Source organism: Haliotis rufescens, unplaced genomic scaffold (genome assembly GCF_023055435.1).
Source record: "Haliotis rufescens isolate VD_foot unplaced genomic scaffold, xgHalRufe1.0.p SCAF_3, whole genome shotgun sequence".
Taxonomy (NCBI): Eukaryota; Metazoa; Mollusca; class Gastropoda; order Lepetellida; family Haliotidae; genus Haliotis; species Haliotis rufescens.
The window spans coordinates 8,409,866-8,554,044 of record NW_025964001.1 but is presented as its reverse complement, the minus strand read 5'-3'; the positions used below and the strand labels follow the sequence as shown (position 1 = coordinate 8,554,044).

The 144,179-nt window shown below is 40.7% G+C and overlaps 6 protein-coding genes and 1 long non-coding RNA gene across 9 annotated transcripts in view; 4 read left to right on the top strand and 3 right to left on the bottom strand.

The window, feature by feature from the left end:
• Nucleotides 1-23,884, top strand: part of LOC124140940 (N-acetylated-alpha-linked acidic dipeptidase 2-like) — a 25,839-nt gene extending 1,955 nt beyond the window's left edge. Inside the window, exons 2-18 of the mRNA XM_046508782.2 lie at nt 7,095-7,380; nt 9,542-9,667; nt 10,264-10,450; nt 10,804-10,900; nt 11,178-11,267; nt 11,758-11,843; nt 13,162-13,281; nt 13,673-13,758; nt 14,325-14,388; nt 15,998-16,065; nt 16,930-17,036; nt 18,098-18,188; nt 18,750-18,839; nt 19,939-20,101; nt 21,374-21,455; nt 21,966-22,058; nt 22,303-23,884. Of these exons, the coding sequence (XP_046364738.2) occupies nt 7,095-7,380; nt 9,542-9,667; nt 10,264-10,450; nt 10,804-10,900; nt 11,178-11,267; nt 11,758-11,843; nt 13,162-13,281; nt 13,673-13,758; nt 14,325-14,388; nt 15,998-16,065; nt 16,930-17,036; nt 18,098-18,188; nt 18,750-18,839; nt 19,939-20,101; nt 21,374-21,455; nt 21,966-22,058; nt 22,303-22,516 (2,050 nt within the window). The 3' untranslated portion in view covers nt 22,517-23,884. The remainder of the gene's footprint in view (nt 1-7,094; nt 7,381-9,541; nt 9,668-10,263; nt 10,451-10,803; nt 10,901-11,177; nt 11,268-11,757; nt 11,844-13,161; nt 13,282-13,672; nt 13,759-14,324; nt 14,389-15,997; nt 16,066-16,929; nt 17,037-18,097; nt 18,189-18,749; nt 18,840-19,938; nt 20,102-21,373; nt 21,456-21,965; nt 22,059-22,302) is intronic.
• A 3,385-nt stretch (nt 23,885-27,269) lies between these two features.
• LOC124140941 (N-acetylated-alpha-linked acidic dipeptidase 2-like) lies at nt 27,270-50,667 on the top strand. Of its 2 annotated transcripts, none has more exons than XM_046508783.2 (19): nt 27,270-27,385; nt 29,184-29,474; nt 31,745-32,030; nt 35,543-35,668; nt 36,710-36,890; nt 37,140-37,236; nt 38,009-38,098; nt 38,753-38,838; nt 39,526-39,645; nt 40,367-40,452; nt 42,259-42,322; nt 43,981-44,048; nt 45,369-45,475; nt 46,969-47,059; nt 47,208-47,297; nt 48,077-48,242; nt 48,818-48,899; nt 49,364-49,456; nt 49,878-50,667. In XM_046508783.2, the coding sequence occupies exons 2-19, from the start codon at nt 29,188-29,190 to the stop codon at nt 50,086-50,088; spliced, it is 2,331 nt and encodes a 776-aa protein (XP_046364739.2). In that variant the 5' UTR covers nt 27,270-27,385; nt 29,184-29,187; the 3' UTR covers nt 50,089-50,667. The 2 variants fall into 2 exon arrangements, with proteins under 2 accessions (XP_046364739.2, XP_048259626.1); XM_048403669.1 differs by lacking the exon at nt 27,270-27,385 and adding an exon at nt 27,883-27,972.
• Nucleotides 50,668-51,251: 584 nt separating this feature from the next.
• LOC124140942 (putative N-acetylated-alpha-linked acidic dipeptidase) lies at nt 51,252-53,836 on the top strand. The gene is made up of 3 exons (XM_046508786.2): nt 51,252-51,297; nt 52,540-52,632; nt 52,771-53,836. The coding sequence occupies exons 1-3, from the start codon at nt 51,284-51,286 to the stop codon at nt 52,979-52,981; spliced, it is 318 nt and encodes a 105-aa protein (XP_046364742.1). The 5' UTR covers nt 51,252-51,283; the 3' UTR covers nt 52,982-53,836.
• A 1,414-nt stretch (nt 53,837-55,250) lies between these two features.
• On the bottom strand, nt 55,251-75,306 carry LOC124140945 (glutamate carboxypeptidase 2-like). The gene is made up of 18 exons (XM_046508787.2): nt 75,263-75,306; nt 72,697-72,982; nt 69,408-69,533; nt 68,293-68,473; nt 67,937-68,033; nt 67,071-67,160; nt 66,721-66,806; nt 65,926-66,045; nt 65,264-65,349; nt 63,472-63,535; nt 61,134-61,201; nt 60,093-60,199; nt 58,622-58,712; nt 58,381-58,470; nt 57,244-57,409; nt 56,865-56,946; nt 56,488-56,580; nt 55,251-56,061 (listed from the first exon to the last, which is right to left on the bottom strand). The coding sequence occupies exons 1-18, from the start codon at nt 75,304-75,306 to the stop codon at nt 55,851-55,853; spliced, it is 2,088 nt and encodes a 695-aa protein (XP_046364743.2). The 3' UTR covers nt 55,251-55,850.
• Nucleotides 75,307-79,713: 4,407 nt separating this feature from the next.
• Nucleotides 79,714-83,496, bottom strand: LOC124140947. The gene is made up of 3 exons (XR_006861972.2): nt 82,343-83,496; nt 81,534-81,626; nt 79,714-81,296 (listed from the first exon to the last, which is right to left on the bottom strand). It is a non-coding gene; the product is annotated as an uncharacterized LOC124140947 (long non-coding RNA).
• A 460-nt stretch (nt 83,497-83,956) lies between these two features.
• LOC124140946 (N-acetylated-alpha-linked acidic dipeptidase 2-like) lies at nt 83,957-101,947 on the bottom strand. 2 transcript variants are annotated; one of them, XM_046508789.2, is made up of 19 exons: nt 101,796-101,947; nt 98,604-98,913; nt 95,363-95,648; nt 93,688-93,813; nt 93,204-93,387; nt 92,811-92,907; nt 91,653-91,742; nt 90,643-90,728; nt 90,165-90,284; nt 89,717-89,802; nt 89,310-89,373; nt 89,065-89,132; nt 88,159-88,271; nt 87,779-87,869; nt 87,487-87,576; nt 86,199-86,364; nt 85,723-85,804; nt 85,136-85,228; nt 83,957-84,996 (listed from the first exon to the last, which is right to left on the bottom strand). In XM_046508789.2, exons 2-19 carry the CDS (start codon nt 98,900-98,902, stop codon nt 84,786-84,788), a joined length of 2,352 nt encoding a protein of 783 aa, XP_046364745.2. In that variant the 5' UTR covers nt 98,903-98,913; nt 101,796-101,947; the 3' UTR covers nt 83,957-84,785. The 2 variants fall into 2 exon arrangements, with proteins under 2 accessions (XP_046364745.2, XP_046364744.2); XM_046508788.2 differs by lacking the exon at nt 101,796-101,947 and adding an exon at nt 101,515-101,668.
• A 9,765-nt stretch (nt 101,948-111,712) lies between these two features.
• Nucleotides 111,713-137,569, top strand: LOC124140948 (N-acetylated-alpha-linked acidic dipeptidase 2-like). The gene is made up of 19 exons (XM_048403666.1): nt 111,713-111,824; nt 114,908-115,312; nt 117,390-117,675; nt 117,935-118,060; nt 121,596-121,779; nt 122,083-122,179; nt 122,301-122,390; nt 125,444-125,529; nt 127,640-127,759; nt 128,216-128,301; nt 128,542-128,605; nt 128,747-128,814; nt 130,163-130,275; nt 131,120-131,210; nt 132,567-132,656; nt 133,515-133,680; nt 134,590-134,671; nt 135,513-135,605; nt 136,186-137,569. Exons 2-19 carry the CDS (start codon nt 115,023-115,025, stop codon nt 136,391-136,393), a joined length of 2,340 nt encoding a protein of 779 aa, XP_048259623.1. The 5' UTR covers nt 111,713-111,824; nt 114,908-115,022; the 3' UTR covers nt 136,394-137,569.
• The last annotated feature ends 6,610 nt before the right edge of the window (nt 137,570-144,179 follow it).

Sequence of the window (144,179 nt, the reverse complement as noted above, 5' to 3'; positions counted from 1 at the left end):
ATAGTTGAGAAGAATGCTAATCGGCACACATCAATATTACCCGAACCGGAAATTGTTTAATCTCTGAACCTCTTGGGCGTACTCTACACATCCTCAGAACCAGCCTACATCTTAATTGTTTGAAGAAAACATCTTACAGGTGATGCTATTAAAACTATGTTTCATATTGAGTTAATCTCCTCTCTCCATACGCCACTGCATTAAAGAGACTGGGGCTTGAACTGGTTGCAAAGTTGAATGATGTCACAAGTTTATAATGTAGTACTTACCATTTGAAGGTAATATATCGACGTAGACATTGACGTAAATAAAAGGAGCAAAACCCTTTCCATGTTCATCAGAAATCTGGGAGCAGAGTCGATTGTCCAAATATATATTAAGCATGTGTTTATGAATCACTATCAAATACTGATGACACCAGGTGTTCGCGTAAAGTATATAAAACAACACAATTAAGAAATAAGTTGTTAGTTCATGGTAAATATAACAGGCTCTATTTTCATGTATCTGGCATATATAATTTATCCTTACTTAAACAACCTATTTGGCCTTAATGCATGAGTGTTCATGTTCGGCAGCAGGCTGTGCCGATTCTTTTACTCTATGTTATAAATATCCATCTTTTATCGTGTATATCTACGAGAGTCTGGTTTGACCTTTTGAAGTCTACTGCCCTAATTACACTAATACATATAAGCCTGACTTCCTACATGCTCGTTAATGTATTGCAATATACATGGAGAGCTCTACAGTTCAATGGAGGTGCTTGACGGCCGACATACTGGCATTTACAACAACCAAAACATGAGCGTTTGAAAATAAATGCCTTCCTATAATGTCTGATAGGTCGGTCATAAATGTTAACAGATGTGCCTTCAGTTGGGTATTTGGTGTGAACTCGACCTAAACCAGTAAAATAGGTCAACACCTTCAGCTTGCTTGTCTTTTTAAATTTTACTTTATGGATATGAATATTTCTTATAAATATGCACTGCTTTTTATGTTTGTATAACGATTAAATATATTTTAAGTTATCAGAGAAATGAAAAAGGGTATACTAGGAGCGATACAGACATTAATGTAATGAATATATTTATAAAACATATTTACAATGAATTTACATGTTGTTGGTGTGATCACTGATTTTCAGTGATCTATTCATATAATTGTCACTTCTATTTTGCCGGAGACTGTTTTTTCTCTGGCACTGACGTTTTATATATTTAATTATCATAAGTGCGAGCGCATGCATAGTTTGTGTACTTTTAAAATTATTTATAATGTATTCTAACATAGGTACATTAGTTAGAAACATGACAAGCTTCAGTAGGAAATTTGAAAATGTTATTAATACAGTAAACTACGGTTATAACGAACTCAAAGGGACCACTAATTTGAGTTCGTTATAACCGTAGTTCGTTAAAAGCAAATATACAGCATAACTACAGCAAATAGTCGGGGCAAAAAAGTAAGTTCGTTATATCCGTCAGTTCGTTATAAGCGTAGTCGTTATAAACGTAGTTTACTGTACAATTAAGACATGCGATGTGTTTGCGTTAGGTATTGCAGGAGTGCGTGAAAGTAATTTGTCCTTAGCTACACTATCTAAACTAACTATGAGAGTTTCTATCATTTCTCACACGTCCGTTTTGGTTATGCGCACACATAACAGTATTGGGAAGGACTAGTTAATAAAAGGATTCACATCAGAGAGACCAACTCTCAGAGATGATAAGGCTGGTCGTATCCTGGCCGTCTCACCTGTTGTTCGCTCCAGCCTGTGGTTTGTCTAATACATGACCTGGCTCGATAACTGAACGAAGAAGGAATAAGTAGCACTAAAGTAAAGAACTGGACTAGATCTAGGTCACTATATTTAAGTGGCATTGTTGAAGCTATATAGTATGAATGAAGAAAGTGTGGACTTATGGATTTCAACTTCGTTTTTCTTTCAATGCGACGTTTCTTTTGACTAAGAAAAGACTTTCGTATCAGGCGCCGCGATTCGCTGAGCAGAGTTGCGTCCCTTGGATACGTCAGAAACCTATGCTTGTGGGTTTCACCGAAGTGGTAAACGTCTGAGACCTGCATCACTTCGGGCTTTCCTCCCACATTAAGCTGGCACGCCGTGAGAGAGAGAGAGAGAGAGAGAGAGAGAGAGAGAGAGATTTTATTTCCTCCAAAAGTTAATCCGAAGATTATACATAATTAATCAACCGTATTCACACAAACTCATATTACCTGTACATATATACAATACAAGACAGTAGCACCAGTGTCATGTCATTCACACAGTACAAAAGGTTAGATCAGATGACATAATCAAGGTTTAAGTGTAAGTACATGAGAGAGAGAGAGAGAGACACAGAGAGAGAGAGAGAGAGAGGGGGGGGGGGGGGGGGCAGGTTGGGAAAAGAAAAGCCATCAGAAAACACTATTCTGTATCAGAATCTGTATCTGTATTCAGCCTTGGATGACAACGGTTTAAGGATCAAATGACAACGGTTTAAGGATCAAATAAAGAAGTTGTTATCCATAAATTATCTCTTCTTTATCAGTAAACACAACGCACAACAGAAATAAAAAAAAGAGGCAAATATGTGTAGACGTGCAATCATCGTAAGACTGTTGGAACGTTACAGACAGACTTGCAGAACACACTACAGGGTAGGGTCACGCAGACCAACCGTGACGACGCCACAGGGTGACCGGTACTTGCGCACTTTGCATTTGCGCACCAGGTTCGTCACACTGTCGTCGCACTGTGCTTCGACGATTCCGTCTCGCAGGAATGCGAGCCTACCGCCCCTTGCGTGGAACGGCCTTGATCCATGAATATCGACGTCGAAGACGGCAATTGCCAAGGACAGCGAAACACTGCTCTTTACTGATTCTGCGTTTTCCATAATAATGGGTTTATCGTCGCTCGGGGAAGCGATTGGCGCCAAGCAGCATTTAGGAAGTGCAGCTGTATCCCCACTAGAGTATCTGGGATAGGTATTCCTTCATCGTGGTAATTACAGGTTAACACTAGTCCCAGCAACCTGCATGTATGTTTGTCGTATGAGGCGACTTAACGGATCGGGTGATCCATCTTCCCGAGGCAAGGGAATTAACTGACTATAAAAGTCCAGTTTCCACCCTTGCTGAACTAGGCTGGTATTACTGAGTTACATTTTGGCTGGACTAACGAGTCTATGCATAGTCCAATCGAAATCGCGCAACGAAATAAATCCGGTTCGTAAACTGTCGTGCAGATTTCGGTCGATTGCAGGATTTGCCAGGCATGTGCACAGCTAACTCGCTGTTAACAGCTATTTTCCAAACCTTTTCATGTTTTTAATCAAGGTGCTCGCCTGAGTTGATGCACTTCGCGATGTAACACCCGTTTTATCACAATATAGATCTTGATTATCGATCAGATCGTCACGACTGTCGTGGCTTTTGTTTGAAACAAATGCAAGTGATGGAATCTGATTGGTCCATAGGAGAGGCTTAGAGGGGACATAACTCGTAATAACCACTCGTGGCGTTATACGTTACGACCGAGCCCAGGAATTCCAGCCTAGTTTGGCAAGGGTCATTTTCTCCTTTGTTGGAAGGAGTGGCGGTAACATAATGAGGATCGGTTGGTACAGATGTAATGGCAACTACTACCAGTACTACATTTGGCAGCTACTGGTTTGTCTGAATCAGACAAAATTGTTGCTGACAGTGGCGTAAAACAACCTTCATTCACTCATTCACTGTATTATCACAAACGTTTAAGCAATCGCATACCGCTTCATTTACAGAAAGCATAACAAGAGTAAGTATTTTTCCAATAGTGTTATTCGTCGGTGAATGGCTGCGTGTGTTTGTTGTCTAACATCGCATGCAGCAATATTCCAGCTCTATTACGGTGGCATGCAAAAATTGGGTCTGGTCCAGACAAACCAGTGATTGATATAGTGAGCAAAGATCCACGCCATCGGGATACGATTACACGCAATCAAGTAACCGAGCCTCTTAAAACCAGCATAGGTTGTTAGAGATCAATTCTCACCCGGAATCCACGATTAGTGTGGTAAACAGATTAAAGATCAATTAAACTTCTTGGTCATATGTGTGTAAAATCTGTATTTTCCGAATTTCTGCTTCTGGAACAAATTTGGATTATGACGACAATGTAAGTGAATGAAAGCTTCTAAAATAAACATGTGTACAGCTCAAGTGGGTATTCCCCTAGCAAATTATACACTGATGGGCTATCAACAAGTTAAGCAAGAATTGTGATATGTTTCATATATAATTACAACTCAATAGCCGCGCTACATACTTTACAAAGCTTGTATCTTTTTATTCTAAATTTGATCATGTGTAAGTATGGCATTACAAATTGCAAAAGCAAAATCACAAGCGTGATCTCTGTCCAGAAAATGGAACAAAATTTTTATTGTTGGCAACTGAAGTTCACTGTCTGGATCCGGAAACCGGATTTCCGGATCAAAGAACATCACGGTTTCCGGGTATCTGGGGTCGGATATTGAATGACTGAGTTGGGTTTAACGCCGCTTTAAACATTTTTCCAGTTATATCACGGCGTGTCAGCTTAATGTGGGAGGAAAGCCCGAAGTTGATGCAGGTCTCAGACGTTTACCACTTCGGTGAAACCCACGAGCACGAGTATGGTGCTGACAAACCTAGAAACATAATCGGGGCGAACCGGGATTCGAACCCACAATCATAGGCTTCTGGCGTGCCCAAGGGACGCAACTCAGCACAGCGATACGGCGCCTTAGACGACTGGGCCACCCATGCCCCCTGGGGTCGGATAACCGGGGTTCCAATGTATTTGTTTGTCCATGATTCTCACATAGAGTGTCATTCCAATGTCATTATTAAGAACACAAACCTTGCTTGCTGGTATTTTAAATAATTACACATTGTGTTGTGTCGGTCTTTGAACGGTTGCCCCGGGACCACACTTAGATCGCGATATAAAAGATCGTGTGTCGTCGTTTACGTCGGTGTAGAAACATCACCACCATTCTATTAGGCCACGTATCTAATTATTATGAAGTGTTATCATTAATGGTATAATTTGACGTGTGGAATTTGTCAATTGCTCCTATTTTGACAAAGTGGATGTCTACAGTGATAGCAGGGACGACGGATGACTTTTGAAAGTACAATTACCTCGAGCACTGTGTGAGAGCGTGAGTGACAGCGATTAATGATAGACGTAAAACATGTCACAGTGAGAGTGTAGGACAGAGAGATGGAAGGGCAATGAGAGAGAGGGGACGCACGGTGGAGGACGCGGCATCCCTCATATTATGCAGTTATATGAACAGCCTCGTTGTTTGTGTATGAATATATGTTTCTGTTTCAGCTACACTACTACTCCATGTACATAATCAAATCTTGATAAGACAAAAAAGAGGAAAGAGATAGGTCGTCATTGTCAATGATATCGAAATAAGGCATAATTCATCATCTGGCCAATTCTGTATAAAAGGTGTAAATTACTCAAGATAGGGTTTGTTTTGTTTGTTTGTTAACGCCGCACTCAGCAATATTCCAGCTATATGACGGTGGTCTGTAAATAATCGAGACCAGACAATCCAGTGATTGACAACATGAGCACGCAATTGGGATCGATGACATGCATCAACCAAGTCAGCGAGTCTGACCACCCGATTCCACCAGTAGCCTCTTACCACAAGCACAACAGTCGCCTTTTACGGCAAGCATCGGTTGCTGAAGACCTATTCTACCCCGGATCTTCACGGGTACTCAACATATGTAACGCCATGGACTTACGAAATCTGGCCAGATTGATTGTACAACTGATAAGTAATTCTTTTAAAATAAGAACATTCTGCATATATTTGCCATCTCTAAATACATTTTTTTTGTAGAAAATGTATATGTATATACTCATATACAACTATTGCTCGTTTGAAGAATATGAAAAATAACATGTGTCAGGGTGAGTCATCCGGATAGAGCGCAGGATCTCGCAATGGACAGATCCACACATGATGAACCGATTTAAGTCGAGTTTTGCGTCAAGCATTGGAACCGACACTCTGTAGGTATCCACATCTAGTCATGTCTACCTGAGTCGGGGTACTGCATGTATGGCGATGGTGACACCGTTGTAAACAAAAGCAGGGAAGGATGAGGCAAATCAATTATCTCTATCAAGATAGTGGGACTTTGTCACTTATATATACACTCATCAAAATGTCCCCGTAGGGAGTCCATAGATTCCAGATGACTCATGAGAACTGAGACCTAATAACATTAACCGTTGCTCATGATTTCAGCCACTGGTTTACCTTAACAAGGCTCAACTATGTACCCTTCTACCTGCAATTCATTCACTGTGTAGCATCGTTGTATACAGTGTACATGTACATCTAGAAAGAGTATTGCCATGGCCCTCCACGCGTTGACGGTGTGATAGCCTCATAAAACTCGTAATTTATGCTATAAAACAATACAATAGTTTAACGCAGAAATCCGCGGATTATTCGCGAATTATTCGCAACTTATCCGCGGATTATTCGCAAGAACACAACAAACTTTTGCGGTGTATTGCAAGGTTTGCCATATAGTATTCGTATTTTGCTTGAGGACCGCCTCCGTGGTCTAGTGGTAGAGCGTCCGCCCAGAGAGCGGAAGGTCCGGGGTTCGATCCCCGGCCGCGTCATACCAAAAGACGTTAAAAGATGGTACTTGTTGTTACCCTGTCTGGCGCTCGGCATTAAGGGGATAAAACAAGGACTGGTCGGCTCGGAGTCAGTTTACTGTGTTTAGGTGGGTATTCGTGTTAAATTGCGGCATGGTATCTCAGTGGGCTAGCACTATAAATCGGCATCAGTCCAGACAAGTACAAGCAGCCACACACACACACACACACGTGCATGCACGTAGCTATATAAGTGCAATAATCTTGGACGCGACGTTAAACCCAATTTCACCTCACCTCGCCTATTTTGCTTGTATTCGATTAATTAATGGAAGTATTCATGCCCTTCATTTCAGGTTCAGCGTGGCTATATAGTTGCCAACAAATACACTTCAGATAATTTGTTCATTTCCAGACTTTTGTCAAAACGGCCGCACGTAGCAGGAACCCCCGCGGATCTGGAACAGTCGCTGATATTGAAGGAATTTTGGGAAAATGCCGGCTTCGACGACGTCAAGTTGACGCCGTACAACGTCCTGTTGTCCTACCCTGACCCGAAGGTGCCTAACGTGGTGCGCTTGTTGGACGAGAGAGGGGGAGTAGTGTACGAGTCCCCGTTAAAGGAAGCAGACCTGGCCGGGGAGAGTGATCCAGATGCCCTTCCCCCATACAACGCTTACTCCCCTCCGGGAGATGTCAAGGTAGAGTCAAAACTCACAAATACTTGTAGCGTTATGATGTTCTTTCTCAACAACATGAGACATTGAATTCATCAGTTCCAAGGTAAACTGTGAACCTAACAAGTGTGGCAGTAGTTGACAACAGATAAATGTGATCAAAACTGAACAACAAAAGTTCCTGTGACATTGAATAAGAGTTAATGCAAAGTTATGTTTTTTGCCAAATCTGAAACAATTTTGGTTTGCAAGAGATAAAAGACTCCTGTAAGTGTTCAAATGGTTTAATATGCCAAACTGACTTCAGAAAATGCGTGATTTCAAGAAACCATGAACATGCCAAAATGTCAATTTACAAATCAATAGCGTGTGTGTCCACCGCTGGTTACGATGTAAGCAACACATCTTCGTCTCATGGAATGGACCAGGCGTCGCACAAAGTCCTTTGGGATATCTGTCCATATCCGCTGGAGCATGTTTCGAAGTTCCTGGAGTGTCTGTGGAACACGTGGTTGACTTCGATGGCGCCGATCAATCTCATCACACATGTGCTCGATTGGTGAGAGATCTGGGGAGCGGGCCGGCCAGGGTCAGTCGAGCAATATGAGGCCGGGCGTTGTCATGTTGAAAGGTAATGCCTGGGCCATGACGACGCAAAAATTGTAGAACAACAGGGCCGATGATCTCGTCGCGGTAGCGCAGTTCATTGAGATTTCCATCTACCACTATCAAACGGGTCCTCTGTCTTGCCGTAATCCCACCCCATACCATAACGCTGCCGCCCCCGAACCGATCTTCTTCCATGACACAATGATTGACGTAACGTTCACCTCGACGTCGGTACACTCGAATCCGTCCATCGCTGTGGTTGAGGTGAAAACGAGACTCGTCAGTGAATAGAACTTGTCCCCAGTGCATGGCCGTCCAGCGTAAACGCTGTCTGCACCACTGTAGACGTGCTTGACGGTGGTTTCCTGTCAAAATGGGACGTCAGGCGGGTCTTCTGGCGACAATCCCTGCACATCTGAGGCGACGACGTACGGGGTTTGTGAAGATATTCGTCGAAGACCAGGGACGCTTCTTGCAGTCACTGTTGCTGGCTGGAATCGATTTCGTAGGTGTGTTGTTCGAATCCAGTTGTCTTGTCGATTATTGGTTACGCGTGGTCTGCCACTCCGAGGATGGTCTCTGACTGCATTCGTCTGTTGCCAACGTAGCCATAAACACCAAATGGTGTTTCTGTGGACGTGAACTTGTCTTGCAACATCACGTTGACTCGATCCTGCTTCAAGCATACCATTTTCGGACAGGCGTAGCATTTAGTAATGTTGAATAATTGCGTAATTTTGTTGTTTTTCTGAGTGGTTGTTGTCAGCACGATGCCAAACAATGCATATTGAATCCCGTTAACGCACATGTTTTTATACCCATTCACGGGTAGTGAAATGCATGGGGCTTGCATAAAAGTCAACTTTTGCATGGAATGCATGCTTTTCTGTATCAGTTGCGTTTTTGTGACTTGATTCCATACCTGTACTTCAATATTGAAAACCAAACTTTACTTGTTTGAAAAATACACAAACATATTGGTGTCACAGAAACTTTTGTTGTTGAGTATACATATCACAGCATTAGGATGACTATGCAGCACGCCAAGGTCATACCAGCACGATACATGTCAGTGTCATTCTGACAAGTTAATTTCCTTCATTAACTCGTAATATAACAATAGTGTGTATAACAATTCATTCCATTAGTCGAAGGGGTCACATCCATTACAGAAACATCCGATGAAACATTCAATGGCTTTCCGTAGTGCCAGATATAACTACTAAATGCAGGGATGGATTTATATTGGAATATAAGCACGTGGAACACTATGTAACATGGCACTTACAAAGACAGGATCACAACGCGGTGCGTCTATTTGATTTTCGGTGGGGATGAGGGATGGTTTCAGATCAACATATTTCTTTTAATGTTTTGGAGCTCAATTATAATTTCCAACACAATAAAAGGTGCTCACTTTTTTAATAAGTGCGAAAAACGAACTGTATTTGGACTGAAAGAAAAGGACACAATACATTTTTCCTGCAATGCGAGACACAAGTATTTGTTCTAGTGAAATGGGCTTCATTATTTTTATTATTCCACTCATTGTGATTTAACATCATGCTCTGTCCAGGCGGACCTGGTGTACCTGAACTACGGCCGCGTGGAAGACTACGAGTGGCTGCAGTCTAACACCGGTATCAACGTGATGGGGAAGATTGTCATCGCCAGATACGGGAAAATATACAGAGGAAGCCTGGTACGTGTCCGTATGTTCTTAGATGACATCGGACCTCATTTACTTTCTACTCATACTCAGTCAACTAGCAAATAAAAAGGGCGGCTGTCAAAGGTCATCTGTAGCATCTTAATGGCAGCAGACTGTGTAAATAATGCTTCAATCCTCGGATATGGCGGTAGCGGTCAAAGAACACATCTCCCGTGAAACCGTGTGCGTAAATCATACGAAGCAAGTGTACTGCCAGGATTCACACCAAGGTTCCGGCGGTGGGATAGTCTGTGGTTAAATCACTCACTCGTCGCACTAAAAATCCTGGTTCTATTCTAAATTGATGAATGTTTCTTGTTGTTCTCTCTGGGGATATTTCTAAAAGCGTCCTTACATCATGCTTACTGGAGCTCTCTCTATGATCCCCAAAACTCCGAGGTGAACATAACTGTTAGCAATAACTTAACTCTGAAACACCGCTGAGATCTTTATATTTATATTGTAATGAACAGATAATTTTGGACAATGGTAAAAACATATTGTATGTAATTTGTAAAAGTAAGAATAAGTCCATTATTGAATTGGCTTGACATGATTGACGCTGATGGTTACGTCGTGCTTCACAGGTAAAGAATGCTCAAGACAGAGGAGCAGTCGGGGTCATCATATTTTCAGACCCAGCTGAATACGCTTCCGGAAACGGCGACTGCGATGTGTACCCTGACACCTGGTGGCTGCCTCCATCTGGAGCACAAAGGGGGACAATCTACGGCGGTGTTGGTGACCCGCTCACTCCTGGCTACCCGGCAATCGGTAAGTGACACTGGCAACCATTGACACTAAGATAGTGATCAACAACATGATTATATAGCTTAAAGTTACATGAACTATAAAACCATGTCCTCCCGATGGTACTCGCATCTGTACCGAAACGTCGAACTGAAAGAATTAAAAAGTTGAAATCTATAAGTAAACCCTGTCTTCACTGATAATACAGCTTCTAAAACTCTGATCTACACCCAGTCCAGTACTGTACTTTAGTGCTACTTATTCCTTTACTGTCAATAATTCTGATTCATTGTGCATTGTCTAACGATTTTTTCACTTTGAAATCTTAGACATAACTTTTCCATATATATTTGTTTACAATTTTATTTGTTTACCAGACTCTGCATATCGATACAAAGTAAACGAAACCACCATACCAATGCCAGCAATACCTGCCCACCCGATCGGATACGGAATAGCTGGGAAATTATTACGGTAGTAATTATTTACTTAAGTCTATTTAATAATTATTGAAAGCCTTTATCTATTTTTCACATGTATATACGAGGCACATCTCTGGTGCATCTGGATGGCACCCGGTGACATCATTGATTTCCAGTGATCCATTCACATAATTGTCACCGCTTTTTGCCTATTATCAGCAGATAATCGAGACTGGTTATTCACTGGTGATGGTGTTAACGTTATAGTAAACACATTGACTTCATGCCATAACATGTATCTCACTAACGCCTCACTAACTCCCATGCAGCGAGCTGGGTGGCGAGGAAGCCCCACCATCGTGGCAGGGGCGCATGAACCTCACTTACAGACTGGGGCCAAGGTTTCAGAAGCTGGGCTGGTGAGTAGCCTTCAGTGAAGTATGTGTTGTTTGTTGTTTAACACTCACCATGTTTCCATCCATATGACGACGGCCTGTAAATATGGGTTGTTTGTTGTTAAACACTCACCATGTTTCCATCTATATGACGACGGCCTGTAAATAATCGAGTTCTTCCAGACAATAGAGTGATTAATATTGTAAGCAAATTTCATGCCATTTTTGTAAACGCTGTCGAAGGGAGACCCCACTTCTGGCTTCACAAACTGGAGGTTCTAGAGTAGTTCATTATAGGTTTGTACCCTGATCTGAAATTATCTTAATGACTTATGACTTATCAGGCAACATCGTGAAAATGGCAAGACGTCTTGTCCATTTCAGTGTAAACTGTTTTTTTTGTCGAAAGAAACTCTGGTTGATAGTTGTAACATATATGCGTGATAAACTCTTACTACATCCATGTATCTGATACTGGTGTGTCCCTCCACTGTCCTGCATTGTGTACTTCAAGGAAGATGGAGATGCGTATATCCACCCGGAACGTCATGAGGACGACGTATAACGTCATTGGCATCATCAAAGGCGCCGTGGAGCCGGGTACGTCACACTCATGTTTCTACGTCCTTGTGTTGTTCATAGGTTACTGGACAGATCAGTTCTATTTCTTACTTTTCTTCACGATGCAGAGTGAGTGGGTGAGTTGGGTTTAACGCCGCTTTTAACATTATTCCTGGCGGGTCAGCTTAATGTGGGAGGAAAGCCGAAAGTGAAGCAGGTCTATAACGTTTACCACTTCGGTGAAACCCATGAGCACGGATATGGTGCTGACAAACCTAGAAACATAATTAGGGCGAACCGGGTTTCGAACCCACAATCATAGGTTTCTGGCGTGCCCAAGGGACGCAACTCTGCACAGCACATTGCGGCGCCTTAGACGACCGGGCCACCCGTGCCCCCTCACGATGCAGACAGGAAGAGCAGGGTTGAATGATGGTCAGAGAGAAATACCAAAGAACACGAAGAGGGAATTAACTATAGCTGCTCAGAGGCCGATATTTGTCCAAATCTGAAGAATTTTTTTTTTATAATACGCAAAACAAGAACCAAAACATATCTGGTCTAAAATACTGATGTTCCGTACCTTTATTAGATAAACACAGAGAACTCTCGTGAGAAACAGACCACGTGAGAGGAAAGCTGAAAAGATACTAACAAATGATTTCATTCATAGGCTCCATATTTCATTAATCCAGAAATACAATATACCGGGACGCATTGTATCTTTGTACATGTCTATAACACCCGTGAAGATCCGGGTTAAAAAAGGTCTTCAGCAACCCATGCTTGTCGAAAGAGGCGACTAACGGGGATGGGTGGTCAGGCACGCTGACTTGGTTGATGTACGCCATCGTATCCGAATTGCGTGGATGGATGCTCCTGATATCAATCACTGGATTGTCTGGTCTGGACTCGATTATTTACATATCGCTGTAATACAGCTGGAATATTGCTGAGTGCGGCTTTACCAAACAAACAAACATACATACATACAAAAACAAACAAAAAAAACCCAAACAAACATATGTCTATTTATAAACCTGGACATTATTTAAGCCTGGACGTAGTGACTTCATTTTCTCTATTATATAGGCGGTCGGGTAGACTAGTGGTTAAAGCGTTCGCTCGTCCAGCCGAAAACCCGGGTTCGATTCCCGACATGGGTACAATGTGTGAAACTCATTTCTGGTTTCCCCCGCCGTGATATTGCTAAGGAATTGCTATAAAGCGGCGTAAAACCGTACTCACTCACTCTTTATTATATACATCACACTTTTCTCTATTTTTGCTTGTACATTTAAACCAAGGGACACCAAGAGTTTGAATGAAAATGTCTTGACTGTTTTGAATATTTCAGATCGTTACGTGATGGTTGGGAACCACAGAGACGCCTGGGTGTTCGGGGCCATTGACCCGTCCAGTGGGACAGCCGTCATGATGGAAATGTCGAGGGTGGTCGCAAACCTGGTCAAGTCAGGTGAGCTAAATTATTGACTACATAATGTATATTATTGAATAATATGTTCTTCTAAACACAATGCAAGGCATTTCCTTTAACAATATAGACATTCGACTTCCGATCTGACGGGGGACACGGTTAGCCCAGTCGTATAAGACGCCACATTTCGCTGTGCAGAGTTGCGTCCCTTGGGCACGCCAGAAACCTATGGTCGTGTGTTTCTAGGTTTTTTAGCACCTTGTTCGTGCTCGTGGGTGTCACCAAAGTGTTAAACGTCAGAGACCTGCATCAAGTTGAGCTTTCCCCCTCCCCCACAGTTAGCTGAGATGCGGTGTTATAACTGGAATACTGTGCAAACAACAGATCAGAGATTATGCTGACTATTATACCGTATTACCTGTGATTACAGGTGCTTGGCGTCCTCGGCGTTCCCTGATGTTCTGCAGCTGGGGAGCTGAGGAATACTCACTTATTGGATCTACGGAATTTGTTGAAGTAGATGCTTAATTATTGATTCATAGAATAGTGGTACCTACATTGCAGTTATGTATCTACAACATCGCTGTGTCACCGTTAAACATGAATAATTATATGCATTGATGTAATAACATCCATTTTCCGTTTATTAACTGGAATATCGAAATGTATATTTCTTGTTCAAAACGAATTTAATGGAAGTGTATTCTACAAGTTGTAGAGAAATCAAGGACAATACTGTAGCTAGTGAGGAATTGCCTTTATATGTTTATTTGCACATGGTTAATTGTTGCAGTCATTGCGATTTCGTGAGTCATAGCCATGAACTAGATACAAATGTATGATCATTCGGCGCATGTTATCAAACAAACCCACAGCACCATTATACTGGTAACGTAATTTAAGGATAATCTGCACTCGGAACACGGAACTACAAATATATCTCCCTTTGAGGTTAATGGCGTGAAGCGTTATAACCACTTATGTTAATTTCGAGATTTTTCACTTCGAAAACAAATGCAGCCCTAAGTAAGAAATAATTTAGGATGCCAATCTATCCATACACAGTTTACTTTATATTTAAGGAATACAGAAAAACCCTACATGAACGAGCAGTTGCATACATCAATATCGACGTCGCTGTCCAAGGTAAGACACTTGGAAATAGAACATTTACGAACATGTTCAATACTGTACCTAGTGAAGCACCTAAATAATCACCATGACAACGTGCTACCGTATACCCACGAACAACGTATACAATGCAGAGAAACCTTGTTTAAGCAGAACCCTATTTACTTCATTGATCGATTAAGACAATGTAAATAACTGGCCATGTCAGAATCCTTGACGGTATCTGGTACTAACAACCGGATATCGCGACATATACTTTTAAGTCATCCATCCACGAATATCCTGTGTATTATTTCTCCCCTTCATTCTGATAAATACCCTGAACACATTTTAGAAGTGACATCACCAGATCTATCTCTCTTATCACTGACACTACACAGATGGTCACTCTTCTCATGAGAGCTATTTGAATGGAATGCTAGCGTCGTGTCATGCGCATTGGACTCAAAAGCTGTAGCAGCGAATGGGTCCAGGGTATTCATAAAGTTAAGTGAAGATGCGAGTTAGAACTGGACTTCAGCAATCCATGACTGTCTTAAGTAGAGGTTGATGGGTGGCATCGTATCTCAGTTACGTAGACCGACGTTCATTATGTCAGTCCCTGGTTTTCTGATCAAGACTCGATTACTTACAGACCGTCGTCATAAGGCTGGAATATTGCTGAGTGCGGCCTTAAACAACAAACAAACAAACATACAAACAAACAATATCTCACCAATACCATGCACCCAGACCATAATAGTGGAATAGTCCAAATGCTAGGTCGCCTTATATCTACCAAGAGCCATAGCGTAGTCTATTACCCCGAGGGGGGCGGTCGGGTAGCCTAGTGGTCAAAGCGTTCACTCGACACGCCGAAGACACAGGTTCGATTCCCGACATGGGTACAATGTGTGAAGCCCATTTCTGGTGTCCCCCGCCGTGATATTGCTGGAATATTGCTAAAAGCAGCGTCAAAACCAGACTCACTCACTCACTCACCATTACCCCGAGAGGGAGTATGAGAGATTCCGCCAGTGATCGCGCTAGCTCCAATGCTACCCGTGCAACTGACCGGTGTGCCTGCGTGTAGGAAACATAGCAAGCCATTGAGCTGTGCATGACAGTGTCATAAGCAAGCCATTGAGATGTGCATGCCAGGGTCAGTTCATGTTAAGATTAATATCTGACAATATGTGAAGTACATGAAATATAACATTACAGTAAACTACGGTTATAACGAACACGTTTATAACGAACTGACGGATATAACGAACTTACTTTTTGGTCCCGACTATTTGCTGTAGTTATGCTGTATATATGCTTATAACGAACTACGGTTATAACGAACTAAAATTAGTAGTCCCCTTGAGTTCGTTATAACCGTACTTTACTGTAGTTATTTCTGGATACAGCTTAACAGTCACTATAAGGTTAAGAACGCTTTCGGTCCTATTTATCCGAAACTACCTGGCTGAAAGAATACACATGAAAACTCATCCCAAAATTACAAACGTTACAAACAAGGTGGATTAATAGAGTTGTAATAATACCCAGGATAATCGAATGATAGAGGTTTCACTGAAGACAATGTAGACATTGATACTAGCAGGTAGAATGTAAAATGTAAGCACTTGTGTTGCAGCCAACTTCTCTCTGTCTACCTCTGGAGCGCCGCTGATGTATAGAGCATTATATGATGCAGCGAAGAAGGTAAGGGGCACAGCGTGCAGCGGATATCGGAACTCAGTGCATGGCAGAAACTAACTTTATTACTGTGATCTTTAAATGTTTCAAACATAGCTGGCGTTACGCATTCATTTTCCTTGGAATGTATACATCATCCTATTTTTGTCAATTTGGTTGGATTTTACAAATGTCTGATGCCTGCATTCGGGACACTCTTCAGTATTAAGCACATACGCCGTGATATAACCCAAGGTATGTAATGGGTGTAACATTTCAGTGCAATGTGTCCATATAGGCCATTGCTTGGTGTTTTTCATGAAAATAGACTTGTGACAAGAGGGATGACTTCAACTTACCAATAGTCAACGCTCCCTTCACGTCCAACAATATTCCAGCAGGTCCAGCCTTTGGTGTTTACATTTAACAACTTTTGAGATAGAATCAAGCAAGCTCTTTCTACCAAGATTTCAAAGAGCGCCATACGACTCTTGCTCAAAAGTTTTTTTATATCAAGATTTAAACATTCAAGGCCTCAGTAAAGCTTTCATTTTTTTTATGGTAGACATGTGGTGGACATTCCCAAATTTTACGCATCAATGACACAAAATTGATGTCCGATGCAATTCCCTATTTTGACTTGTAGCATATCTTCCCGTGTTTTTCAGGTGAACAGTTGACTTGCCTTTGCATGTGTTTGTGACGGGTGCCACCGGTCGGGCAGGACACATGGAATCATTACTATTTGATAGTGATTCATAAACACATGCTCATGATATAGACGGAATCTGATAATCGTCTCTGCAGAGATTTCTATTTTATATGAAAAGGGTTTTGTCGTTTTATTTATTGTACGTCTGCAAATGTAACATGTAAATGAACATGTTCCAGGTTCCTAACCCAGACATGGACGAGAGAAGTCGGGGGATTCTGACAGTGTATGACAAGTGGCTGCTGAACACCCCCTCCACTGATGACTACGGGGATCCCAATCCTTTGTAATTACTTCTGAACCAGTTCTTGAGTGTTTAGTAGAACACTAGTATTGAAAAAGTAATAATTAAAAGATTTAGCCTTTAATGCACTTTTTAAAAGTAACTGTGACGTCATTAACGTTCAACAACTAATGTCTGGCGTTGTCACATAACCGGTTTTAGTAAATTTATATTTCATCTCGCTTCCTATTTTCGTAAACGTGTATAGCTATTTCGTTGTTTGGGGTTGAAGAGACAAACTCGCTTTCTCATATCATATTTGCGAAACACTGAACACCACCAAAATATAACTTCACTTATAATATCGAATATAAACTGCCGGCCAAAAGGAAGTATACATAGGAAATTGAATTTCACCAAAACATTACAAACGTTATCAAAACGTTACATGTCTGAAAACAGACGAAAACCAGCAGAATTTAGGATCAAAACACAGCAATAGATAACCATTTCTTGTTTGTTTCATTTTAGCCACAAACAAACATAGATGTATAATTTCTTTTGCGCGGCAGTTTACATCTTACACTAATAACTGAGATACCAAATGTATCGGCTTTTTAACCAAACACATGGTAATATATGCTGTATTTCTCTCTGGCCTTCTCTTTGGGAACAAATTCGGGATACTTGTACTGAAGATTTGAAGCTAGAGAGGTCCAGGCCAGTTAGTTGACCAGTTTAAGCATAATATAAGAAGTAGTTCACAATACCAGTGAGTCTCCCATACACATATATGACGGTTATTTTCATTTGACTGAGTGGGCACGAGATAGACCAGTCAACCAAGGTGTTGCAATTCGCTATACAGAGTTGCGTCCCTTGGGCACACCAGAAACCTATGGCCGTGGCGTCGAATCCTGGTTCGCCCTAATTATTTCTAGGTTTGTCAGCACCATATCCTGCTCGTAGGTTTCACCAAAGTGGTTAACATCTAAGACCTGCATCAGTTGCGGCTTTTCCCAAACACCAAGCTGAAACGACGATTTTATTGAAATGTTTTTCAAAGCGGCGTTAAAACAACTCACTCACTGTAGTATTGACTGACGTTTTGTGTGACGTTGCAGGATCCACGGGCTGGGATCAGGCAGTGACTACGCTTCTCTCCTCCAACAAACTGGGGTAACATCTGTCGATCTGAGTCACACGTTTAATAAGGTAAGTACCATCCCACACGGAAGTTCAAATGTGAAAGCATTTACCACTAGAACCAGCATGTACATATATCATCGCCAACATTGGGCAACGACGTTACAATTGTTGGAAAAAAATATTGAAACTACAAACAAAGCATAATTTGCGATGGTTGGATGTATCATTTTCAGTGATTCGGTCATAAATTTTCACCGCTATTTTGTCGTCAACGTCCAATAGAACCTTTTTCGGTACATAATCAAGGCTGTGATTTCGTAAGAAGACTTCGTATGTTTTAAGCTACTGCTGCAAAATCAGATAGTTTTTTTTAATAAACATTACGAATTTCAATAAAAAATATGAAAAAGTCCAAAAAATTATTTATTTGTTCTTCTTTTCCCGACAGCCTGAAGCATGATTATATTTTTTTAACATTATTTGGGACAACCTTGTTTTCGATTAAATCTCCCAACACCAAACACCTGCAGCACTGACTGATATGCGCATTCGTTGTTGTCAGGATCTGATTGATTGAATCATTAAAATGTATATACGTTTTCATTCTTTTAAATAATTTGTTTTCAGACAAAATACTCAATTCCATTGTATCCCCTCTACCATTCAATCTACGAGACTTTTTATATCGTCAAGAAAATAGTGGACCCTAATTTTGAGGTAAGAAAGAAAGAACGTTTCAGGGGAGCAACATTGTATCAACCTTGCTGATTTGTAATCATCTGTTTATGATTAATAGAGATCGGATCTGTATCTTAGATATGATATTTAAGTAATAATAAAATCGTTTTGTTTCATAATTCAAATACTCCACTGAACTTTTAATTTGATTCTGCTATTTATTGAAATGAACTGCCGGGAGAAAGAAAGTATACATCCATTTTAATGGTGGCTAAGACCGAGACGTCGATGTATTTGATCCGGGTCTCACAGATGTGTTTTGGATCCAATCTCATTAAAATCAGATCTTAGTTCTCGCTGCCGCTAAACAAAGATCTGAGGACATCCCATTACGGGTCACGTCAGACCGACCTTTCGCAAACCCTGACCGACCAATTGAATTACTGACAAGAAGGCGACATTAGCCAATCAGAAGGCAGCTTTCTCGTGCTTTACGACACTAATTTCAAATTGGCGACTACGCTTCGAAACATATTTTGACAAATTCTCGATTACAAATTTGAAACCTGATTAAAAGAACATTCTCGAATGGCTAATATATGATCTAGTTTGTATAGATTCAGTCGTTAAGCCTGTTACTATCGTTCGGAATACCCCGTTTTAAAGTTTTCGAGGCTGCATGATGAGAAATCACATTCCGACTGTCACTTTCCTGATCTGGTAAGCGACGCTCTGATTGGTCGGATGAAAGGTCGTTCTGACGTGACCCAAAATGGGATGTCCTCAGATCTTTGTTTAGCGGTAGAGAGAACTAAGATCTGATTTTAATGAGATTGGTTTTGGACCTTAAGTGTTTGCATTGTTTCGGCGACTGTTATAAGCCTGGTAACGTTTGGATAACGTTTATAATTTTTGGGTTGAATTTTCAAGTGTATTACTTCTTTTGGCAGGCGGTTTAGTATAAAATGGATTGAAAGCGTTCTTAACGGTATGGTGACTGTTAAGATTTATTAATGATTGTATCCCGAAATAACTAATGTTCCGTTTCATGTACTTCACATATTGACAGATTTTAATGTTAACATGTACTGACCCTGTTATGCACAGCTCAATGTCTTGCTATGTTTCCTACACGCAGGCACACCGGTCAGTTGCACGGGTAGCATTGGAGCTAGCGCGATCACTGGCGGAATCTCTCATAATCCCTCTCGGGGTAATGGACTACGCTATGGCTCTTGGTAGATATAAGGCGACCTTGCATTTGGACTATTCCACTATTATGGACGGTGTGCTTGATATTGGTGAGATTTGTTTGTTTGATTGTTTGTTTGTTTATTTGTTGTTTAACGGCGCCCTCAGCAATATTCCAAGTATATGAGGGCGGTCTGTAAATAATCGAGTCTGGACCAGACAATTCAGTGATTGGCATCATGAGCATCGATCTACGCTATTGGCATACGATGACATGCATCTACCTAGTCAGCTCGACTGACCACCCAATACCATTCGTGATCAACTCGTGTTATTCCGGGACAAGCCGAATAGCGACTCGTGCCTCTCGCTTGGCCATTTTTGCAACTTGGTTCCGTCTAAGCGCAAATGGGCATAGCTAAAAGAATTGTCAACTCCTTGCGAAATGATTTGCGTATATTTCCCCCATACTTCATATACATTCCAGATGCCCAGAAAACGCATCGCAACTTACAGTATTGTACAGTATGATTGAACACATTTAGCTGTATTTTCGGTATATTTTTAAATGCAAGACATTTGTAAAATCAAAAACTATTCCTGGGGGATTCTTTGACCGAAGTACTTGAAGTCATAAGCGATATTTGATTGGTTAGTCGTATTTTCGGACATAACATTCATCGATAGGTTACGGAAAGGGGCGAGTGGTGACGAATGCACCCAATACCTGGAAAATGAAGTTTTCTAATAGTGAGCTCCCGTTTCCGTCGGTTATTTCGGTTATTGTGTTAAGTCCATAGAGAACACTGTCTAACACGACATTCTCCCAAATCTGCCATTAGGTCCTGGTACAAATTAATGGTATTTTTTATGAGATAATGATGTAGAGTGGTTTCTGGTATTTATTTAGATTGTTATAAATGAAAAATAAACCGTATAAAGAATAATAAGGGACTGGAAATTATTAAAGGGGACAGGGTGGGGATGAGATGTTCAAATTTATAAAAATTGCATTCGGAAACGAACTGTGACATTTTTGCTTGCAACCCCCTCCCCCACTTGCTCATTCAGTACTCACCCCCCCCCCCCCCGCCCCCCCCCCAGACCCCCACCCCCTGTACGTCGCAGTGTTATCTTTCTACGATTTAATTCTCAAGTTGTATGGTACACTATAAACAATCAGTTGAAGCACACATGGCTTCGTTTCTTGACATTATATCATTAGAAGTTCCGCTAAATAGGACATATACCTTAATAATTAACACCTTGAAATAGATCATATAACATGATATTATGTGCTTTTCTTAGTATTATATTACCTTGTGAGTTATTGGTAAATACCCCATATAATACTATCTAATAACCCGCCATTATCATTTCAGAGCAACTGAATGGAGTTATTTTGAACTTTACCATGGAAGCAAAGGCGTTTGAGCAACGAGTAAAAACTTTGAATAGAAACGAGTAAGTGTGTCGCGGTCTTATATACTACTCTTACCTCAGTTTATATGTGAGACAATGCTGATAAGTCTGTCTTTTTGAGTAGAGAATAGACCAAGCAAGACTGTGAAAGGAATACGCGTTGGAAGGATCACTTTTGTTGACACTCTTTGTAATAATTCTTCCTCCACAAAAGCGACATCCATAATAAATCGGGGCCACATCGGACCCCAGCATCTTGTCATTAACGGCGACTAAATGAGGTTCAGTTGCTCAACTTGTGAATCAGCCGGAGAAATGTTAACTACAGTAAACTACGGTTATAGCGAACTCAAAGGGACCACAAATGGTTCGTTATAACCGTAATTCGTTATAAGCATCTATACAGCAAATGACAGGGACCTAAAAACCAGTTCGTTATATCCGCCAGTTCGTTATAAGCGTGTTCGTTCTAACCGTAGTTTACTGTATATGGTTTCATGTGGTATAAATCTATCAACATTTGTGTGAAGCATACTTTCCCCTGTTACATAGCCCTATGGCAGTACGAGCTGTAAATGACCAGCTGATGATGCTGGAGAGAGCTTTCCTTGATTCAGAAGGACTACCTGACAGACCACTGAAGAAGTAAGCATGGACCACGTTGTGGTTATACACTTTCAGCAATTTCCCGATATGTTGAAGAGTCCACGGACATGTAGCTGTTGTTTTGAATTGTTCAATTAACGGTACATTTATCCACAAAAACATAAATGTTATTTGGAAGGAAGCCGACACGCAGTGAATATTAAACGATAGCAGCTTTAAACCCACTCAAAAAACACTCAATCACTTTCTCAGTGTGTCAACATTTATCGCTTCTATTTTGCAGACACATCATATTTGCTGAGAGCAGTACCAATTCCTACCACGGAAGCAGCTTTCCTGGATTGGTGGATCTTCTTTTTAAGCTTAAAACTCAACCAAATTCTCGCGAGATCTTGGAGAGAGTCAAGCGCCATTATTCAGTGATACTTTTTACCATCCAATCAGCTGCATCCACGTTACGTGACGTCACCTCTTTTATACCTAGACATTTAACATAACTTTGAAGCACACTAGTCTGTAAGGAAATGGGTGGCGAGTGAAATTTACAACAGCTGGATACAGTGAAACCTCGTTAATCCGGACAAGGTAGCTCCGAAAACCTGACCATAGAGTTTGAAATTAATTATCAATATTTTCACCATCCATGTATCAAAATGAAAAACACATTCCCATCTGGTCTTGGTAGACACGCCGTCCGGATAAGCCAGGTTCGCCTGGAAGTGTACATTGTGGTCTATTTACTAAAATTAAATGGTTTTTTTAGAAACAAAGAATTATGAAAAAAGAAAATGATAACGTCTAAATTTGAAAATAAATTATTTCGGGAGAGAATATCAATCTATTTGTTCACATGTTTTGTCCGTCCTGAAAAGTGAAATAGTCTTATAATGTTAAAGATTTGACTATTTCGAACAGGATGCAATATATTCTAAAACCGATTGCCCTGTTGTCTAAGGCGCCTCAATTCTCTGTGCAGAGGTGCGTCGTGCCAGGATACACTGATCAACGGTTTGAATCCCAGAGTTGACCTGATTATGATCATTGGTTTGTCGGTACCATTCCCGTGCTCATGGGATTAAGCAAACTGGTGAGCGTCTATGACCCTCGTCACTCTGAAATGTTCCCTTGCATAAATTGTAACAGAAATACTGTGTGCTGAGCTACGTGGAACCCATCACACTGATTCAAAACAGAAATATAAACTAGACCATATTCTTTCCCTGACAACACAAACAGGTATGGTAAGAATGGGTTATATTCAACATACCTGTTCTCTAAAAGTGTATAGCGATGTGAAACAGAAAACTAATTAACAATTTTTACAATGATCGCAAACCAACCCAGCCAAATTAGATTGAACTTGTCACCTGCATAAAAATATGTATCTTGTAACAGTGATAATAATGTCGCTAATATTGCATCAATGTTTTAAATGAATAACTCTCGATTTATTTCTAATATGTTTTAATAATTTGATATTGATTCATAATAACTTGTTCATTATAAGGTCGGAATTGTAGAATGGACTCTGCTTTTAGCAGATATTTCTTGTGATTAAAGGAAGGATTTTGTCGCTTTTATTTATACGTAAACATGACTTTTGTCTACATATTTTCTTTTATCACACTGGTCCCCTCCCGATATTAAGCTAGGCTTTCTGGCAATGCATCTGTACATGACTTGTTCTATGTACTGTATATAAGTGTAGCATTGTGTGCTACTGTCGCTCACTGTGTAGAGGAGGCTGTATAAAGGCTGTAAAGTAGTTAAGGTTGTGTATTTGTGTGTGACTGTTATTGTAGATTTTCACAGTTGAATATATGATAATTATTTAGTCAAAACAGAAATAAACTGCATTTATTGTATTTATGTCTTTAGTGTTGATATAGCCAGATTTTATATACACTTAGAGATCAGTTGAAACTGCTGATCCATTCTCCGCAGTTCGGTGTTGGACGCTTAGCTGTATCAGGATCCGCAGTAGGTTCGAATCCCAAATTTACAGAGTTAATATACACATGGTGCCAACCAATGAGCCCCGTAAGTCACATTCATAGGTGAGGTGAGGTGAAATGGGGTTAAACGTCGCGTCCAAGATTATTGCACTTATATAGCGACGTGCATGCACGTGTATGTGTTTGTGTGGCTGCTTGTACTAGTCCGGACTGATGCCGATTTATAGTGCTAGCTCACTGAGATACCATTTCGCAGTTTAACATGAATACCCAAATCAGACATGGTATAGTGACTCCGAGCCGACCAGTCCTTGTTTTAGCCCCTTAATGCTGAGCGCAAGACAGGGTAACAACAAGTACCATCTTTTAACGTCTTTTGGTATGACGCGGTCGGGGATCGAACCCCGGACCTTCCGCTCTGCGGGCGGACGCTCTACCACTAGACCACGGGGGCGGTCGTCACATTCATGAGATCTGTAATGTACATGTACATATTGGTCACTACGCGCCAGTGGTTAAGTACGCTCCTTCTGGCTTGACAGTTTCCGGAAGTCAATGCCCCTTACCATTTTGGTTTGACGAGAAGCACAGCTTTAATAGGAAACTTGATAGTTCGTCGAACTGCATACCCAAACGGGTCAAGGTGACGTGCAGAGTCACATAACCACCTTTACATGTTATGTTGTAGACACAAAACGTCCTTTGCAAATTAAATGTATTATTTTCTGTGATCGTTGTGTTACAGTTTTACAGAAATATTGATAGAAGCGGCGTTATACCAACCACTCTCACGTTTTGGTGAAGTGGTACTCTATATGGCGCATGAAAGTAGATTGTACTTTCCAAGCACAAGGATTGAAGATGATTATGTTGTATTTCTCGAAGTATTCTATTTGGTTCCAGTAGTTGATGTCCTACCCGATTTTTACAAAGCATTAACACTCGAATACAATTCTTAAGACAATAACCAATAATGGTTATCAAAATATCGAAAATACAGAAATGATATATATCAGTGCAAACAAAGGCGATCTTACCAGTCCTCAACGTCTACATATACAGTAAACTACGGTTATAACGAACTCAAAGGGATTACTATTTTTAGTTCGTTATAACCGTAGTTCGTTATAAGCATATATACAGCATAACTACAGCAAATAGTCGGGACTAAAAAGTAAGTTCGTTATATCCGTCAGTTCGTAATAAGCGTGTTCGTTATAACCGTAGTTTACTGTAATCTAGAAAGGAAACAAATGTTTACATAACAACATCAATTATACGTGGTACAGAACATTGCCTGGCCTCGGGCGCTTGAATTCGTTCACATTAACTTATAATAATTGTCAGAAGTGCATTTATTCTTAGTTTGTGAAGGGTGACGTGGGTGGGGCAGGATACGCCCACCTTTTCCCAAACACCTGGTGTCATCACTATTTGATAGTGATGCATAAACACATGCTCATGATATAGTCGGAATCGTATAATGGACTCTGCCTTCAACAGCGATTTCTTATAAATATTAATAAGGTTTTGTCGCGTTTATTTACACAGCCAGCCCTTCAGGTGCTTTGTTTCTTACCCAGTCATGGTAGACATCAGTGTCCATGTATGTTATCTGCACGACCTTCATACACAGTTAGTCAGTCCTCTTGAAAGTGTAACTTCATTGCTCGCGACCACATATTGTAAGAATGCAAATTTAATAAATGATTTTTCTTAGTAGTTTGTGAAGGGTGCCATGGGTGGGGCAGGGTACGCTCACCTTTTCGCAAATAATCACTATTTGATAGTGATTCATAAACACATTATCACGATATAGTCGTGATCGTGCAATAGAATCACAGCCTGCTTTAAGCAGAGATTCCTTATGAATGTGGAAAGTGTTTTGTCGCTTTTGTTTATTATTTTTCAAAATAGAAAGGTTAGAAATGCCGCTTCCAAACATTTATAAAACAATGAGTCTTCCAACAGGTACAACACTGATGGAACTGTTTTGGACAGACAGACAGACAGACAATAGTTTATTAACGTCTCACTCCTGTACATACATAAAACATCTTTATACAACCTGACATAGATAAAATGTACAGAACTATTCAATAGAATTATGAGAGACGAATTATCACAGAATTTATACATAAATGATTTAAAGATGATATAGTAAAAAGTTATCCATATAAAAGATGTTTTCTACGATTAAGAATTAAAAAGCAGACTTTGGCAAGTATAAAAGACACACTGGAGTCACTAAAAATAAAACAAAGTTTGTCGATATCAGGTATATCTAAAAAATTATAAGATTTAGCAATACATTCATTAAAAAGAGTTGCCCTGATATCATCATATAATGCGCAGTGAAACAAAACATGGACCTCGTCTTCTACGCTGTCATTACAGTGAAAACATTTTCTATTATTGACAGGTACACCTTCGTATCGACCGGTTTCCACTCGAATAGGAGCCACTCTACATCTAAACTTGGCTAGTGCCGATCTATAGTTTCTGGGCATCTTATTTGAAACATAGTATTCTGTCCCATATACTTGTTTGTAACATCGATACATTCTCAATTTATTAAGCCCATTTCGCCCCTCTTCCTTTCTTAACATATCACTCCAACGGGTAACATATTCATTTTTACACCATTGTTCCACCTGTGTACAAACAGAAAATTTATCAATAAACCCTGTAGCGTTTAATAGATGCCCTAAATCCATATTAGTAAACTTCTTTCTTACCCTACCATTCCAATTTTTACAACCATTTACAGCGTATCTATCAGCCCAGTTAAACACGTGTTTGTTTAACCTACTAGACATATTCTTAAGGCGACACCATTGTCTTGCTACACTTTTCCACTGTCTGACAACAGGCGGTATCCATCCCATGTCCCCATTTATAGCGACGTTAGTTGCCGAGTCCCAAATAAAATCTAATGGCTCTATGGTGTACAGCATTTATTGCTGACACATCATAATTACCCCAGATAGCCGCCCCGAAGTCAAGAACAGACCACACCATACTATCGTACAATTTGGAATAGGTTTGGAAATGCATACCGCCTATTGTCTTAACTTTGGATATCAAGGAGGGTGAACATATATCTGAAGGCTGGGCTACATTTTACGTTATGTTGACACAATAATTAATGTTATAATCCCTATTTATGTATATAACTGTAAACTATTTGTCAAACGTTTGTAGAAATATCGTCCTCTGTCACCCACACCTGTCCTGTATGTCATCCATGCACGAACCACGTGGCCGACAACACTAACTCCTGTTCTCACCCACGCGGGTTGCCACCACAGAGGCCATAAATGATCCAAAATAAATTTACTACGAACAATAGGAGTAAAAACTGGGCCACTCTGTAGAAGTTGAGGAACATACGAGCGCGTAGTTCGGAAGGTACGTAACAAGCATTTTTGATTATTATTGAAGTTTCTTCAGTTTACAAAACATTTAAAGATAATATGATCGGGACACTAGGCAGACCTGGAGAGTTGTTCAAAATTGTCTGCTTATTTTGTTTTCGTTATGTGTATCAAATAACAAATAAATCCTGTAGTTAGTGAATACCCAAGTTACCAAGCGTCTTGATTCCACACACAGCACGAATGAAGACACAGTTGACTTATGGACTTACAATATCTAGTCGGAGATTGAAAATAGGCACTAGGCAGAAGAACATAGTCCAGTATCTCGTGTGACTGCCCCGGGCAGCAATCACGGCTCTGCATCTCCTCGGCACTGACTGGATAAGTGTACGAATTCTGTCCTGCGGAATTCTGCGCCATTCTGTTTGTAACGCGTTGGCTAGTTGTGGGAGTGTCTGCGACGTGTTCTGACGTTGACGTACGCGTCGATCGAGTTCATCCCAGAGGTATTCGATTGGGTTGAGATCTGGAGGTCTCGACAACCAGAGCAAGATGTTGGCATTATGAAGGTAGTCTACCGTGAAACAGCTCCCTCTGGCGGTCAATCATTGGAAGAAGGTGAGGTTGAAAAATTTGATTCATGTATCGATTTACTGTCAAATTTCCCAGAACCACTGCCAAGTCAGATCTCGTGGTGTAGGATATGACCCCCACACCATGACACTGCCACCACTGAATTTGTCGAATTCACGTTCACAATGTGGGGCAAAATGCTCATTTCGACGACGATAAACACGTTGTCTTCCAAGAAACCACACGTCTCCAGTTTCTCAAATTCCAAGGCTGTAAGGTATGGCACCAACGCCATCGTCGCAGTCGATTGATTTGTTGCAAAACAGGGACGATAACTGGTCTTCTGGGTCGGATTTCAGCCTCGCGAAGATGGTTCCTGACAGTCTGGTCCGATATCCTCCTCAAATCAGGGATGCGTCCTGTAGTCTCCGTAGCTGTGGCATTGCGATGACGTAGGTAGATGGTCGAATGTAGCGATCCTGTGCAGGGCTGGTAACTCTTGGTTGGCCGGTTCTCGGACGGTCTGCAATGGAATTGAACTGTGTGTGTATCGGTCATAAAGGAGGCAATTGGCGTGCAACAGAAGACAGCGATTCCCCTCTTTGAATGCGTCCTATAGCGATGTTCGATCGGCAGCGCTGAGTCTCGGCATTTTCGAATTTGAAAAATGTTGACAATTAATTGACAAATTATTGGCTTATGCTTGCCTCTTTATAGCCACTACCACGAGTTACGATTGCCATAAATTACACGTGCATTTTGCTTTACTGTTTTTCTCCATGACATTTCTGAACAAGTGTGAAAACAATGCCGTTTGAGACATTGCAAATCGACAATGGCTGCGATTTGACACACCGTTTGTCGAATACCAGGCCACCAACATTTTCGAATAACATATATCCAATTTATATACCAGAATTTTTGTGTAGTCAGGTTCAATGAACTACATACTACTATTTTTGAAGAGTGTATGTGCAAACTATAGAGGAATATTTTGTTCAATTATGTTTGGCCAAATTCTGCATTATTAACATTCAAGTTTTTCTATCGCTGTTAGATTGAAACAGAGAGGGAATATCAGATTTTGTATTTGAACGAATCCTTTGCATGGGCACCGAATACTGCTTATATAACCTATTTTATTGTGAGTACAATGGGAAGAGGTGTGATGTGACATGTATGACGTAATGATTATACAATGTGTTGACATTTCCGTTCTGACATTTTAAATTCAGTATGTAATGTCTATGAACTAGGGCGATGTCCATGCTGCAATTCATCGCTCCTGATGGTGACCGCATGGTCAGACGGGATCTCAGGAGGCCTCTGTTGTTTTATGGTATTGTCACCACCGTGGTGGGCGTCTGTGTGGGGATACTTCTAGGACGCTTCGCCTTCTGTCCCGCGGAGGACCCGCCCACAAAGGTTGCAAAGAACGGAACTTTCCTTCCTGGCATACCCGACTCCATTATTAAAGATGGCGACCCTGGGATAACAGCGCGACTGATGAATGAAATTAGTAATAGAAACATTGAAGAATTCCTTAAGTAAGTAGTCCCTTACTTTTATATACTTTTGGTTCTAATAAAAGCCTAGTTTTTCAACTTTTCAATGAAGATTGAAATATTCGAAACCATTACGTATGTGTCATAAGGAATAGTTAGGACTGAGTTTAAGTAGATCTAATCTCATAAGGAATGGGTAGAATTACCCGGTTTAAGTGGAGCCTAGTAAAAGTGATTGTGGAAGAAGGTTTTTGTTGATGGACGCTTCGGATATTAATTCAGTCATATGCATATCACGGCGTGTTAGCTTGTTTCGGGAGGAAAGCCCAAAGTGATTCAGATAATAGATACTTGACATTTGTTGAAACCCAGGAACATGTTTATGCTATTAACAAACTACGACAGGCGAATTTAGGATACGAACACACACGAAGGTTAACTCAGGGTCCTCCGAATACATTCAGATGTAAAGAGCGGTACAGTTAAACCCTTTCACTCCACATCCTTTAAATGCTTTTTCTTTGCAAATACGTCTATGATACTGTGACATTGTGACACTGTGATACTGTGCTATGTCCAGGGAAATAGTTTAAAGGGGAAATGAAGGAAAACATTAAAAACTTGACATTGAAACAATACAATGACAAACTCACAATTAGCGGAACACAATCACAAGGAGGAGCGGAATGTCCAGTTCAGAATGAGGTGATCGGAGTCCAAGCACAAAACAAGCATATCCTCCAAGCGGCACATCCTGCTCGCGGTCATCCGTACACAAGTTGGTCATTTTATATACACATAGTGGACGTTACGGTGCTACCGGCTTGGCAGGATATACCGTATTCGACGTAATAAGCGCCCCGGCGATTTTTGCTAATATATTGGCTTGTGAACAATCCCATTTAGCACCCTTCCGATTGATCAATGTACACAAGACCTCTTTATTCGCGTATAATACGCACTCGTGTGTTATATGCATTCTTAATTATGGGCAATACAATTCTGAAAATATATATCTGTCGCATATAAACATTTCAGTCTGTCAGCATAAACCACGAAATTTATCTTTCAACTCTGTTTTTTCCACCAAAATAATATTCTATTTCTAATTTTGAGAGCGCCCTGAGCGCCTATTACGTCGAATACGGTACTTGCCATTTACACCCGATGTCATCACTGATTTTCACTGCTATGTTGCTTTTTAATGCCCAATGGAATCTGTTTCGGCAGATAATCGAGGCTGAATGTTCCCTGGCGTTTACGCTTTATATATCCAGGTGAAAGATGAGGTGAAATGGGGTTTAACGTCGCGTCCAAGATTATTGCACTTATATAGCGACGTGCATGTACGTGTGTGTGTTTGTGTGGCTGGTTGTACTAGTCCGGACTGATGCCGATTTATAGTGCTAGCTCACTGAGATACCATGCCGCAGTTTAACATGAATACCCCCCTCAGACACAGTATACTCCGAGCCGACCAGTCCTTGTTTTAGCCCCTTAATGCCGAGCGTCTGACAGGGTAACAACAAGTACCATCTTTTAACGTCTTTTGGTATGACGCTGTCGGGGATCGAACCCCGGACCTTCCGCTCTCCGGGCGGACGCTCTACCACTAGACCACGGAGGCGGTCTTTTATATATTCAGTTACACAAAGTTAACACGTAGTCATAAATATCATAATATTACAACAAACACATTATACATAGCATAGGCTGATTGAAGGGAGTACAGCTATATAATAGATAACAGTTGACAGGAACCCAAATACATGGTTGATAAATATTGATAATATCAAATGTTACTAGTTTCGTAAAATCAGCGTTACACACACACACATTTATGTAATATTCCTTACGTATCGCATGGCGTTTTTTTCAAATGTATGGTTATAAAGTTAACACTTTTTATGTTAACCTTTCTTAAACAATATCATTGCTGATTGTTAGATAATTGTAGATCATAGGCATTGAAGATCATATTCTGGGGCAAATATAAATTTAATGATAAGAAAATGTATCAAACCATGAAACAACTGTACTGGTAAACATTTGGTAATTTCTTTTCAACCTTGTTTGCGGCCATCTTGAAAAAAGTAACATTGATCACTCATCAAGATATATCAATCACAATCCTTGTTTTTCTTGTTTTACGCAATTTCTTGTTTTTACCACTGACTAATTTTCGTTGTGAAACGGCTGGACTGAAGGCTCGATTATACAGGCAACATTCTGTTACAAAACACTTTCAGGTTAAAGATTTCATTAAACAGCAAATGAGTAGCTGACGAAACCTTTGATCGTCTTTTCCACAGACACATAACATCGAAACCTCACGTGGCGGGGTCAGAAAACAGCCTTGACCTTGCTAAATGGACCCAGGCTAAATGGAAGGAGTGGGGTTTTGATGACGTCAAGCTAACGCCGTATGACGTTCTTCTGTCCTTCCCCGACGCCAACAATCCTAACGTGGTGCGCGTCCTTGACGACGTCGGGGGTGTTGTTTACGAGTCTCCTCTAAGGGAAGCCAACTTGACTGGTGAAGATGACCCCACTGCGCTGCCGCCGTACAATGCTTACTCCCCAGCAGGCCTCATACAGGTTGGATCAATTTATCAGGAATATCTGTAGACATGCGATCGACAAAGAAACAGGCATTTTATTCAATATAAGGCTTCAGCCAAAATAGATTCAGGGCAAATGATTTTTTTGGCAAAGTTTACATTAATTGCAACTTGGTTGTAAATATAAAGAAGTGCGTCATGTAACATTCAGGTTTTGGTCTGTTAGAGATTAATTGTGAAAATTTACGTCTCGTTAACATGCTTAAAATATACTACTGATTTAAATGGACGTCTTTTAACGTGCTTATGATACTGAGTGAATGAGTGAGTTGTGTTTAAAGCCGCCTTTAACAGTATTCCAGTCACATCACGGCGTGTCAGCTTAATGTGGGAGGGAGGCCCGAAGTAATGCAGGTCTCAGACGTTTACCACTTCGGTGAAACCCACGAGCACGGGTATGGTGCTGACAAACCTAGAAACATAATCGAGGCGAACCGGGATTCGAACCCACAATCATAGGTTTCTGGCGTGCCCAAGGGACGCAACTCTGCACAGCGAATTGCGGCGCCTAAGACGACTGGGCCTACCGTGCCCCCGTTTATGATACTGATTCATAAAAACGAGTTTATCATGAGAATGCGTTTCTGAATCAGAATCATAAACGCATTCTCATGATAAACTCGTACAATCGACTGGCAGAGATTTCTGATGAATATGGAAAGGTTTTTGACTCTTTTAGTTAGAGAATATACTACAGACAGATAGAATATGAATTGCATTTTCAACTTAGTACAATCCTTTGTATATGTGTTTACACATGCGTAGGTATTACTCCACCGTCTTATACGGACCAGCTATTTAAAAATACTTTATCTAAATAGAGATAGAATTCAAATGTTTAGAGATAATAAGCGTTTGAAAGAGTTTCAAAATGTTTACAATATATAGTAGCATTGAAATATCATTTATTGATGACTGCCATGATTGTTGCAAGGGACCAAACAATGTTTTTGTAAACACTTAAAAAATAAGATACTTACTAACTTCTTGATCGAACCAAAAACAGTAAAATCTTTACTTAAAAGGTATATTTTTCACTAGTTGCCCATATTGAACGCCCACTGTCATCTAAAAATTTATAACAGGCGACTAGTTCGTCATATACGAACAACACGCGGGTGTAGGTAAGGGTGTCATATTGACAGTCCAATACGGTTATAACGAGTCCTGCAAAAACAGTTCGGTATATCCAAAATTAGCTATTCACTGGAACTCGTTCCACAAAGCGATCTTAGATCTTACATTGTCTAAACAAAACTTATGCATTCGTTACAACCGAATTTTACCTATATTCGATTTCGTTATACACGTAGTCCTTCGTAACTGCGGGTAACATGTGAAAGTATTTAGTGCATGTTTGTTGGCTTAGAGATGGCGGTTTGTGACGATGAACTTAGCAGCCTGCAGTTATTCGTGTGTCATTCTTGAAACCAGAATAGTTTCTTCTGGTATAATAAATGTCAAACTTGTTTAACATTTGACTTTGACATGACGGTATTACGACACGGGTTATAAAGATGATTTATAACGGCCTGATGTCATTATTACTGTGCAGTTGTTGGTAAATTTAATTTGTCCGGTATAAACGCTGCCAAGGGTACAATGAAAATACTCAAATTTGACTTTGACAATACGGTATCAAAAGAGGGTGTGTGAAGAATTCGCTGACTGAACTCATTCATTCGTGAATCACAGAATTAACAGTAACATACATAAAGAAAGTAAGTTTCTCGGATATAACACCGATTATATGGGATTGTTACGATGTTTACTTGTACAATATTCAGTGAAAACATTTTCTTATACAAGAGTACACTAACACTTATTTCAGTGGTGTATGGGTAATATTCCTTTAACAACACTAGACGCTCGTACTTCAGCGCGCAATTTAGGTCATTGGACTTCATTAAATTTACAACGTGGCTGACCTGGGCTGGTGTTGACAGTTTTAACATGCATTGTTAGTGTGACTTTCCTTTCAAGTGAAAAGATGCAAAATTATGCTTTTAGGGGACTGACAAGTGTTAAATCACCCTTCAATTGATTAATCCCTCAGTCATAGCGATCAGCTATATATTTACTCAAAGTTTGCTAAGAATCAGCTTCTGAACACCAGTACTTTTCACTGATAAATCAAAATACTGTCTAGACTTCACCGAGCGTCGTAGAAAGATTTGAGATGTCCAACGTAGCCGAACATGACCGTTATGGAGCATCTTCCCGAGGCAAGTGAGTTAACTGACTTTAAAAGTCCAGTTTCCACCCTTGCCGAACTAGGCTGGTATTATGGAGATACATTTTGGCTGGACTAACGAGTCTATGCATACTCCAATCAAAATCGCGCACTGAAATCGAAATCCGGTTCGTAAAGTGTCATGCAGATTTCGGTCGACTGCAGGATTTGCAAAGCATGTGCACCGCTAACTCGTTGTGAACAGATATTTTCTAAATCTTTTCATGTTTTTAATCAAGGTGCTTACGTGATTTGATGCACTTCGCGATTTAAGACTCGTTTTATCGCAATGTAGATCTTGATTATCAATCAGATCGTCTTGACTGGGCGCCACCGTTTTGTTTGAAGCAAATGCAAGTGATACGAGAGGTTGAATCTGATTGGTCCATAGGAGAGGCATAGAAAGGACATAACTCGTACACCCACTGGTGGCGCTACGATCGAGCCCAGGAATTCCAGCCTAGTTTGGCAAGGGTGGAAACTGGACTTTTAAAGTCAGTTAACTCTCTTGCCTCGGGAAGATGTTATGGAGGGACTCAATCATGATTTGGGGTGGGGTCAGTTGAGCTGGAAGAGCCGATCTCCATGCCGTACATCGGGACACGATGACAGGTGTATGCTACAAGGATGATGTACTGCATGTGTAGGCGAGACCATATACTGGTGCAGTCGGGCCGAACTTCTTCCCCACGGACGAAAATGCACAGCTTCATCGCGCCAGGGTCGTTGATACCTACTTAGAACAGGAAACTATTGACCTCAACCCGATCGAACACACGTGGAACGAGCTGCACATCATCAACCTCTAACGACTCCCTGCCCTTCCGTACGTGGATCACATACGCGATACTGAGAGATATTGGACATTGAATTTGTTTTCTTGATTTTTTTTACGTGTCGGGTTTGGTCAAATGCTCTCATGTTGATGGGTGATTTGACTGATTATTGGTCACATGTTGTTTGTTGTCATTGTTTGGCACACGACAACGGACATTTGTTCAAAAGACATGTTTTCGGGCAACATTGTCCTTGGCTATTTCTTCACAGTTTGACGTATTACCTTTTAAAGAGGTTATCCTTAGTAAACTTTGAGTGGTATATCGTTTTTCAAATATACTTGTGTTTGTTCTCTTTTTCCAAACAGACCAGCTTGAAAAAAAAGAAAGAGACAAAACCATTGGAATAATCATAAAAATGTCAAAATGGTTCTGTGGTGTTTTTGTCATAAAACCTATTTTCTGATGTTCGTTGTGAAGGGGGATATGGTGTACGTGAACTACGGGCGGGTGGAGGATTACAACTGGCTGAAGAATCACACAAATATTAATGTCACAGGCAAGATTGTCATTGCCAAATATGGCAGGATCTTTAGAGGAAGCTTGGTAAGTATATTTTTAAAACTTTCATTCAGTACTTCAACAATTAAATCACTATTTTAGATCTTTCCTTGTTGGAACGCTAGAGTTAGTCGTCATATAGAAACTATGTCATAGAGGGGCGGTCGGGTAGCCTAGTGGTTAAAGCGTTCGCTCGTCACGCCGAAGACCCGGGTTCGATTCCCGACATGGGTACAATGTGTGAAGCCCATTTCTGGTGTCCCCCCCCCCCCCCCCGTGGTATGGCTGGAATATTGCTAAAAACGGCGTAAAATCATACTCACTCACTCATAGAGATATATTATTTCATTGTGCTTTAGCAGATCAGACATGGCGTGATGAGTGTATAGGGAAGTCTATAAATATATAACTGTTTTAGGGATGTTTTGCGAGTTTTGTAGTTCTGTAGTTTAACACTGCCAGGAACAGTATTCATGTCATGTCACCACCTGACACCTTCATGGTGGAAGAAACGTAAGCTAAATGACGGCGGCCTGTAAATAATCTGTAACAGACAATCCATTACCAGTGATCGATATTGTGAACAACATGACACGCAATCAACTATGTCACTGAATCGTACCACCAATTCCCGTGGTCGCCTCTTACGATCAGCATAAGTTGCAGGGAACCTATTCTTTTACTAGAATCCCCTAGGGGGGTAAAAGGAATTGTGTACTAGACGGATACCACTTTACTGAAACCCACGAGCAAGGATGTGGTGTTGACGGATCAAGGATCATAATCAGGGCGAATCTGGGATTTGAATCAAAGATCAACGTATCCTGACACAACTAAGGGTTGTAACTCTTCACAGCGAATTGTATGGCCTCACACAACCGACTATACCTAAAATGGTGATGAGAACGGAGTGTATTAACAAAGCCATAAGCTTGTAATGAACATTCACCTGTCACTTCTAACGTTTCACGTTTAAGTTTCATCCTGAAGGCCAGGATTCGAATCCCAACATGGGCGCAGCGCGTAACGTGATATTACTGGAATATTGTTGTGTGTGGCATAAAACCATACTCACTCACATTGTAGGTTGAAATAGCTGCCGATCACGGGGCGACTGGCGTCATCATCTATTCAGACCCCAAGGACTACACACAGAGTGACACGGGGGTGTACCCAGACAGCCTGTTCCTGCCTCCATCCGGTGCACAGAGGGGGACAATCTATGAAGACTACGGAGACCCCCTAACTCCAGGATACCCTGCTACAAGTAATTATCAAATATCCCATAGGAATACCAAACCATTTCCCAGCTAGGTAATTATTAAGCTGTAAGTGACAATGTTGTATGGCCACGAATTAATTATTCTAATTGGTTTTTGAGAAAGGTGTTGGTGAGAAAATGGTCTTATTTGTACTGCAGTATGGTGTCCAGCGTCTTCTTCTATACCAAACGAGCATTGCATTTGTCAACAGCTACTGTTAAAGTATGACAGCATCATGTGGTGATGTGTTCTAGAGTCGGCCTACAGATATTCTGAAGACTCTCCAAATGTAAAGCTTCCCAGGATTCCAGCACACCCAATAGGATATGGCATTGCTGAGAAAATCCTCGCGTACGTAATGCATATTCTATAACCATATTCATCAAATGTGGATCACATATAAACCTGCAAGAGTACAGCCATGTAATTTGAATTGTTTTTCCAAAAATTAAAAAAATTAATTCTCTAAGAATTCGTAAATGTTTCGTGGAATTGTTCACTTCATCCTTCTAAATACGTGCCTTGTCTGTAACGATTGCAAGTTAAAAGAGTATGTTGCTATTTATGGTAACCGTAAGATGATTGCCCACGGCATTCAGGTTAGAGATCAGGATAGACTGCTTCACTTAACCAAACATTTGTGTTTCGTGTACCAGTTACATCTGGTCTTAAATGCAATAATTCACAGTCTAAAAAAAGAAGCACTAAACCTGTGTTCGTGTGTTTCTCTAACGTCGTAAATGACACACCGTAATATAACTGATATTCTGTTTAATGCAGCTAAAACCAAACTCACCCATTCACTCTAACAGCAAGACATCCCAGAGAGGAGAGATGAAGCATCGATCTTTAATGCATCCAGACAATTAACAGTATTACATTTTTATGACCTGATTAGAATTCACGTTTGAGAAGAAATTATTGTAATATCTGTATTTTTCTTGTGTGGTACCTAACTTACATTCTCCACCTATATTGAACAAAATATCTGTCAGGTGATACCGTGCATGAGATGGCAGTAAATTCAGACAGCCTATGATGTTTGGTCATCAGAAAACTGTTCCACCAAACACCGGTTGCTCAAAACCTCAGGTTATTTTAACCGTGTATCGCTGTTTATCAGGGAGATGGGCGGCCAGGAGGTTCCCCCTGACTGGCGAGGAGGGATCAACATTACATACAGACTCGGGCCGGAGCTGAGGTCAACAGGATGGTATGTTGTATAAGATACTATGTAACATGTGTCACAAGAAGATTTATCGAGCTGTATTGTCTGTACACAAACTATTGACACATGTTACGAATTATCATTTCGAGGTTTTTTAAGTTAGAAGGTGAGGTGAAATGGGGTTTAACGTCGCGTCCAAGATTATTGCACTTATATAGCGACGTGCATGCACATGTGTGTGTTTGTGTGGCTGCTTGTACTTGGACTGATGCCGATTTATAGCGCTAGCTCACTGAGATACCATGCCGCAGTTTAACATGAATACCTCACTCAGACACAGTATACTGACTCCGACCCGACGAGTCTTTTTTACCCCACATGAATAGATACAGTATACTGACCAGTCCTTGTTTAGCCCCTTAATGCCGAGCGCCAGACAGGGTAACAACAAGTACCATCTTTTAACGTCTTTCGGTATGACGTGGCCGGGAATCGAACCCCGGACCTTCCGCTCTCCGGGCGGACGCTCTACCACTAGACCACGGAGGCGGTCTTTAAGTTAGAAAGACTCATGTTGATGTTCACAGCCATATATGGTAATTAAACAAATATGTAAATCGTTTTTTCTGTATCCATGTGTAATTAATTCATACATTAATCCATATATGTATACATACACTAATTAATGTAATGTTTCAGGAAAATTCAAATCAACATATCCACGACGAATGTGATAAAAACAGTTCACAATGTGATCGGCACTATCAAAGGGGCTATTGAACCAGGTAAATAACTTTAGATATACACAAAACGTGTATACAGTTTCTCAATAGCATAGAAAATTGGAAATGGAAAGCTCGAGGATGGACAATGGCCATTTTTTCCCCGCAGGATTTTCATAATTTCATAATTTATAATTTCAGATATAGTTATATAGATGAGTACTAGGCTTTGTTCGTTTCAACAAATGTATGTTTGGGACTTATGACAACTCTAAGTGCATAGGTTAGAATAAAATGTGCCCCAAGGACTTATTTTGGAGGTTTTTATGAAGAGTGTTTCTAATATTTGAACATGATTACGTTTTTCACCCAAGCTGATTTTTTTAGGAAATGAACATAAAATAATTACAAACATATGGTAAAACATGTCGAAACACCAAAGTAAAAAAGGTTATTTGTCTGCCATTGTTCATGCCTGATAATGTTTATACCTCACTTATTAAAATTCAAAGTTTTACTGATTTATTTGACGTTTCAGTTGGCATAAAGTGTTCAATGCAAATCACTATTTTGACTTGTACCATATGTTCCCGTGAACACTTCTGTTTGTGGTGGGTGGTACAATTTCGCAGGATTCACTCACCTTTTCGCGAACAACTGGTAACGCCACTGACATTGTGATTCATAAATACGTGCTTATGGTCGTACAATGGTTATGGAAATGGTTTTGTTATGTTTTTGTTTATTTAGATCGGTACGTTCTCATTGGAAATCACCGTGACGCCTGGGTATACGGGGCTACAGACCCGGGGAGTGGCACGGCCGTCATGATGGAGGTTGCACGAGTAATGGGAAACATGGCCAAGGCTGGTCAGTAGTCTTGTCTATTTATTCATTTTTCATGGTTGTGACTTTCTTGAATGACCGAAGTGTAAAAGGTCGTATTAAGAACAAACAGTTCATGAAAGTATCTGTGACGAACAATAATGTTTTGGTGAGAATACAACTAAAAACTATTCGTTCCTATAGAAGATACCGTAATCTTTAATGCTTATTTCTGACATGCTCATATTGAAAAGTCCTGTAACTATTCCATGCCAATAGTTATTTGACTGCAGTTTCAATTCCTTCATCTGCTTTTTGACATCATATGATATGACTCAATCCTTACTGCCATCTGGAAGAACATATACTAAAATTTCAACAGGTATCCATGGTAACTTAGACATTTATCAACATGAATTTAAGATTTATATGTCTAAACGTCATTTTGAAGTTTGGTACAGATGAAAGTAAAATACTAGTGCTTAAGAATGTTCTCGGTGTATGCATATATTGCAGCAGAGTTCTTGGAAGAAAATTACCATATTGACATGCTTATCTTTCTTAAATTGTATGAGTGAGTGAGTAAGTAATGTTTTACGCCGCTTCTAGCAATATTCCATCAATATCACGGCGGGGGACACCAGAAATGGGCTTCACACATTGTACCCATGTCGGGAATCGAAGCCGGGTCTTCGACGTGACGATCGAACGACATCGTATGAGTAAGGTCAACTAAATTAATTCGTAATGCCGTCAATGACTACAGGGATATGGCGGCCCCGGAGATCTGTTCTGTTCTGTAGCTGGGCAGCGGAGGAGTATGCGCTCATCGGTTCCAATGAATGGGCAGAAGTGAGTTTTTAGGCACCGACGGTAAAATATTTGATACGTTTTCAAACGTTTTAACTCTTCTTAGGTTGTTTATAGATTCACTAATGATTTTTTCAACCACATACCTACAACAATGGTTATTAAAATTACAGTAATATCAGTATCGTTTAGACACCCTATTTATTACAAATTGCCCTATTGATTTGCCTTGCCTTTGCATGTGTTTGTGGCGGAAGCCATCGGTGCGGCAGCATACCACCTGGATAATCACTATTTGATAGTAATTCATAATTTTTGTTAGTCCGTACTTTGAACAAATAAATAAACATGTGAATCATGCCTGGTTCTTCTTTCAACATTATCCTCAATAAAGTAACTGAGATGTACATGTCATTCACCCAAAGTTCAATTCATAAATAAAAGCCACAAAACCCTCATCATATTCAAAAGTCGATTATACGACCCCCACCATATCATGAGCATACGTTTATAAATAGGTGTTCCCAGGTATCACAATGTTTATACACAAAGAATACTTCCCCGAGTTGATGCAATACAGTTGTCAGCAATAGACTGACATGTATCTATGTTAGGTTTACATAATGTAGTATGAAAACACGACAAACGTCTTTGCATTCCAATATGTGGTCGCGAGCAATGAAGTTACACTTTGAAGAAGACTGACTTACTGTGTATGCAGGTTGTGCAGATAACGTACATGGACACTAGTGTCTACCATGGCTGGGTAAGAAACATGACACCTGAACGGCTGGCTGAGGAAATAAAAGCGTCAAAACCCTATCTATATTCATAAGAAATCGTGGTTGAAGGCAGAGTCCATTATACGATTCTGACTGTATCACGTTTATACATCCCTATCAAAGAAACCTGTTGTTCGCGAAAAGGTGAGTTTATCCTGCCCCACCGGTGGCACTTGTCACTAACACATGCAAAGGAAAGTCGTTTGTCAATCGGAAAAAAACACGGAAGCATATTGTACAAGTCAAAATAGGGAACTGCATGGGGCATAATTTTTGTCAGTGAAGCGTCAAATTTGGAAATGCCCTCCACATTTCAACCATAAAACTTTTTGAAATCTTTCCTGAGGCCTTGAATACTTGCTTATGATAAAGTTGGCTTCATACCATGGGCCCTGCTTTTCGCAGTTATTTTATACGATTAAGTAATGGGATTTGTCGCTTTTACTTATGTAGATGTAAAATAATATGAAGAAAGCAAGTAACTACATACTATTTATATGTCTACCTAATCCACGTACACTATCACGCTTAAAGCCATGATGCTAAGGGCACCAGGGCCCGGGATCATGAAACTAACTTAAGACCATATTTTGTCTTAACTCTTAAGATTTAGACTTAAGACAAAATTCGTGCTTAGCAAAATTTGAGCTAAGACCACTTTCATGATCCCGGGGCCTGATATCGTTTTATTTGTTGAAACGGTGTATGATTATTTTGCAATATTTACACTCTCATTTAGAAAGATGCATTGTCAATCAAGACCAAAACCTTTATTTAAATAAGTACACATTTGGGAAGACCGCATTTTTCGGATTATCTTAGTTGCGTTATGACGCCAGACCAAACCAATTCAAAACGTCAAAGACAGAAGTACAACCAGACCCGATTATCTAACGAAACATATTGCATTGGGTGTACAATGCAGAATAGTGATATAGATTATATGAATGGATCATTGATAATCAGTGATGACACCAGATTTCACGAAAAGAAATATGACCTGCTCATGGCACTCGCAAAAAGTCAAGTCATACCTTATCAAGATACATTTGTTTATCATTTTCAGGAATATCGCAAAGTTTTGAGGGAAAGGGCTGTGGCGTATATCAACCTCGACACGGTTGTTACAGGTAGGTATTACCTCATTCATCATTCTGTACATTCTGACACTACTTTAACTTAACTGTTTCCTCGAACATGCTTGGCAACATCTTAATATTACCAGGTTTGAAAGTATAACCAGTGGTCACTTTTTATCCCTATGCAGAAGAAAAAGTGTAGATGCCATTCGACGTTAAAGTAAATGGATTGTCAATTCGTGGTTTCACACAGTTATATTGGTTTCTTTCTTTAATATGTACTCTGCAAAAAGAAAAGAAACGCAAGAGTGATTTTGATGTATATTTTATATATCAAATAAACAACCAACAGATGGTGATCGATTGTTCAAAATTGGCGTACATCATTGTCATTGACCAAAATTACATATGGCACACATGGAATTCGTGTAACGTTGTGGGCCGTTAACTTTCCCAGAACTTGCACCATGTCTGTCCTGCCAGTGTAGGAAATGGCTGCCCACATCATCACACTACCACCACCAAACCTGTCCACTTCCTGTATGCACAACGTTCCCCGGGACGCCTGTAATCACGACGTCTACCCTCCGCAAAGCGAAGCATGAAACGTGACTTATCACTAAACCAAACTTGTCTCCCTAGCAGCTGTGGTCATACTCTGTGACATTGACACCATTGACGACGCAGCCGACGATGCAGGTACTTCAATTGACACTTCGAACCGGTCGTCAAGCGCGAATACATCCAGCGTGTAAACGGTTCCTCACTGTCTGGACTGATATCCTGTGCAATCATGGTATTGCCGTAGCTGTAGGGGTGGTCGTGGTGGTTCTTTCACGAAAATGACGTTGTCGTATTAATCTGTCCTTTACTCTTGTAGAGATACGTGGTCTACCGGATCTGGGACGGTCACGCGATGTCCCGTGTGTGTGATAACGGTTCCACAGTCTTGTAATTGTGCTTGGAGATACGTGGAAAAACCTGGCTACACCTGTTTGCAGTCGATCGGTGGCGTTGTTGCGATGGACTTCCGTCAGTGGTGGCATGTTTTCGCTGTTCAGTTGCTGTAAGGTTGTGATGGCATGCAAATGAAACCCAACGCTTTTATAGCCCAACAAGTGGTGTTGCACGTGCATGTCATGTTGGTTTGTTTCGGCGCCAGGCTCTGACGTGTTTTTTTTATTTTTTATTTTTCTCTCTTTTAACTAAATTTCTTCTGTAGCTCAATCATTACGCGCAAATCAATCCCAGCCCATGCAAAAATGACCAATTCATTTTTGGTATTAATTTTGTATGGATGTCGGCAACATCCTGTCAGATGATTTACGATTTTACTACTTATGCGTTTCTTCTTTAAATTTGCAGAGTATATATGGACCTTCCTTTTGAAGCGGATTTAATATCACACTCATATTTATTACTCATATATCTGCGTTAACTAACATTGTTTGGACAAGATCGGTATGTAAAGGCATCTGTCTGACCAAATGCGTGGATCGATGCTCATGACATTAATCACTGGATTGTCTGGTCCAGACTCGATTTTTTACAGACCGCCGTCATATAGCTGGGATATAAGTGAGTGCGGCGTTAAACAAGAAACCAACCAACCAACAATCTGATCAAATGACAGTTCAACGTTAGGATATATGTTCGTCCAAGTATACACTTATCTTCCACGTGGTCTGTGTACAATCTGCATGTTTCAGGAAACTATTCTCTCCGTGCTGGTGCCACTCCGCTGATGTACCGCGCTGTATATGAAGCTGCCAAGAAGGTTTGACGTCTACCATATGATAGTGATGTTATTCAGTGCAGAGACCGCCTCCGTGGTCTGGTGGTAGAGCGTCTGCCCGGAGAACGGAAGGTCCGGGGTTCGATCCCCGACCGCGTCATACCAAAAGACGTTAAAAGATGGTACTTGTTGTTACCCTGTCTGGCGGTCGACATTAAGGGGCTAAAACAAGGACTGGTCGGCTCGGAGTCAGTATACTGTGTCTGAGTGGGGTATTCATGTTAAACTGCGGCATGGTATCTCAGTGAGCTAGCACTATAAATCAGCATCAGTCCGGACTAGTACAAGCAGCCACACAAATACACACATGTGCATGCACGTCACTATATAAGTGCAATAATCTTGGACGCGACGTTAAACCCCATTTCACCTCACCTCACCTATCCAGTATAGAAGTCGAAGGCCCACAATACAGTTATTTTAATGATTCGTTAAAGGCATGATGTTTTCAAATATTCTTTATGAGTGTTTTATCATATTGGGGATAGTATTATCGATGCAATGAATTTCCGATATATATTCAAATAAGGTCACCTTGGGGGAACTACTTTTAATAACCTGCACGCCTTGATGGAATGTCTGCTTATTTAATAAACGTTTGCCTTACGTTTGGATATACGTTTGGATAAGTGTTACTCGATGTGTGGGTGTTTCTGTACATAACTCATTTGGCGCTATATCATAAATGGGGCAATTCACCCGAGCATTCAGTTTTTACTCCTGCATACAGGACGTTACTTCAGTGATAGAAAATAGACTTTAACATCGATTATTCCGAGGAGGACATTATGTTATAAAGAGATTATTGCCGCGTGCATGTCGTCTGATATACATTGTATGATATTTATTGGCTTTTCAAAAACATTGAGTTACTTTTGCAAATGCAAACGGGAATCGGTCATATAAGATTATGACCAGTGAACATTGAAATAGTTATACAATTAATAATTATATTCTCAAGAGTTGGAGACACACAAATGCATATACCGCTGATCTCCTTCATGGCTGACAAATCTCCCCAATCGACCACTGAAACCTACTTTTTAATGCTTTCTACCAACAGATCATGTTTGATAGTCAGCCTTGTGAATTTTACAGCCTCTACAATTTCCTTATGTTTGCAATTCTGAACCGGAGTCAATATTTATACATACATATATTCCAATAAAGTTGCTCCATTGTGTTTTGGAGACTTTGGGTTGATAAGCTTAGCCCGGATAAGCTTAGTATCCGTCAGTAATCTATGGCGTCTCTGTGCCCGTGTGGTATTTGGTAAATAAGATGTTGCTGTTTGGTGCCCAGGTACCTAATCCGAACCATACAGACACCGATCACCCAACGCTGTATGATAACTGGCTGCTGAAGATGGAATGGGCGGATGAGGACGGGAACAATCTGAACATTCCCAGGTATCACAATGTTTATACACTATGAATGCTTCCCCGAGTTGATGCAGTACAGTTGTCATCAGTGCACTGACACGTATCTCTGTGATTGTTAGGTTTACATTACGTAGTTTCCTTTGCATTCCTACAATATGTGGTCGCGATCAATGAAGTTACAATTTGAAGTGGACTGTGTATGTGTATGCAGGTCGTGCAGATAACATACATGGACACTAGTGTCTACCATGACTGGGGAAGAAACAAAGCACCTGAATGACTGGCTGAGGAAATAAACGCGACAAAACTCTTTCTATAGCCATCAGAAATTCCTGTCGATTGTGCAATTCTGTCAATGACTATATCATAAGTGAGTGAGTGAGTATGGTTTTACGCCGCTTTTAGCAATATTCAAGCAATATTACTGCGGGGGACATCAGAAATGGGCTTCACACATTGTACCCATGTCGGGAATCGAACCCGGGTCTTCGGCGTGACGAGCGAACGCTTTAACCACGAGGCTGCTCCAACTATATCATGAGCTTGTGTTTATTAATCACTTTGAAATAGTGATAATACCAGGTGAGCATGACTTGCCCTTATGTTGCTGTTGGCTTGGCGATACGAACGAAATAGTCAAACCCAGAGTAACCAATAAATCCCCCCCCCCCCCCCCCCCCCCCCCCTCAAACTTACACTGGATGACTTCAACCTGATTATCATTACCCACTCTCACATTTATGAATCAGAATTTTTTCCATCCATCATGTGCGCTCAGTCATCAGTATTCCTACTGGTAAGCGAGGAAAGGTTAAGCTGTTATCTGACAATTAATCCCGTATGACTATGTATGAGGTCCTTCCACTGGCGCTTGCCGTTGTGAAGAAAGGGATAACGGGTGGTCCGCGAAAAGCAGGACGATGGATATGTGCTTGTCCTGTCTCGGCGAACAACGAGTTCTAGTGGCGACCGACATCTTAATAGTCGTGTGTTCCCTGGAGCGTAGTCAATTGCACCGCCATGACCTGCACGTGCTGAACATGCGTACACCCTCTCTACCTGTGACAAACCAAATATGTTTGCCCATATTATGTGCATCGCCTACTTCTCTCAAACCCGTTTTGTGAGTTGGTTCAACTTATCCTGGATTACCTTTAGCACACATAATGTTTTCAAAATATATTCCCATCTTTCTTCAACGTGCCTCCCACTGCACTTAGTGTAGCTTCACGTTAACACCTGGTGGCATCACTGACTTTCACTGGTCCATTTATATAATTTCACAAATATTGTGCTCTTGACACCAAATAGAATCTGTTTCGGTAGATGCTCCAGACTGATTATTATTTGCATTGACAATGTATATTCAAAGTGATGGACGCGGCGAATAGCTGCAAAATTGCTTATGCGCTCGTAACAATGTAATACTCACTTACTTTCTCACTCACACATGGTTCTTTTGGAAAGCAATGTAGAGAACGAATATTGACTTTGTGATGGACGTCCGTACTTGTTTTCAGGATTGGTTCCTTGGGATCTGGAAGTGATTATGCAACCTTGGTTCAACTCACTGGGATTGCATCCGTGGATTTGGGCTACAAAATGGATAATGTATGCTTATCAAAGTCATATCATATACTTGGTTATAATATCGCTTATGATGTTCATTTATGCCTGATCAATGATAAGGGATTATTATTCCGAAGATGGTTATGCTTACGTTTCAATGACTTTACAGTTTATGGTTTTACTCTTCCAGTCTAAGGGTCGGGTTAAGTTCTTCGCCTTGTACCACACCATATACGAAACATTCTACGCAGTAAAACATTTCATCGATCCCAACTTTGAGGTGAGAAAAACATTTCGAAATTTCATTCAATTGTTTTGCCAAAGAAAAATGTTCTCTTGTTTCTTTTGTTTGGGTAGATACCGACATGGATACCCCAAAGAAATTACTATTTTAATCGATTATGTTATATATAATATATAAGATTAGATATGTCTATCACAAACATATATGAATCTATTTCACCTCCTTCTGAAGATGTAATGTCATCTCTATCAAAGGTGTCACCTTTGTAGGGATTGGGCAAAGGTGTCACCTCGTGTCGGGATTGGGCAAAGGTGTCACCTCGTGTAGGGATTGGGCAAAGGTGTCACCTCGTGTCGGGATTGGGCAAAGGTGTCTGCTTGTTCTCAATGTCACCAAAGATGGACTTGCATCTTTCCTGCCCATGTTGTGTGTCTCCAAACCCACAACACACGATCAAAATCTTACTGCGATACTGATTATCCCTCGAGATCTGAGTCTTTGATCAGTATGTAAAAGAGGCAGCCATTGATAACATGCATCTTCTTCTGAAAACATGAGGAACCATTAATGTATGTCTGAGACATATATCTTGAAATTACCAGAGAAGGAACAATTCGATCTAAGTTCTTGTTTTCATTTCATTTCGGGATTACAATATGTTGAAACATGATGCGATATCGACAATTTTCGGGACTGCGTTTCCAATGACAGAATGTGTAATAATTTCTTGATAACTTGTTAATACTAGCTGGAATCAAGTGATATAGTGTGTGTTCACTGTATCAAGAGACATTAGATATTCCATCTCTCCTCAGTGTCACCGCGCTATCTCCCGGTTGTCTGCGGAGCTTATACGTTCTCTTGCCGACTCCCTCATCATCCCTTTCAACGTCAGCGACTACAGCTGGGCCCTCAACAAATACTGGCGAACACTGGACACAGAACATGGGGCCAAACTCAGGGACAATTTAGATAACTATGGTAGAGATCTTATTGATTCTACGGTACCCCGGGTTACGTGTATCCTGAAGAGTCTCCAAGTCTATATGAAAATACCAATGAACCTATTTGGTGCATCAAATCTTGATTTGTTTGCGTAATGAAATATTTAAATGTGTACTTATGTAACTAATATCGTCTTCACAAAATTATCCGGTGAATGGAATTTCAAATCCAGTGTTAATTATGATTTAACTTATGACACCTTCTTTTTCCCTCGGGGGGCACGGGTGGCCCAGTCGTCTAAGGCGCCGCGATTCGCTGTGCAGAGTTGCGTCCCTTGGGCACGCCAGAAACCTATGATTGTGGGTTCGAATCCGGTTCGCCCCAATTATGTTTCTAGGTTTGTCAGCACCATACCCGTGCTCGTGGGTTTCACCGAAGTGGTTAACGTCTGAGACCTGCATCACTTCGGGCTTTCCTCTCACATTAAGCTGACACGCCGTGATATAGCTGGAATAATGTTAAAAGCGGCGTTAAACCGAACTCACTCACACACTCTTTTTTCCTCGTTACTTTCCCTGTACTCATAATATATAGTCATTGTCTGTTGTTAGATGAACTTAAGGACGCCATATCAAACTTCACGAGGGAATCTCAAAGGTTCAAAGAAAGACTATCGTCACTGAACAAGTTTGAGTAAGTAGTTCTGTTAACGTTCTTAATCCATCAGAACATCTCATGGCGTGTGAGTCAGTGAGTTTTGGTTTTACGCCGCTTTTAGCAATATTCCAGCAATATCACGGCGGGGGACACCAGAAATGGGCTTCACACATTGTACCCATGTCGGGATTCGAACCCGGGTCTTCGGCGTGACGAGCGAACGCTTTAACCACTAGGCTACCCGACCGCCCACATCTCATGGACGACGTCACTTAAAGGCTATGCAACCAAGTAATGGAACAAACAATGCATTTTGAGGGAATTTATGCTTGCAAAGATATAGGAATCAGTCACACATGCAGGTAAGTGGTTGACCCATGTTAATAAAAACTCGCCCTGAAAGTTTCGAGACATTTCATCAGCCAGTAATTAAATGTCTCTGTATGGAATTCGTGACGGTAAGGGTGAGATATTGGCAGTTCTACTGACTATACTTGCAGTCCCCTGGCCACTCGTGCTGTGAATGACCAGCTGCTTCTGCTAGAGAAGGCGTTTCTGGACGATGAGGGATTGCCGGGCCGACCCACGAGGAAGTATGTTTATACGTTCGTTCCCATTAAAAAATACCTTCCGGATTTTTACATTCTTGATGTACTTAAAGTTTCTGCAAAATTATTAGTGATTGAGTTCTGTTCAACACCGTTCTGCACAGTATTTAAGTTACCATGCAGTGTCAGCCTGATGCGAAATGAAACCCTGAAATGATGATGACCCTTTTGATGAAAAAAAACAGTGTCATACCAATAAACATAATCTCACATACCTTAAGGACAAGTCACAGTGAATTGCAGCGTCTTAGACGACTGAGCCACCCATGGCTACGAACAATTATTCAATTATTGATTCTGAGAAAAACCGCGTATACTATAATACTTATTACATTTGAAAGTTTGTATTTTTCAACATACGTTATTCTGATAATGCTAATGGATCTTGTTTCTATCCAATCCTCAGGCATCTGATTGTTGCCGAGAGCAGCAAAAACGCTTATGCCGGAAGTAGTTTTCCTGGCCTCGTTGACCTTCTTTTTGAAATCGCTACTGACCCGGACGTTGATGCTCGATGGACACGTGTAAAGCAACATTTCTCAGTGCTCCTCTTTACCATCCAATCAGCAGCCTCGACGCTTAGTGATGTAACCAGGTTCATGCCTGTTATAGAATAAAACATTCTGATGTTGTAATACTTCATCTGCATGTTTTCTTTGTATACCTGTGTCCTTGTGCATATAAGTGGGAAGACAGCAAAACATATTTTAGAGATGTATATTCTTCTGAATCGTTATTAGACAAAGACTTGTAATTGATATGGCTTCATGATTATTTCAAAGAGATGTTATATCGTGTGATGTCTTGGGTTGTAAACACAGATATGATATATTTGTAACCCATGCGGTGACCAAAATGGCATTCTTGGTTGTGAGGTTCGGTTGGAAAATTTGATGTCGGCAATAGTAATGATTGATGCAATTGATTGATGCGGGTAAACATAGCCTTAAATATTTCATTAATTTAAAACATAGCGAATAGTTTCTGTCATTGATTATATAAGTAAACGTGACAGGGGAAAAACTTGATCTGATTTGATCAACCAATAGCCATTCTAGGAAAGGAGCGCAATACAGGCTCAATTAAAGTTTGAGACACAGATGCATAGAATGAAGTTTTTCTGTGACTATATATGTATCTTGTAACATTTGGATTTATTCTGGCAATAAAAGAACTATATATACACAGAAGAAAAGTGTTGAGTGTTTGCTTTTTATGTGATTATTCGAGCACCGGGTCTCTCCATATACTGCGACATGTCCAAAACATTAACTGGGACCTTTAATAAGTATAAGTAAAAATGTTTGAAAGTATTGACACATAGAGAATCTCACCCTTGTGTCTTTTGATATCAAATATATCAAAATGATTTGATAAAAGTTGATAAGCATTCCGATGCTTGCCGAGGATGTTTGCCACTTTTATCAACGAGTGTTGATATATTTGATATCCAAAGGCACGAGGGTGAGATTTTATTTATCATCCAACATTATTCTTCAAACTTTTTTCAATTTGTAGACATTAATTAGCAGTGTCTTCAGTGTAAAGAGTACTGCTAACAACTTCAGTAGCAGAGCCATTAGTGATGTCTTTTTGACGTCATGGTAACCAGTGATGTCACAATGGTCTGCAAAGCATTGTGATGTAATTTCATTGCAGCGATATCTACAGTGTAAATATCGCTTGATCTCATCCAAGCGATATCTCCTGTGGGAGCCAGTTTTGGATGATAAAAAAGATAATACAAATCGTCTCTGCCCCTTAGTATCACCGCGTAAGGTGGTTGATGCCTTCAATGAAAGAGTCGCCACAATGAACAGGAATGAGTCCGTAAACCAGATGTATTTAGTATACGACATGACATAATTCGTTTTCCCACCAACCTAACCAAGCTCCTCACAGCGATAGCCCGTTCGCGGGGCTCTCTATACTATCGTTGCCACCAGTCAAAACTTCCCACTGTGATAGGTGGTCACAGCCATGCTTGGAGTTAACTCACAACCGACAGACCGTTATGCTTATAAACAAGCGATGACTGCCTAGACGCCGAATACTCTATCCTAACTAAATCATCTTCTTTGTCATTTTAAATTTCTATTTCATTTCAACTATCATGTAATTGGTACAGTTATGTAAGGGGGGAATTTGGGTGATTTTCCGTTCGTCTGCAATCTCGAACCAAATTAATCTGATCAAACAAGCCAAAAATTCAATTCATCTGGGAAATATGGTCAGTCGTAAACCTTTTAAAAATACCTGTATTGGCATTCCCAAAGACATAAACATTTCAAAAATTTCAAGATTCTTGTAATGGCCGCGCCCACACTGGTTGCAGCGATGTTACCGAAAGTGTAACGAAGGTGTCACGCGCTGGGAAGGAGCTTGCCAACTAACGACAATTCGACTTCCGGTACTTTGGTATGTTACACTAAACATGATTACAATTAGTGTCATCTTTATGCCATCCAGACATTCCGTCTGGTTACATAGTGCGTTTGAATGCCTCAAAATATCATTCAACGTGCCACTTTACGACATCGACCGACTGGGGACTTTTTTATGAATGAAGATCAGCGGGCTTCAAAATTCGGAAGGACCACAAAGAAAATAAGGCCTTTTAAATCTTTGTGCAATGAACAGTGCTATCAGTAAAAGATGTTTTATGAAAGACAGAAATTAGCACGAGTATTTCACCCATCGGGATAAAGTAACACGGGGATCCTTACATAACAACCTGTTCATAACATCTGATCTGTACACATAAAAGAAATTGCCGAACCCGTCCGCTGAAACTGGCTACCGCAGCATTTATATAATTGGAGTGTAGTGATAAATATGAGTGTTGATCATAAATAGTTTTGAAATACGTCCCGTGTAATACTAATGACATGTTGATTAAAAAGTCAAGGATGATTCAATATGATTGACAGTTAAGAGTAACTTATAAACCTAAACAAAAAATTAAAACGATACGCAAATGCACTTGAACACAAGAACTAGAGAATTCTAATTACTGAAATTTCAGCGTAGTATATGTTCGTTGACCTACACTTGCATTTCTATTTCAGCCCTATGGCTATTCGGGCTGTCAATGACCAGCTGACATTATTGGAGAAAGCGTTCTTGAACAATAATGGCTTACCAGGCAGGCCCTATAAAAAGTAAGAGATTAGTTATTTGCCTTGGAAATCGTGTTTTAATCCATTATAACGTACCTCTACGTTGAGGTAATATAATTAATTTACTTTACTGTGGGTATTCTGAAAACCGAGATCAAGCATTTACACTCATACTTTCAGACACCTCCTCCTGGCTGAGAGCAGCACAGACTCCTACGCCAGTAGTAGTTTCCCTGGCCTGGTTGACCTGCTGTTTGAGATAGAGAAGGCCCCGGATGTGGATGCACGCTGGGAACGTGTCAAGAGACATTTCTCCGTCATTCTGTTCACCATCGACTCGGCGGCGTCAACTCTACGGGATGTCATACGATTCATTCCAGAAAATGAATAACTTCCTTTCTTTTGTTCTTTTTTATATTGGATTTTTAATGCAATTTATAGTAATATTCGCTTAACGATAGAAATAAGGTCAGCATTTTATACTTTTGAAAGTCGTTGTTGCCAGTTCCGCTCTACATGGTTATTCTGGTTTTCTGGGTTGACGTTTTACCCTATTACAACATTGTTACCCAGATAACACTATTATTCTTGGATTTCCAATGTTGGCCCAATGAAGCGAAAACTTTTAGTTTGAAATATTTAAAAATCCAAGATGTACTGTAGCTTGCCTCCAACTTTCGGCGATAATTGAGGATAATTTAATCCAGAATATTATGTTCCGGAGGAACATTTACTATAATAATTTCTTTACAGGTGCCAGGTATTCCTTGTCTGATGGTGTGACAGTTTGATACAGAGCATGTACATGTAGCCATACTCATGATTATTTTCACAATCCATTATTATATATAAGCATTTTCTTTTTGTAGAAATATTTTGCAATGTTATTTTCTATATACTTATAGAATCCGTTCAGCACAAGTATTTACCTATTAACCATAGTGTTCTATGTTCGGTGCACCCTTTGTTTATAATTTAGTTCTTTTGGTTGTGTTGTATGAACCTATATAATCTGCGTAGCCATCAAGCAGCAATGTACAGCTGACACGTAACATCATGAACACTGTCCCTAGATGTACCCTTATGATAAACAGAAGTGTATTCAGCTCAAATAATTCTTAATGATTAACCAGATTCAGTTGTATTTATGTACGATCGTTGATGGGTAGTTGAGTGATGAGGTTACAGAATTTCTACACTTTCATTTGCCCTTGGTAATAAAGATGTATTTGTCGATAAGGTAAAACGTTCTTATTGTTTTTTCAGTACAATGATCTCTGTATGGGTGTGAAGAGCGTGGATATCATGATTTTTAACGCGGACTTTGGTAATTACGATTATATCATTACGCAAAGACAAGAGTAAATAGGTTTTCGGGACAACACTAAAGTTTTAATACAGAACGTCAAGGCATGAACGCAAGAAATCGATCATCTGTCGAAATAGAATCCACCGTGCGCACAAAAGCAAACCAGTGATGAAAACTATACGAATGGATCACTGAAAATTAGTAATGACACCATACCCGTGAAGATTCCGGGGTAGAATAGGTCTTCAGCAACCCATGCTTGCCGTAAAAGGCGACTATGCTTGTCGTAAAAGGCGACTAACGGGATCGGGTGGTCAGGCTCGCTGACTTGGTTGATGCATGTCATCGATCCGAATTGCGTGGATCGATGCTCATGATATTAATCACTTGATTGTCTGGTCCAGACTGGATTATTTACAGACCGCCGTCATATAGCAGAAATGTTGCTGAGAGCGGCGTTAAACAACAAACCAACCAACCAAAGTAATGACACCAGGTGTTCCCGAATAGGATAAGCGTGCCTTGAGACATGAAGCTGAGAAATTTGCATTACAAAGCGACGACGGCCTAAAAACAACCGAGACAACAGCGCCTTTGCTGATTTTGTTGCAACAAAAAGCGATACTTCGAAGCAAGGAAGTGATTATACCTTTGTTATTGTGGTAGCTAGAATGGACTTTTATGTTTTAAAGTTGTACTGTTTTCCGAAATCGGAAGTGGTGTCATTAAACCAGAAGTGCTTATGACTACACTTAAAACAGAATAAGTCATTGCTTGTAGTATTTTATACGTGAAGGGCCATGTTAGATTGTGACAGAAGTGTTTATTTGTTTGGCGCCGACATTTGTTTATACTGAGGAGGACGGTATGTACTAAGCATAATGCGTAGGCTCCACAGGTGGGACATTTGTTCCGAGCCGAGCACAATCGCTCTTTGAGATAAGTAGTCGTGGTCATTGTGACCGAATGTCTGAAAACATTGGACACTATGCATCACTGTCATTGTTTCCTCAGGAGTTGACATTGAGTTTATAGGACTGTGGCATCTACGACACCAGGTGAGATGCTGAGAGTGATCATTATCAACTTAAAACAATCGCAATGTAACAATAAGAGTAAAGCCTAATCGTGTCCAGGCATAACTGTTCTCGTTCTACAAGCTCATCTAAACTATATTACCACGCACTTTGGATTAATGAATTTGAACGTCAAACTACTCTCTGCAGTTCCTGTTATTTTGGTATATGTTTACTTATACTTATTTAAGGGCTCAGTTAATGTTTTTGACATGTCACAGTATATGGAGAGACCCGGTGCTCGAATAATCACATAAAAAGCAAACACTCAGCACTTTTCTTTTCTTCTGTGTATATATAGTTCTTTTATTGCCAGAATAAATCCAAATGTTACAAGATACATATATAGTCACAGGAAACTTCACAATATGCATCCGTGTCTCAAACTTTAATTGAGCCTGTATTGCTCTCCTTTCCTAGAACGGCTATTGGTTGATCAAATCAGATCAAGTTTTTTCCCTGTCACGTTTACTCATATAATCAATGACTGAAACTACTCGCTATATTTTAAATTAATGAAATATTTAAGGCTATGTTTACCCGCATCAATCAATTGCATCAATCATAACTATTGCCGACATCAAATGTTACAACCAAACCTAACAACCAAGAATGCCATTTTGGTCACCGCATGGCTTACAAATATATCATTTCTGTATTTACAACACAAGCCATTACGAAATATAACATCGCTTTGAAATAATCATGAAGCCATGTTAATTACAAGTCTTTGTCTAATAACGATTCAGAAGAATATATATCTCTAAAATATGTTTTGTTGTCTTCTCACTGAAATACACAAGGACACAGGTATTCAAAAAAACATTCAGTGGAAGTATTACAACATTAGAATTTTTTATTCTATGAGCAATATTTTATTCTATGATAGGCATGAACCTGATTACATCACTTAGCGTCGAGGCTGCTGATTGGATGGTAAAGAGGAGCACTGAGAAATGTTGCTTTACACGTGTCCATCGAGCATCAACGTCCGGGTCAGTAGCGATTTCAAAAAGAAGGTCAACGAGGCCAGGAAAACTACTCCCGGCATAAGCGTCTTTGCTGCTCTCGGCCACAATCAGATGCCTGAGGATTGGACAGAAACAAGATCCATTAGCATTATCAGAATAACGTATGTTGAAAAATAAAACTTTCAAATGTAATAAGTATTATAGTATACGCGGTTTTTCTCAGAATCAATAATTGAATAATTGTGCGTAGCCATGGGTGGCTCAGTCGCCTAAGACGCTGCAATTCACTGTGACTTGTCCTTAAGGTATGTGAGATTATGTTTATTGGTTTGACACTCGGTTTCATCAAAAGGGTTATCTTCCCAGATCATCATTTCAGGGTTTCATTCCACATTAGGCTGACACTGCATGGTAACTTAAATACTGTGCAGAGCAGTGTTGAACAGAACTCAATCACTAATAATTTTGCAGCACATAAAGTACATCAAGAATGTAAAAATCCAGAAGGTAATTTTTTATGGGAACGAACATATTAACATACTTCCTCGTGGGTCGGCCCGGCAATCCCTCATCGTCCAGAAACGCCTTCTCTAGCAGAAGCAGCTGGTCATTCACAGCACGAGTGGCCAGGGGACTGCAAGTATAGTCAGTAGAACTGCCAATATCTCACCCTTACCGTCACGAATTCCATACAGAGACATTTAATTACTGGCTGATGAAATGTCTCGAAACTTTCAGGGCGAGTTTTTATTAACATGGGTCTACCACTTACCTGCATGTGTGGCTGATTCCTATATCTTGGCAAGCATTGATTCCCTCAAAATGCATTGGATTTTCCATTACTTGGTTGCATAGCCTTTAAGTGACGTCGTCTATGAGATGTTCTGATGGATAAAGACCGTTAACAGAACTACTTACTCAAACTTGTTCAGTGACGATAGTCTTTCTTTGAACCTTTGAGATTCCCTCGTGAAGTTTGATATGGCGTCCTTAAGTTCATCTAACAACAGGCAATGACTATATGAGTGCAGGTAAAGAAACGAGGAAAAAAGGTTTCATAAGTCAAATCATAATTAACACTGGGTTTGAAATTCCATTCACCTGATAATTTTGTGAAGAAAATATTATTTAAATAAGTACACATTTAAATATTTCATTACGCGAACAAATCAAGATTTGATACACCAACTAGGTTCACTGGTATTTTCATTAAGACTTTGAGACTCTTTGATAACAAATAAACATTAATTTAGGATACACGTAACCCGGGGTACCGCAGAATGAATAAGATCTCTACCATAGTTATCTAAATTGTCCCTGAGTTTGGCCCCATGTTCTGTGTCCAGTGTTTGCCAGTATCTGTTGAGGGCCCAGCTGTAGTCGCTGACGTTGAAAGGGATGATGAGGGAGTCGGCAAGAGAACGTATAAGCTCCGCAGACAACCGGGAGATAGCGCGGTGACACTGAGGAGAGATGGAATATCTAATGTCTCTTGATACAGTGAACACACACTAAATCACTTGATTCCAGCTAGTATCAACAAGTTATCAATAAATTATTACACATACTGTCATTGGAATCGCAGTTCCGAAAATTGTCGATATCGCATCATGTTTCAACATATTGTAATCCCGAAATGAAATGAAAACAAGAACTTAGATCGAATTGTTCCTTCTCTGGTAATTTCAAGATATATGTCTCAGACATACATTAATGGTTCCTCATGTTTTCAGAAGAAGATGCATGTTATCAATGGCTGCCTCTTTTACATACTGATAAAAGACTCAGATCTCGAGGAATAATAAGTATCGCAGTAAGATTTAATCGTGTGTTGTGGGTTTGGAGACACACACCATGAGCAGGAAAGATGCATGTTATCAATGGCTGCCTCTTTTACATACTGATAAAAGACTCAGATCTCGAGGGATAATCAGTATCGCAGTAAGATTTGATCGTGTGTTGTGGATTTGGAGACACACACTATGAGCAGGAAAGATGCATGTTATCAATGGATGCCTCTTTAACATACTGATAAAAGACTCAGATCTCGAGAGATAATCAGTATCGCAGTAAGATTTGATCGTATGTTGTGGGTTTGGAGACACACACTATGAGCAGGAAAGATGCAAGTCCATCTTTGGTGACATTGAGAACAAGCAAACACCTTTGCCCAATCCCTACACGAGGTGACACCTTTGCCCAATCCCTACACGAGGTGACACCTTTGATATAGATGACATTACATCTTCAGAAGGAGGTGAAATAGATTCATATATGTTTGTGATAGACAGATCTAATCTTATTCTATTTCATAATCGATTAAAATAGCAATTCCTTTGGGGTATCCATGTCAGTATCTACCCAAACAAAAGAAACAAGAGAACATTTTTCTTTGGCAAAACAATTGAATGAAATTTCGAATTGTTTTTCTCACCTCAAAGTTGGGATCGATGAAATGTTTTACTGCGTAGAATGTTTCGTATATGGTGTGGTACAAGGCAAAGAACTGAACCGGACCCTTAGACTGGAAGAGTAAAACCATAAAATGTAAAGTCATTGAAATGTTAGCATAACCATCTTCGGAATAATAATAATCCCTTATCAGTGGTCAGGCATAAATGAACATCATAAGCGATATTATCACCAAGTATATGATATGACTTTGATAAGCATACATAATCCAATGTGAAGCCCAAATCCACGGATGCAATCCCAGTGAGTTGAACCAAGGTTGCATAATCACTTCCAGATCCCATGGAACCAATCCTGAAAACAAGTAAAGACGTCATAAATTATCCATCACAAAGTCAATATTCCTTCTCTACATTGCTTTCCATAAGAACCATGTAACATTTTCGTCACTATGAGTGAGTAAGTAAGTGATTATTATATTGTTACAAGCCCATAAGCATTTTGCAGCTATTCGCCGCGTCCATCACTTTGAATATACATTGTCAATGCAAATTATAATCAGTCTGGATCATCTACCGAAACAGATTCCATTTGGTGTCAAGAGCACAATAGCTGTGAAATTATATAAATGAACCATTGAAAGTCAGTGATGACACCATGTGATCACGTGAAGCTACACTGAGTGCAGTGGGAGGCACGTTGAAGAAAGATGGGAATGTATTTTGAAAACATGATGTGTGCTAACGTTAATCCAGGACAAGTTGAACCAACACACAAAACGGGTTTGAGACAAGTAGGCGGTGCACAGAATATGGGCAAACATATTTGGTTTGTCACAGGTAGAGGGTGTACGCATGTTGTGCACGTGCAGGTCATGACGGTGAAATTGACTACGCTCCGGGGAACGCACGACTATTACGAGGTCGGTCGCCACTAGAACTCGTTGTTCGCAGGGACAGGACACGCACATATCCATCGTACTGCTTTTCGCGGACCACCCGCTACCCCTTTCTTCACAACGGTAAGCGCCAGTGGGAGGACCTCATACATAGTCATACGGGGTTAGTTGTCAGATAACGGCTTAACCTTTCCTCGCTTACCAGTAGGAATACTATTGCTGATGACTGAGAGCACATGATGGAAGGCAAAAATCCTGATTCATAAATGTGAGATTGGGTAATGATGATCAGATTGTTGTCATCCAGTGTAATCAGACCACGTTTGGGGGATTTATTGGTTACTCTGGGTTTGATTATTTCGTTCGTATCGCCAAGCCAACAGCAACATAAGGGCAGGTCATGCTCACCTATTCGCGAACACCTGGTATCATCACTATTTCAAAGTGATTCACAAACACATGCTCATGATATAGTCATTGACAGAATTGCACAATGGACTCTGCTTTTAACTGAGATTTCTGATGACTATAGAAAGGGTTTTGTCGCGTTTATTTCCACAGCCAGCCGTTCAGGTTCTATGTTTCTTACCCAGTCATGGTAGACAGTAGTGTCCATGTATATTATCTGCACGACCTGCATACACAGTAAGTCAGTCCTCTTCAAAGTGTAACTTCATTGCTCCAGACCACATATTGTAGGAATGCAAAGACGGTGGTCGTGTTTTCATACTACGTAATGTAAACCTAACAATCACATAGATACATGTCAGTCTACTGATGACAACTGTACTGCATCAACTCGGGGAAGCATTTATGGTGTATAAACATTGTGATACCTGGGAATGTTCAGATTGTTCCCGTCCTCATCCGTCCATTCCATCTTCAGCAGCCAGTTATCATACAGCGTTGGGTGATCGGTGTCTGTATGGTTCGGATTAGGTACCTGGGCACCAAACAGCAACATCTTATTTACCAAATACCACACGGGCACAGAGACGCCATAGATTACTGACGGATAAATGTGACCACGATGCATCTACATCCGGGCTAAGCTTATCAACCCAAAGCCTCAAAAACACAATGGAGCAACTGTATTGGAATATCTGTATGTATAAATATTGACTCCGGTTCAGAATTGCAAACAAAAGGAAATTGTAGAGACTGTAAATTCACAAGGCATTTGACTACAAACATGATCTGTTGGTAGAAAGCATTAAAATGTCGGTGTCAGTGGTAGATTGGGGAGATTTGTCACACATGAAGGAGTTCAGCGGTATGTGCATGTGTGTGTCTCCCACTCTTGAAAATATTATTATTAATTATATAACTATTTCAATGTTCACTGCTCTGATTCGTGTTTGCACTTAAAAAAGTAACTCTATGTTTTTTAAAAGCCCGTAAATATTATACAATGTATATCAGACGACATGCACGCGGCAATAATCTCATTATAACATAATGTCCTCCTCGGAATAGTCGATGTTAAAGACTATTTTCTATCACTGAAGTAACTTCCTGTATGCAGGAGTACAAACTGAATGCTCGAGTGAATTGCCCCATTTATGATATAGTGCCAAATGAGTTATGTACAGAAACACCCACACATCGAGTAACACATATCCAAACGTCAGGCAAACGTTTATTAAGTAAGTAGCCATTCCATCAAGGCGTGCAGGTTATTAAAAGTAGTTCCTCCAAGGTGACCTTATTTGAATATATATCGGAAGTTCATCGGATTGGTTTATCGCATCGATAACAATATCCACAATATGATAAAACATTAATAAAGAATATTTGAAAACTGTATTGTGGGCCTTCGACCTCTACACTGAATAACACGACTATCTGTATAGGCGATCATATGGTAGACGTCAAACCTTCTTGGCAGCTTCATATACAGCGCGGTACATCAGCGGAGTGGCACCAGCACGTAGAGAATAGTTTCCTGGAACATGCAGATTGTACACAGGCCACGTGGAAGATAAGTTTATACTTCGACGAACATATATCCTAACGTTGAACTATCATTTGATCAGATTGTTGGTTGGTTGGTTTATTGTTTAACGCCGCACTCAGCAATATTCCAGCTATATGACGGCGGTCTGTAAATAATCGAGTCTGGACCAGACAATCCAGTGATTAATGTCATCAGCATCGATCCACGCATTTGATCAGACAGATGCCTTTACATACCGATCTTGTCCAAACAATGTTAGTTTACGCAGATATATGAGTAATAAATATGAGTGTGATATTGTATCCGCTTCAAAAGGAAGGTCCATATATACTCTGCAAAAGAAGAAACGCAAAAGTAGTAAAATCGTAAATATTCTGACAGAATGTTGCCGACATCCATACAACCACGTCAGGGCCTGGCGGCGAAACAAACCAACATGACATGCACGTGCAACACCACTTGTTGGACTATAAAAGCGTTGGGTTTCATTTGCATGCCATCACAACCTTACAGCAACTGAACAGCGAAAACATGCCACCACTGACGGAAGCCCATCGCAACAACGCCATCGGCCGACTGCAAACAGGTGTAGCCAGGTTTTTCCACGTATCACCAAGCACCATTACAAGACTGTGGAACCGTTATCACACACACGGGACATCGCGAGACCGTCCCAGATCCGGTAGACTACGAATCACTACAAGAGTACTGGACAGATTAATACGACAACGTCATTTTCGTGAAAGAACCACCACGACCACCCCTACAGCTACGGCAATACCATGATTGCACAGGATATCAGTCCAGACAGTGAGGAACCGTTTACACGCTGGATGTATTCGCTCTTGACGACCGGTTCGAAGTGTCAATTGATGTACCTGCATCGTCGGGTCAATGACACTGATGTACGCCAAATTTGAACAATCGATCACCATCTGTTGGTTATATATTTGATATATAAAATATACATCAAAAATCACTCTTGCGTTTCTTTTTTTTGCAGAGTACATATTAAAGAAAGAAACCAATATAACTGTGTGAAACCACGAATTGATCATCCATTTACTTTAACGTCGAATGGCATCTACATTTTTTCTTCTGCGTGGGGATAAAACGAATTATCATATAATGGGTAGGTTTCTCGGCAGGATAAAGCCAACGGATAAAAACGATATCCGTTGGGGTCATATGCGGATAGAGATGAAAATATCAAAGGTCAAGTAGGGACTACTTTAACTGTTTATAAACAAACATGGCGTCGCCCTTGTCATTCGGCGATCGAGTCAGAATTAACCATTGGGAATCTGGATAAACTACAGGGATAATTGCTATCATTATCAAAAGAACAGTCTAATATACTGAAAATCTGTGTCTAACTGTGACGTAGCTAAGGCATTTTATAAGTTTTGTCAACTTTGGAGATATAAATTTCGAAACAATTTGGCGAGGGCACGAGGCCTAGCCAAGCGGGATCAGTAGCCATATCTGTGCTTGTAGACCTCTGCGGCTTGAAACCTCCTCCACAAATTAAAATAGTTGGATTTGGCGGAAATATGTTTGAATTGTTACCTTGTTTCGTTTTGTCGCTGTGTGTACATCTGACTACACTTCTTATTGTAATGACAGGACAGACCGACTGTCAACAACGTCTGACCGTGGCCGTGACGTCTCATAGACTAGGGTTAGAGTAGCTTCCCTTTGACAAAGGGCAGTTACTCTAGCGGACAGACCGATGGATTGCCGCGAAAGGCAATTAAGAACAATTGTTGTTTTGCGTATATGTTGCTTCGCCACTGTATAAGAAACAGATTTCAGTTGGAACTATATTGGCTACTGTCACTGTCCGACTGACACATCACTTACCCTGTGACGTAATAAATATTAATGCGCGCATTCAAGGAAAACTCGCAATGTTTCGGTAATGTTTGTGAGAGAGGGAAAGCGATTTTGAAGCACAGAATTAAAGAATGACATTATATGATAAAGAGGTTATCACGCTTGTGTGTTTGGGGATGGTAAATATCCTGTATTAGGAATAAACACTATGTATTTAGCTCGCCAAGGCTCGCTAAATACAATGTTTATTCCTAATGCAGGATATTTACCATCCCCAAACACACTCGCGTGATAACCTCTATGTGACCACTGGATATACTTTCAAACCTGGTAATATTAAGATGTTGTCAAGCATGTTCGAGGAAACAGTTAAGTTAAAGTTGTGTCAGAATGTACAGAATGATGAATGAGGTAATACCTACCTGTAACAACCGTGTCGAGGTTGATATACGCCACAGCCCTTTCCCTCAAAGCTTTGCGATATTCCTGAAAATGATAAACAATGATCCATTCATATAATCTGTATCACTATTTTGCATTGTACACCCAATGCAGTATGTTTCGTTAGATAATCGGGACTAGTTGTACTTCTGTCTTTGACGTTTTGATTTGGTTTGGTCTGGCGTCATAACGCTACTAAAATATTCCGAAAAATGCAGTCTTCCAAAATGTGTACTTAATGAAATAAAGGTTTTGGTCTTGATTGACAATGCATCTTTCTGAATGAGCGTGTAAATATTGCAAATTAATCATAGACCGTTTAAACAAATTAAACGATATCAGGCCCCGGGATCATGAAAGTGGTCTTAGCTCAAATTTTGCTGAGCACGAATTTTGTCTTAAGTCTAAATCTTAAGAGTTAAGACAAAATATGGTCTTAAGTTAGTTTCATGATCCCGGGCCCTGGTGCCCTAAGCATCATGGCTTTAAGCGTGATAGTGTACGTGGATTAGGTAGACATATAAATAGTATGTAGTTACTTTGCTTTCTTCATATTATTTTACATCTATATAAGTAAAAGCGACAAATCCCATTCCTTAATCGTATAAAATAACTGCGAAAAGCAGAGTCCATGGTATGAAGCCAACTATATCATAAGCCTGTATTCAAGGCCTCAGAAAAGCTTTCAAAATGTTTTATGGTTGACATGTGGAGGACATATCCAAATTTGACGCTTCACTGCCAAAGATTATGCCCCATGCAGTTCCTTATTTTGACTTGTACAACATGCTCCCGTGTTTTTTTCCGGTGGACAAATGACTTACCTTTGCATGTGTTAGTGACAAGTGCCACCGGTAGGGCAGGATACACTCACCGTTTCGCGAACACCTGGTATCATCACTCTTTGATAGGGATTTATAAACGCATGCTCGTGACACAGTCAGAATCGTATAATGGACTCTGCCTGGAACAGCGATTTCTTATGAATATTGATAGGGTTTTGACGCTTTTATTTCCTCAGCCAGCCGTTCAGGTGCTGTTTCTTACCCAGTCATGGTAGACAGTAGTGCCCATGTGTATTATATGCACGACCTGCATACACAGTTAGTCAGTCCTCTTCAAAGTGTAACTTCATTGCTCGCGACCACATATTGGAATGCAAAGACGTTTGTCGTGTTTTCATACTACATTATGTAAACCTAACATAGATACATGTCAGTCTGTTGCTGACAACTGTACTGCATCAACTCGGGGAAGTATTCTTTGTGTATAAACATTGTGATACCTGGGAACACCTATTTATAAACGTATGCTCATGATACGGTGGGAGTCGTATAATCGACTTAGAAATTTCTTTTGAATATGATGAGGGTTTTTAAGCTTTTATTTATGAATTGAACTTTGAGTGAATGACATCTCAGTTACTTCATTGAGGATAATGTTGAAAGAAGAACCAGGCATGTTTCATATGTTTTTTATTTTTTCAAAGTTGGGACTGACAAAAATTATGAATTACTATCAAATAGTGATTATCCAGGTGCTATCCTGTCGCACCGATGTCTTCCGCCACAAACACATGCAAAGGCAAGGCAAGTCAATAGGGCATTTGTAATAAATCGGGTGCGTAAACCATACTGATATTACTGTAATTTTGATAACCATTGTTGTAGGTATGTGGTTAAAGAAATCATTTGTGAATCTATAAACAACCTAAGAAGAGTTAAACGTTTGAAAAAGTATCAAATATTTTACCGTCGGTGCCTAAAAACTCACTTCTGCCCATTCATTGGAACCGATGAGCGCATACTCCTCCGCTGCCCAGCTACAGAACAGAACAGATCTCCGGGGCCGCCATATACCTGTTGTCATTGACGGCATTACGAATTAATTTAGTTGACCTTACTCATACAATGTAAGGATGATAAGCATGTCAATATGGTAACTTTCTTCCAGAACTCTGCTGCAATATATGTATACACCAAGAACATTCTTAAGCACCAGTATTTTACATTTGTACCGAACTTCAAACTTTTGTTTAGATACATATACATTGACTTTATGTTGATAAATGTCAAAGATACCATGGATACCTGTTGTAACTTTGGGATATGTTCTTCAGATGGCAGTAATGATTGAGTCATATTATATAATGTGAAAAAGCAGAGGAAGGAATTGAAATGGTAGTCAAATAACTATTGGCATGGAAAAGTTACAGAACCTTTCAATATGAGCATGTGAGAAATAAGCATTAAAGATTACGGTATCTACTAAAGGAATGAATAGTTTTTGGTTGTATTCAAAATAATCTCACCAAAACATTATTGGTCGTCACAGATACTTTCATGAACTATTTGTTCTTAATATGACCTTTTACACTTCGGTCATTCAAGAAAGTCACAACCATGAAAAATGAATAAATAGACAAGACTACTGACCAGCCTTCGCCATGTTTCCCATTACTCGTGCAACCTCCATCATGACGGCCGTGCCACTCCCCGGGTCTGTAGCACCGTATACCCAGGCGTCACGATGATTTCCAATGAGAACGTACCGATCTAAATAAACAAAAACATAAGAAACCATTTCCATAATCATTGTACGATCATAAGCACGTGTTTATGAATCACGATGTTAGTGACGTTTCCAGTTGTTCGCGAAAAGGTGCCAAATTGTACCACCCGCCACAAACACAAGTGTTCACTGGAACATATGGTACAAGTCAAAATAGTAATTTGCATTGAACACTTTATGCCAACTGGAAACGTCAAATAGATACGTAAAACTTTGAATTTGAATAAGTATGGTATAAACATTATCAGGCATGAACAATGGAAGACAAATAACCTTTTTTACTTTGGAGTTCTGACATGTTTTACCATATGTTTGTAATGATTTTATGTTCATTTCCTAAAAAAATCAGCTTGGGTCAAAAACTTCATCATGTTCAAATATTACAAACACTCTTCATAAAAACCTCCAAAATAAGTCTTTGGGGCACATTTTATTCTTACCTATGCACTTAGGGTTGACATAAGTCCCAAACATACATTTGTTGAAATGAACAAAGCCTAGTTCTCATCTATATAACTATATCTGAAATTATAAATTCTGAAATTCTGAAAATCCTGCGGGCCAAAAATGGCCATTGTCCTTCTTCGATCTTTCCATTTTAAATTTTCTATGCTATTGACGAACTGTATACATGTATTGTGTATATCTAAGTTATTTACCTGGTTCAATAGCCCCTTCGATAGTGCCGATCACATTGTGAACGGTTTTTATCACATTCGTCGTGGAGATGTTGATTTGAATCTTCCTGAAACATTACATTAGTTAATGTATGGATACATATATGGATTAATGTATGGATTAATTACACATGGATACAGAAAAACCGATTTACATATTTGTTTAATTACCATATATGGTTGTGAACATATCAATTCATCAACATAAGTATTTCTAACTTAAAAAACCTCGAAATGATAATTTGTAACATGTGTCAATAGTTTGTGTACAAACAATACAGTTCGATAAATCTTCTAGTGACACATGTTACATAGTATCTTATACAACATACCATCCTGTTGACCTCAGCTCCGGCCCGAGTCTGTATGTAATGTTGATCCCTCCTCGCCAGTCAGGGGGAACCTCCTGGCCGCCCATCTCCCTGATAAACAGCGATACACGGTTAAAATAACCTGAGGTTTTGAGCGTCCGGTGTTTGGTGGAACAGTTTTCTGATGACCAAACATCATAGGCTGTCTGAATTTACTGGCATCTCATGCACGGTATCACGTGGCATATATTTTGTTCAATACGGGTGGAGAATGTAAGTAGGTACCACACAAGAAAAAAAAAAATCAAAATCATTTCTTCTCAAAAGTAAATTCTTTTATCGAATCAGGTCATAAAAATGTAACACTGTTAATTGTCTGAATGCATTTAAACATCGATGCTTCATCTCTCCTCTCAAGGATGCTTTGGTGTTTGAGTGAATGGGTGAGTTTGGTTAAAGCTGCATTAAACAGAATATCAATAATATTACGGTGTGTCATTAACGACGTTAGAGAAACCCACGAACACAGGTTTAGTGCTTCTTTTTTTAGACTGTGAATTATTGCATTTATGACCAGATGTAACTGGTACACGAAATACAAATGTTTGGTTAAGTGAAGCAGTCTATCCTGATCTCTAACCTGAATGCCGTGGGCAATCCTCTTACGGTAACCCTAAATAGCAACATACTCTTTTGACTTGCAATCCTTACAGACAAGGCACGTATTTAGAAGGATGAAGGAACCATTCAACGAAACATTTATGAAATCTTAGAGAATTAATTTTTTTAACTTTTGGAAAAACAATTCAAATTACATGGCTATACTCTTGCAAGTTTATATGTGATCCACATTTGATGAATATGGTTATAGAATATGCATTACGTACGCGAGGATTTTCTCAGCAATGCCATATCCTATTGGGTGTGCTGGAATCCTGGGAAGCTTTACATTTGGAGAGTCTTCAGAATATCTGTAGGCCGACTCTAGAACACATCACCATATGATGCTGTCATACTTTAACAGTAGCTGTAGACATATGTAATGCACGTTATGTATAGAAGAAGACGCTGGACACCATTCTGCAGTACAAATAAGACCATTTTCTCACCAACACCTTTCTCAAATACTTGTCAAAACCAATTAAAATAATTAACTCGTGGCCATACAACATTGTTACTTACAGTTTAATAATTACCTAACTGGGAAATTGTTTGGTATTCCTATGGGATATTTGATAATTACTTGTAGCAGGGTATCCTGGAGTTAGGGGGTCTCCATTGTCTTCATATATTGTCCCCCTCTGTGCACCGGAGGGAGGCAGGAACGAGCTGTCTGGGTACACCCCCGTGTCACTCTGTGTATAGTCCTTGGGGTCTGAATAGATGATGACGCCAGTCGCCCCGTGATCGGCAGCTATTTCAACCTACAATGTGAGTGAGTATGGTTTTATGCCGCTCACAACAATATTCCAGTAATATCACGGTACACGTTGTGCCCATGTTGGGATTCGAAGACTGGCCTTCGGCATGAACCCTAAACGTGTAACGTTAGAAGCATGGCTCTATTTTCTATAAGGTCAGTCAGAATTATATTATCAAAATTACAGGTGAAAAGTCATTACAAGCTTATGGCTGTGTTAGTATATTCCGCTCTTATCACCATTTGAGGTGAAGTCGGTTGTGTAAGTCTTTGCAATTCGCTGTGAAGAGTTACAATCCTTAGTTGTGTCAGGATGCGCTGATCTTTGATTCAAATCCCAGATTCGCCCTGATTATGATCCTTGATCTGTCAACACCACATCCTTGCTCGTGGGTTTCACTCAAGTGGTATCCGTCTACGACGCAATCCCTTTTACCCCCTAGGGCATTCTAGGAAAGAATAGGTTCCCTGCAACTTATGCTGATCGTAAGTGGCGACCACAGGAATTGGTGGTACGATTCAGTGACATAGTTGATTGCGTGTCATGTTGTTCACAATATCGATCACTGGTCATGGATTGTCTGTTACAGATTATTTACAGGCCGCTGTCATTTAGCTTAAGTTTCTTCCATCGTGAAGGTGTCAGGTGGTGTCATGACATGAATACTGTTCCTGGCAGTGTTAAACTACAGAACTACAAAACTCGCAACACATCCTTAAAACAGTTATATATTTATAGACTTCCCTATACACTCATCACGCCATGTCTGATCTGCTAAAGCACAATGAAATAATATATCTCTGACTGACATGACATAGTTTCTATATGGCTACTCACTCTAGCATTGAGTTTAAAACGTTCCAACAAAAAACGATCTAAACGTTACTTACTGATTTAATTTTTGAAGTACTGAATGAAAGTTAAAGAATATACTTACCAAGCTTCCTCTAAAGATCTTGCCATATTTGGCAATGACAATCTTGCCTGTGACATTAATATTTGTGTGATTCTTCAGCCAGTTGTAATCCTCCACCCGCCCGTAGTTCACGTACACCATATCCCCCTTCACAGGGAAAATCAGAAAATAGGTTTTATGACAAAAACACCACAGAACCATTTTGATATTTTTATGATTATGTCAATGGTTTTGTCTCTTTTTATTTACAAACTGGTCTGTTTGGAAAAAGCGAATAAACACAAGTTTATTTGAAAAACGCTATACTACTCAAAGTTTGCTAAGGATCACCTCTTTAAAAGGTAATACGTCAAACTGTGATGAAATAGCCAAGGACAATGTTGCACTAAGACATGTTTAGTGAACAAATGTCCGCTATCATGTGCCAAACAACGACAACAAACAACATGTGACCAATAATCAGTCAAATCACCCATCAAAATGAGAGTATCTGACCCAAACTGACACTTAAAAAAAATCACGAAAACAAATTCAATGTCCAAATATCTCTCAGTATCGCGTATGTGATCCACGTACGGAAGGACAGGGAGTCGTTAGAGGTTGATGATCTGCAGCTCGTTCCACGTGTGTTCGATCGGGTTGAGGTCAATAGTTTCCTGATGTTAGTAGGCATCAACGACCCTGGCGCGATGAAGCTGTGCGTTTTCGTCCGTGAGGATGAAGTCCGGTCCGACTGCACCAGTGTCTCGCCTACACACCCAGTGTATCATCCCTGTAGCACACACCTGTCATCGTGTCCCGATATACGGCATGGAGATTGGTTCTTCCAGCTCAACTGACCCAAGCCCCAAATCATGATTGAGCCCCTGCATAACGGTCATGTTCGGCTACGTTGGATACCTCAAATCGCTCGGTGAAGTCGAGACAGTATTTTGATTTATCAGTGAAAAGTACTGGAGTTCAGACCGCCTCCGTGGTCTAGTGGTAGAGCGTCCGCCCGGAGAGCAGAGGGTCCGGGGTTCGATCCCCGGCCGCGTCATACCAAAAGACGTTAAAAGATGGTACTTGTTGTTACCCAGTCTGGCGCTCGGCATTAAGGGGCTAAAACAAGGACTGGTCGGCTCGGAGTCAGTATACTGTTTCTGAGTGGGGTATTCATGTTAAACTGCGGCATGGTATCTCAGTGAGCTAGCACTATAAATCGGTATCAGACCGGACTAGTACAAGCAACCACACACACACGTGCATGCACGTCGCTATATAAGTGCAATAATCTTGGACGCGACGTTAAACCCCATTTCACCTCACCTTACTGGAGTTCAGAAGCTGATTCTTAGCAAACTTTGAGTAGTATATTTATGTTGCAAATGTATATAGCTGATCGCTATGACTGAGGGGTTAATCAATTGAAGGGTGATTTAACACTTGTCAGTCCCCTAAAAGCATAATTTTGCATCTTTTCACTTGAAAGGAAAGTCACACTAACAATGCATGTTAAAACTGTCAACAGCAGCCTAGGTCAGCCACGTTGTAAATTTAATGAAGTCCAATGACCTAAATTGCAGCGCTGAAGTACGAGCGTCTAGTGTTGTTAAAGGAATATTACCCATACACCACTGAAATAAGTGTTAGTGTACTTTTGTATAAGAAAATGTTTTCACTGACTATTGTACAAGTAAACATCGTAACAATCCCATAAAATCGGTGTTATATCTGAGAAACTGACTTTCTTAATGTATGTTACTGTTAATTCTGTGACTCACGAATGAATGAGTTCAGTCCGCGAATTCTTCACAAACCCTCTTTTGATACCGTATTGTCAAAGTCAAATTTGAGTATTTTCATTATACCCTTGACAGCGTTTATACCGGACAAATTAAATTTACCAACAAGTGCACAGTAATAATGACATCAGGCCGTTATAAATCATCTTTATAACCCGTGTCGTAATACCGTCATGTCAAAGTCAAATGTTAAATAAGTTTGACATTTATTATACCAGAAGAAACTATTCTGGTTTCAAGAATGACACACGAATAAATGCAAGGCTGCTAAGTTCATCGTCACAAACCGCCATCTCTCAGCCAACAAACATGTACTAAATACTTTCACATGTTACCCACTGTTACAAAGGACTACGTGTATAACGAAATCGAATAGAGGTAAAATTCAGTTGTAACGAATGCACACATTTTTTTAGACAATGTTAGATCTAAGATCGCTTTGTGGAACGAGTTCCAGTGAATAGCTAATTTTGGATATACCGTTCTGTTTTTGCAGGACTCCTGACATTCGTTATATCCGTATTAGACTGTCAATATGACACCCTTACCCACACCCGCGTGTTGTTCGTATATGACGAACTAGTCGCCTGTTATAAATTTTTAGATGACAATGGGCATTCAATATGGGCAACTAGTGAAAAATATACCTTTTAAGTAAAGATTTTACTGTTTTTGGTTTGATCAAGAAGTTAGTAAGTAACTTAATTTTGAAGTGTTTACAAAAACATTGTTTGATACCTTGCAACAATCATGGCAGTCATCAATAAATGATATTTCAATGCTACTATATATTGTAAACATTTTGAAACTCTTTCAAACGCTTATTATCTCTAAACATTTGAATTCTATCTCTATTTAGATAAAGTATTTTTAAATAGCTGGTCCGTATAAGACGGTGGAGTAATACCTACGCATGTGTAAACACATATACAAAGGATTGTACTAAGTTGAAAATGAAATTCATATTCTATCTGTCTGTGATCATTACACAAAGTAGTATATTCTCTAACTAAAAGAGTCAAAAACCTTTCCATATTCATCAGAAATCTCTGCCAGTCGATTGTACGAGTTTATCATGAGAATGCGTTTATGATTCTGATTCATAAACGCATTCTCATGATAAACTCGTTTTTATGAATCAGTATCATAAACGGGGGCACGGTAGGCCCAGTCGTCTTAGGCGCCGCAATTCGCTGTGCAGGGTTGCGTCTCTTGGGCACGCCAGAAACCTATGATTGTGGGTTCGAATCCCGGTTCGCCTCGATTATGTTTCTAGGTTTGTCAGCACCATACCCCTGCTCGTGGGTTTCACCCGTGGTAAACGTCTGAGACCTGCATTACTTCGGGCTTTCCTCCCACATTAAGCTGATACGCCGTGATATGACTGGAATACTGTTAAAGGCGGCTTTAAACACAACTCACTCATTCACTCAGTATCATAAGTACGTTTTAAGAGACGTCCACTTAAATTAGTAGTCTCTCTGTCGGTCGTATGTCTACAGATATTCCTGATACATTGATCCAACCTGTATGAGGCCTGCTGGGGAGTAAGCATTGTACGGCGGCAGCGCAGTGGGGTCATCTTCACCAGTCAAGTTGGCTTCCCTTAGAGGAGACTCGTAAACAACACCCCCGACGTCGTCAAGGACGCGCACCACGTTAGGATTGTTGGCGTCGGGGAAGGACAGAAGAACGTCATACGGCGTTAGCTTGACGTCATCAAAACCCCACTCCTTCCATTTAGCCTTGGTCCATTTAGCAAGGTCAAGGCTGTTTTCTGACCCCGCCACGTGAGGTTTCGATGTAATGTATCTGTGGAATAGAGGACCAAAGGTTTCGCCAGCTTCTCATTTGCTGTTTAATGAAGATCTTTAACCTGAAAGTGTTTTGTAACAGAATGTTGCCTGTATAATCGAGCCTTCAGTCCAGCCGTTTCACAACGAAAATTAGTCAGTGGTAAAAACAAGAAATTGCGTAAAACAAGAAAAACAAGGATTGTGATTGATATATCTTGATGAGTGGTCAATGTTACTTTTTTCAAGATGGCCGCAAACAAGGTTGAAAAGAAATTACCAAATGTTTACCAGTACAGTTGTTTCATGGTTTGATACATTTTCTTATCATTAAAATTATATTTGCCCCAGAATATGATCTTCAATGCCTATGATCTACAATTATCTAACAATCAGCAATGATATTGTTTAAGAAAGGTTAACATAAAAAGTGTTAACTTTATAACCATTCATCACATTTGAAAAAACGCCATGCGATACGTAAGGAATATTACATAAATGTGTGTGTGTGTAACGCTGATTTTACGAAACTAGTAACATTTGATATTATCAATATTTATCAACCATGTATTTGGGTTCCTGTCAACTGTTATCTATTATATAGCTGTACTCCCTTCAATCAGCCTATGCTATGTATAATGTGTTTGTTGTACATAATATTATGATATTTATGACTACGTGTTAACTTTGTGTAACTGAATATATAAAAGACCGCCTCCGTGGTCTAGTGGTAGAGCGTCCGCCCGGAGAGCGGAAGGTCCGGGGTTCGATCCCCGACAGCGTCATACCAAAAGACGTTAAAAGATGGTACTTGTTGTTACCCTGTCAGACGCTCGGCATTAAGGGGCTAAAACAAGGACTGGTTGGCTCGGAGTATACTGTGTCTGAGTGGGGTATTCATGTTAAACTGCGGCATGGTATCTCAGTGAGCTAGCACTATAAATCGGCATCAGTCCGGACTAGTACAAGCAGCCACACAAACACACACACGTACATGCACGTCGCTATATAAGTGCAATAATCTTGGACGCGACGTTAAACCCCATTTCACCTCATCTTTCACCTGAATATATAAAGCGTAAACGCCAGGGAACATTCAGCCTCGATTATCTGCCGAAACAGATTTCATTGGGCATTAAAAAGCAACATAGCAGTGAAAATCAGTGATGACATCGGGTGTAAATGGCAAGTACCGTATACGACGTAATAGGCGCCCAGGGCGCTCTCAAAATTAGAAGTAGAATATTATTTTGGTGGAAAAAACAGAGTTGAAAGATAAATTTCGTGGTTTATGCTGACAGACTGAAATGTTTATATGCGACAGATATATATTTCCAGAATTGTATTGCCCATAATTAAGAATGCATATAACACACGAGTGCGTATTATACGCGAATAAAGAGGTCTTGTGTACATTGATCAATCGGAAGGGGTGCTAAATGGGATTGTTCACAAGCCAGTATATTAGCAAAAATCGCCGGGGCGCTTATTACGTCGAATACGGTATATCCTGCCCAGCCGGTAGCACCGTAACGTCCACTATGTGTATATAAAATGACCAACTTGTGTACGGATGACCGCGAGCAGGATGTGCCGCTTGAAGGATATGCTTGTTTTGTGCTTGAGCTCCGATCACCTCATTCTGAACTGGACATTCCGCTCCTCCTTGTGATTGTGTTCCGCTAATTGTGAGTTTGTCATTGTATTGTTTCAATGTCAAGTTTTTAATGTTTTCCCTCATTTCCCCTTTAAACTATTTCCCTGGACATAGCACAGTATCACAGTGTCACAATGTCACGGTATCATAGACGTATTTGCAAAGAAAAAGCATTAAAGGATGTGGAGTGAAAGGGTTTAACTGTACCGCTCTTTATATCTGAATGTATTTGGAGGACCCTGAGTTAACATTCTTGTGTGTTCGTATCCTAAATTCGCCTGTCGTAGTTTGTTAATAGCATAAACATGTTCCTGGGTTTCAACAAATGTCAAGTATCTATTATCTGAATCACTTTGGGCTTTCCTCCCGAAACAAGCTAACACGCCGTGATATGCATATGACTGAATTAATATCCGAAGCGTCCATCAACAAAAACCTTCTTCCACAATCACTTTAACTAGGCTCCACTTAAACCGGGTAATTATACCCATTCCTTATGAGATTAGATCTACTTAAACTCAGTCCTAACTATTCCTTATGACACATACGTAATGGTTTCGAATATTTCAATCTTTTATTGAAAAGTTGAAAAACTAGGCTTTTATTCGAACCAAAAGTATATAAAAGTAAGGGACTACTTACTTAAGGAATTCTTCAATGTTTCTATTACTAATTTCATTCATCATCTTTAATAATGGAGTCGGGTATGCCAGGAAGGAAAGTTCCGTTCTTTGCAACCTTGGTGGGCGGGTCCTCCGCGGGACAGAAGGCGAAGCGTCCTAGAAGTATCCCCACACAGACGCCCACCACGGTGGTGACAATACCATAAAACAACAGAGGCCTCCTGAGATCCCGTCTGACCATGCGGTCACCATCAGGAGCGATGAATTGCAGCATGGACATCGCCCTAGTTCATAGACATTACATACTGAATGTAAAATGTCAGAACGGAAATGTCAACACATTGTATAATCATTACGCCATACATGTCACATCACACCTCTTCCCATTGTACTCACAATAAAATAGGTTATATTATATAAGCAGTATTCGGTGCCCATGCAAAGGATTCGTTCAAATACAAACTTGATATTCCCTCTCTGTTTCAATCTAACAGCGATAGAAAAACTTGATTGTTAATAATGCAGAATTTGGCCAAACATAATTGAACAAAATATTCCTCTATAGTTTGCACATACACTCTTCAAAAATAGTAGTATGTAGTTCATTGAACCTGACTACACAAAAATTCTGGTATATAAAATGGATATATGTTATTTGAAAATGTTGGTGGCCTGGTGTGTCAAATCGCAGCCATTGTCGATTTGCAATGTCTTAAACGGCATTGTTTTCACACTTGTTCAGAAATGTCATGGAGAAAAACAGTAAAGCAAAATTCACGTGTAATTTAAGGCAATCGTAACTCGTGGTAGTGGCTATAAAGAGGCAAGCATAAGCCAATAATTTGTCAATTAATTGTCAACATTTTTCAAATTCGAAAATGCCGAGACTCAGCGCTGCCGATCGAACATCGCTATAGGACGCATTCAAAGAGGGGAATCGCTGTCTTCTGTTGCACGCCAATTGCCTCCTTTATGACCGATACACACACAGTTCAATTCCATTGCAGACCGTCCGAGAACCGGCCGACCAAGAGTTACCAGCCCTGCACAGGATCGCTACATTCGACCATCTACCTACGTCATCGCAATGCCACAGCTACGGAGACTACAGGACGCATCCCTGGTTTGAGGAGGATATCGGACCAGACTGTCAGGAACCATCTTCGCGAGGCTGAAATCCGACCCAGAAGACCAGTTATCGTCCCTGTTTTGCAACAAATCAATCGACTGCGACGATGGCGTTGGTGCCTTACAGCCTTGGAGTTTGAGAAACTGGAGACGTGTGGTTTCTTGGAAGACAACGTGTTTATCGTCGTCGAAATGAGCATTTTGCCCCACATTGTGAACGTGAATTCGACAAATTCAGTGGCGGTAGTGTCATGGTATGGGGGCCATATCCTACAACACGAGATCTGACTTGGCAGTGGTTCTGGGAAATTTGACAGTAAATCGATACATGAATCAAATTTTTCAACCTCACCTTCTTCCAATGATTGACCGCCAGAGGGAGCTGTTTCACGGTAGACTACCTTCATAATGCCAACATCTTGCTCTGGTCGTCGAGACCTCTAGATCTCAACCCAATCGAGTACCTCTGGGATGAACTCGATCGACGCGTACGTCAACGTCAGAACACGTCGCAGACACTCCCACAACTAGCCAACGCGTTACAAACAGAATGGCGCAGAATTCCGCAGGACAGAATTCGTACACTTATCCAGTCAGTGCCGAGGAGATGCAGAGCCGTGATTGCTGCCCGGGGCAGTCACACGAGATACTGGACTATGTTCTTCTGCCTAGTGCCTATTTTCAATCTCCGACTAGATATTGTAAGTCCATGAGTCAACTGTGTCTTCATTCGTGCTGTGTGTGGAATCAAGACGCTTGGTAACTTGGGTATTCACTAACTACAGGATTATTTGTTATTTGATACACATAATGAAAACAAAATAAGCAGACAATTGTGAACAACTCTCCAGGTCTGCTTAGTGTCCCGATCATATTATCTTCTAAAATGTTTTGTAAACTGGAGGAAACTTCAATAATAATCAAAAATGCTTGTCACGTACCTTCCGAACTACGCGCTCGTATGTTCCTCAACCTCTACAGAGCGGCCCAGTTTTTACTCCTATTGTTCGTAGTAAATTTATTTATGATCATTTATGGCCTCTGTGGTGGCAACCCGCGTGGGTGAGAACAGGAGTTAGTGCTGTCGGCCACGTGGTTAGTGCATGGATGACATACAGGACAGGTGTGGGTGACAGGGGACGATATTTCTGCAAACGTTTGACAAATAGTTTACAGTTATATACATAAATAGGGATATAACATTAATTATTGTGTCAACATAACGTAAAATGTAGCCCAGCCTTCAGATATATGTTCACCCTACAAAACAGATCAATCAGTGTTGTACCTGTTGGAAGACTCATTGTTTTGTAAATGCTTTGAAGCAGCATTTTTAACCTTTCTATTTTGAAATATAATAAACAAAAGCGACAAAACACTTAGGAATCTCTCCTGAAAGCAGGCTGTGATTCTATTGCACGATCACGACTATATCGTGAGGATGTGTTTATGAATCACTATCAAATAATGATTATACCAGGTGTTTGCGAAAAGGTGAGCGTATCCTGCCCCACCCATGGCACCCTTCACAATCTACTAAGAATACAACAAATTGCATTTCAACAATATGTATTCTGGAGCAATGAAGTTACACTTTGAAGAGGACTGACTAACTGTGTATGCAGGTCGTGCAGATAACATACATGGACACTGATGTTTACCATGACTGGGTAAGAAACAAAGCACCTGAAGGGCTGGTTGTGTAAATAAACGCGACAAAACCTTATTAATATTTATAAGAAATCGCTGTTGAAGGCAGAGTCCATTATACGATTCCGACTATATCATGAGCATGTGTTTATGAATCACTATCAAATAGTGATGATACCAGGTGTTTGCGAAAAGATAAACGTATCCTGCCCCACCCATGTCACCCTTCACAAACTAAGAATAAATGCACTTCTGACAATTATTATAAGTTAATGTGAACGAATTCAAGCGCCCGAGGCAAGGCAATGTTCTGTACCACGTATATTGGATGTTGTTATGTAAACATTTGTTTTCCTTTCTAGATTACAGTAAACTACGGTTATAACGAACACGCTTATTACGAACTGACGGATATAACGAACTTACTTTTTAGTCCCGACTATTTGCTGTAGTTATGCTGTATATATGCTTATAACGAACTACGGTTATAACGAACTAAAAATAGTAATCCCTTTGAGTTCGTTATAACCGTAGTTTACTGTATATGTAGACGTTGAGGACTGGTAAGATCGCCTTTGTTTGCACTGATATATATCCTTTCTGTATTTTCGATATTTTGATAACCATTATTGGTTATTGTCTTAAGAATTGTATTCGAGTGTTAATGCTTTGTAAAAATCGGGTAGGACATCAACTACTGGAACCAAATAGAATACTTCGAGAAATACAACATAATCATCTTCAATCCTTGTGCTTCGAAAGTACAATCTACTTTCATGCGCCATATAGAGTCCCACTTCACCAAAACGTGAGAGTGGTTGGTATAACGCCGCTTCTATCAATATTTCTGTAAAACTGTAACACAACGATCACAGAAAATAATACATTTAATTTGCAAAGGACGTTTTGTGTCTACAACATAACATGTAAAGGTGGTTATGTGACTCTGCACGTCACCTTGACCCGTTTGGGTATGCAGTTCCACGAACTATCAAGTTTCCTATTAAAGCTGTGCTTCTCGTTAAACCAAAATGGTAAGGGGCATTGACTTCCGGAAACTGTCAAGCCAGAAGGAGCGTACTTAACCACTGGCGCGCAGTGACCAATATGTACATGTACATTACAGATCTCATGAATGTGACGACCGCCCCCGTGGTCTAGTGGTAGAGCGTCCGCCCGGAGAGCTGAAGGTCCGGGGTTCGATCCCCGGCCGCGTCATACCAAAAGACGTTAAAAGATGGTACTCATTGTTACCCTGTCTGGCGCTCGGCATTAAGGGGCTAAAACAAGGACTGGTCGGCTCGGAGTCAGGATACTGTTTCTGAGTGGGGTATTCATGTTAAACTGCGGCATGGTATCTCAGTGAGCTAGCACTATAAATCGGCATCAGTCCGGACTAGTACAAGCAGCCACACAAACACATACACGTGCATGCACGTCGCTATATAAGTGCAATAATCTTGGACGCGACGTTAAACCCCATTTCACCTCACCTCACCTATGAATGTGACTTACGGGGCTCATTGGTTGGCACGATGTATATATTAACTCTGTAAATTTGGGATTCGAACCTACTGCGGATCCTTATACAGCTAAGCGTCGAACATCGAACTGCGGAGAATGGATCAGCAGTTTTTTAACTGATCTCTAAGTGTATTAAGAATCTGGCTATATCAACACTAAAGACATAAATACAATAAATGCAGTTTATTTCTGTTTTGACTAAATAATTATCATATATTCAACTGTGAAAATCTACAATAACAGTCACACACAAATACACAACCTTAACTACTTTACAGCCTTTATACAGCCTCCTCTACACAGTGAGCGACAGTAGCACACAATGCTACACTTATATACAGTACATAGAACAAGTCATGTACAGATGCATTGCCAGAAAGCCTAGCTTAATATCGGGAGGGGACCAGTGTGATAAAAGAAAATATGTAGATAAAAGTCATGTTTACGTATAAATAAAAGCGACAAAATCCTTCCTTTAATCACAAGAAATATCTGCTAAAAGCAGTGTCCATTCTACAATTCCGACCACATTATAAACATGTGTTTATGAATCAATATCAAATTATTAAAACACATTAGAAATAATTCGAGAGTTATTCATTTAAAACATTGATGCAATATAAGCGACATTATTATCACTGTTACAAGATACATATTTTTATGCAGGTGACAAGTTCAATCTAATTTGGCTGGGTTGGTTTGCGATCATTGTAAAAATTGTTAATTTGTTTTCTGTTTCACATCGCTATACACTTTTAGAGAACAGGTATGTTGAATATAACCCATTCTTACCATACCTGTTTGTGTTGTCAGGGAAAGAATATGGTCTAGTTTATATTTCTGTTTTGAATCAGTGTGATGGGTTCCACGTAGCTCAGCACACAGTATTTCTGTTACAATTTATGTAGGGGAACATTTCAGAGTGACGAGGGTCATAGACGCTCGCCACTTTGCCTAAGCCCATGAGCACGGGAATGGTACCGACAAACCAATGATCATAATCAGGTCCGATCTGGGATTCAAACCGTTGATCAGTGTATCCTGGCACGAAGCACCTCTGCACAGAGAATTGAGGCGCCTTAGACAACAGGGCAATCGGTTTTAGAATATATTGCATCCTGTTCGAAATAGTCAAATCTTTAACATTATAAGACTATCTCACTTTTCAGGACGGACAAAACATGTGAACAAATAGATTGATATTCTCTCCCGAAATAATTTATTTTCAAATTTAGACGTTATCATTTTCTTATTTCATAATTCTTTGTTTCTAAAAAAACACATTTAATTTTAGTAAATAGACCACAATGTACACTTCCAGGGGAACCTGGCTTATCCGGACGGCGTGTCTACCAAGGCCAGATGGGAATGTGTTTTTCATTTTGATACATGGATGGTGAAAATATTGATAATTAATTTCAAACTCTATGGTCAGGTTTTCGGAGCTACCTTGTCCGGATTAACGAGGTTTCACTGTATCCAGCTGTTGTAAATTTCACTCGCCACCCATTTCCTTACAGACTAGTGTGCTTCAAAGTTATGTTAAATGTCTAGGTATAAAAGAGGTGACGTCACGTAACGTGGATGCAGCTGATTGGATGGTAAAAAGTATGACTGAATAATGGCGCTTGACTCTCTCCAAGATCTCGCGAGAATTTGGTTGAGTTTTAAGCTTAAAAAGAAGATCCACCAATCAAGGAAAGCTGCTTCCGTGGTAGGAATTGGTACTGCTCTCAGCAAATATGATGTGTCTGCAAAATAGAAGCGATAAATTTTGACACACTGAGAAAGTGATTGAGTGTCTGGGTTTAAAGCTGCTATCGTTTAATATTCACTGCGTGTCGGCTTCCTTCCAAATAACATTGATGTTTTTGTGGATAAATGTACCGTTAATTGAACAATTCAAAACAACAGCTACATGTCCGTGGACTCTTCAACATATCGGGAAATTGCTGAAAGTGTATAATCACAACGTGGTCCATGCTTACTTCTTCAGTGGTCTGTCAGGTAGTCCTTCTGAATCAAGGAAAGCTCTCTCCAGCATCATCAGCTGGTCATTTACAGCTCGTACTGCCATAGGGCTATGTAACAGGGGAAAGTATGCTTCACACAAATGTTGATAGATTTATACCACATGAAACCATATACAGTAAACTACGGTTAGAAGGAACACGCTTATAACGAACTGGCGGATATAACGAACTAGTTTTTAGGTCCTTGCCGTTTGCTGTATATGAGTGAGTGAGTGAGTGAGTGAGTGAGTATGGTTTTACGCCGCTTTTAGCAATATTCCAGCGATATCACGGCGGGGGACACCAGAAATGGGCTTCACACATTGTACCCAGGTCGGGAATCGAACCCGGGTCTTCGGCGTGACGAGCGAACGCTTTAACCACTAGGCTACCCGACCGCCCATTTGCTGTATATATGCTGTATATATGCTTATAACGAATTACAGTTATAACGAACCAGAATTTGTGGTCCCTTTGAGTTCGCTGTAACCGTAGTTTACTGTAGTTAACATTTCTCCGGCTGATTCACAAGTTGAGCAACTGAACCTCATTTAGTCGCCGTTAATGACAAGATGCTGGGGTCCGATGTGGCCCCGATTTATTATGGATGTCGCTTTTGTGGAGGAAGAATTATTACAAAGAGTGTCTACAAAAGTGATCCTTCCAACGCGAATTCCTTTAACAGTCTTGCTTGGTCTATTCTCTACTCAAAAAGACAGACTTATCAGCAATGTCTCACATATAAACTGAGGTAAGAGTAGTGTATACTACTGCGACACACTTACTCGTTTCTATTCAAAGTTTTTACTCGTTGCTCAAACGCCTTTGCTTCCATGGTAAAGTGCTGAATGAGCAAGTGGGGGAGGGGGTTGCAAGCAAAAAATGTCACAGTTCGTTTCCGAATGCAATTTTTATAAATTTGAACATCTCATCCCCACCCTGTCCCCTTTAATAATTTCCAGACCCTTATTATTCTTTATACGGTTTATTTTTCATTTATAACAATCTAAATAAATACCAGAAACCACTCTACATCATTATCTCATAAAAAATACCATTAATTTGTACCGGGACCTAATGGCAGATTTGGGAGAATGTCGTTTTAGACAGTGTTCTCTATGGACTGAACACAATAACCGAAATAACCGACGGAAAACGGGAGCTCACTAATAGAAAACTTCATTTTCCAGCTAAGTGTGTTCAATCATACTGTACTATACTGTAAGTTGCGATGCGTTTTCTGTGCATCTGGAATGTATATGAAGTATGGGGGAAAGTATGGGGGAAATATACGTGAATCATTACGCAAGGACAATTCTTTTAGCTATCCCCATTTGCGCTTAGACGGAACCAAGTTGCAAAAATGACATATACCAAAATAACAGGAACTGCAGAGAGTAGTTTGACGTTCAAATTCATTAATCCAAAGTGCGTGGTAATATAGTTTAGATGAGCTTGTAGAACGAGAACAGTTATGCCTGGACACGATTAGGCTTTACTCTTATTGTTACATTGCGATTTCTTTAAGTTGATAATGATCACTCTCAGCATCTCACCTGGTGTCGTAGATGCCACAGTCCTATAAACTCAATGTCAACTCCTGAGGAAACAATGACAGTGATGCATAGTGTCCAATGTTTTCAGACATTCGGTCACAATGACCACGACTACTTATCTCAAAGAGCGATTGTGCTCGGCTCGGAACAAATGTCCCACCTGTGGATCCTACGCATTATGCTCAGTACATACCGTCCTCCTCAGTATAAACAAATGTCGGCGCCAAACAAATAAACCCTTCTGTCACAATCTAACATAGCCCTTCACGTATAAAATACTACAAGCAATGACTCATTCTGTTTTAAGTGTAGTCATAAGCACTTCTGGTTTAATGACACCACTTCCGATTTCGGAAAACAGTACAACTTTAAAACATAAAAGTCTATTCCTCTAGCTACCACAATAACAAAGGTATAATCACTTCCTTGCTTCGAAGTATCGCTTTTTGTTGCAACAAAATCAGCAAAGGCGCTGTTGTCTCGATTGTTTATAGGCCGTCGTCGCTTCGTAATGCAAATTTCTCAGCTTCATGTCTCAGGGCACGCTTATCCTATTCCGGAACACCTGATGTCATTACTAATTTCAGCGACCCATTCGTATAGTTTTCATCCCCTGTTTGCTTTTTTGTGCATGGTGGATTCTATTTCGACAGATGATCGATTTCTTGCGTTCATGCCTTGACGTTCTGTATCATAACTTTAGTGTTGACCCGAATACCTATTTACTCTTGTCTTTGCGTAATGATACGTAAGTACCAAGGTCCACGTTAAAAATCATGATATCCACGCTCTTCACACGCATACAGAGATCATTGTACTGAAAAACAATAAGAACGTTTTACCTTATCGACAATACATCTTTATTACCAAGGGCAAATGAAAGTGTAGAAATTCTGTAACCTCATCACTCAACTATCCATCAACGATCGTACATAAATACAACTGAATCTGGTTAATCATTAAGTCTTATTTGAGCTGAATACACTTCTGTTTAATATAAGGAATCCGATACATGTAGGGACAGTGTTCATGATGTTACGTGTCAGCTGTACATTGCTGCTTGATGGGTACGCAGATTATATAGGTTCATACAACACAACCAAAAGAACTAAATTATAAACAAAGGGTGCACCGAACATAGAACACTATGGTAAATAGCTAAATACTTGTGCTGAACGGATTCTATAAATATATAGAAAATAACATTGCAAAATATTTCTACAAAAAGAAAATGCTTATATATAATAATGGATTGTAAATATAATCATGAATATGGCTACATGTGCATGCTCTGTATCAAACTGTCACACCATTAGACAAGGGATATCTGGCACCTGTCAAGAAATTATTATAGTAAATGTTCCTCTGGAACATAATATTCTGGATTCAATTATCTTCAATTATCGTCGAAAGTTGGAGGCGAGCTATAGTACATCTTGGATTTTAAATATTTCAAACTAAAAGTTTTCGCTTCATTGGGCCAACATTGGAAATCCAAGAATAATAGTGTTATCTGGGTAACAATGTTGTAATAGGGTAAAACGTCAACCCAGAAAACCAGAATAACCATGTAGAGCGGAACTGGCAACAACGACTTTCAAATGTATAAAATGCTGACCTTATTTCTATCGTTAAGCGAATATTACTTAAAACTGCATGAAAAGAAAGGAAGTTATTCATTTTCTGGAATGAATCGTATGACATCCCGTAGTGTTGACGCCGCCGAGTCGATGGTGAACAGAATGACGGAGAAATGTCTTTTGACACGTTCCCAGCGTGCATCCACATCCGGGGCCTTCTCTATCTCAAACAGCAGGTCAACCAGGCCAGGGAAACTACTACTGGCGTAGGAGTCTGTGCTGCTCTCAGCCAGGAGGAGGTGTCTGAAAGTATGAGTGTAAATGCTTGATCTCGGTTTTTCAGAATACCCACAGTAAAGTAAATTAATTATATTACCTCAACGTAGAGGTACGTTATAATGGATTAAAACACGATTTCCAAGGCAAATAACTAATCTCTTACTTTTTATAGGGCCTGCCTGGTAAACCATCATTGTCCAAGAACGCTTTCTCCAATAATGTCAGCTGGTCATTGACAGCCCGAATAGCCATAGGGCTGAAACAGATATGCAGGTGTAGGTCAACGAACAAATACTACGCAGAAATTTCAGTAATTAGAATTCTGTAGTTCTTGTGTTCAAGTGCATTTGCGTATCGTTTTTTGTTTAGGTTTATAAGTTACTCTCAACTGTCAATCATATTGAATCATCCTTGACTTTTTAATCAACATGTCATTAGTATTTAACGGGACGTATTTCAAAATTATTTATGATCAACAATAGAAATGTAAAATGACAAAGAAGATAGTTTAGTTAGGATAAGAGTATTCGGCGTCTAGGCAGTCATCGCTTGTTTATAAGCATAACGGTCCGTCGGTTGTGAGTTAACTCCAAGCATGGCTGTGACCACCTATCACATTGGGAAGTTTGACTGGTGGCAACGATAGTATAGAGAGTACCGCGAACGGGCTATCGCTGTGAGGAGCTTGGTTAGTTTGGTGGGAAAACGAATTATGTCATGTCGTATACTAAATACATCTGGTTTACGTACTCATTCCTGTTCATTGTGGCGACTCTTTCATTGAAGGCATCAACCACCTTACTGAAGTTTGCAATCACTGAGCCGAGGTCATCTGGAAATGAACACCCCAAAATGTCATTTGAATCACTGCATTGGCTATGACTTCATAACAAAATGATGTAGGATTTAAGAGGAGGTATTCAACTGACAGGATAAAGGGTCATAATTGATAATAATAATAATACTAATAATAATAAGGTTGACCTTCTCACGGTCGTCTTTATGTCATCCTGTAATACAACGCCACTGACAGTTTTCTTATAATATATCTTAGATATTTAACTTAAATAATCATTTCTACGCCGGAATCCCCACAGGGAACGCCTTAGAAAGTATATACTACATCTACAAGCAATGAGTAGGTACACGACGACAAGCTTTACAAACTGTGTGTGTAGTCATGTTATATTGCGCACAAGCATAGACGATATATCCGTGAAACATACCAAAGTTCGATATGCGTGTTCTAAGTTTTTCCCCATGGTCCTTGCCAATGGCAGTCCAGTATTTGTTGAGGGCCCAGCTGTAGTCGCTGACGTTGAAGGGGATGATGAGGGAGTCGGCAAGAGAACGTGCAAGCTCTGTAGCCATTCGGGACACGGCGCGGTGATACTAAGGGGCAGAGACGATTTGTATTATCTTTTTTATCATCCAAAACTGGCTCCCACAGGAGATATCGCTTGGATGAGATCAAGCGATATTTACACTGTAGATATCGCTGCAATGAAATTACATCACATGCTTTGCAGACCATTGTGACATCACTGGTTACCATGACGTCATAATAAAATAACATCACTAATGGCTCTGCTCCTGAAGCTGTTAGCAGTACTTTTACACTGAAGACACTGCTAATTACTGTCTACAAATTGAAAAAGTTGGAAGAATGATGTTGGAATGATAAATAAAATCTCACCCTCGTGTCTTTTGATATCAAATATATCAACACTCGTTGATAAAAGTGGCAAACATCCTCGGCAAGCATCGGAATTCAGTTTCCAAGTTTATCAACTCGTGTTGATATATTTGATATCAAAAGACACGAGGGTTAGCTTCTCTATGTGTCAATACTTTCAAACATTCTTTCTCTGAAATGTAGCACTGGTGGTACAAGTGCGTGAGTGAGTACTGTTTTAGGTCACTTTTAGCAATATGCCAGCAATGTCTAGGCGGGGGACACCAGAAATAGGCTTCACACATTGTACCCATGTGGGGAAACTGTTGGTACAAAATTAAAAGTCTCATCTAAAGTGTAGTCAGAGTTGAAGCAGTCAGAAACTTTGAGGGTTTAGACATTCACCACTTTCGTGAAACTCTTGAGCAAAAGTATGATGCTGACAAACTTAGAAGCATAATCAGGGTACACATGGGATTCGAACCCACGATCATAGGTTTTTGACGCGCCAAAAGGACTCAACTCTTGTGGCTCCTTTCACGACTGGCAAACCATGGTGTCAATCTACGCCACGACTGCACGACGCTAACTCTCACTCTTACTTTTATGTCATGGTAAGTAATTACCTCCATCCTAAGGGAAAAGTCCCATTTTGGTCGACTTCATCAAGAAGCAAGAGTTGCTGAGACATTGGAAACTATGTCTGCCACTCATAAATCAAGTGGTTTCGGCCCCCGGAAATGGAAGACTGCATACATTTCGTACATGGGAAAAGGATTTGTAAACAATAGATGCATAGTTCATTCCTTGACTATTGTAGTTCAGACTTTCGTACTCACCTCAAACTGTTTGTCCATGATGTTTTTCACTGCATAGAACGTCTCATACAAAGAATGATACAAGGGATAAAAGTCCACCTTGTATTTGTGCTGGAAGAAAATGAATGTCAGTACATACTGCAATCGCCATAAATAGCATGCACATTTGCATCAAAGACTACATGTGGAAGTTACATGTATATCATATTACTGTGAGATAAGTAATGATGAAGTAGGGTCACATGTTGTTTATCAGCAGGATGTACAAAACTAAATTTGGTTACAAAATGACATTATTGTTTAGATGGCGTACCGTGTTGTATATATAGGACATGTCCACCGCTGTGATCCCAGCCTTCTGAAGAAGGGGGGCGTAGTCACTCCCAGAACCCAAGTCCCCTATCCTGGAAGCGAGGGAGATTGTCAAGAGTGATAGCGTGAACAACAACATCACCTCAGACAATACATTCCACCGACCAAGACCTTTATTTAATGTCTCTATATTTCAAATGGTATACATTTTATCTGATGAGCTTTTCTCAAAATCAGTAACCATGTTGCCCGAACAGTATGTTAATTAAGTTAAGCTATGCAATATGGCTACTCCATTGCTGCCCGATGTGGTATATACACGTTGGTAACGAGGGGCCCCGACCGAACCATACGCAAATAATAAAGAAACGATAATCTCACTTTGGAAGGTTCATTGAAACGTCATTCTCATCTTTCAGTGGGTAGCTGTGAAGCCAGGTATCGTACACTGTCTTTCGCCCGGCGGCAACCTCGGCAGGATTGGGGTTAGGAACCTGAAAGAATTCAGAAAGCGTAAATTATATTTTAGATGAAACTGTTGTTAATGGATTCGACAAGCAATACTGTTTACCACAGTGTGAGCTCACTGAGAGGTCAAAGTTCCAAGGGATGCAGGTTACTGTCATTGAACACCTTAATGAAAATACAAGCATGGAAACTATGTCCATGAGCGTCAGAAATGTCTGCTAAAAGCTGAGTCCATTGTACGACTCCGACTATATTGTAAGCACGATCACGCAGACCAAGGATCATAATCGGAGCGAAATGTGGATCGACTCCCTGACAAGTTTATCCTCGGCGTAAGGAGTAGGAATGCTATTAACAATTTGTAGTACCCACGAAGACGACAGTAGAAGGAGAGTTAATTCCGGACCCACATCCACATGTCCACCTGCAACTATTGCCACACGCAGAAATTCATATCTGATAAAATGCTCAAATTGCCCCATAATGTTTCGCATACTTTCGCGAGAGTCATTATGACAGACCATTGGTCAAACTTTACTACCAGTACAGTGTTGCGATTTTTCAAAGTCACAAATATGATTCCAATTATGTAGTCCGGCATTTACCGAGGCCTAATTCTATTTATTGCTTCACAATTTGTTGAATTGTTCATCGTTACACTACAGTTATCAATTCCCAAATAAAAATAGCCCTTTCTGCTACAGCCATTGTATTCAAAATAAGTGTGGGGTTCCCTTAAACCCGACCAAGGATTGAGGATCCATCTGCTCGAGTTCCAACCCATAGCTATTGATAGGTGTTCTCGGTTAAATGGTTTACCTTCTTTGCTGCTTCATACGTTGCCCTGTACATCAAAGGCGTGCTGGAGGCTCTCAGCGAGTAGTTCCCTGCAGGCAGACAGGAGATTGGATATATGTTCCTTTACCACACACTATTTTGTGTATGGTAAATAATATCTTAATATTATGTTCTTCTTAATAGGTCTTTGGGACTGTGTTACAACGTTATGATAGTTAGAATAATAATCACTCTATTTGACAAGATGGATATTGGGATGTTATTACCATAAACAGAGATATCCACGTTGATATAAGCCACAGACCTCTCTTTCAGGTTTTTCCGGTATTGCTGGAAATAGTATATAATTATAACAAGAAGCAGTCTAAATTGCACATCAGTCCAATTTAATTTTAAACACACGAAGCATTAACATTCATCTGGACTATATTAATAACAACAATTTTGCCATTGGAATAATAGAGAGTGTCCCCCGCCGTGATATTGCTGGAATATTGCTAAAAGCGGCGTAAAACCATACTCACTCACTAACTGGACCCCAGCGGACTGTACTCACCTCCACCCAGTCATTGGACCCCAGCAAACCGTACCCCCCTACTTCCTGTGTCACTCACCCCCTCCAACTCTAACTGGACCCCAGCGTACTGTACTCCTCTACCCCTGTGTTACTCACCTCCACCCACTCATTGGACCCCAGAAGTCCGTATTCCTCTGCCCCCCAGCTGCAGAACATTATGGACCGACGGGGACGCCACTTGCCTGGAAGACAGTCATGATAATCTTAGGATTGCTGATTTAAGACATGTTATGGGAATATTTCTATTCGGTCACTACTTCAAAACAAAACTTAAAACTTTTAAGTCTTCGGGGTGTGATTGTTTATGTTCGTGATAGAATATGTTTTAGGTCACTTCTTAAAGATATACAATCTGCTTCTCTGAACCGAGAAACTGAACATGGATTTCACAGCTTTGTTTCCGGGACATCCAGCATCCAACGAAATGTTTTATTTGTTTGTAAAATCTGACGAAAAAAATATTGTTTTCAATATTCTCTGGATACTGGTTTCTTGTTTGTCACGTAGCTGATGGTTGCCAACATAAATGTCTGCGAACACTGACCGCTCTTGACCATCTCCCCCATGGCTCTGGCTGACTCCATTATGGCGGCCGTTCCACTGGACGGGTCAATAGCTCCGTACACCCAGGCGTCTCTGTGATTCCCGACCATCACGTAGCGATCTACAGATAAAAATATGCTTTCTGCGTTGTGAATCAAGACCAAAACCAAACATGGGGCACATAACATATTTTCGCTGACACGCCGTGATATAATTTAACTGGAATACTGTTCAAACCAGCGTTAAACACTCACTCAATATCATATCTGCAAGTATGGCAAAAGTAACCACAAGAATAGTAAAACCGATCGAGTAGTGACACTAAGGGAGGTAACTCCTGTTAATACACACGCCCTCAAGTTATACACATACATTACCGAACCGTCATCAAGTCTCTCTCTCTCTCTCTCTCTCTCTCTCTCTCTCTCTCTCTCTCTCTCTCTCTCTCTCTCTCTCTTATTTCTCTTCCCACAACCTACCTGGCTCTGTCGATCCTTTGATGATACCGATGACATTATATGCAGTTTTTATTTCATTCTTTGTTGATATTTTTATTTGCATCTTCCTATTGAAAACAAAAGAAAATAACAAATACAATGGTTATATAATCACGGTAGAATTTTTTTTATGAATGAATAACACATTGAAATCAGTACACGACATTGTCAGGTTGATGATAAATAGCAATGAAATTCTAGAATTCAAAATATCCAAAATGCTTATTTTATGTTAAACCTCACTAAATACCACTACATTCATCTAATAATCTGCAAAACAGATTGTACAATTATTAAAAGTCGGAACGGTAGCCCTCAACAATTTAGATGTCATTGGTAGACGTGATAGAGTGAGTGAGTGAATTTGGGTTAACGCCACTTTCACCAGTATTCGGGACATATCACGGCGTGTCATTGGAAGGAACATGGATGACTTTTAACTGTAGGCTTTATGTCCAAAAAGGAAACTATATTGCCATGCAATGAGTTCTAATACGTAATTCCAAGTAATCTAATCTCTTGTCATTATGTAAGGATAAGAATTTATGGATAAACAACTTCTTTATTACAATTAAGAGCGATGTTTCGGTGTAGTTCTAACACCTACACCGAAACATCGCTCTTAATTGTAATAAAGAAGTTGTTCATCCATAAATTCTTATCCTTACTTAGTACTCCAACTTCTAAATGCCTATCAAAGAAGTTCTTGTCATTATCTCAAACATTGGCTGACTACTATCTACCAGCGAGTTTGCCAATATGGCTGCTGAAACATTCAAATCATTGGGTATTGGAGTCTTTAACAGTGACTCCCAAGAAAGAGTATACACATCCATGGTGTAGAGACGGTTATTGGAGAATCATACCCACCACCCTGTCTTCTCGGTACACATCCATGGTGTAGAGACGGTTATTGGAGAATCATACCCACCACCCTCTCTCCTCGGTACACATCCATGGTGTAGAGACGGTTATTGGAGAATCATACCCACCACCCTGTCTTTTGCAGAGCTCCCCCCAGTCTGTAGGTGATGTTCAGACCCCCTCTCCAGTCAAGCGGGACCTCCTCTCCGCCCATTTCACTGTGGGTCGAACAATATGAACAATAAACAGATTAAAAGACTAATGTTCATTGTATTTCCCATAGAGCGGACAGTCCAGACACTACAAGAGTAATAGCTACGCGATATAAAAACTGATTTCCAAGATATCTGACTTAATTAGTGAGTGAGTGAGTGAGTTTGGTTTTACTCCACTTTTAGCAATATTCCAGCAATATCACGGCGGGGGACACCAGAAATGGGCTTCACACATTGTACCCATGTCGGGATTCGAACCCGGGTTTTTGGCGTGACGACCGAATCTGACTTAATCAAATGCCAACGCCAAATAACAACCAGTCTCGATTCTCCGCCGAGACCAGAGGCGTGAGGCTATATGGCCCCAGACCACAGTTATCCCCCCTAAGTTTTACCATGAACCGGAAGGAAAATAGGAGAATATAGTACCCTGTTTAAATGGGCTGTTCAGCCTGTGGCAATTTTTTTGGAGTGACTTGTGATAGCTTAAATGAAAGATAAGACATTGTAGTTTGCTGTCAATTTTTTGTTAGCCCCAATCTGTGAAGGTATTGATTCCAGCTTCCCATGATTTGACCCCAAGTTGAAGGCCGCTGTGTGTGTTTCGGCTCGAAACTTCCGGTGAGCATTGTTGACAGTGGTTACTGCGAAAGCAAGGTGGTGGATGCTGGACGAAACTTTGCGTTTTAAGTGACAAGTGGCAGGTTGGTCAGCATGCAACAGGAGAACAGCCTACGACTGATAATAATTATTTTGGGCTGTCATGTCACTGTAGATAGCAAAGAAGGTAATTAATTGTGGTCTGAGGCCATATAACGGTGGACAATATGTGAATGGATCACTGAAAATCAGTGATGACGCGAGGTGTTCGTGAAAAGGGCAAGTATGTCCTGCCCTACCGTTAGTATCCGCCTCTTACACAATTTCTATACAAAAGTAATTGTTAGTTTGTTGCCTGGCGGCCTGTAAAGAGTCGAGGCTTGAGCAGGTAATCAAGTGATGGATCGGAAAATCCAGTGACTCAACAGCGCATTTACTGATTTTGTTGAAACTAAAAACGTAATGATTTACCTGAGGATCTTCTCAGCAATATCATATCCGATGGGATGTGCTGGGATTTTAGGTAGTTTAACGAAAGTAGAATTCTCAGGATACCGATAAGCAGTTTCTGAAAGGTTCAAGATAAGCGAGTTAATAGAAATCTATAAGTAGCACATATTTACTAATGAGTTCACGCTCTCTAATTGTTGGCGTGATATGGAGTGACGTCACACTGTTCATGATGCCACAGCTTATCATTGTTGATTTCCTCTCTGCGCTCATGGACGCTGTTTTCAACATCTCCTCACCAGCTTATCCTAATGCGTTGATTAGAAAGTAATTGTTACATATGTGTGTTAATCGTACTGATACTCGTGTAAGAATCCATTTATTTGCATTGCGCTTGTGTGTCGTCAAACCTACTGATTGCTGGATATCCTGGTGTTAGCGGGTCGCCATCACCAGTGTAGATTGTCCCCCTTTGTGACCCTGACCCTGGAAGCCACCATGTTTCCGGGTAGACACGTGGGTCGCCCTTCCACGTGTAGTCAGCTGGGTCTGAGAAGATGATGACACCAGTCGCGCCGTGGTCCGCGGCTATCTGAACCTATGTTATCGGAAGGACAAAGGGACCTGTAGAGTGATTAACCCGGAGTGGACATCGACATTAAGATGTTTGTGTGCTCTTGTGGTCCTTACCAATTAATCCCTAGTGATCACTTATTTTGACGTGGGATGCAGTTGTTGCCAAACATGTTGAGAAAGAGTTGTTAGCTATCGAAGCAGTGATGAAGCCTTGGAAAGTTTGGTAACTGTTTGTGAAACTTTAATTTGAATCGAGTTCTTGTGGGTAACACTCCTCGTACACTGTGGTAGTGAAACCGGTTGATGGTATTATACACTTTACCTTGCTTCCCCTGAAGATCTTCCCGTATCTGACGATTACGATCTTCCCCGTGACGTTCATGCTGACGTTCTTCTCCAGCCAGTCAAAGTCCTCCACTCGCCCGTAATTAACATACACCATGTCACCCTGGCAACGAAAACCTAGTGTAAATATGTAAAAAACAGAGTTCCTAATGAATTCCAGTGCTGAACTGACTAGAGCCGACTGTTGAGGTTCGGGTCATACGATGTTTCCCTTCATGTTGCGCAATATTCCAGCAACTCCAGCGTTTAGTGTCTACATGTCCCAACTTTTGAGGTACAATCGAGCATGCTCTTTCTATGAAGATTTCAAAGGTCATCATAGAACTCTTGCTCAAAAGCTGTTTGATGAGGGTTACAACATTCAATGCCTTGCTAAAGTTTAAAAAATGTTTTATGGTAGATATGTGGATGACATTTCCAAATTTGAAGCGTCAGTGACAAAGAATATGTCTGATACAATACCATATTTTGTTTTTTTCAGGTGAACAATTGCCTTGCCTTTGCATGTATTTATGACGGATGACCCCATAGGGGCGCGACACGCTTACCTTTTCGCGAATACCTGGAATCATCAGTATTACATAGTGATTCATAAACACAGGTTACAAATGTACACGGAATTCTTTTAGAAAACATTTCTTATCATTATGGAAATGGGTTTGTCACTTTTATCTAACAGTAGAAGGGGCTCGGGTGGCCCAGTCTTCTAAGGCGCCGCGATTCACTGTGTAGAGTTGCGTCCCTTGGGCACGCCAGAAACCTATGATTGTGGGTTCGAATCCCGGTTCGCCCTGATTATGTTTCTAGGTTTGTCAGCACCATACCCGTGCTCGTGGGTTTCACCGAAGTGGTGAACGTCTGAGACCTGCATCACTTCGGGCTATCTTCCCACATTAAGCTGACACGCCGTGATATAACTGGAATACTGTTAAAAGCGGCGTTACACCCAACTCACTCACTCACTCACTCTAACAGTAGAACATAGCATCTTCAAGATACCTAAAGATGTGCCTTTAAACACTGATAACTGATGGTTTCTCGATGTTTAAAACTGTCAGTGATGATTTTTTAGATATTCGTATTCCATTGTCGGTAATCAAATTTGAGCTGGCGTCTAGATAGTTTCCCGTATTAGGCAGAAAGGATGACATTTGTGTTATAAAGAGACGAGTCCGACTATGTTATTTGTGTGTGATCGTACCGTGATGGCATTGGTTGTTGTGGATGCAATCAATGTTCCATTTGTTTAACAGGCCCAGACTATGTACATGCCTACTGCTTATAGCTGTATATATTGCTCGCTGCGGCACAAAACAAAACTCACTAAGGAATCGGCGGCGTTAAACAACAAAGATCATATAATGCCACAAACGTACTTTACTTTCAACCAAGCTATTACTTTATACACGAACGTGTATACATAGGTGGCAAGGAAACTATAGACGGTCACGTGACTGGAGCTGAACTGTTTAGGGAATTGTACGCCAAGTGACAAAATCCATTTTTTCGCTAAGATGATAATATTATAGGCTACTGTTCTGCTTGCAGTTGTTTCCTAAGGTTACTGAAAAGTGTTAATACAGTGCGATAAAAAGGACACATTCAAAATACTTTGGCCGAGAACATGATAAATTGATGTTCGTTTAGCTCACCTCCACCAAGCCTGCAGGGGAGTAAGCATTGTATGGCGGCAGCGCATCAGGGTCATCCTCGCCAGTCAGGTTAGCTTCCTTCAAAGGAGACTGGTACACCACTCCGCCTGTGTCGTTCAGGACGCGCACCACGTTGGGGTTACTGGGATCGGGGAAGGACAGAAGGACGTCATACGGCGTTAGCTTGACGTCATCAAACCCCCACTCCATCCATTTATCCTTGATCCAGTTACCAAGGTCAAGATTGTTTTTAGATCCTGCAACGTGTGGCTTGCTTGACAGGTGTCTGAAATGTAGATAGGCGTCTGTAGGCGCTTGACAATATCGAACATCAACGTGCATGCAAGTGTGTGTGTGTGTGTGTGTGTGTGTGTGTGTGTGTGTGAGAGAGAGAGAGAGAGAGAGAGAGAGAGAGAGAGAGAGAGAGAGAGAGTGAGTGTGTGTGTGTGTGTGTGTGGCTGCTTGTAGTATTCCGGACTAATGCTGGTTTAATAGTGCTAGTCCTCTGAGATACCATGCCGCAGTTTTAGCATGGATACACACTCAGACACAGTTTACCGACTCCCAGCCAACCGGTCCTTGTTTTATCCCCTTTATGCCGATCCCAAGGCATGTAAACAGCAAGTACCATCTTATAACGTATGAGATTCCGCTCTCCAGGCAGGCGCACTATCCTCTAGACCACGGAGGCAAAACATGAACCTTCCTAAACCTACAATCAAAAATTAAGATACCTGTTTGTATATTATAGCAAGTAGCGGTTCCTAACATTTTTCCTTCTGTGGTTCCTCGTCCCCAGCAGACTATCGTGTCAATAATTAGTTGTAACAGTATTTTTTATCGGTAAATCCTCTGGGTTTCGATGTATAACTGGGTCCGTTCAAAGCGATCATAGCGTTAAGGTAACGCCCACACTGTAACATAGACTTACGACTTCTACGATCGCTTTGTGGAACGGGACCCGGTCCCTAGTAGCTTATGCTTGTCGTGAGAGACGACTAAGTGGACGCAGTTTTCGGAATACGTGCATGACATCGTGCCCTGGCGGTGTCGCTTTCAGTCACATGTCCTGGTTTTCCGTTTCCTGGTTTTGGTCTTCTGTTTTCACTCCATCGTGATAAATACTACTCAAAGTTTGCTAAGGATCACCTTTAAAGGTAATACGTCAAATTGTGTGCATCTGTTGAAAAAGCCAAAGACAATATTGCGCATACTACGCATGCCAAGGAAGTAGTCGATTTAAGTTTCTCTTAGCCGTTAGACTTTATGTAGATATAAACATGTGTTATATACAACATCAAAGTTTTATGATTCATCTTCAATAAAAGATATACCATTTTCTATACAATATTTACATAATCGTTCAGTGTATGGGACATTTGTGTATCTCCCCAAGACAACTGCAAGTTTAAACTTGCTACATCTGAAACGAGTCATACATATTCTAAGATGTACTGGTATGGGGAGTGTAAGATATTTTTTTACATTTAACAGGGATTTAAAATGTTTATAATAAAAGGTATCAGATATACTATTGATGGAACTACACCATGATTGTTGAAGGTTATCAAATAATCTTTGCTTAAAAAGATGAATAAATACCTTCACATTGCCAACATTCAACATATCGCGGCGGGGACATCAGAAATGGAACCCACTGTGTTGACTAAACTATCCTTGGTTGATCAATGTTAGCCAAGTTAACTGATTTAGGTCAACCTTTGGTTGCCCTGTGTTTCCCATCACACCTACTGAACTTCTTGGGTGCGGTACTCTGGTTAACAGCCTCCAAGTGACGCCAATGCTAAAGCTAATAAGTTTCTTTATCTATTCATGAATAGTATCCTTTTAATGATATTTAAACAGGCATCGAGAGTAAAAAGTTTTTATTAATATAAATACTTAAGCATCAATGCAACTTTTATCATGATTTGGCATCAGTGATTGATGTTCTACACGTTAACTGTCCTTTGTAAAGCAATAAATAGAAAAGATACATTGAGGTTATCACGCGAGTGTGTTTGGGGATGGTAAATATCCTGCATTAGGAATAAACATTGTATTTAGCGAGCCTATTCCTAATAGTGTTTATTCCTAATACAGGATATCTACCATCCCCAAACACACAAGCGTGATAACCTCTTTATCATATAATGTCATTCGTTAATTCTGTGCTTTAAAATCGCTTTCCCTCTCTCACAGACATTACCGAAACATTGCGAGTTTTCCTGGAATGCGCGCATTAATATTTATTACGTCAAAGGGTAAGTGATGTGTCAGTCGGATAGTGACAGTAGCCAATATAGTTCCAACTGAAATCTGTTTCTTATACAGTGGCGAAGCAACATATACGCAAAACAACAGTTGTTTTTAATTGCCTTTCGCGGCAATCCATCGGTCTGTCCGCTAGAGTAACTGCCCTTTGTCAAAGGGAAGCTACTCTAACCCTAGTCTATGAGACGTCACGGCCACGGTCAGACGTTGTTGACAGTCGGTCTGTCCTGTCATAACGTTAAGAAGTGTAGTCAGATGTACACACATCGACAAAACGAAACAAGGTAACAAGTCAAACATATTTCTGACAAATCCAACTATTTTGATTTGTGGAGAAGGTTTAAAGGGCGCAGAGGTCTACAAGCACAGATATGGCTACTGATCCCGCTTGGCTAGGCCTCGTGCCCTCGCAAAATTGTTTCGAAATTTATATCTCCAAAGTTGCCAAAACTTATAAAATCCCTTAGCTACGTCACAGTTAGACACTGAATTTCAGTATATTAGACTGTTCTTTTGATAATGATAGCAATTATCCCTGTAGTTTATCCAGATTCCCGATGGTTAATTCTGACTCGATCGCCGAATGACGAGGGCAACGCCATGTTTGTTTATAAACAGTGAAAGTAGTCCTACGTGACCTTTGATATTTGCATCTCTATCCGCATATGACCCCAACGGATATCGTTTTTATCCGTTGGCTTTATCCTGCCGAGAAACCTACCCATTATATGATAAAGTGACAGCTTTGTCAAGCAATGAAATACTTGTTAACCACTAACAGTGGTGTGCTATACCACACACAGGTACACTGAAGACCAATTCTAACCCGAATCTTTACGGGTTCAAACAGACGCAATAAAACATTCAACATTAAATATAACAGTTGAATATTCATATTGTATAAAGAAAAGGTCTTAGACGATATTATGAAAATTGTCTGTACAATTATCAAGAATAAGGATCTTACTTGAGGTAGCTTTCAATTCGTGTGTTATCCACTGCGTCCAAAAGTTGTTTTCCTATTTTAGGATCACCGTCTTTAATTATCACCTCCGAGACTCCAGGCAAAAAGACTCCATTTTTGTCGGGTACTACTTCCGGTTTCCCGTCTTTTGACTGGGCAGGGCATATTGCGTAGCGACCAATGATGATACCGATACCCAGTCCGGCAATTATAGCAAATATTCCGGTGATGTAGACATATCGTTTGGATGTAGTGTCAGACTTACTGTCTTTGCTACCTTCCATTAACTCAAAATTGCCCATATCTGCAGTTTCTGTGGAAAGAAAAACAAAGATACGTAAATATACATAGGAGGCGTCTTCCGGCTGTTCCATGTTACTTAATTTTGACTAGTTTAGGTCTAAACAGGTTTAAGATTGTGTTTAAAAGTTAAACGTGTTTGGACTCTGGAACTAGGAAAGACCCGTATACCCCCCCACCCCCACCCCCACCCCACCCCCAAACACCCCCCCACCCCCCACCCCACCCCCCACACACCCTTTGTAATTCAATGTTGGTAATAATAAAGGCGTGCTTTCTATGTTTTTTAGAATTTAATGAGTGTGTTTGGTTGGTAAGAGGGTGTGTGTGCTTAAAATGGTTAAGTGTATATCGTAATAATTAGATATACTTTCATTGTCAGCTTCCTGGATGAGAGAAATACCATCAGTCAGACGCCGACAATACTTCCATGTTCACAAACATGTTTACACTATACTAACCTGCAATTTCTTGTCTCGTAGTCCTTCACCCCCCACCACTACTACAGAGAATATTGTCGTCACAAGTGTCAGTTTTCCTAGACATCATTAACCTAGCTTGTTTTTTTGTGGTTTTTTTACATTTCTATGTAAACATTGTACCACGTTCGTTGTGAGTCCAGGTGGAATATGTGTTATGCAAGTGCCCGTGCATCTGATGTGCACATCTAATGTCAATATGTATTATACCTCTTATCCATAGTTGACTTATTGCGCGATAATATGCACTTTAATTAAACATGCTTAAACATATACTTTTATGTTTAAAGTGTTAGATTATGGGGATGTTGTGTTTAGGTAGTGTTTAGGCTGTGAGACGATAGCTCATTTCATATGTTTAGATCCTAAACGTGTTTAGATTGAGCACACAAAATGTGTATTCCGTTTAGATCTTAACACGTCTTGTATGTGTTTACAATTCAAAACACATTTTACAGTGTGAACAGCCTTTCAACCAGCCCTGATCTACGTTGATACATTTACGTGCGTGATATGAATGCAGAAGTCCGACTAGGGACATGACAGATACACGGAGAGCGTGTATACGCTTGAGCAGGTATAATGAACATTGTCTTGAGACGTATACGTTTGAATGACATACCTGCATATATTTCAAGTTACCAAACCGGTTTCTATTCAAGATATGTCAATGTGTAGCTAGCTCTAGACATACAGAAACATACCATACATTTTGAATGTATGCGTGAAGACATATAAACTGACAGTGTTGGGGTTCGACTGGCGAGAGACGCGCTAGGTGACACGTATGCGGATAACCTCATGATGTATGACACTTGTTGATACATTATTTATCCCTAATCCCTATGTTTGCTGGTCCTTGTGCTTTTAAAAACTCAATAAGTAGAATATTCTTGTAATAAATAAGTCAACAATAATAACTCCACAGACCGCTTATTCAACTATCAACATAAAAAGTACGACAAGGTTGAGCAGTCACTGACATCGTTCAGCGCAATACAACTCAACCTGCGAAAGTGGGTCTCTAGTAGGTTTATGGAAACATAAACTTGATTAGCCAGTCAAATGCAATCAAGTCCCTGAACATATATTTATTATCTGATAGTATATTGTTGTGGCTATCTCTTTAACTATTCAAGCCCCATGTCGGCCTTTGTAGGTGGGGACCGCCTCCGTGGTCTAGTGGTAGAGCGTCCGCCGCGTCAAACCTAAAGACGTTAAAAGATGGTACTTGTTGTTACCCTGTCTGGCGCTCGGCATTAAAGGGCTAAAACAAGGACTGGTCGGCTCGGAGTCAGTATACTGTGTCTGAGTGGGGCATTCATGTTAAACTGCGACATGGTATCTCAGTGTGCTAGCGCTATAAATCGGCATCAGTCCGGACTAGTACAAGCAGCCACACACACACACACGTGCATGCACGTCGCTATATAAGTGCAATAATCTTGGACGCGACGTTAAACCTCATTTCACCTCACCTCACTTTATAGGTGGGTGAGTATTGCAAGACTCTGTTGTGTTTATTTCGACGTATTCGTGTGAATCGCGAATGTGAATGTTATATTCTTGATCTCTATCATACCAAACGTTGACTACATTACGAGAACCTGCGACACGAGCTGCAGTCTTAAATACAGGGATATCTTAAAATAAAGATTTGCTGGAGGAACGACACTGCATTATGGTGTAACTCGAGTAAGAATTCACAACACGTCAGACAGACATTAAATCTCAGAGTTGGTAATGCGTGAGTAAGCCGTGTCTAGTTCATCTCTCTGTTGATGCGCTGGCACATATGAATATAAGTTCACAACAATTTGTTTCTTAAAATGTATACGTCCAATTATGACAGTAAAAAGACATGCAATATTTAGCGGGTCACCACCGTGCAGACGTGCATATATAAAACATTAGGATGAATAATAAAGGTAGGTCGCAAATCGTTATGTTATCGCTATGCCTTGACAGTGGACGTTTTGTTCATATCATTGCTCACACCAAGCTCGGCACTTTTAGCTCAGATTAATTGTTTATTTTTTTACATTAACTACTTCTTTAGTAGTACATAGACTCAGCCTTTGGAACATATAACTGCATAATGAATAATTTAGCAATATAATCAACACTGAACTAACCTGAAGCTTGCTTGCGAGGTTTCTAAATTTGTGACCGTGTTTCAGTCATATGTCCGGGAGCAAGGCGAGATATACAAACTTTTGTCGTTTGTCGTCTAGTTATAGCAACCCGGCGCAGTTATTATTCAACAGGTGGTCTTTTCAAAGCGCAAGTTTTTGTCTGTTTACATGATCCGTTCTTAATAGTCATGGTACATCGGATCTTAAAATAGAATAGCTTAAGAATACAAAGCCTCAGTGTTATGTTACGCAATGTGGAATGAGGGTAGATTTAGACTAACCTGTTGTGGATCTCGCAGCGCCGTTGAGGGACCACTATGTATACAGCAGTACATCAGCCAGCTTACTTTTGCCACAACCACCCACCACTCTCCCGTACAGACTTTAAAATAACTGTAAGCAACTCCCTACAATACTTGGCAAGTCTAGATTTTTTGTCAGTTGTGTGTGTCATGTGTGTGCGTTACCCTAGTGGTTAAAGTGTTTGCTTGACAAGCCGAAGACCCGGTTTCTATTCACAGTATGGGTACAATGCGTGAAGCCCATATCTAGTGTTCCGTGAATTCGCTAGAATAATGACATTTATCTTCGTGACAGTAGAAACACGGGCTTTTCAAAAGCATTGATTTACTTTTGTAATTCCAAACACGAATCGACCATTAAAACAATTTATATATTCTCAAGACTTTGAGAGACACAGATGGGTGATAAATGTTCCTAATTTACCATTACCATTTACGAGATATTCCTAAAAGCGGCGTAAAACCATACTCACTCGTTCTCACTTATGGCACATTGCAAAAGCATGTATTTCTCAATTAGACCTTGTGCAAACCTTGTCCTCACGCACAGTAAATTTAATTCTCCTAATGCAGATTACTCAATTTTCATTAATACACAACACTAAAGTTAGACCAATAGTGAGTGAGTGAGTTTGGTTTTACGCCACTTTTAGCAATATTCCTGCAATATCACGGCGGGGGACATATTGTACCCATGTCGGGATTCGAACCCTGGTCTTTGGCGTGACGAGCGAACGCTTTAACCGCTGGGCTACCCGATCGCCCCATGACCAATATTGGAAGAGACTAATCTATCAACACTTCTTGGGCGCAAGCAGGCCTCCTATCGGTTACACAAAACAATAGTTTTGCCATAGTCTTCTATAATAATGTTATATGTATGTTTTTAAATAACTTGGTATTCATCAACAACCATTAAATTTACATGTATGCACAGCCTGGTGTTAAATCTGCAATAACATCACATATTTTGGCTAGCTCAGCCAGCTCCATTTCCGAGTACAAGGAGCATAATTCGTCATGTTAAAATACACAGCACAAAGTATTGACAAACATGGTCAGTTTTAATTACTCGGGGGATTAAATATAAAATACATCATACAACTCGATAAAGAGCATGCACAATATAACAAACGTGCGGGAAACTCACATGTAAGCCCATGGCCTGAGAAAGACCCTAGTATAAAAAGAACGGGTAAACATGGGTTTTCTTTTTTGTTTACAATATTCCACCCATGTCATCAAGAATGGGTCTCACGCATTGTACCCAAGTGGGGAATCAAACTGGGGTCTTCGACGTGACGAGCCAACCACTTTAACCGTCAGGTTCATCGCGTTGTAGGCAATGTCGATTTCATAGTGCTAGCCCACTGAGACACCATGCCGCAGTTTAACATGAATACCCCACTCAGACACAGTGTACTGAAAAGCCCTAAAAAAAGCCCCTTAATGACGAGGACCGCGGGGAAGGTCCGGGGTTCGATCCCCGGCCGCGTCATACCAAAAGACGTTAAAAGATGGTACTTGTTTTTACCCTGTCTGGCGATCGGCATAAAGGGGCTAAAACAAGAACTGGTCGGCTCGGAGTCAGTATACTGTGTCTGAGTGGGGTATTCATGTTAAACTGGGGCATGGTATCTCAGTGAGCTAGCACTATAAATCGGCATTTGTCCGGACTAATACAAGCAGCCACACACACGTGCATGCACGTCGCTATATAAGTGCAATAATCTTGGACGCGACGTTAAACCCAATTTCACCTTCACCTTAATGACGAGCGCCAGACAGGGTAACAACAAGTACCATCTTTTTGGTAGAACCTTCCACTCTACCACTACACTAAAGAGACAGTCACCAGATGATTGAAAACATCCTGGTGGATGAAGTTTAATTCAAAATTATGGGTTAAATTACGCCGACGTCAAGTAAATGTTCACAAATAAGGGAGTATGTTAGATGACGAGGTCATGCTGTGTCCTTGCTTCCCAACATGTGTTGAATACGATCATGTGACCATGAAGGGCAATTCAAAATGGCGACGTTTGTGTTAATGCAAGTCCGAATCACTCTGTTAACATCAGTACTACATCTGGAAGAGTTAGTTTTCAGACACAGCTGCACCAGTTACATACATGCACAGTCAGTGTCAAGGTCAGATCGACATGTATTGTAGCGGAGGCTGTTGGGTGGTATCCGTATCAACCGGTCTTACTGGTTTTTGTGTGAAAACATGCACACTGTTTGTTTTAAAGAATGTCAGTGTTTGGTGGATATATGTCTGGACACATTGTTCATCTCGTTAATAACTATTACCAAAAGATGAAACATCTCGTTTCACATATTTCTCATATTAGTGCGCACACCAATTTCATGTTTGTTTCTGACCGTGAACCCTGACCTTCACGGGACTACTTTCGCATCATTCATTTCGATCGCCGTTTGTGTTGACGCTGTAACTGCAAGAAAACAGGCACGGGGGAAAAGAACTCAGTTGATATTACTTTTGTTGATTATCAAATGAAAAGATAAGATGCAGAAGAAACTATTTCATTTTCTAATATTTTGTAGAGATAATGATTGCCAGTTCAGGCACACAGTTGACCTATTTTACTTCGACTATCATAATACCAATTACAAAGTACACAACAACACAGAGAGATAATTCATGAGAACAGCTTGTATCAAAATAACGATAGCCGTAGGGTGCGTGTATCACTGCCTATCCGTGCATGTGATTTATGGTTCATGTTCCACTGCCTGCATCAGCAACCCATGCTTGCTGCAAATGGCGACTATGCTTGTCGACAGAGGCGACTAACGGGATCTGGTGGTCAGGCTCGCTGACTTGGTTGATGCATGTCATCGATCCCACTTGCGTGGACCGATGCACATGATATCAATCACTGGATTGTCTGGTCCAGACTCGATTATTTACATACCGTCGCCATTACATATATATCTGGAATATTGCTGAGTGCAACGTTAAACAACAAGCAAACAAATCTGCATTTATGTCTAAGGTGTCACTACCTGCATTTACGTGTAAGGTGTCACTACCTGCATTTGAGTGTAAGGTGTCACTACCTGCATTAATGTGTAAGATGTCATTACCTGCATTTACGTGTAAGGTGTCACTACCTGCATTTACGTGTAAGTTGTCACTACCTGCATTAATGTGTAAGGTGTCACTATCTGCATTTTAGTGTAAGGTGTCACTACCTGCATTTACGTGTAAGGTGTCACTACCTGCTTTTACGTGTAAGGTGTCACTACCTGCATTTGAGTGTAAGGTGTCACTACCTGCATTTACGTGTAAGGTGTCACTTCCTGTATTTGAGTGTAAGGTGTCACTACCTGAATTAATGTGTAAGATGTCATTAACTGCATTTACGTGTAAGGTGTCACTACCTGCATTTGATTGTAAGGTGTCACTACCTGCATTTGAGTGTAAGGTGTCACTACCTGCATTTACGTGTAAGTTGTCACTACCTGCATTAATGTGTAAGGTGTCACTACCTGCATTTTAGTGTAAGGTGTCACTACCTGCATTTACGTGTAAGGTGTCACTACCTGCATTTACGTGTAAGGTGTCACTACCTGCATTTAAGTGTAAGGTGTCACTACCTGCATTTACGTGTAAGGTGTCACTACCTGTATTTGAGTGAAAGGTGTCACTACCTGCATTAATGTGTAAGATGTCATTAACTGCCTTTACGTGTAAGGTGTCACTACCTGCATTTACGTGTAAGGTGTCACTACCTGCATTTGAGTGTAAGGTGTCACTACCTGCATTTACGTGTAAGGTGTCACTACCTGCATTTGAGTGTAAGGTGTCACTACCTGCATTAATGTGTAAGATGTCATTAACTGCATTTACGTGTAAGGTGTAATTACTTGCATTTGAGTGTAAGGTGTCACTACCTGCATTTACGTGTTAGTTGTCACTACCTGCATTAATGTGTAAGGTGTCACTACCTGCATTTGAGTGTAAGGTGTCACTACCTGCATTTACGTGTAAGGTGTCACTACCTGCTTTTACGTGTAAGGTGTCACTACCTGCATTTGAGTGTAAGGTGTCACTACCTGCATTAATGTGTAAGATGTCATTAACTGCATTTACGTGTAAGGTGTCACTACCTGCATTTAAGTGTAAGTTGTCACTACCTGCATTTATGTGTAAGTTATCACTACCTGCATTTACGTGTAAGGTGTCACTACCTGCATTTGAGTGTAAGGTGTCACTACCTGCTTTTACGTGTAAGGTGTCACTACCTGCATTTGAGTGTAAGGTGTCACTACCTGCATTTACGTGTAAGGTGTCACTACCTGTATTTGAGTGTAAGGTGTCACTACCTGCATTAATGTGTAAGATGTCATTACCTGCATTTACATGTAAGGTGTCACTACCTGCATTTTAGTGTAAGGTGTCACTACCTGCATTTACGTGTAAGGTGTCACTACCTGCTTTTACGTGTAAGGTGTCACTACCTGCATTTGAGTGTAAGGTGTCACTACCTGCATTTACGTGTAAGGTGTCACTACCTGCTTTTACGTGTAAGGTGTCACTACCTGCATTTACGTGTAAGGTGTCACTACCTGCTTTTACGTGTAAGGTGTCACTACCTGCATTTACGTGTAAGGTGTCACTACCTGCATTTACGTGTAAGGTGTCACTACCTGCATTTGAGTGTAAGGTGTCACTACCTGCATTTGAGTGTAAGGTGTCACTACCTGCATTTACGTGTAAGGTGTCACTACCTGCTTTTACGTGTAAGGTGCTACTGTCTGTGAAAGGTGTGTAAGGCGTCACTACCTGTGATATGTGTGTAAGGCGCCACTGTCTGTGACATCTGTGTAAGGTGTCTCTGCCTGTGATATGTGAACAAGGTGTCACTACATGTGATATGTGTGTAAGGTGTCACTAACTGTGACATATGTGTAAGGCGCCACTGTCTGTGATATGTGTGTGAGGTGCCACTATCTGTGATATGCGTGTGAGGTGCCGCTACCTGTGATATGTGTGTAGGGTGTTAGTGACTGTGATATGTGTGTACTAGTGCCTTGATTGTGCATAAGGTGCCACTTGCTGTGACGTGCCTATTGATCTATACCCATATTTGCATTTTCACTTACGCGAATCACACATAAAATACCCCTCTTTTGCATGTTATAAGGGCACTAATTTTTGGCTTATTCCCGGGTGTCTGACACTGCCCGCTGTGGGTCACCAGCAGCCTTGAGTCGATCTGCTCGCTCACGCGACTAAGCGTGACAAAAGACTGAGATACCGTCTGTAAAGACAGCATAAATATACTCTGAAGCAATATCCATACGCATTTCTCAACACTGATTGGTCACCCGAGATCTATGAAGAATTCGATATTGCAAAGGGCGCATGTTAATTAATTTCTTCAACCTAAACAAACAGACAAAAAGAACGATAGAAGCTCATCGGATGGAAATAGCCCTGGTGGTTATAGTTTAATAAAAAAGAGTATCTCTGCACTGAAAGCATTTACGGATTGTGGATTGCGTGGATAATACGATAACTACTTCCTTGTTGCCATCCATGTGTCATGGTATAACCTGTGTATTCGTCGTCATTCACTTGATGAAATGTATGATATGTAATATGCACGCAACAGCGCAGTAAGAGAGGAATAAACAGTTGAGTTACAAAAAAGCAACATCAATCAAAGGATTAACCGAAAATATGCTGATTGATTATCTTGCACATCTGAAACAAAATTACGCGATCAGTTGAGAAACGAACACGAGTATATATATGTTCGTGTATATATATATATATATATGTTCGTGTTCGTTACCTTAATATTATATATTAGATTGTTACAAAGACACTTGACCTCGAACAAGTTTCTATACATATTTATGTATATGTAGTTTCACTTAGGCAATGTATATGAGGTTTTCTAAAGGGCCAACAATAGAGTGAGTGAGTTAATGGTTAACGTCACATCGGCGATATTTCAGCCATATCGTGATGAGACAAATTTTGACATTAATAATATATATTTAAACTGTATCAAATTCTGTCGTCAACGGACAGTATAATAAGTAGAATATCACATATTTACATAAAACTAGTTTGAGAGCTTGTAAAAGTAATTAGCATTCAACAACACAATATAAAAATGGGCTGTAGATCGCCAGCAACTGTAAGCAGATCAACACACTGCGGACCATGGGGACAGTACTTTTGCTACCTGCATGGACCCCAGCAGGATTTACATCATCCCATCAGTTGTTGGCGATGGCTGACAAATTTGGCCAAACATTAAAACAACACATATACTACGATTAAAAACGTGGCAGAAGTTAATATACTTTGAGAGACGAGGTCCCACATAACCTAACAGGGGGACAATAATTTTAATTACCTTAACCCCCTTCGAGGATATAGCCACTAGCAATCTCAGCGATTTATTTATACTACCAATTGTAAAAGTTAATTTTATTTATTGACAAAATAAAGCAATCCAAATTTATCAATCAAATCAATTTCCTTAAAAAACAAGAATTAAATGAGAACTTACCTGTTTAAAAAGATCATTGATGGCTGTAACTTTGAGATACTTATCCATTGTGATGGAAAAATCAATACAGTCAAGCAGGACATGCTTGACCATGATTCTTTCATCACAAGGGGTGCAGAATGGAGGATCGCCACCTTTTAATAAATATCCATGAGTATAACGAGAATGACCAATACGACATCGTCTTAATATGACCACTTCAAATCTGGACTGACAACCCAAGTGGGTGTAACCGATTTTTGGTTTTATTTCATGTAATATATTTATACCCAATTGGGTGTCCAACTTCCTCTGCATGCGATTTCTGATGTAACATCTAATTACAGATTTATAGTCACTGTAGGGTATAAGAAGGGGTGTCAGATTTGTTGAGTGGTGCCTCAGCAGCAGCAGCAGCAGCAGTAGCCAAAGTGTTACCAACGATCCCAACATGGCTGACACGAAGAATTTTTATTGCCTGGAGATAGCACAGCGAGTCTGAAAAAATAATGAATTCCTTATGTTTAGACTTGTAATCTATAGTCTGGAAATTAATTTAAGGTACCGACGTTTACTACAATAGTACTGAAAAACTATTGGACCTACTCCAGTCAAAGTTGGTATGAGGTTATTAAACAGTCATACATAACTGGATATTACATTTAAAGGCAATCGGTGCTTGAATAAAAAAAATCTGACTATTTAGCTATCACTATATTTCATCAACAACCAGACCTGATCGTCACGGGTGGAACGAGCATTCATTGTAACAGCCATCTGCATAATGCTACCCCTGCGCGCGTCACAGGGCAATATGACACAGTTGAACCAATCAACTCAACTCGAAAGGTTGCACGGGAATCACGCACGCACGAATACGGTGTTAGCGTTCGGCGGCTCAACGTGCGTGATTCCCGTTCAACCTTTCTATTTTACCACTTGGGTAACATGCATTGGGCGTCGGACGAGGTCAACCGTGAGATTTGTGATTTTAAGGTGTCTGACAAATGTCCGCTCCATGTACGAGTGGTGGCTGAAATGTACACCTTTAATAGTTTTATGGGGTAATTTCAATACTTCCATTCTTACAGGCTGCATTTGAACCAAATACACAAGAAGGTTGCGTATTTCTGCTGGTCAAAGTGTTGATGAGCATGGCCAAAAATGGCTACTGGCATAAAAAATCTCCAACTGAAACTGAACTCCAACAGCAATCCATGCGGGCGTCTTAACAGAAACAATATAATACAACCACAACATTGTTTAACAATAAATTACACTACCATATAATAAGAGCATGACTGTGACTTTGAACTCATTGAACATCCTACGTATTCGCCAGATTGGCACAGTCAGATTTCACCCTCATACCAAACTGGAAGTATAATCTGTCTGGCAAGCATTATGCAAACGATGGTGACGTCATCTCTGCTGTGGATGTCTTTTTACACTTGTGAGATGAAGGCACTCAAACATCGTTGACAAAGGTATGTGGACCTCGTAGGACATTATGTTGAAAACCAATGATCATAGGTTTAAGCAGAGACCATAAATAATGTTTTTATGGTCTCTGGTTTAAGAGACCATTTTTAAGAATGTTCAAATGTTCACAAAACTTCCTGGAGAGAATTATACATGGAATCACGTGGGAATCTTTGAATATAGTTGGTTAATCGTTATTGCATCATCTCTATCTGATATTCTACCATGACATTGATGAATGCCTGATTCTGATTGGTTAAAAAGAGGTTTTCGTTTTACTACGGAAACCCCTTTCAAATAACGTGCGTATGAATACATAGCTAGCCTACATATCAATTCATAGAAAATGGCTGCCGATCGATCAGCCAATGTGAACTGTAAAACATATCTATATTTCCTCTAATGCACGCTGGGTCTCTAATACCAGCCAGGTCTCTAATACACGCCGAGGCAAGGGCTCTCGAGAAAGTAACAGACGACATAGCGTCAAATAGAGGAAATGCGGAAGTTTGATATCGGATGTTTTGGGCGTTGGCTAGGCCGCAACCCTGACTGCTTCGATGATGACATTAAAAGATTTAACGAAGGCACATCTTTTGCATACAGATGAAATATAGTTCATATTGTTATGGATAAGGTTTTGACGCTTTTATCAAAGTTAGTATTGTGATGGTTCGATCATGTCATCATCATCTACGACTAAATCATAACAACTTAGCAAACAGACATAAGTAAATTGAAGGACCGATTTTACAATTCATGAAACTACATGAAAAGAAATGTGCATATTGTCATGAATATATTGTCACAAACAAACGCAATAGGTATTTAATTATAAACTATTGTTTCAGACATATATTGTAATATCTTTATTGACATTTAGAAGCTCGAGTATCAATGACGGCAGGCTTGACTTGCATATTATGTCAATGTGACGATCGTAAAGGTACAAGTACCTTTATCACATGATCTTCTACCCAGTTGTTTGTCTCTTCCATGATTAGATACAATCATGTATTATGAAAAGTTGAATCGAATAACAAAACAGTTGAATTCAATAAGTAATTAAGTCAGAGTCCTTTACTCAAGACGTAAATCTCGTTCTTTATGTATTTATGTCATTGCATTTATTCCTACATTATTTCGTTAACGTAGACCATATGTCAGGTTGTAACTGCATGAGCTCCGCCCAACGTTATTAGCCTTTAAACGTTGAAATCATGGAAGAACACAGGGGGGATTACTACCACGGACATTTATTAGATTTCCTTTAAGTATGGAATTTAACGTTATTCAGACTCGTAAATTTGCATGTCGTGTTCCCAACCGTACTTTGTCAAAGCAACGACAGAAACGTGTGCAGCGAGACACGAACGGGTCACTCTGTATAGAGGACGTAGAGCTAAACCGTATCACAAACACATTGAGCAAACACGCACCAGTTATATGAATCGAGATGATATATTTATCTAGCTGCAGCTACCAAAAAACAGATTATTTTCTGTATTTAATGCTGTGAGCCTGAAGTTTTTTTGGGAGAAAAACACCTTCTTACGATGAATTGTTTTGGGAGGCAATATCGTTTTTTCAGCAGTCTGAGTTATAGTAATATTTTTCAAGAGTTTCGGGGACCGTTTTCGAATAAATTAGTCACAGATTTAGCTGGAATATTGAAGATTCATACCTTCGCTCACTACAAAACACGTGAACACCACAGCAGTCGTCATGTCGAAGGTAGAAAGGATCAAAAGATTCGAGACAGAAAACAATAATTATGTGTGTCCTGTACATTTGGGATGTTGAGACAACCAATACTCCGAGATCAAAATAGTCAACCAGTCCATATCCGACACTGTGTGTTTTGAAATGGTCCCCCTACAGACGAGTAGGTCATGAGGCGGATGAAGCGTTAAGACAGACAGGCAATGTCATGGGGAGATGAGGTTAGGCTGATCAAGTCTCAGTGCGCCCCCGACGTGACAGGTGCAAGGTAGGTGTGCACGTAGATGCTCCTTGTCTGTTTATATCTTGACATGCCATTAGTAACGTTGCAGCGTACATTTTTATTGATTTCTTAGCATTTCAATATTTTTGTTTTTAAAATATGTTCTTCTATGAATGTTAGCACCGTGATCGTTATTGGTGTATTGATTGATTGACTTTGTAACGGGAACGTCTCAAAATAGTGCTTAAGTGTCATATGCGTAAAATATAATTGGGACATGTAGACAATTGAATAGTGAAGGCGATACGCTAATTACGTTTAAAGTATTTTACACATGAACACAAACTGAAAGTTCTTAACACAAGCACACAGTTGTGCTCCTGGGTATCTAAATTAATGCATTCAAGATCATGCATACGGGCACAAACAATTACAGTGAGCAATGGTACTGTCATCAGTCGTGACGCACCTGGGCAGAACCGATTATTGGCCACCATTGTAGTGACGATCAATAAATTCTGACTATTGACCTAAACCTTTATAACGGGTTCTACCTGTAACACAGGACATAATCATTCGTATTCAGAAACCTCGTGTACAGCTTTCATCATGGTCATCATGGAAGGCGGGTGTAAAGGATTTCGTTTCATACTATGAAAGTTTAAACAACAAATTTTCAAGAACATTTACAAGACCCTATGCAAACTTTAAACTTGATACACGTAAACTTCACAGTATGCAAGAAACTAAATTTTAGTACAAACACGTGACCACAACAAGAAACATTCCTTGTGGGTAGAGATAGTATAGTTTCTTTATTGGGAATGTAATTCTGCAACTGGAACACCCCAGGGGCTATTTCAAAATTAAACCTTACATTTGAAATGGATTTCTTCATGTATAGCAAATTGTCCCGATCCAACTTGGTTAGCAACAATCGTAATATTGGCATTTAAATGAGACTTAACAGAATTCTTGGTATGATAGACACATTTGATCAATTTGCAATAATTTACTCTGTATCTTGTTGATAATATACCGTTTCAAAAGGCTGGATATGCCGTATAAGAACAGATCTGACAAATGTGCAGGTGTGTAATATCAAATGAAGGATTTGACAATCATGATCAACGAGTTCATGTGGTGGAGGGAAACTGAGTTTAAAACAGTTCATCAAAGTCACCAGAAGTGCATTCTAAAAATACGTTTTACAAAATGTTTAGAATGCAACCGTGACCAAATCAAAACAGGACATTTGCTGTTAGTGGTTTCCGACTGATGGCCGCTGTAGGGCTACTGTACGACACAGACGTGGATCAGATTATCCACAGAGACAGGGACGTGTTAGCACATAGACATGCAGTATTTGTCCCGACGAGGAAAAAAATAGTTTGCGAGGAAAAGATGACTTGTCATCATGACTGTACGGCAATGTCGTGTTAACTTGGTTTGTTTGGAAAGGGTTTTGTCGCTTTTAGTTATTAGTTTATATTACAGATCAAATAAACACGTTCGTTTGATTGGTATTGTGGTTTCATTGACGTCTTGGTGAAACGTCACAGCACTAACACGTGATAGTTATGAAGAGACTATCCTGGCCAAGATAGATATTTTAGTGTATCATATTAAGTGAAAATGTAATGACTATGCGCACAATAAAATAGTCCTTTCTAATTGTAAATTTAAACTGTTGAAAAATTGTATGAACTTAACCTTTGGTGTTGCGTGTATATCAGTGAGTGAGTGAGTTGGGTTTAACGCCATTTTTAACAGTATTCCAGTTATATCACGGCGTGTTAGCTTAATGTGGGAGGAAAGCCCGAAGTGATGCAGGTCCCAGACGTTTACCACTTCGGTGAAACCCACGAGCAGGGGTATGGTGCTGACAAACCTAGAAACATCATCGGGGCGAACCGGGATTCGAACCCACAATGATAGGTTTCTGGCGTGCCCAAGGGATGCAACTCTACACAGCGAATCGCGGCGCCTTAGACGACTGGGCCACCCGTGCCCCCGTGTATAACAGAGTTTTATCCCACTCAAAATGATCGTTTCACAGATTTCCCACAAGCTTATAAAATATATTCGATTTTTATGCCTAAAATATAATTTACAAGAGATGTTTATGTTCACGCATTCTAGGTACCGAAGAAATAGATACAACTGTGTCGTACTTATTTTACAAAATGAATTACATGAAAACGTGAAGTCAGACAGAATACTTGTAAACTCTGTAGGAGAAACCTTTTCGGTATCAACACTCATGTAGTGGGGAAATAGGTAGTGTCCTAATTATTGAAACTCGTGTTGAGAAGCTAACGTTAGTGCTAGTGTTACGGCATTATCATTATGTCAACAGTGGTGTCTGCACAACGTCAAAACTGATGTATGCATTACGTCAGCAAACATGTATGCATGCGCTTTCTGCATTACGCCAAAAGTTATATATGCATTACGTCAACAGCGCTTTAACCATTTCGTGAACAGCGCTGTCTGCATTACGTCAACAGTATTGTCAGCATTACGTCAAAAAGTATGTCTGCACTATGTCAACAGTGTTGTCAGCATTACGTCAACAATAATGCATGAAGTACGTCAACAGCGATGGCTTCATTACGTCAACAATGATATCTGCCTTACGTCAACAGTGTTGTCAGCATTACGTCAACAATGATGCATGAATTACGTCAACAGCGATGGCTGCATTACGTCAACAACGATGCATGCATTACGTCATTAGCGCTGTCAGCATTACGTTAACAATCAATATGACGTATGCATTTGGTCAACGGTAATGTGTACAGCGCGCGAAATTATTGTTACACGTGTGCTTAGTATTGTGTAGAATTTTATTGACTCGCTTTATGTAAACATATTTTATTCACAAGGAAAAGGTTTGAGAACAAGTTTTCACAACTTACGTAGCCCCCCCCAGATATGTTTACAGTATTAGCGTCATGTGATATCACAATTGAGATATGTACAAAAGACTGAGTATTTATAATGACTTGAGTCTCGGGATAATTAATAGAAATAGTGAAGGTGATAAAATTAAATTTACAGAATGTGATTGTTTCGTTATATTTTGTGGAGGTTTTATTTACTATTACTATTATCTATTTATGTAGTACAAGAATACCGTCTATGCCTACTCCTCCAAGCACATGATCAACAAATTCCATTGGTCAGCCATTCTTCAAAGTAAGGAGTCCTTGCATCTATTGGTTCAGTATACACACCAACATGCCCAAATTTGATATGGTGGACGATTCTGGTTCAGGCAAGTACCATTCTAACAGAAAACGCAACTTAATCCTCGGTGGACTATGTGCTGTTTTGGTCGGATTGTGTGTTGGTATTCTCATTGGTCGTTACGGAATATGTCCTGGCCAATCAGAACCCGAGTCTACACCTGAGAAAGATGGAGTCTTCCTGCCCGGTATCCCAGAAACAATCATCAAAGATGGCGACCCGGAAATTGGCAAACAACTTATAGATGCAGTGGATAATACGAAAATTGAGGAATACCTCAGGTAAATGTCACAGAAAAATATTTTGTAAATGTTGTTATTGCCTTGTGTATAGATTCTGTGGGGGTCTCATTTTGAACGGATAATGGCTGATTCACGGGACAATGTGTGTTTGTTTTGGCTGATGAATACGACAGCTGTTGGTCTAATTGGTTGCCGTTTATGGACGCAAACATACAGCATGCTTGTCACTAGATATATACGTCAACGTGGTGCTGGCAATCAACTCCATTGACATCTGCAGGGGGGTCGCCAAGGAGATGCACCAACTGATATTTTGCGTTTTCTTTGTTTGTTCGCTTCACTCAACAATACTCCAGCTATAATACGATATTTTATCACAATCAAATATACAACAAAACGAGTGAGACTGGAATGTGTGTGTGCGTGTGTGTGTGTGTGCGTGTGTGTGTGCGTGTGTGTGTGTGTGTGTGTGTGTGTGTGTGTGTGTGTGTGTGTGTGTGTGTGTGTGTGTGTGTGTGTGTGTGTGTGTGTGTGTGTGTGTGTGTGTGTGTGCGCGCGCGTGTGCATGTGTGTTCATGTATATTTTCTCGTTACTGGTGTGCCCCTGTTTTCAAAACATATTTTTGTTGTGGTTTTTGGTGTGTATTGTTAAGTTGTTTTGGCAGTATGAAGGCACTGTCGGAAATGTATTTCTGTTTTATGATAATCAATAAAAGCTGTCTCTTCTGATGTGGGTCGATTCGTGTTAACCAGGAACGACGCTGTGTCGTAAGTCAACATTTCAACATATAAAGAAATAAATATCTTAATAACAGATTGAGTGATCTATTGCGATGCCTCAGGGTTGGTGATTTTAAATAGTAAGTTGTCGAAATTCTTAAACGCTGTTTGAAATCCTTGAGTCTGTTTACATGTTGACCGTGTACATGGCGTCGTATGGGAGAGGATTTGTGATAAAAGTGTCAATTCTGTTCAAAAAACTTTTATGATTCTGGATGTTATTCCGGTGGCTACAAGTAAAAAACAAGGAGAATGGTTGGTGCACACAGTGTCATGTACGGTGAGGTGTCACTGTTCCCTTTCTGGCCTTCTATGAGAGCCGACTATGATGAAACCTAGAGCGTAAAACTACATTCATTCTGTCGCATGTTTCAGTGTGTTTACATGTTTTTGTAAGATCAAAATAGGGCGTGTCTTTTATTATTATACAATAGTATAATTTAATACTGAAATCACATACACATGATTGTTTTTCTATGTTTTAACGTTGCCTAGTTGCGACCAGGACACTGATTAGGGCTGTCAAGACGACAGTCGGTCACTCGTATCATTATAAACAATAGTGCACGTGATTGAGTGACTTATGAATAAAGTATTGAGGTTGCAAAGAAGGTCATGTCATGATGACATCTTACTAAGTCTGCGATAGGCTATTCGCCTTAGGAGCACATGGAGTAATATTCTCACATACAGACATACATGTTCCAGACATCACACATACAGACATATATGTTCCAGCCATCACACATACAGACAAATATGTTCCAGACTTCTCACATAAAGGCATATACGTTCCAGACATCTCACACACAGACATACATGTTCCAGACATCACACATACAGACAAATATGTTCCAGACTTCTCACATACAGACATATATGTTCCAGACATCTCACACACAGACATACATGTTCCAGACATCACACATACAGACATATATGTTCCAGACATCACACATTCAGACAAATATGTTCCAGACTTCTCACATACAGGCATATACGTTCCAGACTTCTCACATATAGACATATGTTCCAGACTTCTCACATACAGACATATACGTTCTAGACTTCTCACATACAGACAAATATGTTCCAGACTTCTCACATACAGACATATATGTTCCAGACTTCTCACATACAGACATATACGTTCCAGACTTCTCACATACAGACATATATGTTCCAGACATCTCACACACAGACATATATGTTCCAGACTTCTCACACACAGACATATACGTTCCAGACTTCTCACATACAGACATATATGTTCCAGACATCTCACACACAGACATATATGTTCCAGACTTCTCACACACAGACATCTATGTTCCAGACTTCTCACTCTCAAGCCACACGTCGCAGGGTCTCAAAATAACCTTGACCTTGGTAACTGGATCAAGGATAAATGGATGGAGTGGGGGTTTGATGACGTCAAGCTGACGCCGTATGACGTCCTTCTGTCCTTCCCCGACGCCAACAACCCCAACGTGGTGCGCGTCCTGAACGAAACCGGGGGGATAGTGTACGAGTCTCCTTTGAAGGAAGCTAACCTGACTGGCGAGGATGACCCTGATGCGCTGCCGCCGTACAACGCTTACTCCCCTGCAGGCTTAGTGGAGGTGGGGACATTTAGTCATCCTGACCACAAAGATGGCCTGTTGTTTTGTAATCAATGTATAATCTCCTCTTCCTGTAAAAATCTCTTGCGCACCCGCAATGTAGAGTTCAGCCCATTAGGCTCGCCAGAAACTGACAGTTTGTTCAAAGCTACAGTAAACCCAATTCAACACATATTGAAGAAATGTCCTTCACACTGATAATGAATAGTTTGGACGATGATAAGTACAATAGATCAGAATACGGAGTTTTTGTTGCCAGGGTGACATGGTGTATGTAAATTACGGGCGAGTGGAGGACTATGATTGGCTGGAGAAGAACGCCAGCATGAACGTCACGGGGAAGATCGTAATCGTCAGATACGGGAAGATCTTCAGGGGAAGTAAGGTCAGTATTGATACAGTGATATATACCCACCTTTTAACTTGACTCGCAAAATATAGTAAGCATCGGAATTAGATCAATATTCTTTTGAGTAACTCATTTATACTTCCACTGAAGTATCTGGAAACGATTTTCGGAAAGCATGGAACATGTGTGATGAGTCAAAGTCCGTGCATTTCGGAGATGTTTACTTTCTCACTTTTTGTAGAAAAGATGTGTTTTGACCACAAAATCAGAAAGAATGCACGTGATGGATATGGACGGTGAACACATCGATGGGAACGTGTCACAAGTGAAAAAAGAACGCTCCAAGCATGCCCAGATTAACTGCAGAAGAAAGGGAGACAGCAAATGGTATGGTTACTTTAGGCGCGATGAACCTTGGGTTGCAACCGGACGACAGTGGCTCCAATTCTCCAGAGATACAAGGGACAGACCTATGAGTGGCAGATCACGCGTCACAACCCCTCGTGAGGACCGATATTTGCGAGGATTTCATCAGCGAAACCGGTTCCTGACAGTGATGTCATGGACAGTGACAGCGACTTTAACGACCCTTCCAAGGAAAGACCTTGATCTATCTCAATCGCCAGAACAGATTCTGTTGGGCCCGTACTGTTGGGAACTGTTCACAGATGAAGGTCGATTCAACTTGTTCCATGCTGATGGCCGAGCGCGAGTGTCACGTTGTAGAGGCGAGGAGATTGGCAACAAACTGCATCCAGGAAGGTCAGTCCTTTGGTGGAGGAGGTATCGTGGTATGGGGAGGGATCTGCTATAGGAGGACACGTCTTGTCGTCATACGGGGCAAACTGAAAGCACCTAGGGCCACAGATGAAGTTTTTCGCCCTGTTGCGATTACATTTTTTTCGTCAGCTGCACCAGGGAGTTCACATCCAACAGGACAACGCCAGACCGCCAGACTGACACAAGACTTTCTGGCTAGAAGTAACAATCCTCGTTTGCCATGACCTGTCGTCCATAGAACACCTTTGGAATCGCTTTGGTAGACATTTCAGACAGAGACAACACGAGCAAACACTTTGCTTGGGAACAAGCCTCATCGGACGAGTGGAACCGGATCCCAAATAATGTCATCAGGCGGCTGTCATCACCTTTGAGATGACGAGATGTTGCCTGCATGGCTGCACAGGGAGGTCATACAATATACTACAGTTGTGTGGTGCTGTTTTCATGATCAATTTTCAATCTTGACATTGTGGTACCGCAATTATATTGTTTGATTGCCTGCACATTATCGGACTTTAAAGTTATACTGGTTCTGTCTCCTCATCTTTTTGCATCAATGAATGACAATGAAAAGTAAGTCTCCGTGGCCTAGTGGATAGAGTGCCTGCCCGGGGAGCGGAAGGTCGATCCCCGGCCGCGTCATACCAAACATTCGTCACAAGATGGTACTTGTTGTTACCCTGCCTGGTGTCCGACTTTAAGGGGATAAACAAGGACTGGCTTTGAAGAAGTGCAATAATCTTGACCGCGACGTTAAACCCCATTTCACCTCACCTGACCATCATGTCGAGACTATTGATGACAGGAGCGCACAAATGGCAAGATTTGGAATGCTTAGGACGGAGATTTCACTCCGACAGTCTGTCAGTGTTTTCAACAAATATATAAGCGTGATTTCAAGGTTACTGAATACCCATTAGCAAGCCGGTTATGTCAAAATATGTCATGATCGTTGTAGACATATAAAACGACAAGCAGCGAAGACAACCAGACAAGACCACAGCCTAAAGAGGTCGATTCGGACCATTATATGACATAAAGCCATAAGCCACGGAAGATTTAGTCAATGAACTGTACGCTCCAGTGTTAAAATGTCGTCGACCAGTGATTTCATCAAGACTGACCCGGCAGCGTCAGACAATTTCGTCATTGGCGTCCCATAATGTGCAGTGAAGAATCGAGGTTTAGAGATGACCGAATCGTGTTTGGAGACGTTGTCATGAGCGTTATACCAGCATTGTACCATAGCACAGCACAACTGATATTGTGGTGGCTCGGTTATAGTATGGGCTGGCATCGCTTAAGGCGTGCTGATGGTCGACTCACAGAGGTTTGACATGAGGTTTTGTGTCCAGTCGCAGTCACCTTGCGCGTTGAATTGGTTGTCGCAGCTCGTTTCTCAGTGAGTTTTAATACAGTTATATCCGTGGGCTACCCTGGCCAGCTAAAGATCCTGATCTTAACCCATTTGAAAATATCTGTGTAGGTCGTGTGCGCCGCATTCTTACTAACGTTGAAGGGTTCTCATGGGTACCCTCATCCAGAGGATGCCAAGACGATGTCAGGCAGTTGCCCGGATCCGCGAAGGAAGCAGCCGCTCTTAACATTCACTCCTCATATCACATCCTTGATGTGCCCTTAGCGACGCGTTGTCACCATTGGATTTCCATTCAATACATGCGATCTTTTATTGTTTCAAATAGTATAAAATTGAACACAGGCAACAAACATGTATGGAAGACGTCAACAATTATAGAGTTTGAATTAATTACTATTGTGCTGTTGTTATATAATACGTCAGAGCACATAACATGTATTATATCAACAATGGAGTCTGCATTCCTTGTCAATGATTTAGGCGCGTGAAATCGTGATTACGTGAGTGTTTCGTGTGGATTGTCACTTTTCTTGAATTATATGTATATAATGCAGGGCATTGAGTACAGCCACTCTCGCATCTCTGTTCTTGACATGGCTAATTTACAACGTAAATCCAACTTTTGTACTAAACACTTCAAATGTGCATAGAAATCAGACTATTTACAGAGTTTACATACATACGCCAGACATACCGGTCTTTTGATCCCGGTAAACATTGTTCTTACTATCCTGACTTCCTGATAAATAAGACCGCTTCCGAGCGGAAGGTCCGGGGTTCGATCCCCTGCCGCGTCATACCAAAAGACGTTAAAAGATGGTACTTGTTGTTACCCTGTCTGGCGCTCGGCATTTAGGGGCTAAAACAATGACTGGTCGGCTCGGAGTCAGTATACTGTGTCTGAGTGGGGTATTCATGTTAAACTGCGGCATAAGTCCGGACTAGTACAAGCAGCCACACACAGACACACGTACATGCACGTGGCTATATAAGTGCAATAATCTTGGACGCGACGTTAAACCCAATTTCACCTCACCTCCTGATAAATAACTGTGTTCCCAGAAGGAGTGTTTTACAGTTGTAAGATGTAGTTGTGCAGATCTAGTCTAAGTACTGTAGGTTACATGTAGACACGTTACATCGTGACGTATGTTGGGAAGACTATTCCTGCCATAGCCAATACACTGTATGCTACTGTGTCTTTTTGTGTGTTTGTTTGTTGTTTAACGCCGAACAATATTCCAGCTCTATGGTGGCTTTTCCAGCTGTTTCACACATGTGATGCTAGCACAGTTAAAACACAATACTTCAAAGTATATAAATTCAGCCTGTGTCGAGCTTCGTGTTTGACAGATAATGGATACGTCAGAGTGCCAAGATATTGATGCATGGCATCGTGTGGAACTGTAGGTTCAGATAGCTGCGGACCACGGCGCGACTGGTGTCATCATCTTCTCAGACCCAGCTGACTACACGTGGAAGGGCGACCCACGTGTCTACCCGGAAACATGGTGGCTGCCAGGGTCAGGGTCACAAAGGGGGTCAGTCTTCACTGGAAATGGCGACCCGCTAACACCAGGATATCCAGCAATCAGTAGGTTGACACCAAACACTCACAATGAACTTCTTGAAATCTGTACGATTTACATTCCTACAATGTAATCATTTCTATTTTTTCAATGCTTAAGTATAACAGTGAAAGGCGATATTCTATAATGGAAACCGAATCAACGTCAACAATGTTAGGCTCTGACAGCTCTGACGTCATTTCATTTGACGTTATAACTGGTTTCTGTAACACGTCATAACCGTGGAAGGGCGCATGACATCATTATTACGTGTGTGCTTCGTATTGGTTTGTATTCAGCTATTTATCGTAAACCTGTCATTATTTCAGAAACTGCATATCGGTATCCTGAGAATGCTTCTGAAGTTGGACTTCCTGAAATACCAGCTCATCCTATCGGATATGACATTGCCGAAAAAATACTCAGGTGAAGTCTTGTTGTTTTTCAATCAAAAATCTTCTTGGTCATCTTAAATATCCAAGGAAGCAAAGTGAAGTTAGTTGAGGTGCATACATATTCATTTCTTTTCAATTTGTTCGACCCACAGAGAGATTGGCGGAGAGGAGGCCCCGCCTGACTGGAGAGGGGGTCTGAACATCACCTATAGACTGGGGCCAGCTCTGGAAAAGACAGGGTGGTGGGTATGATTCTCACACACTGTACGCAATGCCAATAATTATAATTTCTGTTTTGGCTGTGAAGCCCACAGTTAAAATTAATGCCATCCATGTTCCAACCTATGCCTACATCTAAATTGTTGGGAGAAATATAAACGCTCAACTTCCATATATGTTTCAGGACACGGAATATTGTTTGTATTCTTTTCTGGCATCTGTTAAGATACATGGAACAATGTCAGGCAAAAGAAAGTATACGCTTGAAAACTGAATTTGACGAAGAGATGACAAATCTTATCAAAACGTTACTAGGCTGAAAACAGTCGCCGAAAGACGGCCGAAAACCCAAGGGCCAAAACACAACATTAAAACCCGTAAATCAGTTACATCAACATCGAATAACCATTTCTTGTTTGTTTCATTTGTAACCACCATGAAACATGGGTGTATGCTTTCTTTTGCTGTTGGGCGGGTGTGAGAGTTGGGTGGGGTGTATCCCATGGTTACACACAGAATGTCTTGTTTTCACTTAGTGGAATATGTCAGACCGCCCATAGCTCTCAAATGCTTCTTGTCTGTGGCGCACAATCCGCAAATGGTTCACAATGCCTCATGCTTTTCATAACAGACAGCTAATGAGCATCGGGTATTTATGATATGTGCCATCGTTCTTGCATGGAAACTTGCTATCAACAACTGGTTTGATTGTTTCGATAATTTACTGGCGGACGTCATCCAGCTGTGTAGCCACACTCACTCCGATCATCTGACACATGAGCGTCCATATTTTGTTTTCGGGGAGGGTTCAAGGTCAATGCAATACAAAGTCAGGACAATGTATAAATGTCATATCGAGTTACACGTAGTTCGAGGCCGGCAGAGTGTCTATATTAGACCAGAACGATGATATCAGGCCAGAGGGTCGCTATTAGACCATACTGTCGATATTAATTAGATCATAGTGTCGATACTAGATCAATGTGTCGATATCAGACCACAGAGCCGATGCGACCAGATCATCACGTTGCATCGTGTTAAAATGATATATCGAGATAAGTGAGTTCGAGTTAACGGGTTTCACTACAGTAATGCGGGACGTATGAGATGTCGGTCTGAACGAAGCTAATTTCTATGAAGGCGTATGTACTACTGCACCACAAAATCGTGTTTCCTTTTGCAAATACTCGCTAGCAAAGTCTGAGACGGGCAGGTCAGACACGTTGTTGCGTAATAAATCGGAATTGAACAGCTTCATGGTTGTGTGTTTGAAGGAGTCGGGTGGATGCCGAACGTAAACACGCGGCCTGACCTTACAGTCTGACGTATGTACACAGCCGTGTTGAGTCGGCGCCTAGCAAATATCTGTGTCATAAACAGGAATAGAGGAGAAATAAACTGGTCGTTGTATAAAAGTAAACCTACATTCACATTGGTTTCATATCAGTAGAAGTGTTATTGTTCTTTGTCGGTGGCAACTGGTCAAGGTTTCTGACATCTTCCCGAGGCAAGGGAGTTAACTGACTTTTAAAGCTCAGTTTCCACCCTTGCGGAACTAGGCGGGAATTCCTGCTCTCGATCGTAGCGCCACCAGTGGTTATTATGAGTTATGTCCCTTCTGAGCCTCTCCTATGGACCAATCAGATTCCATCACTTGCATTTGTTTCAAACAAAATGGCGGCGCCCAGACGATCTGATCGATAATCAAGATCTATATTGTGATAAAACGGATCTTACATCGCGAAGTGCATCAAATAACGCGAGCACCTTTAATAAAAACATGAAAAGATTTGGAAAATAGCTGTAAGTGTTGACAACGAGTTGGCGGTGCACATGCTTTGCAAATCCTGCAATCGACCGAAATCTGCACGACAGTTTACGACCCGGATTTCAATTGCGTTGCGAGATTTTGATTGGACAATGCATAGATTCGTTACTCCAGTCAAAATATAGCTCCATAATACCAGCCTAGTTCGGCAAGGGTGGAAACTGGACTTTTATAGTCAGTTAACTCTCTTGCCTCGGGAAGATGGGTTTATGCCAACTGGGTTCCACATGGGTCCCGACTATCATAATGAATATAGGTTAACACGCGAGTGTTATTAATTTTGTTTTATCTTGTTTATAAAACATGATATTTATCATCCCAAACTCAAAAGCGTTATAATTTCGTCATCATATATATGAGTCTCAAATTCTATCGTCAAAAACGGTTCCAAAACTTTGCGGGTTTATTTTCTGGAATTTGTGATTAATATATTGCGTCAAAAGATCAGGCCTTAGTCACACGGACAGTGACAGTCAATATCATCTAGGCAAAACTATCATATACACAAAAAAGACGATTGCCTCAAATGATCACCATGTCAGTGATCACCTTTCGCGGCAACCAGTCGGATTGCCGGCTGGAGTTATTGCCCTTTAGCGAAGGGAATCTACTCCAGTCTTTGAGGGATCATGGCTGCTTCCCTAGATCTCTAGTCCTGGTGTCTAACAGGGCTCGCAGCGGAACCCAGTGAATTATGCAACACGTCAGTTTAGAGTCATTACATTCAATTTGTTATTTCGTTACGAAATGTAGTAAGATGGTCACTATAGTACTATGGTCACCAGGTCTCCGTGCTGCACCCATGTGGAACTGTGATCTATGTTGTGCCCTGCAACCACCAAATGGTGGACTGGGAATATAACACACCAAACGGACATGGCATGACATAGACCGCGTATCATCATGGTCCTTATAAATTAGATATTATATTCTTCTAAACTATTGCACGCCGGAGACCTATGATTGTGGGTCCGAATCCCGGTTCGCCCCAATTATGTTTCTAGGTTTGTCAGCACCATACCCGTGCTCGTGGGTTTCACCGAAGTGGTAAACGTCTGAGACCTGCATCACTTCGGGCTTTCCTCCCACATTAAGCTGACACGCCGCGATATAACTGGAATGCTGTTAAAAGTGGCGTTAAACCAAACTCACTCACTCACTCACTCACTCTAAACTATTACATGTATGGCATATAGTATTTGTGTTTCAATAGTTTTAGGAAAAATCATGAATATGGTATGTTTACAGGAAAATCCAAATGAACATTTCAACAAGAAATCAAATAAAGACTGCATACAACGTGATCGGCGTTATACGAGGGCAAATCGAACCCGGTAAGACAACATGTCTAAACATAACCTTCACAAATACTGGCGGGTTGGTTGTCAGTATACTTGTCTGACTCGGGCATACATGCTAAACTGCAATATTATATCTCGGTGGGCTAGCACTGTGAAACCGGCATTAGTGCACGCACGTCGCTATACAAGTGCAATAAACTTGAATGCGTGTTAAACCCCATTCACCTCACCAGATTGTACTAGCATTGTGTGGCTAGCAGATGCGCATCCAGTGAAGTAGTAAAGTACATGATTGTGCATGATTTGAACTTGCCAACTATTTAAGCGAGCCCTACCCCTTGCATGAACTTGTGCTAACTTTACCGCTGCCTGCCACGATTAAGCGAATGGGCAGGACAGACGGTCGCAAGGTTACACAAAAGCAAATATTTTCCCATTGACTTCTATAGTAACGTTATATACATGTTTTAAGTAACTAGGTATTCTACATGTACATGTATGCACAATCACACTTTGGGCTAGCTCAGCCAGTTCCTTTTCAGAATATAGAAAGCTGTGCACAGCAACCCAAGTTCCGCACCAAATGTCACCTACTTGAAAAAAACTATAAAAGACAGCACTAAATAATGACAAAAAACGTAGTCAGTTTTAATTACTGGATGGATGTATATTAAAAAAACCATAAAGATCTTTACAGTATCGTAAACTGTTTAAATATAAAGAAAGACCCCAGCCATCCAATGGCTGGCACCAATGCCAACACCAATACCAACTTAAAATTAAATTGTCATATCTGTGTCATTTCAAATATGATATAAAGAAAATCCTCCTTATCATCGTGATCATGAGAGGTACACAGTCATAAACCACTGAAATTTTAGTGCAACCTTTTGTATACTTAATTTATCCCATTCATTGTAAATAATTTCCACATCGAAAGGGTGATATTACGCTGTTAAGTTTGTTTTAAATATTGTGGTAAGAATGTTGTCAAGAGATACACTATCACAAACAGGGACATGCATTTGTATATTTTGGCTACCCGCCATGGCTAATGGTAAAACAATTCTTGGCACCTAAGGGGCGCAGGTCAATAATTACCTGTTGACATTAAATGATTAAATGATAGCATGTAGACAGTTTGGAGAACAATAACACTTCTTCAATGAGCCCAATTTCTGCGCTATTCAAACAGTGATAATAAGCGACTTTTTACACACGCCGGAAGTAATATTCGCTTCAAAATCTGCCGATTAGCAAATCAAGGGCAGATATGTGTGTTCCTAGCAGGCCTTATAGCCGATTCCCTTTCATTGATTTATCCATCTGAGCAAGACATGAAAGATTAGTGAACGACCTCATCAGTTTCATATTCAGATCTACGCATAAGATTCAGAGCTATCCACAATACTTTATGCCAGGAGGGGTGATGGAGGAACACACTGTATACAACCCCATGAAGTAATGACGATGGCTGTCTTTCTACATACACTATTATGTCCACAGATCGTTATGTATTGATGGAGGAACACACTGTATACAACCCCATGAAGTAATGACGATGGCCATCTTTCTACATACACTATTATGTCCACAGATCGTTATGTATTGATGGAGGAACACACTGTATACAACCCCATGAAGCAATGACGATGGCCATCTTTCTACATACACTATTATGTCCACAGATCGTTATGTATTGATGGAGGAACACATTGTATACAACCCCATGAAGTAATGACGATGGCCATCTTTCTACATACACTATTATGTCCACAGATCGTTATGCATTGATGGAGGAACACACTGTATACAACCCCATGAAGCAATGACGATGGCTATCTTTCTACATACACTATTATGTCCACAGATCGTTATGTATTGATGGAGGAACACACTGTATACAACCCCATGAGGTAATGACGATGGCTGTCTTTCTACATACACTATTATGTCCACAGATCGTTATGTATTGATGGAGGAACATACTGTTTACAACACCATGAAGCAATGACGATGGCTATCTTTCTTCATACACTATTATGTCCACAGATCGTTATGCATTGATGGAGGAACACACTGTATACAACCCCATGAAGGAATGACGATGGCTATCATTCTACATACACTATTATGTCCACAGATCGTTATGTATTGATGGGGAACCACAGAGACGCCTGGGTGTACGGGGCTATTGACCCGTCCAGTGGAACAGCAGTCATGATGGAGACAGCCAGGGTCACCGGGCAGTTGGTCAAGAGTGGTCAGTTAGCTGAAGGATAAACACACTATAACTGTCAAACTGTTTGAATCTAAGAAGACACATTGAAACAAACTCATATATTGCAAGCTATGATTGATTTGTTGGTATTGTAATATACTCATGGCTTCTATGGGATTGGTTTTTCTTGGCCACTGATCGAGTTTTAGAAACCGTAAACGATTTCTCATTTGCTTTAGAGTTATCAAAGATACTTTGATATAATTATTCCATTTTGTCTTCCTTGAAATCGCTTCAAAGGTAGCGTAAAACAACACTCACTCCACTCCAACAAAGCACACGTTTGTAAATGATAACAATCTTATAGGACTTGTGAACGAACTTGTGAACGACCTCTACGATCGTATTATGTCCCTCTATCGCAGGACGCAAACAGACAATCCATATGCATATTGTGGACACTAAATGTTTGTCAGTCTATCATCATGACTCTTCCAGGCAAGTGGCGCCCCCGTCGGTCCATCATGTTCTGCAGCTGGGGAGCAGAGGAATACGGACTTCTGGGGTCCAATGAATGGGTGGAGGTGAGTAACACGTGGGTAGAGGAGTACAGTCCGCTGGGGTCCAGTTAGAGTAGGAGGGGGTGAGTGACAGAGGAAGTAGGGGGGTACGGTTTGCTGGGGTCCAGTGACTGGGTGGAGGTGAGTAACACAAGGGTAAGACTTCAGGGGTCCACTGAGAGCACATGTTGAAAGCACTAGCGTACGTAGCGTAAGTTATAGTTCTTCCATTGACATTGTAACATAAGTATATTTCGTCTTCAGCAATACCGGAAAAACCTAAGGGAAAGAGCGGTCGCCTATGTCAACGTAGACATTTCAATGCAAGGTAAAAACTGAATACATTTATATTTCACAAATATCACTTTGTTCATAATTATAAAAAACAAAAATAGCTTATTACATACCTATGATGTATGATGCATATCTGTGAAAATATAATCGACTCTTCACTTCATGTTCCGGCTAGGGAACGACACGATCCGTGCCCTGGGAACGCCGCTCCTGTATCGTGCTACGTATGAGGCGGCAAAGAAGGTGAATACAGAAATAGTGTGGTTGCAGTATGAGCATCAGATGACCGTGACACGTTCCGTCATCCAGGATGCCTAGTGCTCGCCTAATGACGTTCAATGCTCTCCTTCACTGATGGGGACAAGTGTGACACTGTCGTATAAGGCGCCTCAATGCGCTCTTCTTCCCGAGGCAATCGTGTCCACCAGCCTATACCAAAGCCTAGTTAATACCCTTGCCACACCAAGGCCAACTTTCTGGGCTCGACCCTGGCGCCACCTCGTGTAAATCACGGGTTGTGCCCCTTGTAATGAAAACGCGATAACCAATCAGATCACTGTTCTTATCTCGTATAGCTTCACAATGATGGCGACTACCATGGAGAGGACCAAGTCGATCAGACAACGAAAACGCGATGTCATCCCTGACACAAAAATATAGGCAATCGGTGGGGGGTTTAAAAGATGGAAGATACATATTCCAGCGGTAATCACTTTCGTACGAAGGTGTACCAGTCGTGGATGTTGATTTTGTGAAACGTTCAATGATTTGACTATCGATATGTGCGATAGTCCAATCATATTTAGCACCAGGAAAGTGGGCTTAAAGTAGCAAGGGTTAAAACAAGATTTTGATAAAAAGGCCAGTGGACGTTCTTGCCAAGGGAAGATGCTATGCGCTGTTCAGAGTTGCGTCTCTTAAGGGTCTCGGAACCTATGGTCATGGGTTCGAATCCCAGATCCTACTGATTAAATTTCTAGGTTTGTCAGTACCAAACACGTGGGTTTCCCCAATGTGGTAAATGTCTATGAATAGCATCACTTTGGGATTCTCCTCCTAAATCAAGCTGACACGTTGTGGTATATATGAAATATTTTTCCAAGCGGCGTTAAGTCCAACTCATTCACTCAGTTACTCTGAGACTGATAAAGAAAAAAATGACCATTATTACCTTTACCAAGGAACTCTTGATTGAGTGAGATTGGTGCAACGCCAAACGTATTTTAGCTGTATTTCGAAAGATGAAAGGAAAGCGAGGCTGTTCGCCAAAGTAAACCATTTTTTATGAAACCTGTCTGCACAATGGTTTCTGCCGGGCAGCTGTGAGTGAGATTTAAGTGGTTTAGGCCAAAGTCGCAACTGCAACAGGTGTTGGTCAAAGGGCCATGTCTACCAGAGTCCGGAGGGGCTTATCACATGTTTATATATCAGGATCCGCTAATTACGTGTCCAAATTCCAGTGACTTTGTCAGAACCGTAGATATTTTCACCAATGTCAATACGCTGGCGACAAAATACAAACATACTGTCCAAAGAGGCTTTAAAGTCGCCTCACTGAGAGTACTGAGTCTAATCCAGACTGTACATACAGGTCCCAAACCCTAACCCTGCTGAGAGGGCAGCTGGGAGGACGACGGCCTACGACACCTGGCTGCACACCTACCCCTGGAAGGATGAAGACGGCAACTCCAGGAACATACCTCTGTAAGACATGCTACCGCATACAATGGTCATTGAAACTTACCCTGAGAAGGTCCTTGACAGATATGGTATATGTAGGTCAACTGAAATTGCTGAATGGAAGATAGAATTGTAGTACACGATCGGTTGTGTATAACGGCGCAGGGTCGATCCACAGCGTGTTCGTAACGTTGGGATGATCTTGAGACACTTAAGATTGTTTTGCAAGGTTTCTGTGTTATGTTGTCCACTTTTCCGACAACTGAAGCGATGAGAATTCAGAAAGGTTCGCTATCTGTCATTCTAAGCACAATCTTGTTCGGGGTAACCAAAATGTTACCATTCTTCTCAAGAATAAAATCGAAACATACATACATGTATGATGTTTCTTGGCTTTTATCTAAAACATAATGTATATAATAAAGGTTCAGGATCGCCTGTCCTTTAATTTGTCTTTTCTCGTTACACATAATGTGCCTTGAGTGCACAAAGAATACATGATTAAATATATATATGTTATGATATAGGGTTTACATGTATATGTTATCAAGTGTCCCAGCATCTCAATCCTCCATGTAAACACTGCCTGCAGTTCATGCATAAGACCCGTAAAGATCCTGGCCAGAATAGATGTTCAGCTTGCCGTAACAGGCGACTAACGGGATCGGGTAGTCAGGCTCGCTGACTTGGTTGGTGCATATCATCGTATCCCAATTGCATAGATCGATGCGTATGATTTCAATTGTCTGGTCCTGTCTCGATAATTAACGGACCGCCGTCATATAGCTGAAGTATTGCTGAGTGCGGCGTTAAAAAACAAACAAACATTCATGCATAAGGTTAACTGTTGTTCTGATCACATCTACAGGATAGCCTCTCCCGGCTCCGGCAGCGACTACGCCCCACTGCTACACAAGGCGGGCGTGACGGCTGTAGACTTCAGATACACCTACAACGCTGTATGTGAAATATTCTTTGTTAAATCAAGAAACAGCAGTAATATTTTATCAAGATAAGACAAGATATTTTATGACTGACATCTTCTTTATTTTACTATGATTCGACGTTTCGGCATGGATCCCTTTACTGTTGTAAAGCAAGAGAGTCAGTGAGACGTATGTACATCTAATAAGGATGAACAAAAACAACAAGGGTATGCATGAAAGGGTGAGTGAGTGCGTTGGGTTTAACGCCGCTTTTAACAGTGTTCCAGTTATATCACGGCGTGTCAGCTTCATGTGGGAGGAAAGTCCGAAGTGATGCAGGTCTCAGACGTTTACCACTTCGGTGAAACCCACGAGCACGGGTATGGTGCTGACAAACCTAGAAACATAGTCGGGGTGAACCGGGATTCGAACCCACAATCATAGGTTTCTGGCGTGCCCAAGGAACGCAACTCTGCCCAGCGAATTGCGGCGCCTTAGAGGATTGGGCCACCCGTGCCCCCGTATGCATGAAAGGGATAATGGTTGATTGATATAGTAAAAACAGAACGAAGCCAACCGTGCATGACGGGCTACAATTGTACAGTGATGACAGGATTAATTAGAGATGATAGCTGGGCTGTTCTATCATTTTATCAATTCACTGTAGGCTTGGTTGGTTGATTGGTTTGTTGTTTTACGCCGCATTCAGCAATATTCCAGCTATATGACGGCGGTCTGTAAATAATCGAGTCTGGACCAGAAAATTCAGTGATTAATATCATGAGCATCGATCCACGCAATTGGGATCGATGACATGCATCAACCAAGTCAGCGAGCTTGACCACCCGATCCCGTTAGTCGCCTCTTACGACAAGCATAGTCAGCTTTGAAGGCAAGCATGGGTTGCTGAAGAACTATTCTACCCCCGAATCTTCACGGTTCCATTGTAGGCATGATGGTATGAAATATCCTTGAGGTGTCCTTGATTAAATGCTCGTATTGGCGGATTTGAAATGCTAGTTTCCGTGTCGTGAAGTCATAGATCGTGTTTGATTGGATTTGTACATTGCCCACATGATACTGTGATTAGGCAGTTGATGATGTGGTCTGAGATGGCTGGTTTTCGGCCTGACTTGGTGGTAGATATTTATGTTCTTTTATTCTCACATTCCGAGCCTAACATTTTTTTATAATACTTTCTCAAAATACATACATTTAATTATAGTGATTTATTGTACTACCTGGTCACTCTCTTGAAACAATGTATTCGAAACGTTTAACTGTAGCATCTTACATATATGCTAATTAATGTGAAAACATATACTGACTACATGTTATTTAGCCTGTGTTTACAACATGCATATTAATCGTTTTGATTCCTTTTGCCAGAACAAATACAAGGTGGCGTCATATCCGCTCTACCATTCTGTGTACGAGACGTTCTATGCAGTCAAAAACATTATTGACAAGGAATTTGAAGTAAGCCATTTGAAATGACAATATCCTTATGCCCTGCCAACATTTACCTGACGAAATCTTTATATTATTAATGATACATTTATCACTTTATGGAATTGAAATTTCGCTGATGGAAATGACATGTTTCAACAAACCACTGGCAAAATCCTAGCAATATCACTTAATCGATCCCTACTCTCCCTACTGGTATTGTCTGGCTCCGAGATGAGACAGGTTTAATTGATTCCTCTGTACTTGCTTGAAATAGAAGCGACAAATTCTGTTCCATAATCATACAAAATATCCACTAAAAGCAGTCCACTGAACAGGTGAACTATACCCTAAGCATGTGCTTTGAACAATATATATTTTCAAAAAGGAATGGGATTTGTGAACACACAAAGCCTATTTGAACACATCTCCCAACAAGGACATTTAACAATTAATAACTGAAAGAGTAAACTTACATAAAGGTAGAGGTTCCAACTATATCACTAGCATGTGTTTATGAATTACTATCAAATTGTGATGATACCAGGTGTTCCCAAACAGTTAAGCGTATCCTTCCCCGCGAATAACACCCGTCACAAACACTTGCAAAGGCAGGGCAAGTGAACAGTGTCACGAAATATTTCAGTGAGAAAGATGCTTAGCAGAGTTGTACTATTTCTCTTCCCCGATCTGCTGGTTACGGGGTCAAATCCAAGATTCATCCTGATTATCATCCATTGTTTGTCAACAAAGCAACCATGCACGTGGTTTTAACCAAGCATCTATAACCGACGTTGCATTCCACATAAAACTTAAACGTCGTATTATAGCAGAAAACTAATAAATGCTGCGTTCAAACTCATGTCAGCCCTCACCCACTACCCCCAGTATCATCGCGCTATCTCCCGGATGGCTGCAGAGCTTGTACGTTCTCTGGCCGACTCCCTCATAATCCCCTTCAACGTCAGCGACTACAGCTGGGCCCTCGACACCTACAGGAAAGCCCTCGATAAGAACTACGGCGACACGCTGAAAACGAAACTTCCTAATTATGGTAGGTAGCATGAAACTGTACTATTGTACACGTGTGTTCTCGTACTCAATCAAGTTAATTCCATCAAAATACAATGATCACTTCTCCATCATTCAGTGGCGCAATGTACTTAAATTTGTGCAGTGACAACAAAAACAATTGAGTACGATCAAATGTTTATTATATACAATACTTGGCATATGATTCGGGGGCTGACTCGGTGTTGGAAAGGTAACTTACGCTGCGGGTAAGTAGTATAAAAAGGCAGCCCTGCGGGTTGCATAAGTAAATTTGAAATATATATGAAAATGATTTAGAACCCTGCGGGTAGATCTAAAAAGATCAAATGAAACTATGTAGAAAGGGTGATACCCTGCGGGTATGAGTGAAAATGAAAATACTTTGGGGGCCGCAAGCCATATAATGATAGTTTACAGAATGATTGGCTTGCAAAGCCCAAAACGAGGTAAAAAAACCGAGAGCCCCCAAAGTGATTCACAAATGTTGATGAACGATGAAGCTCTAAAGGAACTTTTTTTTTCATTTTAAAATGATTTATTAATTCAAAAACTTGAAAATCAAATAAGCATCAGTTCTTTTTACACAACTTGTACATCAAGGTAAATTTTGTAACATCAAACTACAGGCCTTCTATAAGGGTACTTGCTGTGCGAAGTACTTTTTTTTGTGTATATCATTTTTGCATGTCATCTTTGAAATCCTTTGTTTTGTCTTGCCTTGTATAATTAATTAATGTTTGTGCGTGTGTACAAGCATGCAGAAATAAACACCATCAAGTTGAATCTAGATCAAGTGCTGTGAGTTTGTAATGTACTGTCATCATGGTACCTTGGGTAAAGTGCAAACAAGGCTCTTCATTGATTGACCTTAACGCTTGGCATCCCACTCACTCCTGTGTTATATCTCCAGATGATCTTCGGGAGGTCATCGCGAACTTCAGTACGGAGGTGGAGGCCTTCAACGACAGAGTGGCCAAGATGAACAGGAATGAGTGAGTAAACATGACGGAGGACGAATTTGAGCAAACATTCAAATTATACGTTTGACAAAACTAGAATCCTAGAACATCCATATTCACAATGCGCGAGAAACCTTGAAGGATATATGCATGAATATAAGCCTCTACAATGGACATACACGCCTTTGTAGTTTGAGTGACTTGTATGAAATTACCTGTTCTTGGAATAAGAGGGTGAATATTATTTTACCCCACAGTCATAATCAGGCCCTCCGTTATAATCGAGCCCGGAGTAGCCATGGTTGGTACTGTGAACAGCGATCCTCTCCGTCAGGTTACAATGACACACAAACAGCCAGGAAGCACATTACTCACTGGAGGTACATTTGGACCTGTGCATAATTTACATTGTACATACAAAACTGATTTCGTCAAAATCGTAAAAGCCTTAGGAGTATTCAAAGTCGCATCTCGGTCAATTTTAACCAAGAACTCGTTATTTGTTGGTATTTTTAAACTCCAATGTTCGCACAGGGCTTTAAAAGGATTCCAAATAAAGTTAAATCTCATGCATACAGACACATGTACGTCCACGGCTGAACAACAGGCTCCGTTGCTGAATAGTGTACTCTTATGGCTGCCACACGCAGTGCATGTATGCAGACAACCCAAAGTTATCTTAAAGTACGTTTGTTTCACGAAAAGTTGAAATCGTTCTAAAGGTCACATTGCAATTGCTAATTTTAAATATTCTCAGCATAACTGGTTGTCCACCATGACTTGCGGATGTCTGCACTGACACTGTGCAAAGAAGCTACTAGTATTCGGGTCGCCCAAATGAGGTCAGTGTAAATTAAAGCTACTTGTGTTTCAGTCCTATGGCTATCCGGGCTGTGAATGACCAACTGACGCTACTCGAGAAGGCGTTCCTGGACAATGAGGGTCTGCCCGATAGATCACAGAAAAAGTAAGAAAATACCACACTCCACAGATACATATACCCCTGTTGGTGAGTTAGTGAGTGAATAAGTGAATGAATTTGGCCCAACGCCGCTTTGAACAGTATTTCAGTCATATCACGGCGTTTCAGTTTGCTGTGGGAGGAAAGCCCGAAGTGATGCAGGTCTTATATCTTACCCACTTTGGTGAAACCAACGAGCACCGACACACCCGGAAACAAATCAGGGCGAATCTGGGATTAGTCACATGTTTCTGACACACCTAAGGGACGCAACTCTGCACAGCGAATAACGGCGCCTTCGACAACCGGGGCACTCTTGTCCCTCATGCCGATGCCCGCAATAGTTTTCAGTATAAGCAAGGATTCCTGTGTTAAAATATTTCTGAATTAGTCTTGTTTTACGCCGCAATCATTATTATTTCACCTATATAATGACCCAATCAAACGTATTAAAACTTTAAACTATAACAACAAAAACAACAGTTGATTGTACAATATCCAATCGTCTACTTACCGTCATGTATTAATATCCCTATCCCTAAGTGTTCAGTATTGAAGCTATTAACCTGTACAATGTGTGTTTCAGGCACCTCCTTCTGGCTGAGAGCAGCACAGATTCCTACGCCGGAAGTAGTTTCCCTGGCCTGGTTGACCTGCTGTTTGAGATAGAGAAGGCCCCGGATGTGGAGGCACGCTGGGAACGTGTCAAGAGACATTTCTCCGTCATTCTGTTCACCATCGACTCAGCAGCGTCAACACTACGGGATGTCATAAAATTCATTCCAGAATATTGATAATTATCTTCATATTATGATATTAATGAATTGCAAGCGATTCCGTGGTATGTGTTTGGCTTTAATTGGACGTGGCCTATTTTTCTCGGTTCATGGAAACATAAACACAAGAAAATATTACTTGGTTAGCCAATCAAATGCCACGGAATCGGTTGCAATTTATTTATTAGAATTTAAAATCAAATGAACTCTTATGTTTCACGAATGGACAGTTGGTTGTCAATTACTCATGCCTACGTTATGTTGAACATAGATCTAATTAATGTGCACTTAGAATTGAAGGAAATATTTTGTCTTTGAAACTCAAGTGAATTATTTCAATTATTGTCCGAAAACATGTGTCTCACATCTTAGTACGAATTGAGGACATGTAATAATCGATCTCGGCTACGGCGACATTAGAGAACTGTGTGAAATTAACTATTTAATATTATTTTACAAATTGTGTATAATCCTTAAAATCTTAGAAAGAATATGCATAATGTTGTGGTATATTATGTTACATGTAACGATGCTCGTGTTAAAGTAATTAGATCATCCTTTGATGAGAAAAACTAAAAGAGAAATAAATACATCAGTGTTCAATGCTATATATTTCCCATAATCCTTGTCAGCATTCTCCCAAATCGTGATAAAATGTTGATAATTTGATACGCAGTTGTATGAGCCTTGTGTCAGACATGCATTGTCAAGATCAAGTCGCGACGGAATTTGGCGCATGTGCATCAGTAGCAGAACATTCACGTGCATTTCGAAAAGGAAACTCTCTCAGCATAAATACTGATTACAAATTTGTGGTTTATTTTTCGAATATGTTTCTTCTAAAAGTAGGAAAGTGTTTTATGTTAGAGAATATACTGTTAACAGTCGGCACGTGCAAAGAAAACATTTCATCCCTTCGGAGCTCGGTGATTCCTATTTGCGAACCGACAGTTGCTCATATTTGCTCCTTTACAGAGTAATAACTTAAAGGCCTTCTTTTATAATTCACCCACATCCCTTAACCACACATATTTCACGTCTTGTTGGAAATCCATGCTTTGCAGTCCAACATTCATTTCACCTATGTTAAAAATCAAGTAAGATTCTGATTGCGATTGTGTCCATTGTTTACATGACTTATTTGTAACTATACTTTTTTTTTTAAGCAGTAAAGTAGAATAATCAAAAAATGTTTGTGAAAATGTGTTTATGCAGTTGATCACTTCGGGCTTTCCTCACATGTGACGGAAAATGTCAAATAAATGTTAACTCGACGAAACTGGCCGACACACTAAGTGTGTGGGTGTGTGGATTAAGAATTAAGAAATGAAAATAACATAATGGTTGGTCATTCATCTTATCAATGTCTTATCCTAACAAATTCGTTGACAAAACCCATACCTGTTCACAGGAGACGCAGCGATACGCCCTGAAGGAGGGATGATGTTAAACCTCAATTAACAATGTTGATATCGGGTGTGATCACCATTTACGTTGATACAGGCGTGGCAGTAGCGGTTCATTGAAGACCCCATTTTCCCGCGACGCGACGTTACGTTACGTCCTTGCATTTGTAGAAGCGGTAGAACATGGCTTCGACTGATAGCGTACACCATTCAAATTGACATTTACAGTGATGAGTTGTGTTCTCCCATGAGTTGTGAGATGCCACCCCTTACCATTACATGTCTTCTCCCAAACTGATGACGCAAGCGTTGCTAAAACGTTCTCCTAGACACATGGACGCCTGCAGAATAATGTATACTGTCCCAGGCGTGTCTTCTGAACCTCAGATGCCTGCCTACACCAAGCTAGACGTTGAAGCAAAATTGGGCGTATCGCTGAACGTCGGGGGCCGATGTTATGCTCCCTCAGTCCTGCCACTAATTGATCACACCCAGGAATTGTCCGTGTTGTTAATGTAGCAGTTTGGTATCGATTGCATAGATGCTCCAACCGAGTATGGTTATCTTGTTTGACATGACGTCACACGTGGACGACCGGACCGTGGCGAACGGTGTATCACGACCTTAAAGTCGACGATATGTCTTCATAAATATGTATTGAAAGATGCATTAATTTCAGAATCAATTTCTTTTCATTGAACTTTCTAGTTAGTTTTTTTCCATAAGTAAATATAGGTTTTAATCGTTACACTCACAAACTGGACAGAAAGAAACCCAACGTACGTACAGAAACCACGTAAACTGTATCATGATTCATCATGAAAAATTAGGCAGATGCATCAATCTCATTAAAATCAGATCTTAGTTCTCGCTATGGCTAAACTAAAATCTGAGGACATCCCATTACGGGTCACGTCAGAACGACCTTTCATCCGACCAATCAAAGCGTCGCTTACCAGATCATGAAAGTGACAGTCGGAATGTGTTTTCTAATCATGCAACCTCGAAAAAGTAAACACGGTGTATTCCGAACGACAGTTACGGCTCGTACGACTGATTCCGTCAAAATTATCGTCTATCTCTCGTTTCCGTGGGATAAACATTTAAACCGAGGAGGCATTGCACTGTACGTGGGAAGCACTACCGTACAATCTCAACCATATATTAGACATCCCGGAATGTTCGTTTGTTCAGTTTTCAAAATTTTAATCGAGAACTGTGTCAACATATTTTTCAAGTGTAGTCTGAAATGGAGGTCGCCAGGTTGAAACAAGTGCCGTAAAGCTCGAGAAAGCTGCTTTCTGATTGGATGATGTCGACTTCATTTCAGTGGTCGGTCAAAGTTCGCGAAAGGTCGTTCTGACGTAACCCCTAATGGGATGTCCTCAGATCTTTGTTTAGCGGCAGCGAGAGCTTAGATCCGATTTTAATGAGATTGGCAGATGCATAGGCATGCTTGAAACTGGGTCAACACGACGTCACGTTGCAAACGTCTTTGATGTCATCCAAAATGTGATCAGCAGGGCACCAGACGTTTAGATCAGCTACCCAGCGACATGCAGGAGGTCGACAGCGTTCCACCTCACAGCAGGAAGACAGGTCTCTCGCGTAATCGTCTCCATGAGCTGGTCTCCGATCACGGAGGGCCTTCACTCGCATCCCACTGGCCCGTCATCACAAGCAGACACGTTTGGATTGCGCTGAAGATCACGTCAGTTAGGCAGACCAGGATTTGGCTCCAGTGCTTTTCTCTGATAAATCGAGTTTACTATCTAGTCTTCACAGCCAAACATGGCCACAATGGGCTAAATCATGATTTGGGTTTGGATCTGTGGAGCCGGAAGAACCGATCTCCGTGTCCTACAGCGGGACACCTCAAGGATGACATTCCTCTCCGCCAAATATCTCCCTATATCGTAAGTGTCTGGCCCGTACACAAACTGTTGACTTCCGCCTAACGTTAGTTCCTCATTGACAGATGGTCATTTATGGAGTTAATATCACTTCTTGCCGTTTGTTATTCTCCAGAAAATTTTCATTATAAACTGTAAATTTTTAAAGTCGTCAAAACGCCATTTGTGTTACTTGACCGGCGTGTAATCTTTCGCTTCAACAACGGTCTCGTATATTTCAAGTATATTTTTTATGAATTTGATTTGTTTATAATCATATCCAAATGTATGTTAAAGAATTTTATTGACATCAAATATTTTTGGTTACCTTTGTCTATTTATTTTTTGCAAACACGGAACTCCTTTTTAAGTCGCACTTACAACGTCACTGCGTGTCAGAGGAGAAATTACGTTTAAAGGTAATTACATTTGTAATGAAATAATTCAATTTTCCGGTAGACAACTACACAAAAAGTATATAATAAATAGGATTTTTCATGTGTCGCGTGAAATATCATGTTTCTCTCATCGAGTGACGGGGGAAAGGAAATATTTTTCACGAGAGGCTACGGGGTATGGGAGATGTTTTCACGAGTGGCGTCGGAAAATATCTCCTTTCCCCTCGTCACTCGGTGAGAATAACATGATATTTCACTCAACACGTGGAATATGCTCTATGTATAGGTTACGTGACGTGTGGCGTGTCATTAATCATTCATAAGCATATGTATTTTATCAATCATTTCCATTAGTGGTATCATTTGATGGTCTTCTAGAACTTGGATCTCTCTTCCCCTGATGTTCGCTCGTCACGCCGAAGACCCGGGTTCGATTCCCGACATGGGTACAATGTGTGAAGCCCATTTCTGGTGTCCCCCGCCGTGATATTGCTGGAATATTGCTAAAAGCGGCGTAAAACCTTACTCACTCACTCACTCATTCTTCCCCTGATGAATCTTGCTGCCCACCTCTTAACAATAGTAAGGGAAGGAGCGCCACCTAAAGTAACCATGCATGCGTGGATGGCTGTTGAAATTGGCTCTTTTCAGGTGGGCATAATTGATGACAGTACTTGCTGTCAAGTAGTGTATTTAGTTCAAATGCAGTTTTAAGGATGGGAAGTATTGTTAAGTTACATGTATAACTGTTGGGGTGTACTTACTATACATCCTTTGTGGTTAGGCTTAGAACCTGTCATCCAGCCCTCGTGTAGACCTTAAAAAGGCCTGTTTTCAAATAATGTTAGAAGATATCAATATTTTCATCTAAATAAAATGTTAATAAAATAACTGTAGCTACATAATTTGTTTGTTTGTTTGCTGTTTGAAACCACACTCAACAATATTCCAGCTATATGACGGCGGTCTGTAAATAATCGCATGTGAACCCGACATTCCAGTAATTGACATCATAAGCATCGATCCATGCAACTGGGACACGATGACATGCATCAACCAAGTCAGCGAGCCTGACCCCCCGATCCCGTTAGTCGCCTCTTACGACAAGCACGGACGCCTTTTATGGTAAGCAGGGGTTGCTGAAGACCTATTCTACCAGGATCTTCACGGGTCGTCACCTGCATAAAAATCAATCATTTTCCACATCAGTTTCAACACGAGAACGAGTGGAACCTGTGTGATGGTGGGGTCACAAACGCACGTGGAAAATAAAGTGGTACAAAGAGGTGACACACGATGGTGAATGTCCCACCCATATACCACGTCTTGAACGAAGTCGTGAGCTTGGGGTTCAGCAAGCGTGATGTGCAGGGAACCTGGAAGATTCATTCTTCCTGACATATTTTCCTTCTTTTTCGTTTTAGGTCCTGGGCTTTAATTTTAATAAAGTGTCACTCGACAAAAATAGGCATAATCTGTAATTAAGCTCAGTGCTTAATAACGTGAAGTCCCGATAATAAGGAGTGGTTCATAAGGAAGTCATCGCGTTTGTTCCTTGTCCTTACTCCAAAGTGTCTCACTTAGCTTCACACACGGTGTGTGCCTGCAATCGAAGTGGGTTATACATTCCACTGTCTGTGATATGTGTGGAATGCGCCACTGCCTGTGCTATGTGTGTAAGTTGCCACTACCTGTGATATGTGTGGAATGCGCTACTGCCTGTGCTATGTGTGTAAGTTGCCACTACCTGTGATATGTGTGGAATGCGCTACTGCCTGTGCTATGTGTGTAAGTTGCCACTACCTGTGATATGTGTGGAATGCGCTACTGCCTGTGCTATGTGTGTAAGTTGCCACTACCTGTGATATGTGTGGAATGCGCCACTGCCTGTGCTATGTGTGTAAGTTGCCACTACCTGTGATATGTGTGGAATGCGCTACTGCCTGTGCTATGTGTGTAAGTTGCCACTACCTGTGATATGTGTGGAATGCGCTACTGCCTGTGATATGTGTGTAAGGTGCCACTGTCCGTGATATGTGTGTAAGGTGCCACTGTCTGTGATATGTGTGAAAGGTGCCACTGCATGTGATATGTGTGTAAGGTGCCACTGCATGTGATATGTGTGTAAGGTACCACTGCATGTGATATGTGTGTAAGGCGCCACTGCCTGTGATATGTGTAGGGTGCCTCTGTCTGTGATATGTGTGTAAGGTGCCACTGTCTGTGATATGTGTGTAAGGTGCCACTGTCCGTGATATGTGTGTAAGGTGCCACTGTCCGTGATATGTGTGTAAGGTACCACTGTCTGTGATATGTGTGAAAGGTGCCACTGCATGTGATATGTGTGTAAGGTGCCACTGCATGTGATATGTGTGTAAGGTGCCACTGCATGTGATATGTGTGTAAGGCGCCACTGCCTGTTATCTGTGTAGGGTGCCTCTGTCTGTGATATGTGTGTAAGGTGCCACTGTCTGTGATATGTGTGTAAGGAGCCACTGTCTGTGATGTGTGTGTAAGGTGCCACTGTCTGTGCTCTGTGTGTAAGGCACCACTGTCTGTGCTATGTGTGTAAGGCACCACTGTCTGTGCTCTGTGTGTAAGGTGCCACCACCTGTGATGTGTGTGTAAGGTGCCACTGCATGTGATATGTGTGGAATGCGCCACTACCTGTGATATGTTTGTAAGGCGCCACTACCTGTGCTATGTGTGTGAGGTGCCACTGCCTGTGATATGTGTGTAAGGTGCGACTGCCTGTCATATGTGTGTGAGGCGTCACTGCATGTGAAATGTGTGTAAGGTGTCAGTGCCTGTGATATGTGTGTAAGGCGCCTCTGTCTGTGATATGTGTGCAAAGCGCTACTGTCTGTGAAATGTGTGTAATGCGCGAATGTCTGTGATGTGTGTGTAAGGCGCCACCGTCTGTGATTGTGTGTAAAGCTCCACTGTCTGTGCTATGTGTGTAAGGTGCCACTACCTGTGATGTGTGTGTAAGGCGCCATTGCATGTGATATGTGTGTAAGGTGTCAGTGCCTGTGATTTGTGTGTAAGGCGCCTCTGTCTGTGCTATGTGTGTGAGGTTCCACTGCCTGTGATCTGTGCGAATTTGCAACTGGCTGTGACGTGTCTGTTGACCCATACCGTCCATTTTCATTTATGCAAAGCGCACATAAAATACCCCTCTGGTACTGTTTTTTAAAATTCTTAAATATACACATTAAACGTATTGGCTTCATCACAATCATCACTATGTCACCCTTGTTTGTTTGTTTGTTTCATTGTTAATCTCTGCGTATGTCCGCCAGGATAGTGGAAGGTGCTGGGTTCGATCCCCGGCCCCGTCATACCAAACAACGTTAAATGATGGTACTTGTTGTTCCCTTGTCTGGCGCTCGGCATTAAGGGGCTAAAACAAGAACTGGTCGGCTCGGTGTCAGTATACTGTGTCTGAGTGGGGTATTCATGTTAAACTGCGGCATGACATGACATCTCAGTAGTGGGCTATCAATATAAATCGGCGTCAGTCCGGACTAGTTCAAGCACACACACACACACACACACACACACACACACACACACACACACACACACACACACACACACACACACACACACACACACACACACACACACACACACACACACACACACACACACACACACACACACACACACACACGTTATATTTTATCGGCAGAATTAATTTCCTCAAAGATGACGGATCCAATCCCTCATACCCGTCTCATCATGTTGTGCCTTTCTCCCACATTAAGATGACAAGCCGTGATATAACTGAAATATTGTCGAAAACCGCGTTGATCCATGCATGTTTTGCGAACATCCTTTACCGTCAGTTTGCATACTAATTTGTAAGTGCAGGTATTGGAATATATTTTCACTTCCAGTTTGTTGGGATTGCGTATCAGTATTTGTACAAACTCGAATATGCATGCATGCACCTACACATACGCCTGAAGCATCAGTTTTCACTCGTGGCGTCAAACAATACAATACATGCGCTATACCAGAGCCACTCGCTTACTTGCAAGGGGCGGTCGGGTAGCCTAGTGGTTAAAGCGTTCGCGCGTCACGCCGATTCCCGACATAGGTA

Excerpts from the sequence above, each read along its gene's own strand:
- LOC124140941 (XM_046508783.2), top strand. The coding sequence starts at position 29,188 with ATGTCCATGCTGCAATTCATCGCTCCTGATGGTGACCGCATGGTCAGA. Across the intron at positions 42,323-43,980 it reads CCTCGACACGGTTGTTACAG|GAAACTATTCTCTCCGTGCT; the intron begins GTAGGTATTACC and ends TGCATGTTTCAG. Across the intron at positions 48,243-48,817 it reads GGACAATTTAGATAACTATG|ATGAACTTAAGGACGCCATA; the intron begins GTAGAGATCTTA and ends GTCTGTTGTTAG.
- LOC124140946 (XM_046508789.2), bottom strand. The coding sequence starts at position 98,902 with ATGGGCAATTTTGAGTTAATGGAAGGTAGCAAAGACAGTAAGTCTGAC. Across the intron at positions 92,908-93,203 it reads ACCAGGATATCCAGCAATCA|AAACTGCTTATCGGTATCCT; the intron begins GTAGGTTTGACG and ends TGAACCTTTCAG. Across the intron at positions 90,729-91,652 it reads GCTCTGCAAAAGACAGGGTG|GAAGATGCAAATAAAAATAT; the intron begins GTGGGTATGATT and ends TGTTTTCAATAG.
- LOC124140948 (XM_048403666.1), top strand. The coding sequence starts at position 115,023 with ATGCCCAAATTTGATATGGTGGACGATTCTGGTTCAGGCAAGTACCAT. Across the intron at positions 122,180-122,300 it reads ATTGCCGAAAAAATACTCAG|AGAGATTGGCGGAGAGGAGG; the intron begins GTGAAGTCTTGT and ends TTCGACCCACAG. Across the intron at positions 125,530-127,639 it reads ACGAGGGCAAATCGAACCCG|ATCGTTATGTATTGATGGGG; the intron begins GTAAGACAACAT and ends TTATGTCCACAG.
- LOC124140942 (XM_046508786.2), top strand. Across the intron at positions 52,633-52,770 it reads CCAGGCAGGCCCTATAAAAA|ACACCTCCTCCTGGCTGAGA; the intron begins GTAAGAGATTAG and ends TCATACTTTCAG.
- LOC124140945 (XM_046508787.2), bottom strand. The coding sequence starts at position 75,306 with ATGATGAATGAAATTAGTAATAGAAACATTGAAGAATTCCTTAA. Across the intron at positions 68,034-68,292 it reads TCCAGGATACCCTGCTACAA|AGTCGGCCTACAGATATTCT; the intron begins GTAATTATCAAA and ends GATGTGTTCTAG. Across the intron at positions 66,807-67,070 it reads GAGCTGAGGTCAACAGGATG|GAAGATTCAAATCAACATCT; the intron begins GTATGTTGTATA and ends GTAATGTTTCAG.